Below are 144,179 nucleotides of genomic sequence, written 5' to 3'. Positions count from 1 at the left end.
TGATTTTGCAAAAAAACAACTGATAACAGTAATTTCAGTGTCTGGCTGGCAGTAACTGTATGATATTCAGTGACAGCATTCAGGGGTTTGGCACACACTGATATTGTCATTCAGCCTAAAATAATCTAAGTTTGTAGCAATGTTTGCAATGGCGATAAGTTTGAAGTTCAAACATGGTGACATCAGTGTCACTGCCTTGTCTATGTTTATAAAGATCTACTTCACTTTGTGGAAGATAGACAGTAACACTGCCGTTTCACTTCACATCTCTGTCTGATCTCTCACCTTTTTAATTTCTTTATACTGACAAGAGCAAATCATCGAAAACAATCTCACCCAGCTGGATTGAGCGTCAGTTATCTGCCTCTGTGTTACCACTGAAACAACACAGCGAAAATCTGCAGCCACATGATTTGAACACGTTGACATATTGAGGCTCAGTGTGGGTTTGTGGTGTTAGTAGCATAAATCAGTCCTCTGTGTGACTGCAGACAGTTAGAATGGCCTCAGATGAAACCACCACACAAATATTTCAATGTGTAGACTACTTTCATTTATTTTCTGGTTTGTGTTTGCAACACGCTGCACCTTGTTATTTTTCATTATTGTTGATGTTTTTGTTGATCCAAAACAAGAATAAGAAAAAAGAACCAAGTGTGCATGTGACTGTTTCTTTGTTCTCAGATGCACTCAGAGCTTTATTTATAATACATGAACGTACTAGTATCACATACGGGATTGTTTTGTTTTCATCAGGCTGTACATTCTGCATGCAAACTACAGACTGAGAGCAGAGGAGCCGAGAAAGGCCCAGTTTGAGTCAAGCAGCACTGATCTTAGACATGTGGGGTTGGATTTATTAACACCAGCATTTGCTACTCAGACCCCCCTGACTGTCCTTCTCGCCCATGTAGCACAGTCTAATAACCATTCGGGGTCATTGTTGTACAACGAAGGTGAAGAATTAAAAGGATGTTATCAAGAGACGCTGTGGCACACTGCCGAGAGAGGAGGGAGGGGTGCTGGAGGCAGAGAGGTATAAAACGGACAGAGAAGGAGAGTGTTGAAGCAGAGTGAAGAACAGAGGAGGAGGAGGGAATGTGAGAGAGAAACATAAGGAAAGAATAAAAGAGTAAAGAAGGACATTCCCAGACAAACTCTGAATCCAGGAGCTCAGAACCAGGATAGTGCACTCAGCAAAAAGGTAAGGAAGAAGTAGGTTATTAAATATGCTCATGTGTCCTTATCAATCTGTAGCCATGTACTTTAAACATATTGGCGGAGGAATATGACAAATGAAACTTATTATGGATATTATTAAAAATGTGATGAGGAAAACGTCTTTTGATTTGGTCGTTTGAAATAAGTCACATCAAGTCAAGAGTTCGTTTAAATTTCAGATCATCATGTACATTAGCCTTATCTTCAGATTACTGCTGGTAACTTGCATATCTGCTGATGACTTTTATTGTAATGACTGTACTCTCATCTATTGTATGTAACTCATCCTGCCCCAATCCCAAAGAATGCACTAATTATTTTATTAATGTTCTTTCTGTTTTGTCAACTCAAAAGCAAAAGTGTCAAATTAGTCTGTCATGTACAGTTTTGCCAGTATTTTTTCCCCTTTTTGTTCAACTTAAAGTGTACAAATGCAAACCTTGTGTGTGTGTGTGTGGGTGTTTGGATTGTGTAGCTAGTGTTTCATCAGTGGATGCAGAAATGTTTGAGTGCTCCGCTGACAAATGGTGATGACTAACACAGATGTGTAATCTGAGTGGGGGGCTCTTATCCAGCCATGTTTTTTCACCCTAAAAGACAAAGAGGATGGAATTTATCTTTAAAGAAACATTGTGGCTTTTAGATGTGAACTGTTGTTTTGTCAGTCTTTGTACAGTTCAATACTAAATCTCCATTTAGGCATCTTTTTCAATATGTCTGTCAAAGTGACTCATATCTACAGGTATGTATATTTGTTGTGTACTTAAAGATATTATGCAACATTGAACACTGAGAAACATGGAATTGTTTTTTGTTATGCACTGACTTAATTTTCCTACCAGTGAGGCTCTGCTGCCCGGGCTCTATCTTCACTGGAGTTCCTGGTGTGAAAAACACATCAGAAGAGGTGAAAGTTCAAGGATCAGACGTAGCGGCGGTGTGTCAGAATGTCAGTGTGGCCACCTTTTCTCATCCTGGGAATCACAGCAGCCACTGTTGCAGCACAAGGTGAGTCACTCACAGAGGTAGAGTCCTGTTGGTGTTATCGAAAGCCCCAGCACCCTCCCTGTAAATGTATACAAATTTTAAATAAAAGATGCTCACAAATGTAAATTCAGCAAAAACAAGGACACATAGTGAATAATGAGAGGGGTTGATAAAACAGACAAAGTTACACTCCATGCTGAAATTCCACCATTGCACTATACAGTCAAAGGAAATTTTCATGTAAATGTGTGACTTTCCTACAACACATTGGCCTGCAGCTGGCAGTTTGCTGCTATTTGTGGATTTCTACTCTAACTAAACTCAGCTGCCATTTTCCATGATCATAACTTATGTTTTCTCACTCAGCGTCAACACTGATCAGCCTTTAAGCTCAAAACTGACAGAAAGCCAGTGGCAGACAGCTACAACTGAGTTACAGTTTACAGATTTTAAAGATACAAACAACTGCACGTGTAGTTACATGTCAGTGCAATAAATGATATTTCTACCAAAAACATCTCTCTCGAACCCACTTCACTGCTTTTCACAACCAAAACTCCCAGATACAGAAAGATTACATTCAAGATTAACATTATTTTAGATACAGTTTGGTTTCATTATTGGGTATTAAATATATTGCATAGTGCAAAAATTGTGGGATACAGCCAAGAAATTTGTCACATGTTTGAATTTGTCTCTTTCAGGATCATGGAGGAGAGACAACAAAGAGTCAAGTCCTGCTGTGTACCACTTTGATGGTAATTTTCACACTAAAATTTCAATCAAACAAGGTTATAACTGCATAATAATAATTATTATTATTATAGTTCTAACTTTCTAAACCACTTTAATGGTGGTTTGAGTCACATTCCTAACATGTGATGGATACAGTATTTTAAAAACTCTTTGTTTGGGCTTGTATTGAGGCCATGTTTGATTCTGTACTTTGTGTCTAGACAACTATGAGTGGACGACATGGTTCAATGTTGATCACCCCGGAGGCCTTGGAGACTACGAGCAGCTGGGAGCTATTCGCTTCTACTATCGTGCCCGAGTGTGTGAGACTCCCCGAGCAATTGAAGCCAGAACTACTGAATGGGTCCCAGCCCGTGAAACTGGCGAGAAAGTCCATGCAGACCCCACTGTGGGCTTCTGGTGCCTCAATGATGAGCAGGGTCCTGGTCGCAACTGCTCCAACTATGCAGTCCGCTTCCTCTGTCCCAAAGGTTCAGTCTTGTAATACCTTTCATTCAGTTACCATAAGCCGGTCTCATTATAAAAGCAAAGCCATACACTGAGGCTTGTACCTTTAAAGACTGCCCTCTGGCTTTGCTGATGAAACTCATGCAAATAAAAGTGGAAGTCTTTGATGATTAATCTTTTCAGATTATTAATTGTCACTTGCACTACTTTTCCAACAGATAACAGTGTGAACATTCAGGGTACCTGGGGTCCATGGTCAGACTGGAGCTCATGCCCTGCCCTTTGCGGTCAGGTGGGGGTCCAGTTGCGCTCTAGACGGTGCCAGTCTCACTCAGTGCCTTGCAGTGGACCTAAAGTGGAAGGGAAAGCATGCAATGGACCAGAGTGCCCAAAAATAGGTGAGCATGATTTGGTTTAGTCAGACAGATCGTTCTTCTGCAATTCTCTTAATTCAGTCAGGCCTTAGCTCATCAGGAATGAGGCCCAGTATTCTCAAAATGGCTAACCTCGTTTAATTCTCCTCTTTAGATTGCTCCCTGCAGTGTGTGATGGGGAAGGTGAATGCTGAGTGTGACACATGCATGTGTGAAGAACACATCCTGCTGGGTTCTGTTCGTGGTGCTGGGGGTCTCACTGCTGAAGGGGCTACCATCCTTCGCTCTGGCAAACTCCTGACTCTTACTGACCACAATGGGCATTTCCGCATCCCTGGTATCTGCCCTGATGGCAATGTCACTTTGACGGTCAGCCTGCAGGGTCATGCCACCCTTAGCGTTATTGTGCCTCACAGTACAGAACATATTTCTGTACTCAGTGTCCAGCTGAAAAGGACAGGTACAGTAGATGTCTGTAGATCCACACAAAAAGTATTTGATTGCAGTTTACATTAGCTTTGTAAACAAAAAGTTAGTCACTTCTGAGCTGCATATTACTGACACATTTTAAACAGGTAAGAAGGCTAGTAGGTAATGTGTATTTTATTTCCAATCTTGATATGTCAGAGAAGCTTCATGTGTTGAGCAACCCTGAGAGCAAGGCTAGGAGGGTGGGACAAACTGCTGCCTTCTGCTGCAAAGTGGCAGGAACACCACAACCAGAGAAGTACCAATGGTAGGACATGCAAAAGTGATATTATTGCCCAGAAATGATACTGAGTCACATAGATGCATCTAATGTTTGCAATAATTTTGGTTCTCTTACCTTATGTGTGAACCCACAGGTTTCATAACAACAGCCTCCTGGAGAAGCAGTCCGAGAGCACCTTGGTCCTAAAAGATCTGCGTCCTGAGCAGACTGGGGAGTACCACTGCAGAGCAATTGGTCTGTCTGGGGCTATTAAGACCAAACCAGCTACACTCAAAGTGTTAGGTGTGTTCTCAATAAACTGATAAACACAAATCAAATCGACAGAAATGTGAATAAACAGGCTTTGTGCACCTTAAGTATGGTAACATCATTGATGTACATACTGTATTTTACTTCAGAAATATGTGTATATGTATGATGACACAAAATTAACATTTTGATTTCTACCTTACACAGGTAGAGATGAGCATTCATGTAATCCCAAACCTGAATCCCACCTCATCCGTCTTCCACATGATTGCTACCAAAACAGCACAGACTCCTTCTACTACGATGTGGGAAAGTGCCCAACAAGTACATGTGCTGGACAGTTGGACAATGGCATCAGATGCAAAGACAAAGTGGCTTACTGCTGTGGTGTGCAAAAGATGGAGGAGAGGCAGCTTACATGCCAGGGCTACCAGCTGCCCACCATGGTGGTGACTGAGTGTGGCTGCCAAAAATGTGTGGATACCAAGGCCATTGTGCATGGTAGGGCCATTGCTGCAGACAATGGTGAGCCAATGAGGTTTGGTCATATCTTTATGAATGGAGTCCGAATCAGCCGCACAGGCTACAAAGGTACATTCTCTGTCCAGGTGCCTCCAGACACAGAGAGGTTAGTCTTGACTTTTGTTGACAACATGCAGAAATTCGTCAACACTACAAAGGTGCTACCATTTAACACCAAAGGAGGGTCTGTTTACCATGAGATCAAACTTTTAAGAAAGAAAGCTCCTGTGACCATTAGCTCTGCTGAAATGAACACTCTGGAGCTTGGGGAGGTAGAGGGCCAGGAGTCAATGGTTCAAATCCAGATTCCTCCCAACTCCTTCTATACAGAGAAAGGGGAAGTCTTTATGGGTAATGTAAATGCTAGCGTGACGTTCCTTGACCCCAGAGATGTCTCCACAGCTGCTGCAGCTCAAAGTGATCTCAACTTTGTAGGAGATGAAGGAGATACCCTCCCACTAAGAACCTATGGGATGTTCTCAGTTGACTTTAGGGGAGAGGAAAACAATGAACCCCTAAACGCAGGTGAAGTGAAGGTGTTCCTGGATTCTGCCCAGGTGAAGATGTCTGAGCACCTCAGTACTATGAAGTTGTGGTCACTGAACCCTGAGACTGGTCTGTGGGAAGAAGAAGGAAGTCTGCATGTGGAGAAGAAAAGAAGAGGCAAAAGGGAGGAGAGAACATTTCTGATTGGTAACATGGAGATCAGAGAGAGACGTCTTTTTAACCTGGATGTCCCAGAGAACCGCAGATGTTATGTGAAAGTGAGGGCCTTCCGCAGTGAACGCTTCATGCCCAGTGAGCAGGTGGAGGGAGTTGTTGTGAGCCTTATAAACATGGAGCCCACAGCTGGCTATTCCTCTAACCCACGGGCCTGGGGCCGTTTTGATAGTGTCGTCACTGGCCCCAATGGTGCCTGTCTTCCTGCCTTCTGCGATGAACAAAAAGCTGATGCCTACTCTGCCTATGTCATGGCCAACCTTGGAGGAGAGGAGCTGGAGGCTGTCCAATCCGCTCCAAAACTCAATCCCAATCTCATTGGAGTGCCTCAGCCTTACCTGGGTAAGCTGAACTACAGGCGGTCTGACCACGAGGACCCCAGAATGAAGAAGACTGCATTCAGCATCAATGTGGCAAAACCAAGTGTCAACACAGCTGAGGAAAGCAATGGACCCGTGTACGCATTTGAGAACTTGAAAGAATGTGAGGAGGCCCCATTCAGTGCATCACACTTCCGCTTCTCAAGAGTAGAGGGAGACCGCTATGATTACAATACAGTGCCGTTCAATGAAGATGACCCAATGAGCTGGACAGAGGACTACCTGACCTGGTGGCCCAAGCCCATGGAATACCGGGCCTGCTACATTAAAGTTAAAATTAACAGCCCGCATGAAATCAATGTGCGGTCCCGCAACATGGGTGGCACCCACCCAAAGACTGTAGGTCAGCTGTATGGCCTCCGAGACACTCGCAGCATCCGCGACATGGATCAGGCAACTGTTTCAGCTGTGTGCCTGGAATTCAAGTGCAGCGGGATGCTGTATGATCAGGAACGTGTAGATCGTACCCTGGTGAAAGTGATTCCACAAGGAAGCTGTAAGAGGGATCAAGTCAACACAATGCTTCAGGAGTATCTGGTCAACCATCTGCCCCTAGCCGTCAACAATGACACCAATGAGTTCACCATGCTAGCACCTCTTGACCCTCTGGGCCATAACTACGGAATTTATACGGTGACAGACCAGGATCCCCGCACAGCCAAAGAAATTGCACTTGGACGCTGTTTTGATGGCACTTCTGATGGTACATCTCGTGTCATGAAGAGCAATGAGGGAGTAGCGCTGACCTTCACCTGTGGAGATCGTGAGGTGACACGCCAGAGTGTCTTCCAGGCCCAGCAGAGTGCTCAAGGTCAGATAGTAACTGGCGTGGTGAGAGGTGAAGGCAGACAGAATCGGCGCCGGCAGAGGGCCAATGCACCCCGCAGCAGTCGTAGACGGAGCACCAGAAATCCTACAGGACGACGCACAGAAGCCAGAAGCTAAACACTGAAGGTCACAGCTGTACTTGGAGATCAAATCAACATCTGCAATGGAGACGAGTGAATAGAGTTAACGTTATGTTTTGATACAAACATTTTGTATTGATTATTTTCCCAATATGTAACAAAGTTAGGCCTATTTCTTGCAACTTCTTCCGAAGGAATATTGGCATTGTTTGTCTTCACATTTTAAATTGTACTGTGGTAAATATTTACTTGAAACTGTAAATAGAGTATTTATTACACATGCCTTATAATCAGTGAGCTAGGTGCTGTTTCATTGATGATGTAAACAAGAGCAGAAACACATATTTTTGACCAGTGGTTTATTAAATTAGATGCTTATAAAACACTGCAGATGCTGTATCTTCCACATTGTATGTATCCAATTGTCCATGAAACATTGAAACTGGTCAATTGCTAGAAAAGAAAAGGAGAAATATGCCCCTTTCAACTAACTGTAGCCCATATGAAGACATGGTGGGGTGAAGCCCATAAGCCCCCGCTCCTCATCACACTTGATACAAGCCTGCAGAAGCAATGATTAGGAGACCAGTCAAAGCAAGTTAATCCACTTGCCTTATCCATACTTTTTCTGTATTAGTAGAAATCAAATTAGTAAATTACATGTTTGTCATGCACAAAAAATACCTATAAGCACTCTTTGCTCCATATTTTCAAGGATATTCCAGAGATGTATCAAGAGAATGGCTGTGAGGTTTCAAAGTCACATTTATTTTACTTGTCTATCCCTTTTACCTTACAGTGAATGTCATGTGCTCTCTGTAAAATTACAACTACTACTTACATGTTGCGTCAGTCTCAAATAACCCACAATGCAACTTCTCAAGAGATAAAGATGAATGTACTGAATAATTGTTCTGAATTTGGCAACCAAAGTTATAGATACTATATACTTTCCTGTAAGAGAACCACCCACAGGTAAGAGAGACCTATAATATATACATGACATTCTGGTTAAAGAATTTGCATAGAACCTTGTGTTTCTATGTCACTATAACTGCAATACTGTATCTGCCATTTTGACAGGAGCAACATTTAATAAAAAAATGAGCCCTGCAAAACTCAGACAACAGCAGTTACAATATATTCTCCATTGAAGCTGGGTCACCCAACAGATACTACATGATTATGTGTGAGTCGAGGCTGAATGAGACAGAGAAAAGGCAATTCCATATGTATGAACATAAAGAGTTGGTGAAACTGGATGCTCCCTGGTATAGTCCCTCTGGTCACTGAAGCAAAATGAAGGGGGCAACACATAGTTCAGATTTTCCAGGATGGCACTGGACAGCATGAGAAGGTACAGCTGCATTTCTGAGGGTTGAGAGGAGGAAAGGGCAGTTGTGATGGAGCCAGTGTCACATGAAGTCCTCATAGTCTTGGGCGTAGCCACCATCAAACTGTGCATAGTCAAGGTCATCTCTCAGTTGTGCTTTCAAACCACCTCCAGGTACAACCCCTTTCTTCTTCTTCTTTCCTTTGTTTTGCTGAAAAGGCAAATAAAAGCCAATTTAAATTATTTACATTATATATGAACATACATTTATAGCAATGGGGTTGATTTCTACTAAGAGCACACATGTGGTGTCCGGGCCAGGTAAACAGCACCCCCTTCTGAATACTAACAACAGAATTATTTGAGAAAAAAAATAAGCGTGCAGTTACTCACTTTTTCTTGTTTCTGTTTTTCACTAAGTAAGACTGACAGGGAATTACTGACTTTCTTCAAGTCATCTACTTCCACTGTGAGAGGGAGAAGGGAAATGGTTATTGGTCAAGCCTGCAGTGAAGTGCAAGTTTAAGGTACTGATACAGTGAATGAGTATAATCATCAACCTCAGTAAGAATGATTGTGAAGGATGCTGGGCTTACATGAAATACAGAGCTCCCGAAACAATGAATCCAAGAAACTTGAATAATGCACAGATTTTTCAAACTGGGATATCTTTTCTTTCAGCAATTTTTCAAACTCTGTGAAGTCTTCTTTGGAAGATGGACACATGGCATCAATCCCAGTGACACTGTTTGAAGTGCTGCTGACACCTGAAAAAAATATATAAAAAAAGCAGTTTGATGTCTATTCAAAGAATTTACAGAGTCACAGATGCAAAGCCTTACTTCTGTATTGAACCTCTAGTGTGTTGGTAGTGTTGACATCGACGACGTAACTCAAGGGTGTAGAGCTGGGCTAAGTGTTGAGGGAGCTGAGATGACAGCAGTAACAAGAACTTGCTGTACAGAAATGCCACACTAAGTTTGTTGTAATTTCGAAACAGTGCAACCCTAACGTAGTTAGTCCACCAGAGAGCACTGGCAAGCACTCAGTGTGTGTCTTGGTCACAACTCTCTTTTGCTTTTGGTGACGACCAAAAGTGAAACCACACGTAAGACAAACAGGCTAAGAAAATAGTGATGGAGGTTCAGAAAGGCTTCTACATTAAGATGGTTACAAAGAGGATATTATTGTCTAGTCTACATACATGGCACAGCTAAAAACAAGCATATGAGCCAGTTAAAACCTAAATTAATCACATTTGTTTTTTTTTTTTAATCTGAAAGTGATCATGACTTACCAAAAGCATCTTTTGCTAGCTCCAAGTCTGCATCTTCCTGTAATTTCTTCACTCTTAACTTCTCTGCAAGTTGTTCATCAGGAGTGAGCCCTTCTTGCTGCAATAACAGATGACACAAGGTCCAAATTGAAACATTATTAGGGATGACAGAGAGGACAACAGTTGTATGTATTATATGGAAACTGTTAAAGTCATAAGGGGTTTAAAAAAAAAAAAAACTGACTTCTGCCAACTCTTTCTGCTTCTGCTCCTGTTGTTTTTTCTTTAGCCGGTTTTCTTTCTCTTTGATCTTCTCCATTAACTTTTTCTTATCAGAGACCTTTGTCTCTGAAAATTAAAAGAATGAAAAAATAAAACAAGTGAATTTGCAGAAAAAGCAGAAAACTTAGCCACTGATTAACATACAATGCATTCATATATGTATTGTTACACTAAAACATACCTGTTTTTGTCACCTCTGCTTTTTTCTCCTCCTCTTCATCCTCATCATCCCAGTTGTCCTGTGAACAAAAAAAGATGGGATAGTTGTCATTTGCAAAGTGAAAAAAAAAAAAAACAGCTGAGACAAATGCCAACTAATCGTTACAAAATAAACATACATACACAAACATAACAAACAGCACATAACTTACAAACACTTCAATGCACAGCATAAAAACCATCAACATCCATAATTTTACAAACACATATATAATGTCTCTGCACACACACACAAAAAAAATCACACTGTCCTAATAATTCCAGCGTGTAGCTTATACATCTGTACTGATTTGACTGATGAGGCACTGGGATTGGCTTGTACCCTCAATTAATGCAACTACACAACAGGTACAGTGCATAGCCATACGAAAGCATGCGATACTGGATGAGTCCAAGTCCACTCAGACCAATAAGACCTTGATACCAGGGACAGGCAATAATTCAATATCCTCACTTATCAAATTTCAGTAAAAATATATATACATGATTAACTAAACAGTGTTATTGCTCTAAATCTCTTTTTTGTCAAATGAATTAAATCTGAGCAAATTTTAATTCAATACAAACAAATTAGCTGTTAGAGTTTTTGTTTGACACATTTAAAGAACTTGGTCTCACTTACTACAGGGGATCATGGTTCATAGGTTAGAAAATCAGGTTGATTATTTTATGTGTGATTTTGTGTCCATCTTCCATATTGTGATATATACTATTACTGGAAAATATGAAAGATCATACATGATGATTTCAAGCATACCAGCATGCCCTGATACTGCCTTAAGAAAGCACCGCTACTGCTGGGAAACGATTGAAAAACCAGGTTCAAACATGCAATTCAAGGCGTGCCAAATCATCTGCGGTGTACTCCACTCCAATATTATCCACATTATCATTATAAATCATTTGAATCCTGTCCATCACCTCCTTCAATTAAAGCTCTTTCCCCACACTTATCTGCAAACTTCAAAACAAAACCAGCTCAATGGAAAAACTAACTGAACTTCACAGAGACTCAAACACTACTAAATGAACCTAAAATCCACTTAGAATTACAAACGCATTTATTTTGGGCAGTGATTAATTGTGTTAGGCCCCCACATGCCACAAACATTTTACCCTGCTTGCTGAATAATAATGTCCTACAGAGGACTGTCAGTTTCTTTAGTTCGGGCACCATATGTGACAGAAAACGGAACAATTGAAGAGGCCTCCGCTAGCACTTTCCCTGGGTCAATTATCTGAGGTTTCTGGTCAGCAACCATGTCAACATTCAGTCAATAACCACCTGTATAGCTGTATCAACGGAGCACCGGTTTCCTGCTGCACGCCTGTTGTGAAGTCGGAAAGTTCTAGGCCTAGTTCTTGGCTGAGTTGAGTCATCAGTCCAGAGGATGATTTCATCTGATTGCGGCTAAAGTTGGTTAGCAAGCTAACGCCGCCTCATGTTGAACGTAACCCAAGCTGAGGGAATTCAGGACAGGACTCTCTTGCTAATCTCCTATAATCATGTAATGGAACCAACTTTGGGCGATGATGGGGTAACCGCCTACATTAACCACACATAAGCCAAGTTCTCCAACCTGCTTAAATTAACGGCGCTATCGTTACCTAACGTTTGAGCGCATTGAACAGACGCAACCTGTCTGGGAGCTAGTGAGTTTGCTAGCTAAGTGGCCCGGTTCGAGGTTAGCTTCAAGCTACGTTATCCACGTCTATCCCGGCTATCCGATAATTAACATTAAATCGTTAGCTGATAGCTTCCAAACAAACACACAACATGATCGTCCATAAATTAAGTTTATTCATTGCCGTCTACTGGCACGCTAGCGTCCATTGTGATAACGGTATGTTATGCCAGTTGAAGACCGAATAGCGCTAACAACCTAACGTTAGCTAAGTTGGAGCTCCTACAGGCTGCCTGATGGAGCCACATGAGTTAGCCGCCAGCTAGCACAAAGCTAGCAAAGGCTCGGAGGCTAGGATTGACAGGCTGCCTGAAACCGCATTGAAGCATGGCACCATGGCGGGGGCGACAATGTCTCAACCCAAAGTTAGCTTGACCGGCTAACAGCTGGCTAAACATTGACCTAACAAACGATAGCTAACTGAAATCCCAGATCATACCGAATGAGCGTTTGTCACGTTAATTTACCTTAACATCTTCCTCTTCGTCTTCGCCTTCCCATTTGTCCATCACTGCCGCCTTTGTAATCGGCTCGAAGTTGTCAGCGTCTGTAAAAACGACAACATGAAATACGTTAGTCCAATCCACATCTAACGACAGAGTTTGACAATAACGGAGCGTTAGGCTCGGAAAAACAACGGCTGCGACAAGCAGATAGTGTACAGATAGCTATCCTTCCAACTTAGTTTCTCACCCCAGTCCGCCATGTTGGCTGTGTTGGTTGTGTTTGACAGGCTCGCTGTGAAGTCAGTGCTGCAGCTCGTTGGCCACGTTCAGGAACAGCTCCCACCTTCTGGACGTCACTCCGAGCTGATCTAATGTCAAGGCTTCCCTGGACGACTTCTCATATGGCAACCCGGCTATTTTTATTGAATTAAATAGTAAACATATGGAGGATGATGTGGCGTGTGTTAGCTCATGTGACAATGCACAGGACAGCGTTTGTAGACCCTCAGTCACACAATATATGTATATATATATATATATATATATATATATATATATATATATATATATATATAAACATTTTCAGATTTAAGTCAATATCATTAGATAGTAAATAAAATATGACTTACTTAAAAATTGGACTTAAATCATAACATTTATTTATTATCTCATAATGCGCATTTTAATTCAATGTCCATAATTATATTATCTAACTTACTATCTCATAATATTTATTTAAAAAGTCAAAATAAATATGCATAGTATTTATTGATACGCATCGTTTGTTAATAACTTGGATCAAAGTAGTCCACTATATTTTTCTTTGCTTGTCGAGAGCCATATGCCCACATATGTTACCATATAGAAATTTTATATATAACACACTTTTCGTACAGATGTGAGATATTAATGGGAATTGTGAGTGCAGCATTTGACAGTTGCAAGTAAATATATTCATTTGGATGAAAGTAGTCCACTGTATTTTTCTTTTCTCGTTGGCAGCTGTACTCCCACATAGGTTATCATAAATAAACATTGTGCATTAAACCAACTTTTAGTGTAGATGTGAGATATTAATGAGAACTGTGAGACAATAACTTTGACCAATTCCGCTGTGCAAAAAAAACAAACAATCAGAGTCAATCAGAGAATAATTTAGGACTATATTTATCACACTGGAAAGTGTGCACAACAATACAAAACTCACAGCAAAAACAGGCTGAAGTGGACAATACTAACACAATCAGGTCTTACATGAGCATTAGGTACCTGTTATCTAATCAAGATAACTCACAATAGATATATAAATGTAACAAACATCACCGTCTTACTCAAAAATATTATATCATTTCACAAAAATATATAACTTTGTAGGTTCGCAACATTTTTAATATGCTCATAATAACTGTATAATAATTGTATTTAAAGCTTGTAAGTGTTCGGATTAATTTTCCCTGAGAAAGATACGTCGGGACATTAGTGGTTCATACAGGTTTATCAAAAAATAAACAAGCAAATAAGGCAATGTAATGAAAATAATTCAGAGAGTGTTGCTTCGACTTGTTGAATATATGTTTATACTACAAACATGTATTTTTTTTCTTTTACTGAATTAAACTACTCATTTGGTTCTTCCAGTGCTGAATGTTGATTCGCCAAAGTGATAGTTGCACAAAATAAATTACAATCTCATTAACGACAGTATATAGAAAACCTGAAGTGCTGTTTAAGTCAAAGAGGTGTGATATTTCAGGGATTAATTAGATCATCTTTGTTATGTGGGCGAGGAGGTGTCTCCTGAACCAGCAGGGGTGAGTGGGGTCATGTGCGAGGGCAGTTGAGGGCACGGCAGGACGATCAGCAGCATCAGCAGTCCCAGAATGAGACACAGAGGACTGTGGCTCAGTGCCAGCCCCAGTGACTTTCCTACAGGACCACAGTGACACCAGTTTAAATGTGAAGCCACGAAAATATGATCTCTGTGAGTTATCCATCTTCATGTATCATGACACAAAACATTGTAAGACAAATTTCACAGTATTTCATTCCACATTTGTGGTACATTTCTGATTCAGAGCGAAAAGTAAAATAATACTCATCTCAAATGAACCTGATTCTGTTTCTGTTTATAAGAAACAACATCATCATACATATAAAATGTTCACAATCAATCTCAAGAGAAGAACTGTCCATTAATTAAGGATTGCTGTAAAACAAAGATTCTGCAAATTTAGCCTCTCAAATAGATATATGTAGTGGCCCAAATGTGTCCGACAATGCATCTTAACTCCACACTGCATACGACTCTAACCAGGGGGTGGGAATAAAATGAATTCAACACTTAAAAAATAAAGATGAAAGTCTCTTTGTGTCAGATTTTAATTATATCTGTCTCATGTATTCCAATGGCTGTGTTGATGTTGTTTTTCGTCACAACATCACAAACCTACTTTTTCCACTACTCCATTATTTATGTGTGTGTGTTTGTGGTCGGCATACACCGATGTCCATTACATCTGTGCAACTTTGTCTTGTGCAATATATGTGTATATTTTTACTAAACTGTGACCCAAGGACACTGTATTTTATTGTTCAAATTTGCCTCAAAACCACTGTGAAATTGAGCCATTGTTCTTTTTTCTACCTCTCCTTTTTATTCTATTTATCATTTATCACGTAAGCAAAAACTTATGTTAAAACTCCGCGCAGTTGGGATTTAAGTATGCTGCAAATGCAGGGCATAGAGTGGAGGAGCTACGTACAGCTGGAAAAAATTAAAAGAAATTGCAGATGATGGTGAAACAGCTCCAGGATGATCTCAGACAAAAAAGCAAAACAAAAAAAAAAAACAAAACATAAAGCATTTCATCTTTGAAAAAAAGATTTTGCACATTTTGTTGCTTTCTGTTGTCTGTCGGTACACATCTTTATGCACATATTAAGTTCTCCATTTCTTGAATACTAACTTCTAAAGACACATGTTATGAATATTAGGATATTACATACTGTAGTGTTTAGCATTAGTGTGGAACTGGGACACAGCATCAGTGTGAGTGTTGAGAGAGGTTAGCTCATGTTCACCAGATGAGCTGAATTTTGTGTTCTCACGATGAATTATGTACGCTTCTGAAAATGAGCCTTCTTCACTATTATCAATGGACAACAAGAGTTTCAAAGATTTGAGTGGTTCACCTCTGAAGTCTACATGTCTGTCCTCCCACGGTGTGAGCACCATAGCTAGAGCTGTCTTCTGAACAGGTGACAGGGCAGCGAACTGCTCCTCAGTGACTGCTGCAGCCTGCTCATAGGAGAACATGCGGAGCTGCCTCTGGTCAAACACCACCTAGAGGAAATGACACAGCAGACAACAGAGATGGGCAGATGTGAGACAAGACAAAGAGCTGTCAAGATGAATACACCAATGTGGCTGAAAAATCCACTTGAACCAATGAAAAATGTGATGATGATCCAATGATCCAATTGACTTACCTTAAACTTCTCAGATGGTATCATTGAGATAGCCTCAGGTGTGACTCCTTCAATTTGCTCTTTCACCAAAGCTGACATGGCGATGTCTGGAAGACCAGCTGGAAAAAGTGCAAACTGAGTCAAATACAACAAGATCCAGCAATTACGCAGTGACAGAATGTGTTTAGAGGGTGTCAAGACAACAAAGAATAACAAAAAGATGGCTTTAATTCAAGGTTGTGAGCACACATGGCACTGTTGTGTCAGACAGATATTAAGGCAGATGTCCAACTGACACTACTGAGAACTGACAATTTTTTTTCTTGTAGCATAATTTATTACAGCTGTCTACAGTGCAGTTTGCTCCAAAATGAAAATAACATTTTCACAGTATTAGTGAGCGTAAGTGTGAAAACACTGGAAATTGGTAAGTGAATGCAGAATACCTGCTAGAACTCCGATCTCAATGAAAACATCAGTTCCCCATGAACTTATGGGTCCAAAAGCCAGACTGTGGGTCAGCAGTCCGGCCAGAGCCAGCAGCTGCTCCTCTGAGCAGGACAGCCTAAGCTGACCGAGCCAAAGCACCGCCTTACTGCAGCCACCAGGGTGAGCCACAGCACCAGAAGAGGAGGAGGGGGCAGGAAATTACAACACCATTATTGTCAGCAGCAAAGAAAAAAGGCAACAGTGTCTGTGAAAGTGTTTTTTATTTGCTCACCTGAACTCTACAGCATTGAACAAATTGATCTCTGTGATTTTAGCACCACACACGATGTACCCCATCGCCACCAGTGCGCTGGAGTCCAGCTGGCTCGGACTCTGCTTGGTGGAGTTTAACACGGCATTAAACAGCACAGCCAGCTGGGATGACAACGAGAGTGAAGATCCAGACACACACTCAGTTTATTACAGCAGGTACAACTTGCCAAAAAAAATTCAGTACAACAACCCTGCAAGAAGTTTCACTTTCATAAAGGCTGTGTTGTTTAGTGGCGAACTGATTCGACTTAAATTGTATTGGGTTATACTGAGAGGTGTTTGTCTGAATAGGATGTGGTCCTCTGCCTGTCTTACATGACAATAGTGGTGCATTAGTTGTTTGTTATTATCTCACATATACATTGGTCTTAGCTCACTCAGTTTTGACCAAAAATGTACAGTAGTTGATATTGGCATAGTATGTATGATGTAAAGTCTGTATAGTGAATCTCCTGCTGTGGCCAAAGCAGCTACCTGTCCGTCGCCCCAGACACTGACAGCACCCACAGCAGCAATGCTGCTTCGCTCAGTGAGTCGGAGGCTGCTCAGCTCCTCCAGTGACATCTCTACAGCTATTCCACCCAGCTGAGAGATCACAGACTGGGAGAAGGATGAGACGGGGCCGTATGTCTTCATTCAAATTATTCCAGAGGGACCCAGTAAAGACAGAGCAGAAGCACAGTATTAAGAGCTGGCCTGAGGAGGGGAAATCACGTACAGCCTTGAATTAAACACATTGGAGAGGTTGTTAGATGGACTGAAGTAGACTACAAATGAATCTCACCTGCTTGACTTTCTTGAGCACCTGGCTGCGTTGGTAGGATGCGAGGAAGGGGTCATGACCCATCAGCTCCAGACAGTTGGAGAAGGCTGATGCAGACATGTTTGTCAGACTGTCGGGGGTCCAGGCAGACGGAGCTGTTGTATGCAGAATCTCACAGGTAGGAATCATAGGAGTAGCTGGAAAAGGACACAAATATCTGGTCAGGAGATGCTGTTGACACATAGCATATGACCACAACCATTAACTAACCAATTAAAGAAATAGTTTGACAGTGGACCTGGAGCACCCACTGGTTGCATGGCAGTTAAGACTGCAGGATATAACTGTGCCCAACCAAGAACACAACATGTTGTTTTTACTCTTATAACATGTTCATTTAGTGAGGTTAATACATGCTGTAGGTGGATTTTGTTAGCTTTTGGTCAGAGCCGGGCGAGCTGTTTCCCTCTCTTTCCATTCCTTCTGTGAAGTTAAGCTAACCAGCTGATAGCTGTAGATTGATACTGAATGGACAGGTAGGAGAGTGATCCTGTAACGAAAACAATTTCCCCTGGGGGATCAATAAAGTATTTCTGATTCTGATTCTGATATCAAACTTCAAATTAAACTCTTGAAAAGAAAGTAAACAAGTGTGTTTCTGTAATGACAGTGTTTGGTTTCCTATCACCGCCTTTGCCACGGAAGCTGACATATGGCTTATTTCTCCAAATGTCAAACTATTGCTTTAGGGAGTACCACAGGAGAACCAAAGTGATGCTCACGTGACCCAGGACTTATTTTGAGGAAGCCCAGGAAAAACTGAAGAACAAACTGCTGCTTTTCAAAAAGTCTCCTCCTCTTGTTTGGATCTGAACAGTGGATCCCCACATCCCCACGATCCCACTGCCGCTGGCTCATGAACAGCTTCTCTATGCGCCCCACAGTCATCAGCGCCTGTGGGAACACAAACAGCAACACGCACATGTAGAGACACGAACACACACTGATGGTTTACGGGAAAACAGGAACTTCACCACCTGATCCTGACACCTACTGGACATGTGACACCTGAGGGATTTACTTACAGCCTTTGTTGGCCTAACCTGCCGTGGGATCAAGTGACAATCCCAACACCTCACTATGGATTTAGAATGAATCTGTTACAAAGATGAGTTCTAAATTTAAGGCAATTAAGATATAAGACCAAATAAATCAAAACACAGCAGCAAACTCACCGGGGAAATCTCCTGCAGTGTGTCGACAGGCAGGAAGAGGAGGAACCGGTCCACCTGACTGAGCGTCGTCTGGTTCCAGTACTTGACGAAGCTGTGAGGAAACATAAGCACACTTCATCATCTTTCAGCAGTTCCCTGCTGTGTGAACGTTCATGTTTTCCACCTTGACTGTAAACTTGTATGTCTCACGGTAAAGGTTGAGGAAATCCCACCAACTCCAAAATCATTACAAGATCAATTTCTTAAGGTCATTCGGTTGGATTTTCTCCCAAGAGGAACATGGACAGTTGCTGATTAACTCAAATTTCATACACATAAAGTCAAATTCACCAAACCCCACTCAGTTTTAGCTCGTTTATGAAAAATTCTAGCTCAACTGCAAAGTTAAAAGATGCAACTGAACTGTTGAGATGTGCAAAATTATGTATAATTTATATGGATCCTGACTGGAACCTTCTCCTTCAAATTAAAGATTTGTATGTGTGTGTGTGTGTGTGTGTGTGTGTGTGTGTGTGTGTGTATATATATATATATATATATATATATATATATATATATTTTTTTTTTTTTTTTTTTTTTTTTTTTTTTTATCTTACATCATTATTTTTTATAGTGTTTGATGTTCATGGTTTTCTTTTCATTAATCAGACACATGCCAAGGACTTGTACTGGCATGGTTATACTGGTTCAAACCTTCAGTCTGAGGTGATAACATTACCCGAAGGTTTCTTGCAGGATATGAGCCACAATGTCCATCTTGCTGTTGCTGTAGCAGAGCTCCCGGAGGTAATCCAGATTATCAGTGAAGAAGCTGCGGTCCAGTTGAACGAAAACCTCATCCACCACAAACGGCGCCATGATGCCCAGTGAGCGAAACTCCTCCTCGGTGAACACGCCTGTGTACATGGCCTGCAGAGAAAGAGCCCACAAAACACTGACCGCACAGCAGAACTCCTGCTGATGAAAACCTGTAAATCTTCCTATATTCAAACTCAAAATCTGGCTTTCGTAACGAGATCACAGCAGCAACTGACCATCCTCTGCACCATTTTGTCCACCAGCAGCTCCTGTTTTGTTTGGGACAGCGAAAGAAAATGATGAGGGTCCTGAACGATCATCATCCTCAAAGTGTCCATCATATCTGTGGGAAACTTCTTAATGGTGCTCACCCTGCGTGCAACCAAACAAACAAACACACACACACAAATTACACATAATGTTCTTCCTTGTATATTGAACACATCTTTAATCACTTTAAATGTCTTTTAATCTTCATCTTTCTTCCTGCCAAGAAAGTTCACGAAGAGATTTTTCAGTGGCGGTGTTTGATATATAGTTCTACTCATACTGAGATGATGATTTCCCTGCTAACACATTAACACTTACAGCGTTATTTATGTTTAACATTTGCTAATATCCACTACGTCCATGCAAATATCTTTCCATTGGCAATATTACTTTTATACTCATTTGGTATAAAATGTACATATACTGTATATAGATTTAGGATTTTATTTTCTACTCCTTTTCTTAATTGTCTATTTTGTTCTTTTTTTACATCTCCATTTTATTCTTGCTATTGTTGCTGCCTGTAACATCTTAATTTCCCCGGCATGGGCTCAGTAAAGTTATATATTATCTCTTATCTTAAGAGTGGGGTGATTAATGCCAACGTCTGACTTACGGCATGGACAAGGCAATCTCAGCTCCAAGGTCCTCAAGTAGTTCAGAGAAGAACTCAAACTGATACAGCTCCTCGATCACACACGTTTTCTGCCCAGGAGGACAAAGACGCGTGACAAACACAAATAGATGTAGATTGTATGCATTAGAGACAACAGAATGACATCAATCACACAGGCAAGTTTACCAGTGAGGTGTGAAGAGGCCCAGGCTGCTGTCTGAGGAAGGTCAGGATTTTTCTCACTGCAGAAGGCGACGGATCAGCCTGAAAAAGTTCCTGTAAGACCGTGCAGCTCACACCCTGACCAACAGATCCCAGACTCCTGATTACACAAAGATGTGAGAGTCAGGACATGCACATATTGTAGCTGCTGCATATATTGTAAAGCTGCAGACCACATGGTTGAAAAGAGACTGAGGAAACTATAGCATCTGCTGCCAAAAGCATTCATATATTTTAAATACGGACAAAGAAAGAGCACAGAGGACATTAATACACGTTTATCAGAGAATTGAATACTTACAGAAACTCTGGCTTGGTTAAGTTTGGTTTAGCGTCAAAAACCTCTTTGAAAATTGCTTTAGCCTGCAGACGAAAATGGAAAAGATGTGGTGTTATCCATTCGCTCTAACACGCTGGTTTGTGCAGGCCTCCAGTTTTCACGATCAGAGACGAGGGCAATCTGATATGAAGAGCGTTTTTGCCCATTCACAGTGTCAGCGATGATGACGTCTTTTGCTCTTGCTTCTCCACTTAATAATTTATCAGCTAATCAAGATACTGTCATACAAACCTTCTCATGACAAACAGAGGAAGCATATTTAATTAGAGGAAGCACAAGGAGATCATAATACAACGTAAAAGTCACAGGCTCGGGGTCAGATGCTTTCAAGCAAGTGTCTGTGAACTGACCCGATGGCCTATTCCACCATGGGGCCAAACATTTGTATAATTCCACTTTATTTGTTTGTTGAATATGGCTTTCACTGCCACATGTGAACAAGTAAAGACGTAGTGTTTACCGGCGCTGCCTAAGGTTAAAGGCATGCTACAGAATAGTGTCAATATATATTTCTGCTCTAAATTTATCATCATGTATATTCTTGAGACTTTCTCAAAACATGTATTTTCTTTCTTGTTAAATGCTGTTTAGCTTGTGAGCCTTCTCTGCTGGCCTGGAGGATGAGCTGTGTGATACCTGCTGTGTGTTCCAGGGTTTTGTGGATGCACTGGGGAGGTTATTCACAAGCAGATGAGTCCTGGGCTGGACGCTGAGCAGGGGTGCACAATAGAGCAAAGGCTCCACTTCATCCAACCAACCGACCACCTCTGGGAAGCCCTGGTCCGAAAAAAGGTAGTCTGACTCACAGGAAGTAAGCTGTTGGTACAAACTTACCCAGAACGATGGTTTAAAGGAATGGAAACAAGCCAGAGGTTTTTTTTTTTTTCCCCTATTGCCGATTGATAACGTGTTCAGCCACAGCTTTCTCCACTGTAGTACTAAAACATAGTGTGAAGAGAGGTCTGACTGTGCAGGCCTAGAGAAGAAATATGAAGTCCTCTGCAGATGAAAAAGCTAACATAACTGATCAAACATGAAATCCACCAAGAGAAAGTGAAAACTGAAACCCCCCCCAATGTTAGTGTGTGTGTGCTGTACCCATAGTTTGGTGGAGACAGCATTCGCTTGTGTTGGGCTGAGGCCCGGCGTGTGTCGGGCCATGGCGGGCAGGGATGACAGCAGCCTGTCAGAGGTCAGGTTCAACAAGGTCTCTGTCTTCACTCCCGCAATGAGAGGGCCGAGCTCCTGCAGCTGGCCTCGAGTGGTGAGCTGGGGAGAGGGGAGGAAGGTGTGAGGGTCATGCAGAGAGCATCACTGTGCTAAATTCAAATTGCCAGAAGTTTACAAAATAACTCACAGTGTTACTTGAAGACATCTTGTCTATAATTATGGAAGCCTAAAAAACAGAATGACAGCAAATTAATAAAAAATAAATGACCTTTCAAGTGGCTCCTGGTCATTGACTGGTATGTCATACATCCTGTATCTACTTGCTCCTGCTCTGTATCACATTCACACTGGGTGACAAATTCAAATCCAAGACGCTGTCTCCTCAGTTACTGTTTAGTTGAATATAAAATAAAATTCTGTGGGCTTGATCAACACTTTTCTGCACAACATTTTTGTCATGATGGACCTGCAAAACCATCTGTATGCTTGATGAGTTTGATCTTCTCAAGACTTAATGACATAAAAAAGTAAGACAACAGCTGTGAGGCACCAGTTCAGATGATAGCTAAGGGTATAAGTAACGCTCAGGTCTTTGCCTCGTGAGCCATCTCAGCTCAGGGGTCAGTGCACTGAAGGCTGGCTGCCTGTCAGCTGTTCCTCAGTCCTACAAACCCCACCAGCTGCAAGGAAACCCAACCATGTACAACAAACAGGGGCTTGTGCTTGTGTAACCAACTAAACCCCCACTTATACCTGACATTTATCTTACATGAAAGAACGTGTATGCAAAAAGACAACATAAGCTGAGTTAGAGGTGATGATTGCTGCATCTTCCACTATACACCGTCGGTGGCTGCTCTACCTGTGCAGGGCTGAATGAAACAGAGTTGATGGCAGGGAGGATGGCGAGCAGCTGCGACGATGTGAGACCCTGCAGGAAAGACACACCCAGCAAGGGCAGGAGGTGGGCGAGCTCTGCCAGTCGCTCAGGACTGAGCGAGGAGGGGTCCTTTAATTCTGTGCTGTTCATTAACAAACTGGAAATCTGGACACAAGGTTCAAAATGAGCACAAGGACAGTGTATGTATTATAAATACTCCTTCAAGGCAACTGATAAATGAAAGCACATGTATGAAAGCAAACTTTTCTGTTCATACCAGATGGCTGGGTAGACTGAGTCCCTCACGTGTGCAGTTCATAACGACGTCCTGGATGACACTGAAGACCTCAGTGTTATTGTACACGAGCAGGTCCTCTGGGTCTGCCAGGCATGAGAGGTTACCCAGCCTAAAATTATAAACACTGCTTTAACAACACACAGCAACGCACACCTGGGAGCAGATGAAGAGGTTTCCATCCAAAAAACTTAACATAGATTTTCTAAAATGAATAAATAAACAATATAAAAAGACTCTATGAGGTTTATCATTCAGTCTACTCAGCATTGACAGGGTGAAGTTTTGGAGATGCCTCCGTACAGTCATTCCCAACCTGGTAAAATCGTGAGCTGTCAGGTTTCTGAAGGTGCTGATGACGCTGTGAGCGATGAACTCCTCCTTTAGAGAAGTGAGGGTGTTTCTCTGCAACACGTCCAGCCCGTCCAACAGCTGTGGATAAACACGAAGACAGAAACACAGCAATAAAAGCACTTCTGGATGAATATGTGGTATTAGATACTTTTTCAAAGTGTGTAAGTTTTAAATCAATTAAAAATGACAAGGTCACTGGTGTTCACAAGTGAGCACAAAATATGAGAGAAGAAATAATTCAATTGTCTTCACGCGCTCCAGAATCAGGAACTCATGTAAAGGAATAGCCTGGTTTGATATTTTGAGAAATATTTTTAGTACAACAAGGCAGAGATAAAATCTTCAGAGGAACGTTGAACATATTAGGAATACACTTATTCACTTTATTGTAGAGAACCAAATAAATAAATTGATACCACTCTCGTGTCTGTACGTCAAATTAGTTAGCTTAGCTTAGCGCAAAGACTAGAAACGGGAAACAGCCTGGCTCTGTTCATAGGTAACAAAATCCATCTGTGAGCAACTCTAAAGCTCATAATAAACATATTATATCTTGTTTATCTATTCTGTGCAAAAAACAAACTGTAAAAACAACTCTGTGCAGTTTTTCTCGGGGTTTGCGCTAACATACATGAGCTAACTAGCTGCTGGTTATAGCTTCATAATTACCAGACAAACACAAGCTTGATATAATTCGTCTCATCTAGTTACCTGTGTCTAAATGAGTGTATTTCCCAAAATGTCAAACAATTCCTTTAAAACCTTCTTTTGAAGTAATGGAGGAACCCTGAGTGTCCCCTTTATCTTCAGGTCATTCTTAATTCATGTGTTCCTATCTTTACTTATTGAACGTCAGCTACAAGCATATGACACAGTGGTGGTGACAGAGAAAGAAGAGGCTGTCTGTGCTTTCTTATGACCAGTATTTGTTCTGGTGCTAATCGAACTGACAGAGTCCTGGCTTCTCGGGTTACCCAGCCAGGTGTCAGAGCTCAGAGGGCTGTTACCTGAGCAGGTGAGAAGTGTTGGAAGTTGTGGAAGGGCAGGTAGGCGATCAGGTTTCCAGTGTCCCTAATGAGTGACTCATGACCTCTGGTTATTGAGGAGGGGGTCATAACTTTGCTGTACCACAAGCCAAACGCCTGTCGCTGGTCCAGAGACATGCGCTGCAAGTTTCTGTTAATGGTGTTCCTCCTGGAAAAAAATGAAAAATGAAATATTAAGGTTTTGTTTAAACTTGTGTGATATCCTGGAGCTGTTGTAAGAGTTTCATTGAGTATTTGCCAAACACTGTATGTGGCCTGCTTTTAAAGATTGCATTTAAGCTAATTAATTCTAATGGGACATTGGGGAAAACAAAGCCAGGAACAGAGAATAAAGGAACTATTTGACAGTTTGGGAAATGCACTTATTCACTTTCTTCTGAGGTCTATCTGTCAAGTATGAATCTACAGCCAGGAAGTAGGAAACCTAGTATAAAGACCAGTAACAGGGTTAACAGATTCCTTCTCAAGGCAAAGAAATCTGCCCACCAACACCTCTACAATTCACTTATTAACACATTATATCTCTTTTGTTTAATCTGTGCACAAACCTACTGTACGTGTCATGAATGGTGTTATCTATGGAGATAGCCAGGCTATCTGTTTTCCCTGATTTACAATCTTAATGCTAAGCTAGGCTAATGGCCTGCTAGTCATATGTCATACTGATATGATCTAACAACAGACTCATTTGTTGTTTCTTGAGAGGTGGGGGAGTTCATAGTTTTTTATGTAGTGTTTCAAGAACATTGTTTTGCACTCCTGAGTGATGTTGTAATCTTAGATTTTATTGTACCATCCCTTGCTGGGCATTTTGGCTACAGGTTGCAGGTTGTAGTGATGTTCAGGTGCACACTGTCTGCAGACCAAATCTCCCCTGAGGGACTATTAAATTTGACATGAATTGTACTCTGTCAGCAGATAGCAGAGCGTAAAGCACAGAGTAAAGACCAAAATAGAACAGAGATGAGAGTGTGTCTGCAGTTCTTTAGAGGCAGCTGAAGTCAAGCTGAAATACAGATTTTCTTAGTGTTCTGTTCTACATTTAATGCCTGGTTGAATCAACAGCAAATACCTACACACACATTAAAAGCCCTTTCTAGATTGAAATCTAGTGAGTGACTACTTTCCTTTACTTTGTATTTATAATGCATGCTCCTGGCACTTCAGGGTGCAATGACACATCACATCTTGCAGAAGCCTGACACCAGGGCTGTGTTCAGGTAGAAGCATAGTGTTTGTAGAGAAGTGAGATTGCATGATTGTGCACAGCTGAAAAACTCAGTAACCACTTTGTTTTGCACACATAAATAATACAAAGTTGGATTTCTTTTGCTGCTATGACTATGCTATGCTATGTTTAAACCTTTTACAGGCACCTGTAAGAGCATTCAGAATATGAATATTTCCATTTAGTCTCATCCCGAAGTTGCCTTATTTATAAGATCTTAGCATAAATGAATCTGCTACTATGTCCCTTGTCTGAGCTTGGAAAGGTGCTTGACAGTGTGTATTATTCAAACAACACTGTCCATTTAAAAATGCAGGGACATGTTAGCGTGACTGAACACACCTTGTCAACTAGAAACACTTTTAGCCAGCAGCTTTAAGAACAGGTTCAGTCTGGAGGTGTGCACTCATTACTGCCATGCCTGAGGTGCAACAGCACCTCTAAACGTGCGTTGCAGAGAAACATGTCTATACAATTTCCCACTTGTATTAATAAAGTACTCCATTGAACAATTGGTCCAGTTAGGGGTTCTGGCACAGTTTCTACTGACAAGGTGCAAGGAAGGAAAACTCAGGCAACAGAAAAACAGCATTCATGTTCAATTAAAGAGTGTGACCTTGAAGAAAGCAAAGAAACAGTCCCAGTCATTCAGACACAAGTGCACCAGAGAAATACCTCTGACAGAATAAGTGACACAATAATAATTAATAACTGTGCCTTGTAATGACGAGCATTGGGTTCATTACGAATGAGGATTGCATCAGTAGAAATGACTGGCTGGCACCATCACTTACACATTGATGTTGTTCTGCAGTAAGGGCAAAGCTTGGATGTCAGCAGGGGTGGCTGCAGCCAGCAGGGGAGCCAGCTCAGGGAAGAGAGTACCATCTTTTACCAGGTGGGTCTGGAACAGCACTGACACCATGGTGGACAGGTACTTGTTGGGTAACTGGCAAACAGAAGCAAATACCAGCTCCATGTTAGCAAGGATGCGATATTGTGTAATGTGTTATCGTCTACGACTGAACAGATGCCATAGCAGTGCAACGGAGAACAAATACTTGCAGGAAGGAACAGGAAACTTGCTTCATGTTGTTAGTGTAGGTTTCACATGGATGTGTAATGGTGTGCTCATTAACCTGCAGCGTGTCCTTTTTTCTGCTATAGTACTGAAGGATCAGTCTGACGGTGGTGATGTGGGCTGCACTGAGCATAGACCTCAGGCTGTTCAGCGGTATACGAAAGTACTCCTGGATACATGAACACATAAGGATATGAGTTCAAATAAGCATAAAAAACACAGTTAAAAAGACACACAATGTAAGGCTGCGGCCATGCTAACAGCTGTGCGAGGCTGTAAGTCGGCACAGCTGTGCTTTGAACTCAATGCTAATGTCTGCATGTTAACTTGCTGACAATGACTAACTTGTTGACTAACATTTACTGTGCTTACCATTACCTACCAGGAACAGCCAGAAGATTAGACCAGTCATTTGCATTCATCCTCTGAGGATCATGAATGTTTGTGCAAAATTTCATGGATATCCCTCAAGTTGTTTCTGAGATATTTCTGTCTGGACCAAAGCAGTGAGCTGACCAACAGCCTGGCTTTGCCTAAAAACTGAACATTGAAGCTGTGGTAAAATCACCTTAATGACGAAGAATTCATCACTGGTCACGTCTCTTGGTGTCTGCATCAAGCTGGTTAAGACTCTCTGTGGGGGGGGGGGGGGGGGCATACACATGGTTGAGACACTATGAAGTGAGACATTACTGGTCCCATACAATCTGGAAGTCTGACACACAATTGTAACTGTCAAATCAAGTGCGAGCCAGTGGAGATTACACCCAGAGGAAAACATTCATTATGTTGATATCGATGACAGGAGTGTAACTGTACACCGGCTGTAGGCTGGCTGTACACTGGGGGTCAGCTCCTATACAATGACACTAATGGTAACTGATATGGATGAATAATTACATAAACTGTAAAGTCAATGAGTTGTTCTACCCAGAAAATGATTGAGCCTATATGAATAAAAGATGAGGGAGAATCACACTATGGTCTGATTAGCCTACAGAATACATTTACAAAAACTTACTAAAATATAATTCATTAATTCTCACAGACAAGCAGATTCCTGTTCAGCCTTAAAATTGTCTAAGCACATTTTGCTCATAACGTCATTAAGTGGTATTTTCTATCCCAGACTTTTAATTGCAATAGTTAGATTAAAGTATCCAGAACCTTTTCAAATAACTGCTGAACAATCAGAGTATTTACCCCAAAGCACTGCAGCAAAACCCTTTTTTTGTCGAAGTTGTGTTCCCTCTCAAGATAGCGAACGACAGATGCTAACACATTCAGCCTTATGTTCTCAGTGACATGCAGTGAGGTGTTCTGGACTTCCTCCAGGGCTAACAGGATCACCACAGTGGTGCTGAGTGCCTGCTCCAACACTGAGGCCACAGGTGGAGTCAGCAGATCCTCCACCCTGGAACTCAGACTTTCCACCCAGCAGCGCACCATCGTCTGAAGAGCCATATTCTGACTGGCTCCAGGCTGACAGGCTGGGGTGAGGTCAGCTGTGCAGGTCAAGTTGAACCGCCTCACCAGGCTTCTGGCCAGGCAAAAAGTAGGGTCTGTGGCATTGTTGGTGGTGGTGGTGGTGTTGGTGTAGTTGGTGTAGGTGTTACACATGCTGCCCACCCACATACTGGACGGCTCACGAGACAGCAAAAAGAGAAGACCAGCATTAGGGCAGATAGAGGAGACAAAGCTGGCCTGGTCATGCTCCCAGCAGAGAGTCAGGAGTGCTGCATCTGGAAGAGATACACTCCAGCTGGAGTACTGGCACTGCTCTGCGGGGTCGAATCCAGTCGGGCCCCCTCCTTCTCCCCCATCTCCACCGGGAGATACTCCAGGATTTGAATGGTTGGCACAATGCTGTATTAACCAGGTGTTGTCCTGATTGGCCAGCAGGTTCTGGAGGACAGTATCATTGGCGCAGACTTTGGAGGTGAAGTTAAGTGGGTCCATCTCAGCGCAGAGAGCTAGTTCAGTCGTGTCCACGATGATGGGAAGCGTCCACTCAGAGTACTTGCACACCTAAAGAACAGATTGTGAATACAACATCAGAATACACACATACATACAGTTCATGCATTGTCTATGTAGCCATCTTGGTTTCCTTCTATGTCATGTGACCCAGGTAGCCAATAGTTCATATGAAACACCTTTTTCCTCTCCCTTCTCCTGATTGGTTATTGATAGTCTGACAAATGTCAGACTATCAATATCATACCATGTCATGCAGGTAAAATACTCACCTGTGGTAACACCTCCATTTCCTCTATTTCATCTAGGTCTGCGCAGACTGATGTCAGCCATTTGTTCTGAGGGTCTTGCAACAGCTTTTCAAACACGGACGCTTGGCAGCAAACATTCTTCTGAAAAGCAAGCTGATCGTGCTGCCAGCACAGGCCGACCACCGAATCGTCCACCTCCCGCTCTGCCCACGTGTGATAGTCACACCAGCCTCCGATGTTGAAGGGCTGGGTCGGCTCAGTGGGTGGGAGGCTGAGAGAGGTGTTGCAGTGAATTTCAAGCCAGGCATTGGCCTCGTTACGCAGCAGGCTATTTAGAAAAGTTTTGTTCGAGCAAACCTCTTGGGTAAAGCCGCTGTGATCAAGGCGTATGCACTGTGACAAAACGTCGGTAGTAATCTGCGTCACATCATGCCACTCTGAGTACTGACAGGAATCTAACATTAACGAATTCATGTCAGGAGGAGATGGTGGAAAGGGCAAGTTTGTGCAGTTGGGCATGAAACGCCCGTTTTCAGGATTGGAGAATAAAAACATGAAGAATCCAGTGTGCTCACAGATGAGTTTGGTCAGTCTGGGACCGTCCAGGCTCATGCAGAACTCCAGTAAGGCAGAGTCCACCACGACTGAGGGCTGGTTGAACCACATCTCATAGACGCACAAATGACTCACCATGTACCCAGGGTCTGTGGAGGAGTTGCCACAGTAACCATACAGCCAGTTGTTCATCTGATCTGAGAGCAGCTTCCTCATCAACAAAGCATTGCTACACACCTGCTTCACAAACTCCTCGCGTTCATTATCACTACACAGCGACACAAGGACAGCATCCACCAACTCGTCCTCCAACCAGTTGTTGTAGTTACAGGCGAGCTGTTTGAGGTTGGAGGCTTCTCTGGCTGCTCGGTGAGGTCCAGAACGAGTCTCAGAGGAAGGGGTGATGGCCGGGGAAGGCTGTGTTTGCCCAACACTGCAGTCAGACGACCTGCTGAGGAGTGGAGACACCAGCGCTTGAATAACATAACACGTGTTGCTCCACACCTGCTCTGTTTGGTGAGGGCTGAGGGAGCTCAGCGCCTGGCAAAAGGTGAGCACAGATGTAGAGTTTTCCATTCTTGAACCTGTGAGGATGTCAGCACACAGCGTATCATTGAGACTGGCCAGATTGTGGCGATCACACTTCAACAGGATGTCATGGTTGTTGTCGGTGTCCTCTGAGACGCTTCGTTGGAAGGGGCCGCTGGGAGTATTCTGGCACTCTGTCCCTGGATATGTGCACAGAGACTGATCTGGAGCCAGGAAGATTTCCAGGAGCATGTCAATGATGGATTTACTGAAGGACCAGCTCACATTGTGGTTGATTCCCCTAAAAACAACATTTAATCATTATTAAAATGCATAGAGATTTAGTGAGAGCCTCTCTGGCTTATGTGTGTTTTGCTTCAATGGGACATGGAGGAAGATGCTAATTAAAGGAGCCCTGTGGAGTTTTCATATAATCACACACATGTTTTATTTCATCTTTGTTTATGAGAGATCATGTTCTGTCCATCCAGTGGGCCCAACAGATGGCCCTGAATACTACAACACACATGAGCTTTGTACCTTTGCTAACATGTTTGTCCACTGTTTGCACTGCTGATTCAGTTGGGAGAGGTTTGTGCTGTAGAAGCTGGAGAAAAGCTCAAACTGCGAATCAACATTAACATGTCTGTGGAAAGCAGCAGCAGCAGGAATGTGTAATGCATGATCTATGACCGTGAGTACAGACACAATACAAAGAAGATGGGGACACATCTTAAAAACATTGATCTGTAGCGCCACTAGTGGTCAAAAGCTCTACAGGGCAGCTTTAATATGTAAAAATGGTGAATTTCACTTACCACATAATGAGCTGCTTGAGATCTCCTGCAGAACAAGAGAGGAAAGTTGAGGAAATGGCATGACTCTACTCAGATGTTTATACTGATGAAAAATAATGTTTTACCTTGCTCACAGGTCTCTGTTCCATCCAAAGATGGTATTCGAATTCCAAATTGTAAAGCTATTTTGATATAGTCCATGGGTACTTGGAGTAGCATTGCCATGAACTCTGAGATGTACGTCACAGCTGCATCCACAGCGCCGCTCACAGCGCTCATGAAATTCCCAGAAAGAGGGAGACTTGACATTATGTTTAGAAATGTCTGCTGGAAACCATTTAACGCCGCCGTCGTTGATTCCCCCGCCCTGAGGTAGGTCCTGAGGAAGATGTTTGACCCCTCGTCCTTGTTCAGCGGGGTGCAGGTCTGGGATCTCAGAGATGACACAAACGTCAGCAGCGGCTTTCCTAACTCCACACACATGGTTTTTGTCAGTTCTGCCTCCAGTCCACAGTCCTGTCTGCCAGACAGAATACAAACTACAGTTCTGGGAAGGTCATCAATGAATCTTTCTCTCAGCAGTGGCTGAAAGACGGTGTACAAGTTACTCAGAACACTGTAATATGCGTTGAAGTCAAAGCTCTCCTCTGTGGGTGAGATGCTGAAGCTGCGTGCACTTTCAGTTTCACCGGACAACGAGTGGATTCGGTTAATGACTTCCTGGATTTCCTCCTCTAACTTGGTGGCCTCGTCAGGAGTCTGGTCTGTCTTTCTTTGTATTAACTTGGATTGTGAATACACCTGCTTCACATCAAATGTGATCCCTGTAGACATTAAGGAAACACAAACAGGAAAAATATGAATCACTGTTGGCCCACAGTGTGAGAAAGTTTATCCACAGCTTGCTACTGTGGAAACTGAAAAGTCTCATATACAGCAAATGAAGGATTGTGTGACATTTATTTTTATGTTAACCTTCATTTAAGCAGGAAATTCCCATTGAGGTTTAAAACCTCTTCTGCACATATGACAAAAAAACAAACAAACAAACAACAAACCTTGTTACCTTGGTCAAAAAGTAGCACACTTTAGTGTATTAGAAAATATAATTTATTTGATATTTGTACTTTATCTAATGTGTGTTTGACATAAACTTTTAAAATGAATGCCATTAAATTCTACTTATATGTATTAAAAGTGAATATACTCATTACATCACTAGCTAAAGCAGTATTTCAAAGAACTTATGTAAAGTATACTTATTTTCAAGTACTTTTTAACACATTATTAGCATGCTTAATTAAAGTGTACTTTAATTTCACTTCATTCTAGGTGTATTTCCAACACATTGGTGATAAAATAGAATTGCAGTGAACGTGTTTGAATGCTCATCCATCATGATTTTCACTGTTGTACTTCAGTACACTTCAAGTTTGTAAAGCCTCGTGCCAATTCACCGTTTACACTTCAAGGATACTCAAGTGGTACTCAAAGACTACTTGAATAAACTAAAGCATACTTGAATAGTTGTATACCTGTATTTGAAAAAATAGTACAAAGTGTACTTAGTACATTCTTCAAAAAGTAGAATTTAATACTCTTTCACCTCGGTTATTACTTGCAAGCGTGTACAAGCACGTTTTTCCCTCATGACCAAATTGATCACAACATTGATCACATGATGTTGCACCTCAGTGGAAACACGTTTTTTTGTTTTTTTTTAAATAGTACATACATGCCTGGTGGTTTTTGATTAAAACTCCATTGAAAGCTCCCTTAAATCTTGTTTTGTACTTACCAAACAGGATGCACACTATACAAGCAACTGGCGTCGACCACATTGTAACTGTCCTCAGTCAACGCGAGCAGATCCCAGATGATAATAACGGTAAATAAATCCACGTGGGTTTTATCCTGCTGCTGTGGAGATTTTCAGCTGAGGCAGAAGAACCGGACCGAGGACCGGCTTCATGTTGGATAACTCTACCGAGTCAGTCTCTGCAGAAAACACGTTGTCATCAAGCTGTCGCTCATCCTTCACACTTCATGTTCGCCGCAGGTCGAGGTGATGATCCCTCTTACATGGCGCTCTGCTCGGAGGCTGCAGGCTCCTCACCTCCGTGTCTCCCTGCAACTCTACACCTGATCTGAAAGCAGCGTAATTAAGGACACCAGCAAAGGGGAAAAAGTAGGTGCGAAATGAAGGCTGTGAAACGCAGAAGGGATTTCGGCAACAAGCCCGGCCGTCGCTGCTGAATTATTAACGGAGTGTGTTGATTAACTCCTGCGTCTGAAACCTGAGTCCCGTCAGAGGAGCCAGGAGACACCAGGCTGACTGCTGCAGGTTTGACTTCTGCTGCAAAGACACATCATAGCTGCACACACACCTGATGCTGCGGTCAGCTGCTTCCTTTGGATGGACAAAGAGCAATAACACATTTAAGTAGCTCAAAACACACTGACCCTCGACTGTGGACAGATCAAGTGATTCGTTGTAAGTGCATTTTTTTTTTTTGCCCTCCATATTAAAGCAGTTTAATTGGTTTTCCCTGCATTGCTTAAGGTGTTTAAATGGAGAAAACCCATTTCAGGCTTTAATAAATAACGTTTACACCACAAATTAAAAATGAAGGCTGTTCCGAGTTACAAATTTGGGGTTGGCATTGATGGCAAACCTTAATATTTCTCTTCCTGACAACCCTTTAAACTACAGAGACCCCCATTAAAATACAATCCATTCATTACTCACAGTCTTGATGGAAAAGGTTAACATCGGGCTGCGAGTTTCGCAAGCATCTGGAGGAGAGATGATCGACATGAAAACAGCTACTACACCCACTACTATTACACAAACTAGAAACTGTTGAAAATTACAAATAGCACAGCAATAGCATAGCTGACATTTTACAGGCCAACTGTAAATGCTAAAGCAATCATTAAAATGAATCTTCTACTCAAAGATGGAGGACTGGGTTCAGTGCTACCACCTCTTCACTCGCAAGCATGAATCCAGCTGTAATGTAACTCTGCCATTACTTTATATTATTCCTCTTTTTTCCCATGAACTGTCCCACATCTCCAGAGTCACCTCAGGCACTCGAGAGAAATAAAAACAAAGGGCATGCAAGAGGTTTTTAACTTTAAAACTTTGTTTCAGAAATTCAATGTAACTGTATATACACTTTACAATAGCATGTAGCCTGGTGGCTAACAAAGATGTCTTAAAACATTTTAAATACATCTTCAGCACAAACAGCAATTCTTACAAGTAAAATGGCTTAACGGATATTGCAAAAAAAAAAAAAAAAAATCATTAACACGATTGCTCTTTTCTGCAGAAAAAGTGCCATGATTAAAATTTAATTCAGGACTTTTCCACAAAGCAAGCTGTATTCTCTACATGCTAAGTTTAACAGTTCAGTAACATTGCGCTAAACTAAACATACAGATATTTGTAAGAAAAAAAAAAACACTCCATCTGAAGTAAAGTTAAATCTTCATTAATACATTTAAAAAGTAGATATGACATGCCTTTTGAAATCAAAAATACAAAAGATTTTCCTTACTTTAAGGATTTTTTTAAACATGAAGCTGCATGTATTGTACAACAGTGTACAATAAACTGGTAATGCACATAAAAATGAGCTGGATGAAAAGTATCAAATGCCTCCCACCGATCCTTCAGAAACAAGCCGTGACTGATAATCCTACATAATCACACAGCTCACTGAGGAGAAGAGCACACCTGGGCTACATCACACTCTCAAGGTGAGGCTTGCATACTAGAAGCTGGCAGTCAGGATGGTGAGAGGTCATGGGGGAAGGAGGGGTGGGGAGGGGGCTACCATGGCGGGACCTCAAGACACGTTTCCTCTTCCATGTACATTGTTCTGGCCTGCCTACTTGTGAACGGCAGACGCGAGCCGCCATCCCGCCTCGTCGATTTGTTCGAGTGGACGAGGAGAGAACACAACAAGGAATTTGGAAAGACGCTTAAGACTTCACCCCATGTACAATTTACATTCATAGTCTGGACATGTGCACTCACGTTACGTCTGAGTGAACACTGTTTGTGCCCTGTAACAATTTAACTTGAATACAAACTAATCCTAATTCCTGGAGAGCGCCTAGCTTCTGATGAAAAAAGGCCAAAGACAGACAGGTGCTGGACAGATGGAGACCATCTATGACAAAGCCTGCGTTAGAAGGGCAGGTGGGATTGTTTGGGCAGGGCACAGCAGGATTCACCTGGCAAATTTACTCATGGGAGGGGGTTCAACTCAGTGGAATCACAGTACACAACACCTACGGCACACTGAAAAGAAAAAAACAAAAAAACGGGAGGGGTGGATGTCTCCAGGTTTCAGTATCTGCAGAGCTTTGAGGTCTGATTGTCTCTTTCCATCGAAGCATTTCGAGGGCGAGAGCGCAGGAAATGCCATGGGGGTGGGGGTGGGGGGGCTGGTGAGGAGAGGAACCGTATGGCACTGTACAGGCAACCCAGACAAATCCAAACACTCACACTTGCTTTAACATAAAATGCACTTTGATTTAAAACTGAATAAGAACTATAAGAAGTTCGCCGATGCATGCCAAATTGTAAAGGAGGTTCAAGTTAACTCTTGAGGTTTTGGGCGATGACAGAGGACAGCCTCGCGCTTTGTGTCCCAGGTTCAGGCTGGTAAAGGATGCCAACACAACACCTACATTTCTGCCTGCTGTTTGTCTCACTGTTAATAACTCAAGTCGAAACAACAGAGGAGTAAAACGTCAGTTTGGCTTGAGTGTCGGGCAGATGCACATTCATATAGTTACCATTCTCAAACACAATGCTTTAAACTGCGCTAAACGTAAAAAGAAAACGCTTAAAAGAACAAAGGAAACGCGTGAAACAGACAGAGCAGCAGTCAGTGCATCTGACTGATAAAACAGTATGTTGCTGGTGCCAGATGTGGCTGGTACAGGGTCTGGCCATAGACTTCTACCATAGGTAGACTTCATGACACACTGGCAGAGATGTGCTACATTAGTCACAATGCTACTGATATAGCCATCAACTTACACATTACAACTAAAAGAAACAGAGCTCTGATTTAGCCAGAATACTTGATTAGGAGAAAAAGACAATACTGATTATAGACAAATGACAAATCAAATACTATTATGAAAGAAAGGTCAACGTTGACAAATATCACTTTGAAAATGAATGCCCTCAAACCTTTACAATGAGTCAGATTTACAGGAGATTCTTAATCCTAACGTCTAATTAAGGAGCATTGTTGTGTCCACAGTGAAGCCAACACATTGATTTAAACCTCTATTTGTTAGAACAAGAATAAACTATACTTAAAATCCGGGATTAATTCCATTTCATTTGACTATGCAGTGGACTGTCATCATGAATATGCACCCACGTTCTCCTAACAGGAAAAAGTCTTACGATAAAACTTACTTGACCCCTTTTAAAATATCATATCTTACAAACAGAAGTAAAACATTTTGAAACGCTTTTTTTTTTTTTTCTTTTAAACAATGAAACACCAGTTTGACCAGATAAAAACTGCAACCAACAATAGAAACTTGACTCAGCTACGGAGGAATGCATATGATTTTAAAGGCTACAGATTGTAGGTTTGCCAAACACCAAATCAGTGAGTGTGTGTGTGTGTGTGGCTAGGAGTAAACATACACACATGCACAGATTGATTTACAGGCCAGTCATTCCTGCTGAAAATGATCTGTAGCCACAGAGTGTCGTTATTCGTCAGTGTCAACAGCGTGAGCACCACGGGTGGGTTTGGGTTCAGGGACTCAGTCGGGGTGGAGTTCCTCTTTAGCAGGTGGTCGTTTCATATCCACTAAACCAGCACCAAGACGTCAGAATTTAGAGTGGAGACGATATCCGGCCCCACGGTTGGAGAGTCAGTCAAAAAGTGGAGTTTACCTGGGCTTGTTCATTGTGTGTGTACTTTCATCTATACATTTAGATATTTAGAAAATTTCACCCAGATTTTTAAAAACTTTTTTTCTTTGTTTTTTTTTAAAAAGCAACGGTGGATTTAAAAACAAAAAAATAAACCCAGAAGAAGAAGAAAAAAAAAAGGAAAAAGGCTAAAACTTTAACAGTAATGGCAATGTTGTAGTTTGTAATCCAAAGAAGGGCTTTTTACACGCATGTTGTTTTCAGTCTTTTCATGTTGTCCCGTTCTGAGAGACTGTGGTCCAGTTCAATCAGGAGGCAACAGGTCGTGAAGCCGAAACCTCTCCCGAACGTGAGGCCGCACATCCTCGTTCTGGTGAGTCGCGCAGGCAGAAGAAACCACGACAGGAGGAGATTGAGAGAGCAAATTAGATTCCATTTGCTGAAATGGTGAACAGCTGCTGTAATGGGTCCAACAATACTACTGAAGAACATCTTACCATCTCAACCAACTTCTCCAGGAAGGGCACCAGCTTCAGCAGCTCATTGTCATTCTTGTCCATGAACCAGCTCTCTATGGGAATCCCATTGGACAACTGTGGGGAGCACAAAAACACGTCAGTTATGATCACGTGAGCAATGTCTTTGTATTTATAGCTGGACTCAAATGTGCTTCTCCAATGTAACGAGAAAACTCAAATTAAGAAACCTCAAATTGTAAAAAGATTGACATACCAGGATTTCCTACAGTGTGTAACAGTGAAGTCGTCTGAAATAATAACACCTCTACTAATGTCCTTTTTGAAATCAAGTGTGACCAAAAGTCACTTATCTAATGAGTGAAGTGTTTAGACATCTGGTAAATACACTGATCATAAGATGAGATGTGTCAGTATCTGCCTGACTCATCTCAGCAGGTCACAATGATTAATCAGCCACATCCTACATTTGCCTCTGGGTAATTAATCAGAGCAGCACATGGCAGGTTTGCTCCATTTTTCATTCTCTACACTACGTTTCCTTCGCTCGACTTTTGTGACAGTTACTGACGCTTGTTGATAACCAGGTAAACAAAACACTGGAGGTTTTGCATTAGGTGTTCACCTGATATGCAAAGGCTTGTGGTGAATTGTCGATGATGATGGTCTTTGACAGATCTCTGCCTAAGATGTTGAGGTCCTTGATGTAGTTTCCCTGGACACAGACACAATGTTCACGAAACAACCTGTGTCTACAGTTATAGTAGGGAAAGAAAGGAAAGAGGGGGGGGCAGAGAGAGAGAGAGGGGGAAATCAATCAGTGACAAGGTCAGGGCAATCAATAATTCAAAAAAACCACAACACTGACACCTCTACAGCAGCATATGCCAACAGCAGTGCTCCACTCATCTTTTGAGCTCTGCCTCTTTACATTCAGTCTTGCATCAGCTTTTGAATGTGTTGTGTAATTGTAAAAACATTAAAAAAAAAAAAAAAAAAAAACACACGTACCTGACTAGCTGCTTTTTAGGATCCAAGATGTTCAGCAGTTTGTCTGCATACACCTTTTTAGAGGCTGTAAAAAGGATGATCTACGAAAGGGAGAAAATAAAAAAGGTCAATTTTCAAACCTGACGCAATTGTGATGAATTAACAGTAGACGGGTTATATTTACCTCATAGATTTGAGACATGCGCTCCAGAAACTCTCTAAAAAACGGCCTCAGGCGCACATATACCTGCACATGACAACAGACCACTGTTAAGCAAATATTTTTGGCCATCACAGACAAAGTTTGTTGCAGGTCACTGTCATGAGAGACTAGAAGTAAATCAAGTGCAATAACATATGTCTTATCGATACAGTTCTCGAGCTGTCGGTTGAGTTGGGCAGTTCGCCAACTGTAAGACAAGTTTGTCTATTTTTGCAAGTACGCCTTCCTCAAAGTACGGCTATTCACAAATGGGACTTCATCACCCTCTAGTGGTATCAAACACTGAGAGAAACACACCTGGAGGACAGAACTTACCTGGTAAATGACATCTTGAAAGAGGACAGGGAACGTAAGAGCTGCATCCTCCAGCTCATTTAAACTGCAGTGAACCAACGTTTCATCCTAAGGAACACAACAGAGGACAAACTTAATTTCCTCTCTTATGATATGACTGAAAATTAATTGAAAAACAAACCAACAAATAAATGATTTGGTGTTGTAGACAACCACTGACCAGGTCTAGGACCAGAGAGAATTCAGGCGTGCTGCGCGTCTTCAGTGGCAGGGCTGGCTTACGGGTGAGCTGCTCTTCTGTGAGTGGGGGGACGTGCTTGATGAAGAAATACCTACGAATCAAAACATCACACAAAGACACGTCAAATTAGTCGGTTCTGGGCTTTGTTATACCCAAGGTTTTGTCCCACATGCTGTTCTAAGCTATGACACTGCCCCTTGCTTTCCACATGTTGGCATTCTGTTCAGATGGGTCTGGCTGTAGGACTAAGCATTTTATGACAGCAGTGTTTCACTCACGGGTCAAAGACTTCCCAGTCTTCCTCATAGGATGCCTCTGGTGGTACCGCGGTGGGAGGAGAGTCCACATATGCCATGTCTGGACTGGCGCCAGGAGCTTAGAGCACAATAAGAACAAGATGAGAAACAGGAAGACAAAATAGCAAGATAAGCAGAGCTGGTCACTTCATTATTACCTCACCATTAAAAAAAAAAAACCTTTTTCATGTGTTCTCAGCTGCAGTATCTACCTGTGAGGGGTGGAAGGTCAGAATCAGCAGCCAGCTCTCCCTCCACTGCTGTGGGAGACACCTCTGGGATGTGCGGAGGTCGCAGAGGTGGCAGCTGTGATACACTAGAGTAGAAGTTAGTAGTGGCACACACTTCTGGTGTGGATGTGGCTGTGCTGGTGGGCGTCTCCACAGGCTGCTCCATGTCCAGCTGCTTGACTATCTCCTCAGCCTCCAATGCCTGGTCTGGAGAGTCTGAGCCAGAAGAGGCTGAAGAACAAATACGAAGAAGAGCACAGTGTGTAATAAAGTGGTAGAACTTCAAAATATTAGTGAAAAGGAACCATACTAGCAGTTTTCACTAATACATGTAGTACTGTGACTAGCACAAATTCAGCCTACCATATCTGATCTGAGCACAGACATACTGTAGGTTTGAACATGGTCTCTTTTTACATTGCTAGCCATGAATCAATCAGGCTTCCTCAGGAGCTGCTTACCATTTTTAGCTGGTGAAAAGAAGTTGAAAACGGGCGAGAAGATCGTCCCAAGAAGGGTGGTTCTGGGAGGGCTGGTGGCCACCTCAACAGCGGTCGTCTCCTCCAGGCTGCCATTGGGCTTCTCCTTACTCCTGTCATGATTGGTTGCCTCTGCAGAAGTGGAGTAACAGATTTATGAGAATTAACAGACACATGGAAAATAAAGACTGCTGATTAGTCTTTTTCGCTTCAGTGCCACTCACGTCCATTGAGGGAGCCTCTCCTGCCAACTCTGCTGATAGTCTTGCGGGGGGTGTTGGTGTTTGGGGTGGTGGAGGTGATCAGGTTGTTGTCCACATCACAGTGGAGGCGTGTCTTCTTGGCTGGGCTCTCTTGCTGCACCTTGAAGAGACAAGACATCATGCAGTTGGAATTGAAAAACTGTCAAATAGATTTGATTAAAAAAAGAAAATGCTTAACAGCAGATCAGCTGCCCACAGAGTCACACTTCTTCCTGTGTGACATTCATTTCCCACCTGTACTGCTTTCATTTTTTACACAGTTTTGTTGAAAAATGCTGCTTTCATGGCACAGAACAGATGTATAATCAGTCATTAGAGGCATGTCCCTTTCGGCCTTCTCACTTGCTCACTCTCTAAATTTGAACATTTTGTGTTGCCAAAAAACAAATATCTATGTTGTGCAGCCTACAGATGTCAGTGAGCCAGACTACCTCCAGATGTGGTGAGGCTGATATGATCCCAACGCATACAGTGTCCAGATACAGACTGCATTTTAATACCAGGTGTAAATGAGGTCTTGGGGATTGTTAATGTACCCTGTTTGGCCCACACTCTTATTCTGAAGGTCTCCATCAGACAGCATTACTATGATTATGATGTGTTAATATAGCAGCTAAAACTTAACAATCAATTGCTGGAAGAATGATGTGCAATGTTAAGTTGATAATACAACAAATTACTTGTCATTATAGATTTGTTCAAACTTGGCTTTTGGAATAAGTGACAGCCCTACTGCCTGGTCTGAAGAGCTTCGATTTCCGCTGTGACATTCAGACGGTAGGGTTACAATTTGGTGTAAACAAAATGAAAGCATGGCTCCAGCCTGCCTTGTATTAATGACTCAAGCTACTTTTTTGTGGTGGTGATGTAATGGCGTTGGGGATATTTCCATGACACCTTTACTACCAACTGAGTATCATTTAAACGCTACAGTCTACCTACAGAGTTTTGTTGCTGACCATGTCCGTCCACTCATGACCACAGTGTACCTATCTCCTAATGGCTACTTCCAGCAGGAAAACGTGCTATGCCACAAAGATCAAAACATCTCAAACTGGCTTCTTGAACGTGACAATGAGTTCACTGAACTCAAATGGCCTCCACACTCACCAGATCTCAATCCAGCAGAGCACCTTTGGGATGTGGTGGAACAGGAGATTCAGATCATGGATGTGCAGCCGACAAATCTGCAGTAACTGTATTATGCCATCGTGTCAATATGGACCCATGTCTCTGAGGAATGTTTCCAGCACCTTGTTGAATCTATTGCCATGAAGAATTAAGGCAGGTCCAACCCAGCACTATCAAGGTGTACCTAATAAAATGGCTGGTGAGGGTAGTGTATAGAGGCCATACGATAACAATAATTAATAAGGCAGAAATCTAAGCAAAACATTTTTTTTTTATTTTACCACGGGAAAAAATAAAATGTATGCTGCAAGTCTTGAATTAAGACTCAATGAGGAATTGTAGGGAGCAACGTGAAATAACAACATGTAAAAACATAAAAAGTCCCCATGTATTTCCAGAGGAAACGCTTCTTTTAGCCGAGTTGACTTTTCCACTTGTTACTACCTCCTGTCCCTGCACACCAACTCTGTGAGCCAGAAGCTAAAATTAGAGCCGAGTCCGGGTTCTCAGACAAGCTGCTGCATTCCACCAGACATTTCTTGGGAAACATGACACTCTGCACCAAGAAACACTGCATTTAACTCAGCGACCTGGAGAACGCAGTGCTAAATACAGTTTTAAAACAGAGAAGTGCCAAAACGTTTAGGTGACACTGTTAAATGAGACGTACTGAGAGGAGGAAGACAACGTCAGCTACAATATTTCAGTGCTATGAGAAGGAGCACCACACTCATATTTGCATCAAACTCAATTAAAAAGTCATTTGATGTTATTATAGGATGTAGTTACCTTGACAGCATTTCCTCTGATGAACTTCTTGATGGTTGAGAACAAGCCCCTCCCTCCACTAGTAGGAGTGTCCTCTTCTACTTCTGAATGCCTCCGCTTGGTACGGGATGGACGGCTTGCCAGACTGGGGTTCGGCTGCTGAGACGCCTTACGCATTCTCAGCCTCATCGTTTAAGCAGTCACATGTAAGGCTGTTTTAGAAAAATCAGACATGGGGATAAATGACAGATACATAAAGAGAGAGAGAGAGAGAGAGAGAGAGAGAGAGAGAGAGAGAGAGAGAGAAAGAGAAAATCAATATGACTCTAATTTCAAGGGAAGACATTAAAGCAAATACTCAACTGTTAAGGTGGACAAACAGGTTGTTCCAACAGTTTTAACTTTAAGAATGGATAAGTCTGTGGGGTGAATCTCTGCAGTGGGGTAATACTGGTGCATTTTCTGCCAACATCTGGATGCATTCAAGATCCCATTTCACTTACATCACAGTGGATCACGGCAGCCACAGCTGGCTTTACTTGTAGTCATACAGTAAAGAAAAAAAATTCACATTCACTCAGAAGCACTCCCTATTATTAGCTATGTACATACAAAAGTAATGTTTAAGTCAAGACAACACACTAATTGAAAAAAATGTAGACGTGGACAACGATTTTTAAACGTATCCAGGGGAAATAAACTCTTTATTCTGTAGAGTTGAGGGATTTAATTGGTCAGCATTGTCCTCCGGGGAAAACTTAAAATCTATTCACAGTGAACATGAATTGTCAGTCAAGCATGCCAACCTCTTGCGCTTACGTAACAGCAGCTGGCTGAAAATGTGTCCGGACATATCCACAACCTGTCAGGAGCCCTGAACACAATAGCACCTTCTCAATACATACTGTACATCTCAAATCCTATAAATGCCCTTCGCTACATCTGTTTTACATCTACATAGGGGTGTATACATGAACACACTAGAGGTGTACGCGCTGTTGCTCAGTTGTGTACACGTAAAAACACCAACAGACACTTAAACAGCGTCAGAGTACATGGTAACATTAAAGTATCTGGCAGGGAGGGAAAAAGTGGGACACGTATCAAAGTTGTGACTGCTCAGAGTATCAAATACATTTGCACATCTAGACAGTGAATTCGCATGAATGTCAATGTAGTTGTTTGAGAAGGATACACTCACTGACTTTATTATAGCATCCATCTTGGCACTCAAATCAAAATTGTTTTTCATGTGGGGGTGCCATTGGAAAACATCAGCTACACTCAAACATCTATGAAGAGAGACTTTACAATATACAACTCGAGTAGAAAACTGTAATCCAGTTTGTCAAGATTCAATACTCAAGAATCTCGAGATAATTTTAGAAAATACAGTGCATGCATATTTTTGAGAGTTAAAAAGCTGATTAACCATCATTATCACTGAGCTTTGATCCAACTGAGAACACCTTGTCTTTACAGCTTTTTTTTTCTTTACATAGATATCAGATTGCAAATGCTCATTACATCATGTTAAGCCAGCAAGTAATACGAAACTCCAGTTATTGAGACAGTAAATCAGCTGAAGCGATGGTAATCATTTTAGCTGATTTACACTGTTGATTTATACATCAATGTGCATGCAGAATTTATCTATCCCTTAACACACAGCCAAACAATTTACAATTTGGATGGAGACATCACAGCACTGACACTGGACTTAATAAATTAATTGTATCTGTGCAAAGTTACTCTGGCAAGATCATATTATTTTTGCAGTTCAGTGGTGTATTAACCACTAAATCAGTATAGCTGATGGTCTCCTTGTGACCACTGGTTGTCTTTGCTAATGTAGTATATGTGTATATTTTCCATGTTTAACACTTTTCCTTTTTTTTTTTTTTTTTTTTTGTAACCGATGCACCAACAGTTCACGCTGTTACTATTTGACCTCTTGAGCCAATAAATTTACTTTAACACTTCGAAAGCAAAACTGTCAGATGCTGTATAATGGCATTCTTCCGGGCTCTCCAATGTGTGAGGCTGACCCTGCAAAGCGATTAACTAACGTTTATCATACGTGAAGTACAAAGGATTTTTGTTGCAGGAGATATTGCTACTTTGAGCCAATGATTTGTTCTTGAAGTCAAGTTACTCTTAGTCCTATCTTTTTTCCGTGCCTGCTCTTATGCATGTTAGTATGTATAACACATCGGCGTTTTATTGTTGCTGTTAAATAAACAGCTAAATGAAGCGCCTGCTGTATCAAATATACAATCAAACTTCGCCATGGCTCGCGTGGCAACATCATAGCTGCGAAACATCTACCTTTCTAGGCAATCGCCCACTGACCGAGGATCATGCACATAGCTAGGTACGAGCAAGTGAGCGGGAAATAGGAACATGCATGCCACTGAGACTGTATGAGCGAGCTAGCAAACGCTAGCCATGGAAACACAGTGGAGAAACAAGTGAGGCCCTTCCGACAGCTTGCCCACTCCACAAAATTTACTCCGAGGCTAAGGGTAACGTTAGCTGACTGGTTCAAAAAGTGCCCAAAGCATACATCATAATGAAGAATAAAAAATGATGAAAATTTGAGTATATGAGCCGGCAGGATCATTTGCCTGAATCATGGCCAAATCAGCCTTTGAAAAGTTGCGCTACTTAATCACGACAATCAAGCGTTGATGCTAATCGAGCAACTTACTAGATGCGGCTAACGCTAACAGTTACCTAAATGAACTAGCTACAAGAGGTCGTGTGTTAGGCGTTACTGTACGTTTACTCAAATGTGCAATAAATTATTTTAGCATTGTCAGATTTTACGAGTGGCGCCGACAGGTAACACGTTAACGCCACCAGTTAACACAACCCGGCATTCCGGTTAATTTGCAAACGTTAACGTTAGCATTTCGACACGACAAGCCCAAACTGGCTAACTTACCGTTAGCATGCCAGTGCGGCATCACAAGTTGAGCGAAATGACATTAAAGTGATTAACTAAAGTCAGGAACATTAGTTAGCTAATTGCCGTGAAGTTTGCTGAGTGCTTTGACTCGACCGTCTCCTCGAATACATAGCTAATGTTTGCGTTATTTAACAGTGAAACCAGTCAAACATCGGTAATCACAACACCTAGCTAACATAGTAATGTTATCCAAATGATTTGTTAAGCCAGTCAACGTTATCTAAAACTAACAAATGCGGTTGACGGGATTTCGTTCATCAATTGTCGTACATGAACACGTCTAGCTCAACACATTTTGGAGAGACACTGAAGGGAAAAGACGGTATTGGCTAGTTAATGTAAACCTAGCAAAGTTCTGTTGTGGAATGCCAATTTGGACATTAGCCTCAATGCAAGCTGGAGGACTTCACCTAACGTTACTTTACATTGCTTAGACGTTCATTGTTTTAACACGACGCAAACAATTGGGCTTTGAATGATTAATATTCTAGTGAGTATTTATTGACTAGCTTAGTTACAAACGGCAACGTTAGCGGTAAGCTAAAATTAGCTGAGACGTTGAGTCGACCAGAAATTAGCCATGTCCGCGGTAGGCCGTGTTTTAGCTGCCCATAGCTCTGTCACTTAGCGTAGCACAGCTAGCTTAGCGTTAACCCTACCTAGCCTTCACGAAAAACTGCTGCGGGCTAACAGATGTGCACAAGCAGGGAAGGAAAATATTTATCCTGTCGTTAGCCAACATTACATAAACCGCAAGCCAAATTAGACAAATGCACGTACAAGGTTGGTTAACGTTATCGACTTACTTTACGGTGATCCGCAGTATCTGGAGACAATGACTCAATGCCGATTAACCATCACAACAGAGGCAGTGGTTGTTTTCGTGATCTGATCCGACTTTTTCTGTATACATGTACTCAAGCGCCGTCTCCGAAATGACACATCGCTGTGTTACCAGGCGCCATTTCCCGCCTCTGCTCAGTCTCTCCGAGGCAGATACCCGTATGGGACACAGACACACCCCCTTACCTCTCAAAAACACCAGCCAGAGTCTGCAGCGAAGAACCACCAGCCTCCTTCGACTCACAGCTTTGATAAAGGCTGAAGGCTGCCCGTCTTTGTGGCTCCTCTTTCACAAGCAAGTAGTAAATTACTGAATAATCACAAGGTCAACAATCGAGCGCACATTTCTGATATTCTTTCTGTATATACTCAACAGATGTTGTATCGTTGCTGCAAAGAAAAGCATAAGCTATTCCTCTTATGAACCAGGCGCGAGACATCTATAACTACAAACAGCTGACTAGTCGTACACATTCAAAGGCTTTATCGCCCGAGTAATCCACTCATTGCTGATGACCAACTATCACTTCTACCTCGACTCTAAAGCACTATCACAACTGAGAAATGACATGAAGCATCACCTTTAATAAAATTAAATTACATTCAATGTGCCTTTCCATGAGAAATCAGTTTTCCTGCCCGCAAAAACAGAAGTGATTTCATGGTCACGGATTTCCCTAAAGGTGAGGAATTAGGTGTCCTCGGTACAAATGGTAACAGTTCAACTACATTATGTACAAGAGACCTCATTAATGGAAGCATGTGTACAGTTGGTCAGTTCCATGTGTGCTTGGTTAATCTTTGCACACTGCTGAGGATACTAACATCGCTCTAAGTATTGCTTAAGCATCAGTATTTTGCTCAGTTTGATTATGAATAAAAAGTTCCAAATGCATGCAATGGCATCATTGAAAAAAAACAAAACAGAGTGAGGAGCACGTTCGAGTGTCTGTCACAAAGAAAAGAAATGGATTTAATGGGCCATATAAGTAAAGTCCTTGGCATCTGTAATGCATTCCCACTCCTGTAAATGAAAAAAAGGTGTTCCATGTACAAGTCCCAAAATTGTTAGAAAGGCAGAATGTCGAATTAGTCTCTTTGATAAACATCTCGGGTGAAGAGTTTGTGTCAAGCAACAGCAACCTGTAAAGGAAAGTAGCAAAAACAAAACACACTTCGACCTTGAAGTTCAGGTGTGAGTGAACAGGGCTCTTACAGACCACTGGGTTATGAACTGAGGCAGTTATCAAATAACAAAACCCAACAGTCAGTGTACAGGATATCATCTCTACTGTCATAACTTAGAGCCATTAGCAAATCAACAGCAGCTCAGGACGATGCCATGACTTTTTTTTCTTGGTATTATGTTACGTTATTGAGAATTAATTCATTAGTTGCAATGTTTGTTCTTCAAAAGAGTCCGTGACATTTAGGATGCACCCTATAAATTCTTCAACATATCGATGTTCAAACTATTTTGTCACCAAAGACCTTTGTTTGAGAGGAAGGCCTGAATATTTTAATGAGCTACGGCTGTACGAGTTCCCATTCAAAGAATGTCAATGGCTTGATGTCTTTTCCCATAATCCACAGCGCGGTCTCCCTGCATGTCCCGATCATCATCATCTGGAAAAAAAAAAAAGAAAGCAACACAAACGTAAGAGATTAAGCAATAGATGATACACTCAATGAAGTGCTGTAATCACATATGAGAACAAACTGATTTATCTTAACTATGTCCTCCCTATCAGTCCAATCATAGCCTGATTCCAGTCTGTTACAGTACACATCCATAAAAACAAGTCATATTCAATGCAGTCAGGAAGTATCAGGATTTTTGTTCCTTATGGTTTTAAATATATGTCAGCACACTGGATGTTCAGCTTTAAGGGTGTTTGAAGATCCATCCTGTGTGAACAGTGTAGGACTCACCACCCTTTGGTTCATAATTTCCCTGATTTAGCATCAGTGTGTTAATGTAGAGGAAATGTATTGAGAGGATACGTCTAATTCTGCCAAGAAGTGCTTCTTAGATTTATGGTGGGTCATTATAGTAACAAGGACATCCTAGATTTTTATTGGAATCAGAGACTATACAATCTGAAGAGTTTAACATTGATATAACAGACAAAAAAGACAAACACAGCCGAGTCCTAATCACAGGCTAACATGAGTCAAATTGTCTTTTGATTTTGTTTTTTTTTTTCAGATGGATGAAAACAAAAACAGCATTCTCCAAAATGCAGTATTATTACACTCTCGCCAAATATTAAAATTCTAATCTAATAAGCAACCACAAATTCATAGCAGGACACGACAACAACAAAGGGAAAAAAAAAAAAAAAAAAAACATGGACATGCATTTCAATATATCAAGGAGAACACAGACATGTTCACAAACACAGTGAGCTATATTTATCTACTGGTCTAGATGTGGGTCAGATGTGTGGTGGGCACAGACAGGTGGTATAGCTAAAATGAAGCACAGGCAGGAGAGAAAATACTAAATGGAAACTGATTTACTCTCACAGAACCACAAGTTCGTGGGTCAAGCATTTGCTAAGAACTGTTATTGTGTCAAAACACAGTTCAGTGACTCATCCTGGACTGCATGCAGCACAGTCCTGCTTTGACCCTGAAGGTGTTTTTGACAGAACTCTTAAATATGTGTGGCCTATGGTGGATTCAAGGCCCAAACTCAGGGTACTGTGAGCTACTTTAACTGTCGGGACAAATGCAGGGGGGGCGGCAGCAGGACAGGGGTGGAGGGAGGGAGCAAGGGAGGAATGGTGGATAAACATCTGGACAGGCACTCCAGTCCCCCGACCTGGCTCACCTTGAACGTCTTCCTCCCCACCATCACCATCCTCTTCCTCATTGTAGGCCAGCTCGGCCTGCTTGTCGGCCTCATACTCACCCACGTTCCCATCATCCCCATTGTAGTCCGCTAGCTTAGAGCCGTGTTGCGGATCTACTGGGGACTCGTTCTCATCAAAGAACCGGCCTGCAGGAGGCAGAGAAGGGCCTCATCAGGAAGGGAGGGAAGCGAAGGCAGTTGTAGGGAGACAGGGAGGAATGGGTGAAATACTGCATAATGAATGCATGAAGGAACAAGTGATCGCATGAGGAAGATGACAAAAGATAAGGATGATGAGGTGAACAGACACACGGTCCAGACGCGAATTAGAAGACAAGTGTTTCTGAGGAGTAAAGGAAAGTCAATCATGGACTTGAAAGCAGAGTCGAGTGGAAACAAATGGGGGTCTCTTATAATGAGAGGCTGTTTAATGTCTGGAGAGCACTGAGCGCTAATTGAGTTACGGGTTTAATCAGCTGTACAATCCAATCAATCAAATACAATAGCCCCGCTTTAAATCCCATCTTATGTTTCGTATTGTGGGTATTGTGAGGAGTGTTGATCCAACTCAAGGGTAATTGTGAGGGTCATAGATACAGTAAGTGTGGTGTTTCATTGAACTGCGCTACACACAGAAGTGCTTCTAACATGCTGTCCACTTCCATTATGTGAGGAGAACAGAAAAACACCTCAATTCAACACAGCTTTAAATACAGAAGCCTGTCTGGGTTGGCCATTTAAACTTAAAATGCTGGAAGAGGATACCAGTTGGTCAGTATGCTGCTATAAACCAATATTTGATGCATTAAAATATAGGAAAAGTAAAAATAAAAGCAAGAAATTGAGGTATTTTTACCGGATATTGTGGCTACAATATTTTCCTTATATCTTTAATATTGAACAGGAAGTGGGCATTTTCATTGTTACAGGTGGCCACGTTAAAGATGAGACAAGTACATAAACTGTTTGAACTGAATGAGCACCATTTGGGAAAAAATAAAGATCTCTGATTGATTACAGGTTTCTGAAATTCCCAATCAGAAAAACTGATCATATATTCAGCACAAAGTATAAATAATCGTAGCTCAAATTGCGTTTTTACTCTCTGACTTATAATCCCCGCCCAATCTCGATCACACAAGCATCTGAGGCAGTTTGTGTTCCTCTCTCGCCTCCTACAGATTTGTTGCTCACGACAGGACTGGGTGGGGACTCGAGATGCACTGAGCCAGAAAGTGTCTTTGGGCTGCTCGTGTCTAGTGAGCACCAGACACTGCCAAAAACGAGACATCTGGTGGGTGTCGGGTGTTAATTTGCCATAATAGGATGCAAGTATAAAGAGATCAGAGGCAGAAGATTAGAAGGAAAAACATAATGAAGACGTGAACTGAATACAGCCAGCGTTTTAAGCAGCAGAGCTGCAGAGGGGGAGGTGGATGTTTAAGGTAGATGAAAGAAAAGAACAAATGAAAACAGAGGAGAAGGAGGGAGAAAAGGCAGCAGAGCAGAGCAGAAGCCAGGCAGCAGGAAAGGATCATCTGGGAGCCAGGTGTGTCATTTGTCTCCTCTCCTCTGCAACTGAGCCCTCTCTCTACTCCCTGACAGTGCTCCTACCCATACTCTGAGACGACGTACAAACAGATGAAAGTGTGTTATATAGAAGTAGGGGTGTAACCAGTTAGCGAGAGGCTAAATTCACACCGATGGCATGACAGCAAATTGTATTTTACTCTCTGCGTTGACACACATCAGAGATCTGAGAGGCAGCAGTTAAGCACAAAGGCAGAGCTAACAAGAATAGCCATGATTATACTTATTATTCATGTTACCCCCCCCCCCCCCCCCAAAAAAAAAAAAAAAAAAAAATCAATAACCAATCAACAGGTTAATATAAACCTCCAACCAAAACCTCCCAGTGTGTTGTAGAGGAACTCACTTTGGCGGTGGTGTACTGGCTCTGCTTGAACAAGGTCTTTGGTGCGGTGAGGCTGGATGGGGTTGGGCACCTGGGCTGGGTTGGGGGGCAGAGGAATCCCCTTCAAGTGTTCACTGTCAACCCTGACATTATCAGGAGCTACCAATAAGAAAGAGTTTTCTGTTACAGTATATGTATGTCCAAAATCAAATATCAAAAGGCCAAACATCACCCCTCAAACGCAACAACTAAATCTCCTGAGCTACGTCATGATTACTTCACTATAAAAAAGGGCAAATTAATGTCTTTTTATAACCGCTTACTCATAAACCAACCACATTTGTATTCTTTAATGTAGCATCTAAAGTTTTGAAAGATGTTACACACGACTGGGAAACTCATTAAACATGTAGAAACTGCAAACGAAAGATAACAGTTCTCTGCTCTCGTCTTCAATTAACTTAAGATTCAGTAAAAAAAACACAACTGAAAGCATTAAATCAGTAAAGCTCCATATTAATGAATTATCACATGCCTCAAAAGACATATAATTAATACTAATTACATGGATGTAAACATTCTGTACCTCGGAGTTGTCTTTGTTGTTCTCCCAGCTCGTCTGCCTTGATACCTGCCTTGTTGTCTTCTTCAAACACTACAGTTTTCTCTGCCTGTTTGACGATGGCCGGAGGCGCAACCACTGCTGCTCGGCCCTCCACTCTGTCCTGCTGGAGCCTGGGCTGGTCCAGGGCCAAGCCCTGGACACCAGGGCCGTCAGCTGCCCCGACGCCAGGTCCAGCTCCTGCTCCTACAACCAGATCAGGGGCCTCATCGTGCTTCTGAGTGATGGCTGGTTTCTTCAAGGCTGTAGATAAATGGAGAGGCAAAGTCAGACAACTTATGGCACAGTGCAGTACAAATACAGGAAGTATTTGGACTAAAAATTGCATTGACAGTTCAGGTCCGATGCTTACCAAATTGCACATCATCTATTTTTCCCACCTCGCTGTCTTCAATACCAGGCATGCCGGCATCACTGCCAGGCTTACCCATCTCTTCTGTAACAGAGCAGAAGGAATGTGACACTTACTTAAACAGAAACATGCACAGGAAACAAACAGAGCGCAAATATCAAATATACATTTTTTCTTGACATGTGAAATTGGTGTTTGTGCAATTTCTGACAGCAGTCAAATACTACATTCAGTGCATAAGCAATATAAGGAAAACAAGCTTTTGGTTGACGCTGTCACATCCACTGTACCTTTTAAATCTGGGCTGTCGTGCCGGTGAGTGGCCACTGTATGGCGCTCTCCAACCATCTCCACACCAGGGGCTCCCTGTGCATGTCTACCTGCCACGACACCCTTTTGGCCATCCATGACACTCTGAAGAATTATCAAAGGTGAATCAGAGACAGAAGCACGTGGAAAATGAAGAGAATGAGACACTTTAACAAACAGGGGAGCTTTAACAGGAACAGAGAGGGGAATTAGCCGAGTTTGGACGCGTACTAGTCGTACATCTGCGCTAACAATCTGACAGCAATGAATAGATGCAGCAGTGCGGAATAAATGCAACCTGTACCAGAGGGCACAACCATTCCCCATTTACTAAAGAAAGTTTTCTAACTTGCTTTTAACCACACTAACCTGTCTTAGCTTTGATGCTTCTTCCTCCAGGGTCTTTTTTGTTTCTTCATACTCGTCTTTCAGTTGTGCAATCTGACGTCCACACTGTAAACTAGTTAACACAGATCCCTCTTACATTTCACCAACATAAACTGGGATTCATTTCACCATACCATAAAGAGGATTTGTACAGAGCCCCAGAGTGGCCACAGAGAGAAAAAAAAATACATATGGAAACCATGTTTTACTACATCAAGCACTTGAGATGCTACGCTATATGCACACAAGATACAATCTGTTCTTACCTTTTTAGTTAATTTGTACACACCAAATACGTGCATATACTACATTGGACGCACAGCTAGCATATCAATATGCAACTACAGTCCATCTTAATCCAAGTATACCCACCGCGTGTAAAGACCATAGACAGTGTGGTAAAGACGCACACAACTCTTTCAACAACCCGGATTAATGTGTTCAGGGCAGAAGCTTCATTTTAGTGAAGAATTTGTTTCAGGTTGATTGTATAACAGGCAGACGGCTCTTTTTTTATTTAGGGGACAGCTAACAGTGCTGTTGACTGACTTGTGTGTGCCTTTACACACGGCAGGTGGATTAATTAATTGGATTAAGACGTATGGTAGTTGTGGTTTGATAGCCTAACGATGCGTTCAACATAATGTATATACTTCTCTTTCTCTCTCATCTCTCAACCAAAAGCGTGGGAACAAGTTTTATGTCTTTTTTTTTTAGCATTTCAAGCCTCAATGTAGTAAAAGGTGGCCTCGATATTTATTTTCTTCCTCTCTATGGCTGCTGCAGGGCTCTGTAGATTTGTGCAAACGGGCACAAATTTTTAGAAAACCTGCAAAACTGAGTTTAGGTATAAATCTATTTACAAAACTTTACAACACACAAAGTAAGTGAAACATCACTCAGATTAGATCAACGTTATAATGAAATAGGAAACAGGAAGTTAAGATGACCAATGACACAACAGCACTCCGTTACATTTAATATTCAATTCAGAAGATTTAACATACCTTTCATACTCCAGTTTTCTTTCCAGGGTAGTGCTATTTTTCTTCACTTCTCTTAGCTGCTCTTCCTGCTTCATGATCTCCTGCTTCAGATCCTTTAGCTGCTCTGTTTGCAGCAACACAAACATGCACACGATATCAGTTAAACTAACTAGAATGTTTCTTGAAGAGACTTTCTATCATTTCAAATCCTCTACTGAGAGATTGTTGTGTTTCAGAGTGCCCTCTACTGACCAGACAAGTCCTACCTTTCAGCCTCTGGATTTCTGTCATTTGGGCTGTGACATCACTCTGCAGCTTCATCTGTTCAGAAGGGAGGAAAACCTGTTCAGAGTCTAATCAACTGAGAGAGAGCTACATGCATGTTGACTCTCGTCTACTAAGAGCTGCCCTACCAAGCCACAGAGAGGTAAGTGTGCAACAGATTCTCTAACAGAGTGCGCTACCACTAACACAGGAAGACAAGGAGGAACAGGTATTTCTTGTTTTTCTGTGTAACAAGGCTCCCCAGCACAAACAGCTGTGGTATTTCATTTAATTACTGCTACTGGGCAACAGGTTCCTGCCAATCAAAGTCAGTATGAGGTATTAGATATTAACCCAGTGATTGAAAAATTAGGTATCTCACTCAACTTGATGGACCAGTGTAGAGAATTAAGTGGCATCTAGTGATGAGGTTGCAGAGTGCAACCAACTAAATACCCTCAGCTTCAAAGCATGTAGGAAAAACTATGATGGCCAAGAAAGCTGAGAAAAACGTGGAAGGCGCTCTCTGGAGCCAGTGTTTAATTTGTCTGTTCGGGGCTACTGTAGAAACACAGTGGTGCAACATGGCGAACACCATGGAAGAAGAGCTGATCCCTCTGTAGATATAAAGGGCTCATTCTCAGGTAACATGAAACAGTTCATATTTGAAGGTGATTAAACACCAATGAAAACATACCTGTGATTATTATATTCCATTTCTGCCAACAGATGCTCCTAAATATTACACAATGGTCCTTTAACTGAACAAGTGCCTTTGTAACATGCAGAAGCAGGCTTTTCTTCAGCACTTAACTTACACCGTGTGAGCAGGAAAATGGAAACCAATGTAGACTGTAATGCAATCCAATACAACCACTCTGTAATAACCAGGACAGACGTGAATTCCACCTGCAGCCCACACAGACGCTTTCTATGATATGATTAAATGAAACTGCTGGCTGCTCTCTATTTTGTGTTTTAATAAAACTCTCAGGTGTATGTATACACTCTTGAAGGGAGGTAAGGAGGAAGACAGTTAAGAAGGGAGGTAGAGTGGAGGGAAACTAAGACCTTGGACTTTAAGATGATACCGAAAATCTATCTTTAGATCATCAATATCCGTGCTGGTTTGAAACATGGCTGTTCAAAAGTTGTAGTTTCATCGTTCACAAAATACACAATAGTTTTCAAGCAGACAGAAAGTATCAAAAATTCAAATTACAGATGAGGACAGAATTTCTGGTGGAGCAACAAGAGGGGGAACACCACAGAAAAGAAAGTGCATTTAGCCATATTATGGAAAACTAATGACTGGATGTAACACAATGGACAGTGTTCTGCTGGAGGGGTGTGACAGATTTCTGTGGATATATCTTATTTTTTCCCTTTTCCCTAAAACTTTCACCTTTGGTATCCATTGAGATTGTCTGAGTTCATGAATGAGCTAAAACTGACTGAGGCAAAAGTCAGCAAGGACAGAGTACAGGAAATATAGCATCAGTGTTAACTGTTGCCAAGATGAAAGCTTCATCCTGTCACTCTCTCACTGGTAGTTAACGGCTTCCCCCTGCAGCCTGCTGAAAGAGGCTGCACAGACAACAGCACAACCAGACTGTTTACGGGCTGGATGACGAACTATAAGCTTGCACGATATTGCACCTAAAGATCACAAGACTGTATATACTGTGCTGTATGGAGGCTCGCTAAGACTAAACTGTCAGTATTTTTTCCTCTGCATTGCAGGCCTCTCACTGTATGGAGCAAGCTTTTCTGTTGAAACAGGGTTGGGCTGTTGACAAAAGCAAAGGGGTGGTACAACAGCTATTCAACACCTTCCTTATCTTGATTACAGAAACAGGGAGCCGGATACTGAAGTTACAACCAAGAAACTGGGGAACTTAGACTCCTCTTTATTCCACACTTCACCCTCTATACTCGCCTCAACAACAGGAAAAAAATCCGAGCTCAATTTAGCTGACAGGAGGGGTTTTAGTATGGAATAAAAGCTTACAATGGTCAATAAAATGTGTCTGTTTGTAGAAGATTAAAACGTACCCACAGACCAGGCAACTAAACAGAAGGCAAGTGTTACAGGGCTGCTGGTGTGCTATGATTTGATCTGGCCACAGAATATGGGATTTGGCTCAGAAACACAGTGCCAAGCAGGAGAAACGTCTCAGCATGCAAAATCATTTGAAAAAAAAAAAAAAACAAACTCCTATTCCACTTACAGGTGATTCTTGTTGATTTATGCATCAAAGATTATGTTTATACAACAGAAGACGCAGTAGAATCAGTGTTATCATCCTGATCACTAACTGCATTCAAGAAGCTAAGAGGAAGTTTGATGTGCTGCAGTCAAGGACAGCTTGTCTGCAAATGTTGAGCAAAACAAGAAATTGTTCCCAACCTGATACTCCTGCAGACTACATTGCAAATATACTTAAATATCTGTACAAGCCGTTGATCATGCATTGGTAATGATAACTTTAGAATTTAATGTATTTTCACATTAGAGTTGTCTGTGTTCTTGCAGAAATGCTTAAAGTCACTTTCTGCTTCTCTTGAAAAGAGAACTTGTGTCGAATGTGCCTACTGATTTGAGTGCGACGCCACACCACACAGATGACAGACATAAGCTAAACAAACGTATGGCTGCCCATAAGAAATAAGCATGTCAGACTGGATGCAAATTACAGGAAAACCTCCCTCCCATCTGTTGTCTAAACGTCTCCCAGGGCAGCTGGACACACAACATGGTGAAGTGCTGGCTGGGCCACCGCACAGGACAAAAGGTGGGAACAGCCTCGTGGAGCATACAAACGGGCCACTCACATTGAATATGTAAAGCCCCAAAAATGTGTAAAAATGTGCTGATAAAATGAACAGAAAGTCAACACAGCACAAGGAAGCTGAGTTGAATGTGTTTTTCTTTGTGAACGTGATAGTGTGTTGTTATTTACTCTATGAATAACTGGCAGATAGGTGGGAGTAACGTAGGGACAAGCAATTTTAGACTGACAGACGACCAAAAATCAACACTGTGTGGAATGAACGTGGACTTCCTCATCTCATCTACTAATTTTGATAAGAGGATCAACCAATAGCACACGCAGCTAAAAGTAGATCTGTCGTGTAAATCATGCAACATTCACCAATGCTCATTCCCACTTAAACACATTAGAAGTGGCTTAAAAGCAGAGGCACAGTGAAATGACACCATTACACCACTTTTTCCAAAAATCCAAAGGGATATGAAAGCACTCGTGAGAGCTATGAGATGTGATTTGAACACTATATTGGTGGAGAAGAAGTCAGGAAGGAGTTTCCAATGAAGGATGAGTTGCATGTATTATCTGCCACTTGGTACCAAGACAACACACTGCCCTCCTCTTAAAGGCTCTGCTACCGTTCCTCTTTAAAGTTGATAAAAATGACCTACCAAGTTTTCAAGATAGATGGTGCAGATTAAATAGGAGCGAAATTACAACAAAATGGAGATTTTATGATGAGGCTAGTCATTGTGCAATGTGACTGCAGTTAAGTATTATCTATCTAAAATATTTGCTTTGTCAGAGAACTTGGTGCCCACACTTTTATTATGTATTGTAAAAGATCACTGACAGCCAAACCCAAAGCACAGAAACACACTTCATAGAGGCAGCGAGTCAACGACTACCACCATACCTGTCACCCAGTTCTACCTAACAATGATTTTTTTGGTTTTTTAAAGGTCTTTCTATCCCTGTCTGTAAAAAATTTGGTTATCTGTTTCTGAACATAGTCTATAAAATGTCAAATGTCAAAGAGAGGTGAAAATAAGTGTTTCCCAAACCTCAAGATGACATCCTAAAATGCAATGTTTTGTCTACAACCCAGACATTCAGTTTACTATCACAGAGGAGTAAATGAACCACAAAATATCCATATTTAAGACGCTACAATCATTTTTTTTTTTTTTTTACTAAAGTTGATTATCAAAATAGTTGTTGATTAATTCAACACAGTTGACAACTACTCGATTAATTGTTGCAGCTGTAGATTTCAGTGAATAATGGTGACAGTAAAGTTCACCCCAGCAGACCCCGGCCGTACCTTATCATCAGTGCACTTCTTGATGAGCGCCTCTCGGGCCTGCAGCTTGCCCTCCAGGACGCTGTAGTCTCCATCCTTCTGGTCGATCTGCTTCCTGTGCGTGTCCACCTGCACCATTAGCTCCGAGTTCCGCTTCTCCAGCCGGCTCCGCGCCGCGTCCGTGCGCTTCACCTGCGTCTGCACCTCCGCCAGCTCATCCAGCAAGCGGCCGTGCCTGTTGGACACTGTCCAGTAGTTGAAAGACAGTATGGCGATGATCACCATCAAGAAGATGAGGATGAAGGACGGGAGGCGGCCTCCCCGTCGGTTTGCACCAAACCCGACCATTTCAGAAACAAAGTGTATCTCGACTTCAGGTTGTTACCGCAACCTACTGAGCTCAATGAGAGTATCCTCCCGCTGTAAAACACATCCGTCTACGTGACATGCCGCGGATATGCGGCAACCGCTCGAAAATGCAAACACTACACGGGCAGACAGTCATGAATGTCCAAGACTTTTCACATTTCTGATTGATCTTTACTGCCCTTCCTCCTTCCGCACACTAGGCATCTTCTCTGCAACTCGTCCAATGTCAGTGAAATACGCCCGCAGGGACGTGGCCTAGCTCAGCTGGCAGCGTTAAACACAGCAGACAGACGAGACGTGGACAGCTACACGGCACCGTGGCACCGAGGACAGCGAATACAAACCACAGGGCTAGCTATATGACGTTAGCCTCCAGCCACTTCTGTCTCATGGTTCCCCGGTAAGCCCCGCAGGACTGCAAATACTGACGTCTGGAGCTCCTGTGATCACTGAATTACCGTCAAACAAAACCGCTGATGATTTTCGATCCCGACCTGACGTTAGACGTTAGCTCCCATTAACGTTGACGCTGTCCAGCTAACCACTTCACACTAGCTAGCAACGGTGGATGCGAAAACACAACGAGCTGCTTTCAGACAAAAAAGTGCCGTCTCTTCTCGCGGAGGTCAGATATAATCCTGGTGATATAAATGACCAAACCCACACAAACACTAAGGACACGGTCCTTGTGTCAGACTCCCCAACAGTCGCTGTCTACCAAACATGATTTTTGCGTTGTGTGAAGCTAGCTGTACACAGTCTGCGCGATTTCCGCTCTATGCTACTGAAGCGCAAATATATTTCAAAATAAAAGTCCAAAATGAACGCCGACCAGCATAAGGACAAAGAAAACGAGGCATGTGTGTTTTCATAGCAGCGCTTCTAATTTTGGTTAGCGCCTATGAGCCCGTGTGTAGGCTGTAGGCTGAAGGCCTACGCTTATGTCTGAAATAGTGCACGACAATCATCGACCACACCATAAATACAGTAAATCTGTTTGAAAACATAACGCCTTCGGTTTCGCGAGCAGTGCCCGACCGGAAGCACATGGCGGAGTGGAAGTACACTTTACAGTTATAATGAAATAAGGGACCGGGTTTAATTATTTAGGCTATTCATATTTTTTGATATATAGCAAGAGTTGCGTGTCAGTGTTGTAAACAACAGCTTATATATGCATTCGTCCGACAGCATTTCCTCTAAATATATTCAGTCAGTTAAAACCGGCTACGAATACCTTACTTCTCATTCATACTTTATCAGCAGCAGAAAAAAGCAAGTTTTGGGGATTGTACTCTAATTCGAAAACTAAGTCTGTTTTCATGTAATCTTTTGCCATTTATGTGAGATTATAAGCAGTCTGATTCCTAATTTCTTTTAAGATAATTATGAACATCTCTCTCCATATATCTGTCGGCAGCCGAGCGGCATTCTGTGCATTGACTGACCGGAAAGTCCAGCTGCTGAATACCCATGTAAAAGGCAAAATGCAAACCTTTAACCATGTGCTACTGCTATGTATGCACCAAGTAAATCAGATAAGGAGCACCTGGATTCTTTCCACCCCTATAAATTGTAATCATTTTAAGATAATGCAGATAATATGACTCAATCTGCATGTTTAAAAATTTGGTCTTGTTGCTGAGAGATTACTTGTGTATCAATCACAAGCGTTCCAACTTTAAGTAATTCTGCAAGGGGAAAAGACAGTGCTATTAGACTCTTGACAATGATTATATTTATGACAAAGCTATTGTGCTGTCCAGTGTCTCTATTATTTTGGCCAGCCACGTGACCAGAACTTCAAAACACCTGCAGACTGACACAATCCCGGAACATTAACTGAAATGAGAACACAAACCACAAGATACAAACTCATATTTTATTGTAACACTGATAAGAATTGTAACACAATGAGGTAAGTTAAATAATCCACATCTGTGATGTTCTTGAACCAGCAAAACCCACAAAATATTCACCACCCAATCAATAACAGTTCCACAAGGTCTGCAAACAATGGCTACTAATGCCCAGTCGGTTCAGTTCACAGTTTAATACAAACATGTTTCTTTCTGTTTCTTATGAGGACAAGAGGAATATTGATAACACAATCTCCTTTGTCGTTCAGTCACAGACCCAAATTTACCAGCGGAGTATTTGTTTCTTTTTTAAGAGATGAAACTCAGTAGAAAAGATCCCCTGAGGGAGAAACATTCTTTTGTATTTATGATGAGAAAGAAGCCACTACAGACACTGGCAGGCTCAGTCCGAGTTTGCTACCATTTCTGCTGATGACTTGGCACGGTCTCACAGGGCACTAGGAGATACAGACCATTTCAGTTTGCCTGTGCTGCAGTCACACTGTGAAAATGAATCATCTTTCAATGCTGGAGGAGTTATTAATGACTCTACAGACATCTGCTGCACTGCACTGCACTGCACAGCGTGGCTGCAACCCCAGCAGCCTGAAATGCCCTCAGAGTTCTAATCCAAGTCTTTGTCGGGAGAGTGGTCAGAGAATAGTTTCTTTGCACTCAAGGCTTTGTTCAGAGGAGGGGGAGACCAGTGGGTTGGTGGAGGCGCTGGTTGTTTTTGGGAGGCGTTTTGGACGGCGCATGGAAGGGGACAAACTCAAAGCACCGCAGCTCTGAAGATGAAGATCCTCGTGGCCACGCTTCCTGGGGCTGCCAATGATGCGCTGGGTCATCACCTGTGTAACAAAAAATAGCCAAGAATGAAAGAGAGACCCACATCACAGGTCGTCTGGTTTGTTTTTACATAACAATCATGTGATTCAACGAAGCCGGAACACACTGCTTGAGTCAATACAACTCCCCAACAAAGGTCAGCAACACTTATTTGGAAATGAATTAAGGTGCATTTTACAATGTGAACAGGGCAGGTTTCTTCCTCATGGCAGGGTTAGTGGTTTGATTCCCAACTCCTCCTGTCCATATGTCTTTGTGCAAGATACTGAACTGCAAATTGCCACAGTGTGTGAGTGTGAATAGGAGAGAAATTGTTGCAAAGAGCAGATCTAAAAAATAATGAAATACCATATCAACTTTTTTCCACTGCTACTGTAGTCTTGAGGCTGCCATGCTAACTTTCCATCAATGGAACAGGCTGTAATTTTACACTCACTATCACAAAGAGAAGAAATCTACATCATCCACTTCATTAATACCTGGACCACCTTAATTCACTGAATACTGGAGCCAGTTAACACCAGCAGTATCTAAAAAATTGTGTGACATGCTGTAGGTGTGTTAGCATGCTGCTGCAAACCAGCTGAGCCTGAGTTCAGCTTAGAGACGAATGAAAGTGGAGTCAAGTCTGACAAAGCAGAGATGAGATTGACAACCTGAGTCTGTTCTAAAGCTGCCACTGTTCAGAAGATAAACCTTTTTTATTGATCTAACAAGATGTTTTTTCTTGGATGTCACCCTCACTCTCAGTCTCTTTGGTCCCACTAATGGTAAGGTCTTTAAAATAGGAAAGGTGTCATTCAATTTTCATTCATCTCGCATGTTTGTTTTCTGGTCTGCAATCAACATTACTGCTTCGCAGGGCGACTAGTCTCAGATCTACTTTTAGTCTTATATGTTGATGCTCACCAACAGACTAGAAATAGCGCAAACTACTGGTTTGTATTATCTTATCATATGACATTAGTGTAATTGAGTTACCTGGTCTATGACATTGGCACTAAAAATGGCCTCCTCCATGTGTTTCTCATCTGACTTGATGACACACTTGATGTTGTTGACAACCTGCTGGACTTCAGGAGGTAGACTGCAGCTCGAATGCTCCAGGAACTTGGCCACCAGTATTTTGGTGTCTTTGTACATCTTAAGGTCAGCCAGGGAGTGCGGGCGTTCATGGGAGGAGTGTGTATGTAGGGCTCTGGGTTTAAGGTGGATGTCAACTTTCCTGCTCTCCTTCTGCTGCTTCCTCACAGATACGTGACTTGGTTTAGCTCCAACTATGTCCACTGAAACATCCGTTGGTTCTGCAGAATCGTCAAAACACATTGAATCACATACATGAACACATCCTGAATCAGCTCATTAAAAATGTTAAGATTTTTTTGTTTCTACTTTTGAGACAATGCATTCTTTTAGGTAATCCAATAGGCCCAATGAGAGTTTAAATTGTTTATTTAGCTTATTAAATTTGATAATTTGCTTAAATCATAAAGGAATACTTAATCCTTCAGTTTTCCAAATAATTAAAAATCACCAAATTTGGAGATACTGCAGTGTTTTCACAGGGCAACTGATATCATTTGTTTCAATAGAGTTTGTTAAATTAGCTCCCCATGCTGCCTGATTTACAGTTTGTCCCTCAGGTACAACTGTAAAGCAGCAGATGTGCCACCATTACATGAATTCCGGGTTTCTATGATTGTACCTTGCTCTGGTGATGTATGAGTTGAGTCGTCAGCAGCAGGGTTATTTGCAGAGGCGCAGCTTAAATTTTCTCCTGCAGAGGGAGACAGGAAACAGCATGAACCAACAAAGAAGGCACTAGCTGTTACTGGTTAGTGAGCCACCATTGCTAATTGACATGAAACGCTGTGGGCTGCAACTAATGATTAATTTAATTATCAATGAATCTGCTGATTATTTTCTCATTTGATCTATCATTTGTTTAGTTCTTACAATATCAGAAAATGGTGCAACATTTCCATCACAAGTTCTCAGAATCCAAGGTTATGTCTTCAAAAGTCACTTTATAATTATATAGCACAGAGAAAAACTGCAAATGCTTAAGATGGAGAATCTGGAAGCTTTTTTCTCTTTATTTTCATGACTCAAAAATGATGAATTAGTTGACTAATTGTTTAAGCTCTAAAAGGCTGATCACTCGAGTATTTAAGCTGCAGTATAAGTCTTGCCACACTCACTTCCTGTCGTAGAGGAGCAGGAGATAGGGTCACTGGTGGAACGGACGATGCGTGCCAGTTTGCGGTACCTCCTGGCTGCTCGGAGCCCCCGTGGCCTCTCTGAGGGCGAGTAGCCACTTTGGGCTGAGGTAGAGGTGGGTTGTGATGTGGAGGAGGGTGACCAAACGCTGAAGCACAACCTGGGGCCGCGTGGCCTGCTTGGAGGGGAAGGGGAAGGAGAAGGAGCCAAAGGGCTGATGGCTGAAGTTCCACCAGAGGAGGCCACAGAGGTGGGGGAGCAAGGCTGAGGCGGCGGGGGGAGAGTGACAGGAAGTGTGAGCTTCCGGCTCATCATTCGTGCTTTAATGAGAGAGTGTGTTGACGCTTTAGGGGGCTCCTCTGGTAAATGTTTGGCTGATGCAAGCTCGTCACATATGTGCATGGCAGCCCTGAGTTCCTCACATGGATGTGTGTTTTCCGTGGAATCTTCCTGGTCCAGATTGCTATAGTTTTCTGAGGACCAGTCCGGAGAGCGCTCCAAAGACTCCTGGGTGTGTGAGGACTCACTGTATCCTGTATCACTAGGGCGAGCGTCAGTGTTCGGCAGGCCACGATGGCGTGTACAAAGTTCCAGGCTGGTGCAGCTTCCATCGATGGGGGCAGTGTGGGGGGTGCCATAGGGAGAGGAGTCAGAGCCCTGAACCTCCAAGGAGCACAAGTCCTCTGAGGAGCAAGTCTGGTCCTGATCGGCCACCTCGGAAACCATCAGTGATGCACTGTCCACCGAGGCTGAAAATAGGGAGCAGAGAATCATCAGCATGGCTACCAGCGAAATATGGACAATCCTCTGCAACGTTCACTGCAGTGCTCCAACATCTTTACCCTGAGTGCTGAGTCCTGCAGTGGTGTTTCTCTCACACAGACTGGATTCAGTGGCCTGTTGCTCTATGCTGGTGGTAACCTGGAAAGAGGGAAATATTAGTGGAGGTGGTGAACATGGTTGAATAAGATGAATTGAGCAGATGAAGTATTGCATAAAAGCAGCCGTGTACCACCTAATGTTCTACTCCACAGTTTGGCCTGTAGAGGGCTCTAGAGGACCATAACACACCAACAGAAACGTCTCGGCTGAGATGTATCAGTGGAGCACACTCATGTAGAGTTTAATAAGAAACTTTAATTAGACTTACTAATGTGCTTTTCAAGGCAAGATATATACATTCAAGTCACTTCACATAATGCTGAGTCTTTAGGCTGAAATCATCAGAGTTTCTTCTGCCCTCTGACTGTTCTCTCACACAATCAATTCATCGGTGCCTGCTTCCATCAGTTATTTATGGCTGCTGTTCTATCGGTGAGAAAACCTTGTGCTAATTCTTATTTGAAGGACACTGTTCAAAGTGGATGTGAAGAGGACCATGGATTTAACGTGTATAATGGAAATAATGGATTAAAAGCCTCAGGTGTTAAATGATGCTGAGAATATAATGGAAGATAAAAGGATTTGCTTGCACATTATACAGTTATTTTTAGCTGTGAACAATGAGATGCAGCAAAGCCTCAGCCTGAAAAAAGCTCTGATCAGTTCGACATGACAGTCAAGGGAGAGTGCGTCAGTAAGTCAGATGATGTGTTTAAGTTGGCTGGGATTGTTGCCTTTAACACTTGACAGGCAGCATTTCAAAATACAGACATGAGATGAACACAGAGCAACACCATTTTAACAAAAATGACAAAAACACAAACCATTTATAGAGAGACATCTGACAAATTGGTTGGGTTGGTTAAATAAACTTTTAAACTGCTTGTGATCTCTAACGTCGCATTATTCACATTTAAAACTTTAAAGTTACTTTTAACCTTGGGTTTAACCTTGAAATCCCCTTGTTCTTAAACATATACAATGCAAGATGTATACTCTCACACAAAAGTAATCCCTCTCAATCATCATTTATGACAGCCTAGAAGTGTGTAGCAGTGTATTTATGTGCAGAGACCCTGTCCTTGGCCTATATTTTCTTCTTATTTTGCTGTTTTTGGAATCGGAAAGTTTTTGGGCTGCAACCTTTGGGCAGTGGGTGTGTAGCCCAGAGCTAAAACCAGTGTGCAGCTAAGGTCAGGGCTTTATAAAAACACAATGACCAGACAGTAAGCAGCATGAATCCATATGGAAGCTATGACAACGGCGAAAAACGAGAATGAAATGAGAATAAATAGAGAGAGGATAGGGATGAAGAGCGATGTGGAGTTGATCTGTTTTGTGTTGGACAGGTAAGTGCCAGCGGTTAGCTCACTTAGCTTTAGCTTGTTTAAGTATCTGCTTTTCTATTATGACAAATGTAACCCTCCTAAGCAGCAGTAGCTTGCAGTGTGCTTCTGGTGCCATTGAGGAGGTTTGACTGTACGATTTCTGCATAGCGTTCCTTCAAGGCTATTTCATCAAAAATTCTCCAGTACTCTGAGTTGTGATGAAATACCTGCAAAACTCAGCTGTACATTGTGTTTACTGCTAATGAGCAAATCTTAACATTCGCCGAACAAAGATGGTGATGCATGTTGATGTTTGCATTTAGCTCAAAGCACTGATGTGCCCAAGCACAGTCTCACTGACTGTAGAGTCTTAGTAATGTTACTGCCACTGCACACACATTTAAGGTTAAAGGATTGAGCTTCTCACTTTGGGAACACATAAATGTAATGTCCGAGGCCCAGCTGTGAATACAGCCGAAACAGTTGCTTCCAAGGCAGACCCGGTTGATTCCTCTCACCTGGCTGGCGGGGGTCTGACCCACCACAGACTCATAAGGAGGAGGCAGGTCAGTTGGGTACAGTGTCCCTGGGCTGTTGATGGGCACCCCATAGATGGCACTGAAGGGAGAATGGGGAAAGTCCAGATGCAGGCCTCTGTCAGGGGCATAACAGCAGAGTTTCAACCAAACAATAAACAAACACACAAAACAAAATAAAAATCCAAATCATATCTGAAATAACTGGAATAAAAAGAGTGGAGATCATTGAGCCAGTCACAGTCACTGTCACATTGAGTGCAGAGTGTTAAAGAAATTGGCACAGCAAGAATGACTATCCGTTAGAACTGTCAAAAATACAGTATACTGTCTATTAAAAACATTAAGGAAGGAAAAATGAAAAATATCCTCTTGTCCCAACCCGCCAATCCAGACGATATATGTATGAGCAGTGTATTATTCACCACCACTGTTTCATATGGTGCCAATTAAGAATAAGCAGCCATGCGTGCAGTCATATCTTTTAATTACAACTCCATTCTCCTCTAAAGTGGCGGAGCATGAAATACAACCTGAGAGTTTCCACCAATCATCCGAGGCCTGATGATGTCATGACACATCCCTGGCCCCGGGCAGGGACGCCATAAATGCTTCCTCTGCCTCGTATGTATTTATGGCATAATTGACAAACAGATGTGGCTTCCTGCCAAATGGCTAAATCAGCAGCACTCTCTCTGGCAAGAAAATGGAGGGAATGATGAGGGAGGGGTCAACCGATCCTTCTCAACAGCTGAGAATCACGGCTGTCGCAGCTGCTTAACGAAAGGGAAAAGCTCTGAGCTGACCGTGGGTGATACCGCCACATGTGACGGTCATAGTCAGATAAAGAGACATGACATTGCTGCTTAATATGATGGATGTGGTTTATCTTTGGATGCAAATGTTGCTTTTGGCATCTGTATGGTCACGGATTCTATCATAGTTTCAGCTACAGTAAAAGTCTTGTTTGTTTTCTTTGGTGTGCATCCTCTTGGGGACTTGTGCCTCCAAAAACTTTTCTTCAGATCCTGTTCTATCTGCCCTGTGGTCAATTTTTCTAATTCTAACTCTGCAATCATTGCTGCTCCTTCCACAAATTAATACCAGTTTTATGTCACTTGCAGATCTCCAGTATGGTTCACTGCAGGCGTCTGTGGAGGAGCAGGTGCAGAGTTCAAAGAAACAGTTAAAGTCTCAATATGAAATGTATCTTGAAAAAATATATATGTGCGCTACTGTGTAAAACTGGAAACTTGCACAAATGTTCAAGTCTGACTGTCAGTTCCCACTCATTCCTCTTGCAGATATGAAGGCAGTTCAAGGAGGAGGCACTGAGCCAGGGACAGCATTCTGAACTACAGATCACTTGCAGCAACCAGCAGACTTCTACTTTCAATACATATTACAGAAAACTTTGAGGTGGGCCTCTATAGAAATGCAACATTGGATTTCTGGACTTAAGTTCCCCAAGTGAATTGAATAAAAATAAAATGCCTGAAACAATGCACAATGTATTTTAAGAAGAAAATGCAGTGATTTGGTATACAATTTGAACTGCTTTCCTCTGGGATGTGCTTTATGTTGGAGGAATCCTACTAATTATTAATTAATTAATAGTACCCACACATTTTTTTCCACAGCAATCAGTAATTTAAACTCACTTGACTTCACTTAATATGACAAATATTGTGATTTTGTGGATTGTTCTGCTTGGCTGTGCTTGGATTTGATGTTTCAGATGTTTAATTGGATGCTTTTAATGTGTTTATTTCCACAATGGTGGACAGTAACGATGAATTTTATTGTTTTGTATTGTGCTGTAATAAGCAGCTTCATCCAAAGTTGTGGCTTTTCCACTGAGATGTCATTGAAAGTTTAACAAAGAGGGGATTGCCGAAGTACTCTGGGCTACAAGGCATTTATACATTTTTAAAGGGGGTTCTGATTTACAAGCAGACTATTGTGTATAATGACAATGTCTTGTAATCTTTGGACTATTTGTTACCAAATTAACAAATAGCATTTTGTTATCCCCTGAAAGTATCCACATATCCCACAAGATGCACTGCTTAGATGCTTGCTTTGTGTTAGCACTATGTGATGCTGATGAGCAGTGTTTTGTCTCTCACCTCTGTCCGTCCATTGAGGGGGTGCAGGTGTACTCCGGGGGGTAGTATGGTGGTGGGGGGATGGGAGGAATAAACTCATCAAAGTCCAGTGTTTGGTGGAGAATGGTTCCATGGGGGGTCATACAGTCAGCATTTAGAGCTCGCGCTCTGTGCGGCATAAACTGAAACACAGCATTAAAACACCCGTTATCAGGCCTTTATTACACACGGCACTTAGCTGTTTATTCATTATTTCATACCATAATTTATCTTGAGAGACATGGCTGCGCAAATATGTCTTTTCAGAGCACCTCTCTGCTGTTATTTCAAGCTGTTACACGTATTCACATCAGTGCTGTTGGTCACTGGACAAGATCCACTGCAGTAACTGCAAGTCTAATGCCTTGCTCAGTAGCGCTACAATCAGCAGGTCTGAATGCAGAGCAGCTCGTTTACTTTCCTCACTCAGACTTTCCTAAGTGGGACAACTTTCCAGTCACAGCCAGCCTGCTTTTCTAATCTCAAGGCTGCCACTGCTGCTATTGACTTGGCTAAATTTACTGAGCTAAATAAAAGGTTAACACCTCTTGTGGTAAATGGTAAACGAGGCCACTCTTGGAGACTCTATGAAGCTTTTGTGCTTTTATTTTCTACTGTTTCATTTGTCTTATTCTGTTATAGCTTATCTTTACAGTCTATTTGACCCTTTTTAAAATCATTTTTCATATCTTCTTTTCTATCTTTTTATCTTTTCTTAATGCTTTTATTGAAAGTCCTTTGAAATGACAGGTGCTATACACCTGCCCCCAACTCACTGGTCATCAGAAAGCATTAAAAAATTAATCATTACCATTAATTAATCATTAATTAATTCACATCAGTGACAGCAAGATGGTCTGAGAGTGACGTGTCCACAGCTTTGATAATCTGAAATTGGGCCATCGAGGCAGGGACCACTGTGAATTAAGCCCTTATGTCAACGTGAGAATGATGTTTCAGTCCCATTTTTAATTGCAGTATAATTCAGATGCCTTCGGATGAATTTATTTTTGCCTTCTTCATCATCTTTATGTCCCTTCTTCTGCAACAGTCACTGATAAAGTAATAACATTATTTCTATGGTCCCGTCCCAGGGATCAAAAAGTATTCATCTATACAGTTATTGCTGTTTGCAGTAACCCCGGGGCCATGGTAACAACATGTTAACACCGACATACAATCCCCATGTCCTCCGTCCTCCATCCTCCTGAGGGAAATATCTGACTAAATGCTAGGATAACTTGCTCTTCGCTAACTTTATCTGTCTGCTGTTTGGTGCTGAGCAGGTAGCTGCCTGCTGCATCTGGAGATGATGCTGATGAGAGCTTTGAGAGTGAAACACAACAGCAACGAAAACCAAAACTAGGAGCTGAAAGATGCTAAAAAGCTGCATCCCTTTCACATACGTATAGTCATTTCTTAATATGTCTATAATGATGATTTTGATTTTCAGTTGACTCAAACATTTCATAAAGGTCAAAGCTCATACATCTGCAGCACGTGCGATGGACTGGATGGAGGTGAAATTAATGAATATCTGTCCTTTGTAATCTGAGTTCAGCTTAATTTATTTTACTAGCTGCTATATAATTGTTGATTTCCTGCCACTTCATCCTGTTATCAAACCAAGCAGGGCTTTAATATTCAGACTTGTTTCAGCACAATTTACAACATAGTCCATAAAACGTGTAAAAGGCTTGTGCATCAAGTGTTACTGCAAAGCGATTTCTTATCATGTTGGCGGTGTTGCTCTATACCTCCCCGGTTGTTGATGTGTTCGAAGGCATGAAATAACTATTGTTGGTGTGAAACACAAAGGGAGCTCGGCCATGCTAATTTCCCTCATGACTGAAAGCATTTAGCTGTTGGTAATGGTTTCATTGTTCCACATAAATTGACAAAAGACGGTTATACTGAGGACGGTGTACCTTTGAGGATAAAATCCAGGGAGATGTTAAGCTGTTTTCCTCAAATCAAACATATTTTTGAGAAGGAGGAATCTGGCAATTGACCTTCACTGTGTGTGTTTACATTAATCTATATTTACAGAGCAGGATGATTGCAGCCAAAAACGCCAACATTATTCTCCACTACCTTAAAATGGATAAATGCTGGTACATCATCCTGAGCTGTATGTGTTTATCTAACCTGATGATAGTGTCTAAGAATTTTTTTTTTTTGCAGGGTGGTCACTGAAAAGAAAATAAAGTCAGCTATTGTTGTCGTCTGCTCTTTCATCACACTCACCATCTGCAGCACATCAGTGGAGACCATCTGCATACAGCACATAGCAGTGGCTAGAGCACACACAATGGTGGAGATGACGTTAAGGGCACATACGCTGAACAGCAGCTCCTAAAGGAGAGGGGGGAGACGAGGAGACTGTTAGAGGAACGGGTAACAAAAGAAGGAAGCGGGAGGAGGAGTGTGGAAAAACATGACAAATGAAAAGGGAGTAGGAGAGAAGGTGAGGAAGAGAAGATAGTTAATATCCTGAACATGACAGATGAGTAATATAAGAAGAAAAAGACGTGAATGTGCAACAAGAGGGGGAAACACAGGAAGGAGAGAAGGTGACACAACCGTCGTTGACATCACCAGGAAGGTGACCAAGTTTAGAAAAGCACAGCAGGGTGTTACTGCAGTGAGAGAACACTTCTACAAATATCTGCACCAAGAAGAATCTGCATTGTTAGCACATCTGAATATATTTAAAAAGGTTAAATGCTGATAAAAAGAAATACGATGTATGCAAGCCTAGCAGACAATAATAGAGAAAACAACCTCATAAATATCCAAGGTTAAGCACAAGCATATACACATTTGCAATGCAGTGAACAGCAAGGGGACAAACCAGTATTGAATCTGTCAGCAAAAATAAATGTGCATGCTGATGAAATACTAGCCCAGCGCCCCGGATCAGAGAAAAGACTTATGATCGCTGTTTGCACTAGTCTTCTGTTTGGGGCTCCGTTTTGTCTCTGTGATGAGTTTTATTTGTCCTAACAAATGAACCTATAATAACTGTATTATACTAATTAATTTCCTGAAGAAGAGCGCAGGAACAGTAATAGCACCTGCCTGGAAATTGGCTCTGGAAATAGCAACTGTCTAGCACATGGAGCATGTTGAGAGGAGAAAGGATGATAGCGACTTGCAGTGCTGCTTCAAAATGTGAAAAACTGAATCTCATTTAAAAAGATGCGGAAGCGACTTTGAATTGGGATGTTTCAATTTAAGTATTACATGGAAAAACAACAGGAGGTGAATCCTGTTAGAAATGCTCCATCTACAAGCACAAACTTACTATACATACACACAGGTGCACAAAAGCACAATGATATCTGCATTCACCGTGCTGGCACACAACAGGTACGTTCAACCTGAGGAATATGTTTCCCCAAAATATCCATGAATCACACAAAGAACAGGAAAGACAGGCAGCACTGGAATTAAAACCTCACTACACCTCTTTTTTGTTTTGTGGACACAGGCTCATGAATGAAGCTCCCCAGTTGCCACACAAAGTGTTTTCCAGCCTGTCGCACAGATTATTCACCAGATTCAGGAGGCCTATAATTACCAGTGACATTACAAAACCCCACTTGCATTAGGCTGCTGATAATCTGCAGAAAAGACAGCTGTCTCCCCCTCTAACATCCACCAGGAAGTGGCTGGTTGTCTGACTTTGTGAAGGAGGTTCAGGCTAGGCAGGCGGCGACTTTTTGCCAACCAGATCCTATTATACACACTTCCATTCCTTTTGAAGTTTGTGATGTAAAATGGATCAAGTTGGCATCTGAGACGCTCTGAGTTGCCCGCCCTGCAACTGTTTTTCAAACATGTTTGATGTCCAGTAACTAGCTGCCAAAGATCAAGGCTATGTGAGCTGAAAGTTAAAGAAGAGATGAGTTGAAACCAGTGAAGCTGAAGTTGTGCAGCGCCAATTATAAATACAACTGATACATGTTTGCCTTGGAAGCTAACAGTTTTGGAACATGTTTTGTGGAGGAGGAAAGTCTGGAGGACTTGTGGATGGAGCACAAGTCTGTGTGACATTTTAAACAGAACTGGTGAAAGGAGACTGTAACTGCTTTTAGCTCCGCAAGAATTACAGTAGCTTTGTAAAGATGAGATATCTGGATAAAACAGCTTAAATAAATGAAGGAATAAAACTTTGTATTTAATTTTGATGACCAGGCAGCTATTGAATTTATTTCAGTACAATTTGAAAATGAACTTGTAGAAACTTGAAGCCCGCTTAAGGAAAGTGATCCATCACAGTGAACACTGTGTTGTAACGTAGTGCAGAGGAACCAATCTGCACTCTGTTAGAGTCAAGATGTTCAGTAAAAGAAGTTAGGATTTCCACTGTAATGAATTATCACACCCAACCAAGTCGCAGGCACAAAACCTGCCATCAACTTCACTCTTTTTGGAAAATTATGAATCCCACGCATCTTTAATTTAGGGGTTGGACCTCTAGTAGCAGGTAGCTGACTGGAAATAGCTTTTTTCAGGCTTCTGATTGGCCAATCGCCGCCAGTTGGTTTGGCGTGCTCTTGACAGCACTACAATTATGTTGTTCTGTTTTCACGTGGACAAAGATTTTTTTTTTTTTTGAAAACAGCAATAGTGTGGAGAAAGAAGGAGCAATTTATTGGTTGATCCTCAACTGTCTTGAACAGACACAAACTGCACACATGCTCCGTCTCCTCCTGAAGCAGCAAAGGTCAGCACCCCGCTTTCCTCCAGCCAACATGGACTTTCTGTTGATAGTCTCAGTGCAGGTCACAGTACTCGTCTCCACGCTCTTTAGCATCCCCAAGCAGCTTTTTACAGCATCTGACAGAAAGCCCATCTTTTTCCTCAGGAAGCCTTGCAGCAGTTATGGGGGGCGGGGGGGTCCTTCAGAGATTTTCTAACCCCCAATGACAGAAGCAGCAGATGTTGTAGCTCTGTGATGCCACTTCTCATAAAGCACTAAATACAGATACTCCGTAGTAAAGGAAAAGCATTTCTAATACCTCGAAGAGTCTTGAACCTCCACAGAGAACACTAGTTCATCTCAGACTTACAGAGCTTAAATGGTCCAATCACCAAACATCCAGAAATGATCGTCACAGCCTGGAGCTGGACAGATCCAGGTGGATCACGATCTGTCTGTCCTCCTAGATGAACAACAACTCACTCAGTGACGTCCAAATCAAAATAAATCCAGATGTTTCTTCTGGATTTCTGCCTGAAAGCCAACGGCAGGCCACTACTCAAATCTTGAGACCCAACTCTTTTGACTTGGTACACAGCTTAATGCGTTTTATAAGGCTCCGGCACACTATCAGACCTCACAACTAGTGCCAATAAAGGCAGATTAATGATCCTCACATCACCATTTATCTCATGATAAAAGCTTTGAATACACTGCAAAGACTACAGCTGATCAGCAGCTGGCTGTGTGTTCTGCATATACAAGAAAAGACCGTAAATAAACAACAGAGGAGAACATGAGAACAAAGTCAGTAGTCTGTTTTTGTCCTTAAAAGAACCCTGCAGAGAGACAAACAAAACACACCAGCAAGACATGCTCATGTCTTTCACCGTGACTCTGTCTCCTCATTTGGCCAGTATACAAATTAAGAATATGTCCTTCCTATGCTGTGGATGGATGTTGTCTTACTTGTTGAAAGATAAGTGAAAAGTATTGATACTTAGATACTTTTCAATACAATGTGATACTATCTTAATTATATGTTTGACAGTATTGAAAGCTCTGAAGCTATAGAACTAACTAGAATCTAAAACTAGATCTACTGTCAGATTTTCAACCCAGAGCTGCACAAATGAATCAATGAGAAGAAAATCAGCTGGTCCTCGAACATTTCTATTAACATTATTAGAAATGTGTCACTATGTGTTCAGTGACTTTTTCTGTACCAGCGCTGTGTGCAGGTTGTTGGGAAATAGAGGCTGAATAACCAGTAAGACATTTTTTTTTTTTCCACACCAATTCAACAAAAATCATTTGGCAGAACATTTGCTGATTTGGGACAGCGAGAACAAACGGTGCCAAACACACCACAAAAACCACAGGCGACGGCTGACTAATAGCAAGGCAGTTGGTAGGATGTTTGTCCAGTGTGTATCTCTGCAGGGAGTGACGAGATCGGGGCCCTCAATACGAAACATCAACTCTACACATTCACAGAATAAATACTTTCCTTGTGAGCTGTCTGACTGAAATGTGTTCGCTGCCGATCATTTATCTGTCCTGCTGTGCAGCTTTGACTGCGAGGACTCTTCCCAAGATAAAAGTGAGATTACTGTGCACAGCAGTACGCAGAAACCAACCTGTGTGCAACTCCCTCCTCTTGGAGGTTTACTATATTAAATGCAGTTCCTCTGAACAATTCTTCAACAGCAAAGATGGAGATCATAAAGTTAAAGTGTAAGCATTGAGAAAGACAAGAAGTATTTATGACGGCTTCATCTGAGCTCATTTTTGCTATGGGAATGCATCTGTCGTGCAGATGTGAGACGATGCATTTCCACGATTCCCCTTGAGACAACAATGTACATAATGACATAATAAATCCTACCAGGCAAAGGAATGTGCTAGAAACTGTTTAAGATGCCTGTTCACTAGATATTTAGCCTCTGGATGACACCTTGCCTCAAGCCAATCAGGTTAGTGAGTTACACAGCAAGGTTACACATCCGCCCCCTTACAGGAAATGGCAAATTATCTCAAGACTGCCTCTCACTGATAATTTATGGCCTTAGGCAGCACACAGTGAAATGAAAAGAAAGACGGGATGGAAATTGAAAGTGTCAGAGAAGAGTGAGCGGCACACATCAGCAGCGACATGGATTGTGCTTCCTAGAAACAAAACTTGAAAACACAGAAGAGCTGCTGCTGAGACATGGGGGAATAGGAAACTTAAAATGGTCTAATGCTTAATCTACTTGCTGTAATAAGTCAGTTCTCCCAATACGCTGTGTGTTTTAGTGATGTAGGAACTATAAGGCAGCTGCATCACGAGTTCATCAGGACCAGCGACAGCCTAACAGCCGTCTGAAATGGCCGGGGACTCGAGGGACTCGCTTGACAGCTTCCTCTTAGACATAATTCAACACATCTGACTGCTTTGGCACTTAATAAAGGTTTACAGCACCAATTCCCATATCTCTTTTAATGAGCTATGATCAAAATGACAAATGTGCTTGATCTTTCCTCTTTTCATAAGCATGCTTCATCCCATGAAGTCTTTTATTTGGTTATCAATGTTTTATAATCAATCAGGGACATAAAATGAATGGATATGATTGTCGTTATCCAATAAAGGCACAGTAGCACATACTGTATATCATTCCTGCAGACAGTCTGAGTCGAGATAATCTACCGAGATCATGAACTCGCAAACTACAGCCAGCCCAGGCTAGATACACACTGCATACTAAGAGGTCTGCCTCTTGGGGAAAGACAAATGCTGTTGCCATTCTCCACTTCCTGCCCAATTAATCTGGGACAGAACACTTACTTTTTTTTTTTTTGTATTTTCTTTCTTTCTCACATGGGATATGTTACACAGTGAGAGGAAACCTGGAGACATCAGCTTAGACTTGATGATTTTAGCAATTTAAAGATCATTATTTGCGAACGACTGCTGACTGTTACTCATGTTAATGGCTTCATTCTGATTAGAGAAGTGACGAGCTAGTCTGGTAGAGTCTGCAGCTGTGCTAGCAGCTCTGTGAGGATGTTCGCACATCGGTGCTTTGAGCTAAATGCCACATGTATGATAATGTGCTCACATCGACCATTCTAACACACATTCAGTAGAACGTTGGGCTTGTTAACCATCTGAGTTTAGTTTGTTAGCATGCTAACATTTGCTAATTAGCACTAAAAACAAAGTACAGCTGAGGCTACAGGGAATGTCGTGTTTTGGTCATAAGCAAGACATATTGGACAAATTGGACACAAATGTCTGACAATAAGTGGCAATCCACCCAATCATTTGTCGAGATGGGTCACTAAAACTGAGCTTCATTAGGATTCTGGGACCATGAACGGCAATCCATCCAGTATTTGTGGAAATATATCTGGAGTCTGGAGCCATTCTTTACGGGTGCAACAGTAACTTCTGTGCAGCAATGAAATATTGCTATGAGATCTATCTATCTATCTATCTATCTATCTATCTATCTATCTATCTATCTTTATATATATATATATGTATAGTTGGCTTTGAATCAGTATATATGGTACAATATGTCATTACCATAGCTACCAATACAGCAAATAACAGTATTAAGAGTTCTAAAGAAACAAATTAATCCAATTTACCTGCAGTTTGACAACAGTCCAACTTATAATGAATGCTTTATTAATATATCAAAACATAGCTCTCACCCTCAGCACAATGCAAACACACGCTGGCTCCCACCCACCTTGAGGCGTAGGCGTATGGTATTGCAGTCCCTCAGCGGGTTCAGTTTCAGCGTCTCTCCCAGGTTGTTGCAGCTCGAACTCTGCTGCTGCAGCTCGCAGCACACACACACTCCATCGCTGTCAAACTTGAGCTGGGGGGGAGGAGGGGAGAACACACATCCACACTCATGCATGCACGCCACGTACACAAAAGCACACCCACCCACACAAACGTGCACACACACACACACACACAGACACGCACAGATCAGACCTGAGCTTGGTGTACTGAATTATCGTCCTTAAATATGGTGTTAGGTACATTCACTCCTGACATTAACTATATTTCTAAGAGGTATTGTCAAACAGAGACCAAAGACACGAGATACAGAATATAATTCTATGCTTTGATTGAGAGAGGCAGCTGCACATGGCCAATCAAAAGCGTACAACAAAAGAAGAGGAGAGACTGTGAGATATGTGGCGGTACCAAGGGAGGGATCGAGGTAGAGCACACTGTACCTCTGCTAAGTGTCCCAGATTGAGAGAAAGCAGGACATGAACCCAACAAGTATGGGTTAATTACATTGGGGAGAGGAGAGGAGGAACGCTAACGTTTCTGTCACGACTGGGGGAGGGTCTTTGGGGAGGCACATACAGCAGTGAAGTTGGTCTACTCGGCTGGTCCCACTTGTGTAGGGAGAAAAGCTGCTTCTAATGCAGAAGTGGTCGGGTTAGTGGGTTGGGTGCTGGATGAATCACAAGGGGCTTCTTCAGTCATGAAAAAGATAGGAACCCCTGGCAATTTGGCTTAAAAAATCAGCTTAGCGTCTCATTATGAAAATGTGAAGACCGAGTGTTCTGTGTCCAACTACCTCTGATCACCAGCTGCAAGTAGGAAAAGCTTCATGCATTTATTTTGAAGTGTGCTGGATTCTCAATAATGTTTAAGGGCCCTGTTTTTGAGTGTGGAGAGCATGTGTCTTTCTTTTGGAAACTGCTTGTGAAAAACATCTTTTAAGCTCCAATTAAAAAGGAATTCCACAACGTTGACACATTCACAATCTATTTAGCTTGTAAAACGGTTGTATAATTCCTTTTGTGGCTCTGGAGGAGCTCTATCACATCTAAGAAAACAATCTGTGTCTTCATCAGAAGCTATCTTGACTTTTGGCTTGGAGAAAGTCTGGGTTTCAAATTGGGGTTGTGCAGTTTGACACATAAACAAAAAAGAAGCTTTTGGTTGCATGTTGGGAAATGAAGGATCCAGCGTTATGGGAGAATATGGGAACTAATGTGGTGTTTACTCACGTGGACTCAAACCTAAAAAAAAACATGCCAGCGCCGTCTGCCATTACTCAAACACTCAAAAATTGCCCAGCAGTACAACACGAGGAAGTTGAGAAAGGTTAAACCCTGTGTAAATGTCTCTGACATTCACACTTATTTTTATTGCCTCGTGAAACTGCAGCACATAGCTGTTTTCCACTCAACTCAGCTATATAACAGTACTTTAAAGTGAGGGTCGGCGTCACAGAGAGGGGGGATATCGTTTAAAAATGGGGATGACGGTGTACACTTTCAAGCACTTTCCTCAAAGGCACTCAGAGCGTTTCACTTAGTTGTACACATAAAGTGATGGAGTTGTGTAAAGAAGGACAAAAGAGCTTGATAGAGAGGTTCTGTTAACTTCCTCACCTTGGTAAATCTGGCCAATCACCAGTTGAATTTGCCGTGAATGTCAGATCGACAGCTTTGGAAAGTTAGAGTAATGGCCGAATGCAGCCACCCTGATTCTGACATTGGAAAGGTGTTGGGTGGAGGAGTTTCCAAAGCTGATCACCCACTGAACAATCACTCATGATGAGGTATACTGGCCTCTTTATTGAGCTTGTTGGTGTGAAGGCTACATTAGTTAAAGTCTCTGCTGCTTTGACTTTGACTACTCTTTTTTTGTATTTTTTTACTCTTCTGATCCTCCAAACCTGAGGGACTGGAGCTGGAGTACTCAAAGTTGTTTATCTGTATTTTAGCTATGTTGGATTCTGGCAAAGATGGACGTGATAATCACGAGCCATTAGTCACTAACAGACAAACAGTTCAGTTTACTTTTGATGTTGACTCAGTTCTGCCGCCTGTTCAGAACAGAAGTGCTGCCTGTCAGCCTGCCATGTGCCGACATCCATGAATTTAAATGTTGACTCATATGCAGACAACAATGAGCACATGCTTATTACTCACTGACTTCATCGTTTCCCACTTGATACCAACAGCAACACAATTTAGCAAAAGCCTGCACTTCAACGTGACATTTCACAGCCTTGAAAGGAATCCAACTCATTTCAAACATAAACTCTTTAACCAGTAGTTTTCACCTTTGTTTATAGGCTTATGGTGGAGTCATGGTCCACAGGTTTTCATCAAACAGCAAACACTCATGTTGTACAGCATGTTATATGCATATTATATGCTATATAACGGGTAAATGCAGCGCTCTGAGCCTTAGTGATGTTAAAAAACATTTTGTAAAACATAACTGCATCCGGCCTGAGCCCTTTTGGTTTTTCTTTATTTTTATCAATTACATTTTGGCGAATCTGGACCAAGTCAAGTCTGAGATACTGATAACACTGGAAAGAGTATCATGTCTTCCACTGTCGGAGAGCTATATATAAACCTCCATAAACTGACAGCCGGGTTAAACGACTTCTAAGGATGGACATGTTTTCGAGTGTAAAGCAGGAGAATTGAGGTCCAGTTGGTCTCACCAGTTGGCAGTCTTCCAGAGAGTTGACCAGCTGAGCATTCTGGCAGGAGAGGATGGAGCCCGCCAGGTTGAGCATCACACACACTGCCGACAGCAGCATGAAGAATGTGATCTGTGACGGAGAGGGAGATAAAGGACAGCACAATGTCAAAATGTTGCAGCCTGCTAGCACTGATTTAACTCTTAGGTCTTCCTGATATCTTGTTTGGAAGCAGCCGTAATAGCCACAGCGTACTTCGCTAATGAATCGTCACTCAAATTGATTTCAACAGATCACCGAAGAGGAAATTAGCACTCATGTCAAGAGGAATCAATAATGCGTTTCTCCTCAGACCTTCAGAGACTGAAGGTGACAGAGATCATAATTACAGAAAAGATGTAGGAAACCACCTACTGATGGAGCGAAAGCCTCAACCCCACAGTCAGCTTTCTGTCTTCCTCGACATCTGAACAGCAGCTAATGTCTTTCAGTCAATATAAAACACTACACACACATGCACACACAAACACCAGTTTCCACAGAGCTAATATTTCTCTTTGCTCCAAGCTGATAGAGCTGGCAGTTTAGGTATAATGTACTTTCACTCCAAACATCCCCTTTGCCCCCTTTTACTCCCGGTTTCTTTTTATTTCCTCGCTGACAGCTCTGTGGATTTCAATCCCGTTAGCAGAAATATGGCGACCATTTCTGGTCCTTTAAATTACAGGTCAAGCGTAACAGAAAGAGTTTTAAAAGAATTTAAAACAGACTACCAGCCCTCTCTGTCAAGGAAATCGCAAACCAGGCACCAGTGTTTTCTTAGATTTTGTGGAAACATGATGAGTTTCACAAGCTCATAATTGAACCATCTAATTAAAAACCACAATAATAGCCCATTTTTAAAGCTTGCAATTACAAAGTGTTACAAAAAACCTCAGGGCAGTGTTGGTGGAGGACACAAAGGGCAATAGCAGGAGAGGTTTGACAGATATAAAGGTTGTTGAGAACACACATACACAGATGGAGAGGAGGAGAGAGGGAAAAGGGGGTGGAGAAGGAAGTGGAGGTGGCATGTAATAAACAGATGGAGCGATAACTTTAAGTGCTTTTCACCATGGCAGAAAATTGAAAGATTGAGAGGCTGATGGGTGAGCTTGAGGAGCACCTCTCTGGATGGCAAAGAGGAGAATCAGAGAAAGAGAAAACAATGAAAATGCAGACAGCAAATAAAAGAATTATAAATGAAGGGAACAAGACAGTCAGTAATAGACAGTGACGGGGAAGAAGAGAAGACGGGCAGCGAGACAGACAGAACAAGACTCTGTGGTCCCATGGTGCTTTGGTGGAGAGGATGAGTAGGTCTGATTAATTAGCATTTCATTTGAATGTGATATCAGCTGTCTGGTTCTCTGGATGATCCGCTGCATGAGAATGTAATCAAGCCTCTGGGAAGTGAACTCAGCTGTGCAGTGATTTCCTACAACCCCAATTCCAAAGAAGTTGGGCCGCCGTGTAAAATGTAAAGAAAAACAGAACGTAATCATTTGCAAACAAACCTATTTCGAAAGTGTTCCTGAGCTCATGCAGTGATATCCTTCATGCAGTCATGTGTTCACAAAGTGGTGAACCTCTTTCATCCTGGTTTGTGATGGACTGAGCCTTTCCAGGATGCCCAATCATGATACTCTCACCTGTTACCAATGAACCTGTTTACCTGTGGAATGTTCTAAACAGGTGTTTTTGGAGCATTCTACATCTTTCCCAGTCTTTAGTTGCTCCTGTCCCAACTTGTCTAAAACATGTTGCTGCATCAAGTTCAGAATAAGCAGATATTTACAAAAATCAAATATATTGTCTTTGTACTACGTTTAAATCAGTATATAAAAAAAATGGGACTACAAATTTATTTTCTCTTTTATGATGTTTCTGTTCCATGATGCAGTTTGGTCAGGACAGGTTTCATCTTATTTACAAGACCATAAAATAAACAAATATCCTTAAAACAAGGACTTTTACTCAACATCATAAATATATCTTTGAGCCATCAAAATTTCTACCAACATATTCATTTTGTGCCCTCTGTGTTTCTGGACTGTTGGGCTGCTCAGTTAGAGAAACGCTGATGTATTAAATTATTATGAGGCCAAAACTCTCATGGTGTATGTACCCAGTGACCAATGATGCATGACATGTAGAAACACATTATCCAGAAATAGATTTATCTGGCAAGATTTTACAAACTGAGATTTTCTCAAACTGAATCACAAACTGGGACTGCAACAGAGACTGAAACCATCAACCGAGAAACTGTTGTTTCACCCAATCAAACTTTAAAAATTTAAACAGATCAGCAAGTTCATCCCTCCCAAACTATATTTCCAGCTTTAAAGCTGAAGTCAAGTAATAAAAAAGGGAAATGGGACGCTTCCTTCTTCTTTCTCTTGGAAGATGCTGTTTACAAGAAGGTTGAGTGATGCAAATGGCAAATATTGCCAACATTACTGAATCACTTGTGTCATGTTCTGTCAAGTAAATTCAATCTGCATAAGAAAACGGGATCATAGGGGCTTGTGAGCAATGTGATGAAGCATCACCTTGACAGCAGGTTAATTTAATTTGATGGATTATGATGTTGCTCTAAGTAACAGATATGACTTGACACTGTGATAAACTCTGGCTGAAGTTTCTCACCCAGACTGATGACATCTGCCTCTTACTGTGGAGAGGCGGGCCCATTTTAAATTAATGAGCAGTGTTTGTCTTCATTCACAGTGATGTGTGTTGAGATTTGTGAAAAAGCAGAAGTTATGAAATATCACTAAAGCAAGGATGCCTTTACTCTTTAAAATATTCAGATACGTTTTATGTTGACTTGGATTAATTTCTTTTTATGCAGGATGAAACAAGCAATCTGAGTGCTCTTCAATGTGAAAATGTTTAGTATTGCAGAGGAACGCTGTAACCACTGGTACATCCAGAGAGAGACAGATTTTTGTCATAACATCCAGACTGGCTCATATACTATTGATTACCAGGAGTGACAGTAATAGTTAACATTTTCAGAGTTCTGCTCTGCAGCACTGAACAAGCAAAAAGCATCGTCAATAGTTCACTCGGGAGTGCAGGAGCGTTTAACTCAAATGATGCTGAGACAATAACTATCACAACGAGGATATTGTAATGCACAAACCAATGACAGTAAAAGCTCCTGCGCTGACACACAGGCCATAAGTTAGTATTTTAATGAAACCTCTCTGGGTTTCCAGCTGAGCCAGTCTGACACAATGCTGCATCTCAAACAATAACCAGCTACAATTCCAACTGAGGAGAAAACAATCTCTCTTCATCAAAGCTCCAGTGACTGCTGGAGTACGCTGCCATTATATCATGCCGCTTTAAAGGGATATTCAATTTTTTGTTGTGTGCATTTGCATATCTCTTCTATAAATCTGTGTCAGATCCTCCAGTTACACTTCATTGTAAATTACAGCTACAATAAAAGCTCACAGCCATGAAACAACAAAGATGATGCCACCACTGCCCGGCTGATTCAGAAACTCTACTAAATTGTGTTTTTATAGAACAATGGTGGAAAGGCCCCACAATAAATCCTTTTCATATCCAATCAGTCCTCTCCGGGCCTGCGTGAAGCTGGGTGTCGCCTGTGCGTCCCTCACGCTCTCCCTCTGCTGAGCTGATTGTCACGCCTGGCCCCGCACCGATGCCTTCTCATTACCATGTAGGATCACATAGCACCATTTAGCAGCTAGTCATTAATTACTGCTGCGCTGCCCTCTGCATGTCAAAGAGGAAAACACACACACACAGCTATGCACACGCCACCCTGTCGCCGTAACAGCCGAGGCAGATTTACACTGCATGTCATCATCGCATCGTTTAACGCTCACTGCGGAGGACAATACAATCAACATTCATCTCCATGACACACACTCATGGATTACAATATAAGACTCAAGGTTCAGGTGTATCGCCGTAATTCTCCATAACTGTCACTGAGGTGAAAACCATTTGGCTTTAGCCCATCCTTTATCCAGCTGCAGTACTTTTTCAAACTGCAGAAAAAATAGTTTGGATGCACCATATGTAAAAAAAATCTGGTGAGAGTTTTATTCTTATGCGCATTGGAGAGGTGCAGTGAGGTAGGCTGCATGGACAGGTGTGTAATCTTAAAGGGACCCTGTGGAGGTTTGATCACTAGTAGCGCTATGGGGCAATACTTTTATGAGTGGCTCCACGTTTTGCTTGTTCTCATGCATGAGGACACATATGCATCCACAGAAGCACACGGTTGGTGGCCAATGGTTTCACATCACACAACTGATCTAAAAGAAATGCAGCAATGTGTCAACAAAGGCATGGAAGAAGAAGCCTGCTAGCTATGAAATGTGTATTTAAACAATGCAAGATTAAATAAATAAAATACATTCGTAAGATCTCAAGGGTTCACATGAGCCAACAGCAAATGTTAACTTTAAAAGAAAACTCCATGGGCACATTTAAAGCAAAGGTTCAGCATTTTCAGAAATCTGGTGGAAAGTTAAAGTTGGATGAGAGGACTGATGCCACTGTCGGTTAAGTATAAGGCTACAGCCAGCGGGTGAACTGACAACTTCCCATTAAGGTTTTTGATTAAAGAGACAAGATACAACATTTCAATCAGTGAGCTTTAGAGGTGGATTTTGTACCTTTGGACAGAAACAGGCTAACTCTTAACAGCTGTTCCCAGTCTTTGTGCTTACCAGCTGCGAGCTGTGGCCTTACGTCTAATGCACAGAAGTGAGTGGTATCAGTCCTCTAATGGAAACAACAATCTGTCAAAGATTGTGTGTGTGGAGTTTCAGTGGGTTTGGAAAATTTGTGCAACAAAACAACACCAATTCAACAATTTACACAAACCCTGAACATTAGCATTTACAGCTCGTCTTCAACACATTTGTCTAAACAGACACAAGTCGCAGGAAAAAATGGATGCTCGCATGCCACTAATTCAAACATGTCTCGTCTTTCTGTTCTGCAGCTCTCCCCATCCGTCTGTGTTGCCACCAACAACAACAAAAAAAAACAAGCTCATTCATCACCTCTGTTTATTTGAAGAAGCTCGAGTCAGAGATAAGGATCTCAGAAGGGACACTGGACTGATGCAGCAGCAAACAGTAATGGGCTTTCTTTGTTTCCTTGTAAGTCGACGAATAAGTAATACAAATATATTTAAAAGAATTATGAATGGAGGACAAGGGGGGCTCATGTATCATCAGCTGACAAAGTCTGCTGTGTTTTAAGGAGAAATGGATGAATATTTTATGAGAAGTATACAGCCTGAGGCATGCACATAATCTACCACGTAGTACATTACAACAAGACGTTATACATTATATCTACATAAAGGTGCAGATTAGACAAAATGCATTACACTAATAGCTGCCCAAGTTATTAAACCTTGAAGCTGGAGGCATCATATTTGGTGCAAATCTGACAATGTGCAAAGTGCAATTTTTTCTGCTCGTGTTATTATGGTGATAATACATTTGTGGATAACAAGTTTGTAAAGATACATCCATGCACTCAACTGCAAAAACACAAGCCCAGCGTGACAGAGTCTGCCATTAATTCACTGTTAACAGACATTATATGTTGCTGTGAGCATCACAAACAAACTCAAGCACTCAGTAAAATACAGACGTATAAAAATAACCTTGTGCAAAATAACCTTCACGCATGTATTAGTTCCACAGATTACCTGCTTTTGCTTCATGGAGCATGGCAGATGATGAAATTCCAACGATATAGAAGCTTATCAAAGATGCATCAAAGGTGCAAACCATAGCATGTTATGCACTTCACAGTATGTCCTCCTTAAACCTCACAGCTTCAAGACTGCCTGTAGTCAGTTTTAGCACGTGTGACAACCACAGGAACTCTCTGTTAACGTAATGTTCGTGCCATTATGCTGAATGATGTTCATGGTGTGCAGATCATAAGGATTTTTTTGGACAAACTTGCGATTGGGGGCTCTATTGTTTGTTGATCACTCATATTGTTTCTAATGCTGAGCAGTGAAGCCAATTTTTCATCACATGGACAAAGTTGCTAATCAACTTAATTAAACTTAAAGCAAGTGCTCATGTCTAGAGTGGAACATTTTACATTTATTTAATCAGTAAAAAAGAACTGCCAACAGTTTTCATAATGAATTTATTGTTTAAGCCATTTTTGAAGAAAATCTTGCCAAACAACAAATATTCCCTGGATTGAGAAATTGGACTTGAGGATTTGCTGCTTTTTGCTTTTTGATATCATGCTAAAACACATTTAGGTTTGGGACTGTTGCTCTGTCAAGACGAGGTATTTGAAGACGTCTTGTTGGTTTTTATTTCTCTGGAGTCGTCTGGGTTAGTTTTTGCTGACTTTCTATGCGTTCATTACTTCAGTTTGACAAAGTACAAAGCTGACAGAAAGCCAAAATATAAAAAATAAGAAGGTAAAATGACATAGGTGTCTATACACATTTACAAGTACTTAATGCTAATCCTTCAAAATATTACTATAGAATAGTTCAAGGTAAGAATGTAATAAATAAGACCATATGACCTAATTTAATACCTGATTGAAAGTACATGTATGCCTGTGAATCAGTAAAACATCAACGCTTTCAACTGCTTTTCTCAGCTTGTCTCCACGTGACATATATAAAAAAAGTTATGTTATATATGAAACATGCTCAGTGTATTCACCAATAATTAGACTCCAGAGAACAGAGAAAATCATGTGCAGATTAATCACTAATGAAAATCATTAGTTGTTGCCCCATTTAATTCCACTCCTCCAAAACCAGGGTCAAGCAGCCAAACCTGGTGCGTCAGGCAGGTGCAGGCTGCTGTGGCTGAACGGCTGCCTGGGAGAGGTCCAGGTCCACGGCATTCAATAATGCTAATGTGGTATGACACTGAGATATGGGTTCATACTGAAGAGTTCCCAAACAGTAAAGAGTGACTGCACCGTGTGAAACGACAACAATCAAATAAGCCTTGTTGAGAAGACATCATGACATACAGCCGGGGTTTAATCCTTTGGAGGCGCCTCAGTGTCAAGTAACTAAAGACTGGGAAGTTTTGTTCTGATGGGAATCGTATAAAAGGAAAATTTGAAACACTGCTTGCTTCCTTTGACTGCAGCACAAATTAGTATTTAGTCTGCAGCAGCACTGCGACACAAGGCTGTTTATTTTCAATTATCCCAGAGCCACAAGAGTCGGAAGCAATGTTTTGTTTTTGCTTGTGCTCAGCAGATCACAAACGCTCTGATTCGGTTTCCCTCTGACGCCGTGTATCAATCCTCTGCCTCTACAGAGACACTTTAAGGACAGTAAGAGATCATTACTGAAGATTGATCACAAGGAAACAGTGGCATTAGAACTGATGAAATGCTCTGCTGCTTAACATCATGCAAAAATATGTTAAAATACACAACCTGGGGGTTAAGCCACAATCAATAAAGATAACAGTGGGTTTCTCCTGGTGGCCCTCCTACTGCCTGTATAAACACACAAGAGAAGAAAATCCAGGGCTGCAACAGCTGGTTCTCATTGGTTTCTGCCACCAACTGAGGAAACTTTCTACCTTTCTGCTCCCCCCCTCCCTCCGAGGGTCCTGGTGTATATTTATGCATGCATGTGTGCATATGGGTGTGTGTCTGTGGTCAGACCACATCACCAGGATTAGCTGTGATCGGAGTGGAGTGACCCCGAGTTCAGTGCCGGTCCAAATAAACAATGGAGGTGTTGATACTAACTCTCTGCAGCAGAACCCAGGGGACATCACACTAAACCAGACGTAATGACTTCCACAGAGCCCTAATCCTGCTGGGGAATAGCTTCATCACAGGAGCAGCACATCACCGTCAACCCGCATTCATGTGTTAAGAGATACCTGGATATGCATACATTTGCAGAAACTGTAATTCTACCCCAACAAACACACGGATGAGAATCTGAGGTTTCACTGGTGAGCGCAGCGAGCAGGAAACCCAAATTAACACAAAAAGGAAAAAGCAGTTGAAGACAGCACACAAATTAGCTCATTCTAAGTACTGCAAGGCTGCACAGCGGAAGGATGGCGTGAAGATTAAATTCACAACGAAGTGTCATTTTAAGAGGATCTTGCTTCGGTAGGTTGATGTAGCTCCTGTTAAAAAAGATAATGAAAGTGAGATAGTGAGTCTGTGCACGCTGTCAGCACTAAGAAGTGATGTTTCGACACGGCATTAAAACTAGCTTTGGATTTTCCTGTTGGCTATATGTAATTGTTCTTTGTGGTCAGGAAAGAACACCAGATTTTTTTTTTGTTTGAAGTTGCTGCCTCTTGACTTTGTTGGCTTTGATGAGTAGTTATGTTGACATCATGTCAGGCTGCATCTCCACAGGACATGATGGATTAGTTCCTGTGGTTAAGACATCATGTGGAAGTTACAGTCCAACACTTTTTATTGGCAGATGAGCCGTGAGATCTACATCAAGCGTGCTGAACTAGTTCTTTTTGCTTAACCTTTGGCCTTTTTAGCCCTCTGCCTCCAAACATCCACATGAGGACAGGATAGATAATAGGTAACCAGACAGGCAGTGTGTATACAGGAAGTAGAGGTGCTCTGTATAAGGAGGTAGAGGAGTTCATTGTGGTGCCAGTGCTCACATTTATTGATTAAATAAGACCATGAAAGACAGTATCACCCTGAGGGTCAGTAGCTGATTAACCTCCAGTTCTCAGCATTTTAATCAACCACTGACCTCTAAAGAGCTAAAACAAGGAGGCTCTGCCTTGGTGGTGGTGGGGCTGCTGTAATGAGACAGGCCTATAATGAACTTGGTCCCAGCAGGCTCTCCTACTGCACGTAAGTAAGACAGGAACTTTGTAAAAGACGCTGCTTACTCATGGCGATTCATTCAAATTCAGGATGACGTCTCCATAAGACAGTAATAATGATGTAAAACATATTACACACAAGACAATACAGGCTGTGATATGTATTCTTCTGTGCAGTCTTCTGCGAGGAGACTTATGGCAGTTATGTATGCAAGTCAGTAACAACACACTCTTTCTCTCTTGTTTTTGTAACAGGGCTGTATGGCACTGCTGCTCACTCAGCTGGTCCACCACTTTGGTCCAGACTAAAATATCTCTGTAACTATTGCATTAGATGTCAGGAAATTATACACAGACATTCATGCTCACCTGATGATGAAGTTTACTGACTCTGGTGATCTCCTGACTTTCCTCTAGCGCCACCAGCAGGTTGACTTTGATATTTGCCATAACATCAGGTACAGAGGTTTCTGTCCCCTTTCAGGATGAATTGTGATAACAACTGTGATCCCTCAACTTTTCAACTAGCGCCATCATCAGGTCAAAGTGATGGTCAATACCATATACCATCAGACCTGGTTAACATGTATGACAGCATTGCATTTGCTAGCATGTAGCATGCTGACATTAAGTAGAAAGTACCTCTGTGCCACAGTACAGCTTTACAGAGAGCAGGTAGCGTGACAGTCGTCTTGTTTAGCCACACAGACTTTTAAAGAAAGGTCGTAACCATCTGAGCCATATATCAATAGCAACTCCTGCACTCTGCTCCTTATCTTTCAACATTTCAGTGTGCACATAAACTTTCAGTATTGCTAAACATTAAAGGGTCCTAGACACCCTGAGACATACTCTATTTCACACACTGTTTTGAAAGTTTTCAAATGCAATTCAAATAGCCAATTTTGTAATTTGTTGGCAAACAGCATCACACTGAGATGCATTTACTTCTGCTGAGCGATGTGTTTTTCTGTTGCCTTTCCCTGTAAATATAACAAATCCATATTTATATGTTATAAGAAGAAAATGAACCAATAAACAGAGCCAACAACTCTTTGACTTTGTATTTTAAGCTGTAAATGGTCACAATGACTGAAGGAGAGCAATGTGACCTGAGCTGTGACTGTTTGCCGAAACACCTCTGATGCTGCTGCTGCTGCCTGGATTATGCTGCTCTCGCTCCTATGAGCCATCAGATAAGGGAGTCTATTTAATTCATATTCTAATTAATATGGAGCCACACTTCCTGCTTCTCAGGGCCTTAGGGGAGGACATCATTCATCAGGCATTATCTCGAGTCGAAAGGTTCCTGTTCACCGAGCCAACCGCGCTTTTTCACACTCTGCCCGGCTTTCTCTCACACTCGTCCCTTTGTCCGATCCCTTACCGGTCACTTCCTGTCATTTTACGCATAATAAGAGGGTGTGAAAGATAGAAAATAAAGAATCAAAGATGGACTCAAGAAAAAAAGGAGAATCCAGAAAGCTTCCTAAACTGCCTCAAGGGGGACATCTTACAGTCTATGTGGACAACAGCAGAGCAGATCACCATATTTTTTCAGTGTGGAGCACAGCGCATCTCATATTGTTTCCTTTTCTTCATATTCAATGCGGCTCCTTTAATGTCATTGCATGAGTAGAATGAAATGAATTTCAACAGCCTGACTTTGAAGGACAACGAAATAAAAATCAACAACGATAAAGCGGAAGGAGGACTCTAGATTAAGGAGAGGCGCAAGCAGTGATGAGATAGTTCTTGTTATTACACCCAAAAATAGCTTCTCTGTTGAGAAAGGTGGAAAAACATCCCTATCAAACTAGTCTCTCTCTGTGATTATGTCATAATTAGAATAGTAAATTGGTTAAAACCATTGTGTGTAATTACCCTTCTGTAATTTTGCTATAACCTCAAGAAACAAAGCAAAGTTTCTTTTACCATTTGCAATTATCATTCACACACCTTCACACTCTCACACTATTTAGGGAAGCCAGAAAGAAAGGTGCTCCTTCTCTTCTGTCTCTAGAAAGTTCACAGGGAAGTTAGGAGGGCATCATTATCTGTGCCTTTCAAAATATCATCAGTTAATACTGTGATAACACTATAGTTAGGTGTGCTTAGGTTCAGGCTCAAGACTTGCTGGTATCAACATGCCTCTTGGGTGATCTGATCACAAGTGGACAGCTGTGGAAGTTCCTAAGACACACTGAAGATGCACTGAGATCTGATTGTTCAGACCACATTCGGTCACCAAGAAGAAGCCACAACAACAGGCAAAATGGATTTTCTTGGATGGAGGACACACGAAACACGCAGCCAGATTTCCATTTGGGCTGAAGAATAAATTAAAATTATTTCTTTGCATATAGAGCAGGGATCCCATCACAGGCGGTCACTCGAGATGCTTGTGGCGATATGTTGTAATGCCAGGTGTGAACCGGCGTACTCAGAGCTGCTCACGTGTGATCGCATCACCCAAGACGCATGTGTGAACAGAGTCTCAGCAGCACCTCATTTCCTAAGGACGAGCCACTTATCTGACACAGTTCACACACTGCAGTGAAACTACTGAGGGGTGATGTGAGCGAGCTCCCCTGGGTGGGAATCACTGCTCCAAAGAGGCTTTTTTAATCACCCTCTTCCTTCTCTCAGCTGTTCAGAGTGAAGTTTCTTATTAGAACAAAGATGCTCTGACTCTTTCTGACTCTCATTTGAACGCCTTCTTGGCAGATACACAGCGTGTGAGAAGACAGGAGGTGATCTGAGGAGCAGTGGGAGACGGAGGGTGGCAGCGCTAATGCAAACTGACCAGAGGTGACAGGCAAACTGTGACCGGAGGGGAAAACACTCCTGCAGCACACACACATCCTTGTAGTCGCTCTTTCAGCTTGCCTGGTGTACACAGAAATAACACACACTCTTTATTCAGGCTGGCAGTGAGGTGGCTTTAGAGAGGCCACTCTTCAAAAGGAGCACTCGGGGTGAAGCCTTCGTGTTGGCAGACAGCCACCCTGCTTAAGTGTCCCTGAGCAAGACACTTCAGCTCTGTGCACCAGGTTAACACAGCTCACATTAACAGCTGCCATTTATGGTTAATTATCCAGCATTTGCTGCTGACGCTGCTTTGTGATTGGATGAGAAACATTCCACAAGAGCTTATAATCACAGGATATTTGTACCTGGCCACATGAACAAGGTGTCCTCGCTTTTATTAGACTTAATTAAGCAAATTCACAGCAATGGCACCTGCTAAACTGCTTTCAACGCAACAAAGAAGCACCAACAAGGAGTTCTTTGTCTGAAGACAAGATGAGATTGCATTTGAATTTAGATTTTCTGGTTCTGTTATGAGAACTGACGAACAGATGAGCCTCTTCGAACATTTCTGTCACTAGAAGCGCAGTTGGAGTTAGAAAAACTTGAACACATTTAGATAAACATCCACACTGAGGCAAAATGAATTTTAAGATTTAACAAAGGATGCTGGAAAGATGCAAAAGGATGTTGCTTAGCAACGGGAAAATATTTTTTCTTGGCCGAGGACCAAAGAAAATTTATCAAAACAAACCCAAAGCTTCAGTCTCTGCCTTTGTTCCTTTGCCTACGGCCACATCACAGCAGTGCCACTATCTCATGGAATAAATCTTTTTTTTATATGTTACTCTTTATTTTTCCTCGTCCATTTAAAATGAGACAGGAACAGGGATGAATGGAAATGTCCAATCACACAGTGAACTTGAGTGAAAAAAGGTCCTTTGTGTGGAGGGAGAGTGAGGTCTTCACTACAGGAACTGTTTCCACACCTGATTCAGACATCCGAGTTATAAATCGTGTGGATAAATGCTGAAAATTTCTGTGACTAATATCTGAATAAAAAACATACAGGGTGAAGATCTTCTCTATCTTATATCAAGAATTACGCATCAGTCATTGGGTGCATTTCTTTGTCCCTTATTTACTATTTCTTCACTCTCGATGCACAGCTGTCACTGCCAGTTATAAACCTGTCCAAGCATCTAGCAAACCCAGAAATCTTTACTCAGGTGTTGGTGGAGGCCAAAACAGAGTTTGAATTATTGCACTCACAGTTGACTTAGACTGTGTTTGATTACATGGATGGTCAACTGTTTCAACACACAGTGGGGGCTTAAAAATGTATCAAAAACAGTATTAGTATCCCACCCACCGCGGTCCGTAAGGGCTGAACTGAGGTGAAATCAAGCATTGCTGAAGAGATGAATGAATTTGTGCTATGTTTGGATGGAAGTCTGGTTTGAGAAAGCCCCTCTTCTCACTTTCATGCTTCCATATCAATTCAGTAAAAAGAAGCCAGCTACTATCTAAGGTGTGCTGGGATACCAATGAGTAGTTATTAAACTTGCACTGATTGAGCTTTTCCCGTACAAACGATAAAATCATAATATAGCACATCAGGCTGGCTCTCGTTCCAGGGCTTCTCCTTCTCCGCAGCCAGCTCTGTAAAATACCTCGAAAGAACACAAAAGAATCAGAAAATCCTACAGAGAACATGTGAAGGGGAGTAATTCCATCCCAAAGCTATTTCTGAGTGCCTTTCTGCTGTTCGAAGTACTGCAACACCTCCTGCAGATCTGTCCTTTGTACACTGCCTCTCCACCACAAAACACCACCTTCCACTCAGCTCACGCAGTCGCACACGTATGCACTTTTGTTTTTATCTCTCTCTGTCTGTCTGTGTGATACACACACTTCCTGTCTCTCTGTTTTCCTTTAGCAGCTTCTGACAGGTAGTCCTACGGGGCCCATCTCAGTTGGCAGTAGGCTACATCACCCACAAAAGCCTCTCCATCTGGGTCAAGTCAGAGAATAACAGGCCTCTAAGGAAGAAGGAGACAGAAGATGCACACACACATACACACTCACACATACACACACGTAATGCAAACACAGAGGCCAATCTGAAACTGTGTGTGTCTGCCTGAATTCTTCATGTGTCTGTATATGTGACTTCATATGTGCATCATGACACGTGTCCCTGAGTGCTGGTTTTATGTCTCTGGCTCTACTGTATGTCTGCATGTGTTGTGCATTTGTGGGTCTACATGTGCACTTACAGTTGTAATAAAATCCTAGAGCCTGGAGCAACAACAAAGTCACTTCACAGCTTCCTAATTACAGAATGGCAGGCGGCAGTGGCAGCATTTAGACCACTGGGAAAGCAGAAGAATTCACACATTACACTTCGTAAGATGAGGAAAATGTGTCCTCGCCTGATATGTGAATTGTATGGAATTTTGCTCTTGCTGTTAGCACCCTCAGTGATTTCAAAAGAATAAATATAAAGGAAACGAGCACAGTGCATTCCTCCCTTTGTTCTTCTTCACTAGCTTGGCCATCATAACGCTTCTCACCATTATAACTTTATACTGTTTGATGCTGCAGCTCCCTCCAACACGCAGACCTCCTCCTCATGCGTGGAAGTTTTTGGTACCGTTGATTTTTTTGCTAAGATTTCATGTTTTATGCGTGTGCATTAAGGGGGATTTCAGTAGGAGTCCTCATTGCTGCTCATACTCTCGAAGAGCTCCTTAAAAAGAGAAGTCTTTTCTGCCAAAGCTTACTGTTTATCTATCTGCTATAAATGATGTCTCTGACTGAACTATGCAGAAATGTGTGATACACTCAATACAATATTAAATACACTTAGGGTAAGTTGCATATCTCCTAACTCCTTCTTTGGATAGAACAATTGCAGAGATCACTTTGTATATTGTGGTAATTTTGGCATAAATTGAAGAAACGTTATGCTGGCAAATTCCTACAAAACACAGTTACGGGGGATTCAGTTTTCCTGGGATTGTTGTCTCTTTCAGGTTGAGACGATAAAACAGGAATGTAGCCGCGTTTGCTGTGTTGACTGAAGTGTGTGTAGACATCAGCGCTCATAAATGTGCGCACGTATGGTTCAGGCTGAGATGGCTGAGCCAGTGTTTGACAGCACCAGACTACATTATACTGCCATTCCTGCAGGCCACATATAAAGAAACATACCACACTAACTAGTGCTATGCTGCAAAAGACAGAACACAATGATTAGCAACATCAATTTTTACTGCCTCTTGATCATTGACGAGAGAAAATGAAAGCTGAAAGCCCTGAGTGTGAATAAATATTAGAGCTGAAGTTTGTTTTTATCTGCCAGGAATTGATTATTCATGATGAATAAAGAAGAGCTCCAGTGGGACTGGTAAGATTAAAGTAGTCCAGCAATCCTACAAACAATCCTGAAGCCTCGGATTCCTTTGACAAGTGAAGGTGTACAGCAATATTAGAGCAACTCATACCTCCTGAAGTGGGAGATGGTATGTACATCATTATAATGTAGTTTTTAATTTGTGACCTGTTATGTCAGAATAGACAGCATACCTTGTGTTAAAATCTCCATCTTCATGTAATTCTTCATGTAATGTAGTGCGTGTTGGAAATCCAGGTATCACATTTCATACATGGTTGTCAACTAGAATAGACTAATGGAGTTCTTATTTTCGCTATTATTTGCCCATATGATGACACGACAGCAAGGGGGGTTGCTCATTAAACAGGCAAACTCCATATAAACACCATCTGCCTCTATGTGGAGGTTGTGCTGTGTGGGGAAAAAAACATGAATCTATCATATTTGGCAATTTTTGTTGAGTTTTCAAAACAACTGACACATTAAATGCTCCTCATGGGTTGAGAAACATGGCTTTAATTGGACAGATATGTTATGCTAACTGCATGCTGTCTAGTCTGTGTGGCAACTCAAGAATTCACAATTTTTGCCATATGCCAATGGTTTTAAAGTTGTCTATTAAAGTTGCATTTTCACTTATTCCTTTTGCTGTCACCCCAATGTAATGTAGACTACACAAAATGAAACATGGCAGCCTACATGTCTGGTGTCTATAACAGTGTCCATGTGACTTAAACCATCTGAACTACCACACATAAAAATATGGCTCCACTAGGGTAAAATCAAATCCTCACCCCCAAGAAAACCAAGAAGGAAATGTCAGACTGAGTCATTAAATGGTAAAAAAAAAAAAAAAAAAAAAGGCCATTCTGTCTGAATTAGTCAAAAGTACAAGCAAGCAAGCACTGAACTCATGTTATACATATAATTCAGAAGTAAATTTAAAAAAGTGTCCAAGGCGACAGGTGTTTCTACAGAACCAGCACCATGTCCTTCACAGTCGTAGAAGCAGCAGGCCTAATTTACTTGATGTATATTTTTCTGTTCCATTTCTTATGTCAGCGCTACGCTCATGACCATTGCAGGTTTTTGTGATAAAGATGTTTTTTGTGATAATGCACACAATGGCAATATAACATTAATGTCTTTACAAAGACACACTAATTGTTCACTATACTGCTCCAGCTTTCACCTTATCCATGTGTTTCCTCCTGACATCATAGGTCACAAGTCCCAAAACCAGCCGCCAAGTCCCGGGTGAGCTATAAGCCAAACCTACCTGGGCTGTAAAGTAGTGGCTGCAGTCATGCCGCAGTATCAACTCACTCAGCTGTGAAATATGGCTGACATGATTTTGTGCAAACCACAATTACGTCTTGAGTCCCTGACAAGTGACCACAGAGCACTAGCTGTTCAGTCAACTGTGGAAAATAAACTGGTGGACCCTGCCTCTAATGCCTCTATTTGCCCAAAACACAATCACTGCAATGTCAGACGCAGTTCTGGCTGTTTGCTATAGAAAGAGATTGGCACCACTGTGGCAGGAGGGAAGAGGAGAGTGGAGCCTATTTGTGCCGCTTAACAATAGCTGAAAGAAGAGCCCGAGCATCATTCTGTGTGTGTGCTTCTGGTTTGAATGGCTGCAGTGAGTTTCTCATCAGCTATGATATTATTGTTATTATTACATGCTGTCAATGTGGCATATGAAAATTTAGAAGAGTTATATTTTGGACTTTTCGTTTTCTCAGATATGTGAATTCCTGTATGTGTGTGTATTAAAAACTCGATGTTTTGGGAAGTTACTGACACGTAATGTGTATATATTTACCTTGTGGATAGTTGGAGTTGAATTTCAGGACACAATATTCTGTCATTTTTACCTTTTTAACGGTTGTCTTCACACCCACCTTGTGCAGTGCTACATGTCCTGGCCACTGCATGAAGGCTTTAGATTTAAGCTTCCTCAAAAACACAGCAGCACCATGTTTACCGCTCCACAATGGTTGTGAGGATGTTTTTTAAAACAAGGATTGTATGTAGAAAAAAGCATCTTCTCATTTCTAGCCAGCAGGTTCTGGAAAGGCTGAAGGGATGATAGACTTGCTGTGCTAAGCTAATAAGCTCTCTAGAGCATAGTCTGCACTAATGAAAAGGTTGGAATTGCTTTTTTTTTTTTAATTGTTTGACATCATCTTTTACCATCAAATTGATAAAAGTTTGAGGTAACAGCTGGCACTGAATTTTAGCCTTTTCTTTCATTAAAGACTGCAGGTAAATGAATGAAGTGTGAATGCATGAAACAGAAGAGCCACAATGATGATCATCTTTCCATGATATTTACACTCCTACACATGCAAAAAATAGAAATACAGCTGCAAACTAATTTCTACACGTGCAGAGCCGCGCAGTAACGTCACCACCTACCTCTGCATATGTATTTATAGCATTCTCTGAAAAACACCACTATAAATAATCCACTGTGGGATCATCAAGATAAAAGACAACCAGACCGCTGAAGACTAAAAGCTGCAGTTTCTCATCATTGTGCTTTTGTTTCTCATTAACTATTCATTTAATATTTAATTCAATGCTAGTCTCAGAGGGCATGATAGTGGTGGGCGTATAAAACAGAGAACATCCCCTGTTTATTGTATGTTCACAAACATCCAGGCAACAGAGATTTTTGAAATACTCCCTGACATCATGTACCTTGTGTCTAATTCAACGTCTGTTTACACCAAGCACCATATCCCACAGATGTAGTTTTGTTTCAAGATTTCTAGAAGTCACAAAAGATTAAACTGAGTGTGTGCTTTCATGGAAACCGTCAACAGAAAAGGGACGAGGACATCAAAATGATTTAGGATGAAGGAGGTGTCCAACGTTGTCTGGCTGGGGACGAAAACCAGGGGCCCAAAGTAATAAGTTAGATCACTTAGAGCTTAGGCTCAGAAAAAAAATGCACACACACCAATCCCTGCTGGCCACAGAGGCAGGAAGAGAGGCTGCTAATGGGCTAATTTCACTCCTGCTTAGAGGATTAATTTGTCCATTTAGGTCTGTATGAAAAATGCTCAACTATTGGAGGGCAAAACTGGGTTGGACAGGCCCACTGTCTCCGCCTATGCTGGTCTGATGCACAGCCATTTAATCATTTCATTAATTGAATGATAAAAAATGGCACTCACACACTGTGCCGTTTTGATTTTTTGTTGTTTTGTAATGTCTGACTATAAATCTTTATTCCACCAGCGTAGAGATCGCAACCAGTCAATGTGCCGTCTCTCTCTCTCTCTCTCTCTCTCTCTCTCTCTCTCTCTTTCATCAGCTACAGTAATATTTATGGCCTGTCAGGGTCACAGGCTGTCATAGAGAGCACCTCATAAAACCTTTCACCAATGTCCTGCTGGCCCTACTGCAGTTATGTGATCGTAATGGAAAGTCTACGGTTATGATGTGTATGCGCTGTGATTTGTGTGCATCGTTAGCTAGATATTTGGAGATGTGTGGGGCATGGGTGTGTGTCTATATGTGTGTCTTGATTGTTAAAAAAGAAGGAAGTTGCTGCCCTCTTGACCATGCAGTGGGCATGAGCTCTGTGTGTGTGTGTGTGTGTGTGTGTGTGTGTGTGTGTGTTATAAGAAGGCAGCAGTGTGAGGTGTCCTGGACTCTGATTTATCCCCAGGAAATCTTCATCCATCCGCATGCCACTAAAATGGCGCTGTAAATCACACACAACCTTTCTACAGCTGATCTAAGATAAACATGCACACACACACACACACACACACACACACACACACACATTGACCAGGAGCATCAACACGCCCTGGCACTGCTAACACATGCCCAATATTTCTCCAGAGCCCGTCAGTTATAGAACCACAATCTTCCAGTGTTTATTCCATAAGTAGTTAATAAATAATCCTGTTTTTTTTTTTACGCTTACTCACAAATCTTTCATACAACCTATTTGTTTCTGGTATTTTTCAAGGAAACTCTGAAACCAATCATAACATGCAAATCAAATGACATCCTTTTTATTCTCAGGTTTAATAATTGTTTTTTGACACAATATAATAATAAAAACACCACACAGATGGTTGTGCATATTTTAGCCCTTCAACTACAAATATGTGTATATCTCGATGCATTCGAGGAAGCCGAAGCTGGAGGTGTATTGCATTCACATGCTGTATAATTAGGAAGAAGACTAACAAAAAACAAACTTAAACATGATTCAAAAAATATCACATTGCAGATGAGTTGATAGTAGTACTTAAAGACAGTACTTGAATGATATACTTGGTTAAATTCCACCACTGGTTAACACTCATAAGTAAGCTCATCCTGAAAAAAGCTGATCACTCCATCATCTGTCTCCCCTTGTTTCTTTCATAGACAGTGAGTCCTACTGAAAGATTCAGGCACTATTTTGGGATGCCTCAAAACTGGTAGCCTGCATGCATGAACTCTTTGCCTCAGGGTTGCCTTGGTGACTACGAGCTGCTACCTGTGCCTGCGAGCTGTTACCTGACAAACGCTGCAGTACTGTTAGGGTGGGAACAGACTACCAGGCTGCTCAGTAACCTTGTGTGTGCACATAAGGAAATACTTTCTTAAAAATACTTGATTTCAGCAAACATTTGTAAAACGGTGGATTTATTTTAACACTGATTAATTGTTTATTGAGTATAAGATATACTGAAATCAGCTAATAATGCAAAATATCCACCGACAACCTCCCAAAAAATCTCAGAGGACATGCAGAGGACATGACGTCGGTGGTGCCTGTATGAACAGCATGTGACTGCTTATGCATCCAGTAGGAGCACAGTACAAGACAGCTGCAGAAGGTAAAATGGCGAAAGAAATATAGGGGTGAAAACACATGATGACAGCCTCTTATCTTTACAGATCAAACATGAAGTATTGTTTTTAGCGGTCCGTGCCTGGATGAGCAGGCAGCAGAGGGGTGAGCTTATCTCTCGGATCAGGCCAGAAACCTGCTCCAGGTTCAACCTGTCACTCAAAAGGTTAATGGATGCCTCAGTGCACCACACTGAGGTGACTGTCTTGTGGAGATGAAACATTTGCCCTGTCTGACGATTGGAGGCTTCTGTTTTACTTGACAGTTCTGAGTTCAGGAAGTGCTGGTCAAGGCTATCGTTTGCAATATTCAGAGTATTCTCAAGGAGTCTGCGGTGTTATGAGAGCTGAAAACTTCCTTAAGCTTGAAGTGCTCTTGGGGACGTACAAGAGCGTCTCATTTCTATTGAAAACAATGAGCAAATGAGGCCAGAACTGAAAAGAGATTTTCCCAGCAGAGAAGCAGATTTAATATTCTCGGGGCATTCAGTATAGGTCGAGCACTCGCTGGCGTCAAGATAAACCTTTGCAGCTCCAGTGATTAATGCATTATAGTGGAAGGCAAGAGCAGCCATGAACTTTAATTCATTTTCTGACAGTAATTCAATGTAAAACTAAACAATTCTAATGTAGGTTACAGAGATTATAGTAAAGCAAACATTTCCTCTGCCTGTTACGCAAGCATTTATAGAGTCTGTACAATTCCAAAATGGCCTGATCAAGACAGTACTGTGAACAAATAACGGCATGTAAACAATGATCATTTCAAACAAGGTCAAAGTCAGACTAAGTACAATGAAAGTGAGACTTCGAATACATTAAAGATGTGCATGCATCCGCACTCCCACCATAACACTATTGGATTTATCCCAGCATTTTGCAACACATCCATAGGACACATCCTCTGCCTCCAATGTCAACTTGCTAACATGCTCACAATGACCAGGCACAGAGAAAAAGTCAAGGAAAAATTAAAATCTTCAGCAATTTTATGGCAAACTACCCAATAGCTGCTGAGATACTTCAGTCTGGACCAAAGTGGAGTGACAGCCACGTTGCTAGCCTAGCTAAAACGTGCATCTCAAAACATGTTATTACAAAATTTGCATGAGTAAATCAGAGTAGCAATTTAATGGAAACTGAGGGAACAGTGTGTGCAATCAGTCATAAACAGGAATAAAGTTCTATTAGCCATTGGAATAACTTGATGAAGACCAGTCGCAGTCCATGCAAACACAGTCAGTGGTGCAGGAAAGCACTGTGTGACATTCAGATCGTGGTTCAGCTACGCAGCCCTGCTCCAACCCTGTGCTCAGTCACTAAAGGACAACTTGTACTTCTATCCCTGTGGAAACATGAATGTAAAGTAGCTGCACATGTTAGACCCTTGCTGCCTGACACCTCACAAGTGCAGTGACCGTTTCACCTCAAGACTGCTGTACCTCTCCATTATTTAAATCTCTCCACGCTACACTTCAGTTTGGACAAGTCTCACGTCAGTACAGTGTAAATATCGCTTTCTTTTTATGAATGAAGCAGCCAAACTGATATATGCAGAAAATAAAATCTGACAGGCTAAACTACAACTAGGTCCAAGCTCTTAAAGGAGCTCAACAATTCAGAAAATGCACTTTGTGCTTTGTCGAGAACATCGATAAAGCTCTCAGATTTACTCGCTCTGTAATATACAGTGCACTAAAATTAGAGCTCAGATTAAAATGAAGCAGCTGTACATTAAATAAACAATATACAGAAGAACGCAGAGGCCTGTGTTGTATGTATTTACACTTTAAACTAACTAAGAACAACAAAGCAACAGCAGTTAAGGCTTCGTGAGAAAAACACTCTACACCGCAGACTATCACCAGCTTGTTTCCTGACAGGGCAAACAAGGATTTACTGCCCTCTAATTCGCTCTCAGTCTTTCTGTCTCTCTCTAAACACATAATCCATCACAGTCACAAACAGCGAAAGACTGCAGGTAGTCTTGTCTTTCTCCTACCTCCGAGTGATATGGAGTAAATCTGCCATGGTATTAATGCAACAGACTTGACTGGATAGAAAACTACAGTGTTTATTGGCTATTTCAGATAAGGCAAATGAGGAGGATTTCTCTGAAAACATGGACACAGTGTGTTTTCCCATTCTGCTGAGCACAATATTTAAATATATCTTTGATGTGGTGTTTAAAAGGAAAGTTTGGGGAAGACAGAATTTTATATTCGACACCTGTTCTCTGCCCACAATACTGCACCTGTTTTATCTACTCTGGCATACAAACAACCAGTCTCCAACCATCCAAATATTGCATGAGGTGTCATCCGCTGACTTGACTGCAATGTGTCAGAACCAAAGATGTTTTCTGCCTTCTGCTCTATACCCTGTCGCGCCGATTCTATTTATAACACATATCTGTCTCTCTAATACTTCAGCAAACATACAAATATCGAAGAATGCTCAACAATCTCACTGAGAGGTCATTATAATTGGAAGTGTCATGACTCTGGCACCCCAATATTGTCCCCTTGTGTTCTTCTGTTTCCCTCTCTGGCTGTGTCCCCTGTTGGTCTCTTTGCGTTTGTGGCTGTCGTTCCAGGGCTGCCACTCACTCTCCTGACTCCTGGATGTCTGTTCAACGTGCACACCTGCCTTCAATCAGCTGTCACCTCTCTCAGCCTTCACACCTGCCATCCATCAGCTCATCACCTCTCCTGCATATCAACCCCAACTCTTCTCCCCTTCGTCAGCAGATCATCGTCTCAGTTACAGTGGTATTTACATGCTTCAGGCCCCATGTGCAGAAATCCTCAGAGCTACTCGTTCTGTTCTTTCCAAGTTGTTTACTTACTGTCTTTTCTCCTTGTGCCTCAGGACCCCCTGTTATCTGCCTGCCTGCTATCCCTGCACCTCTCCAGGCAGCCTCTCACACTCTTACACCTCCGTCCCTGCACAGCCACTCTCCACCATCGCCCATCTGTCCTCAGCCCCTGCCAGCCATCATCTCCTCTCCACTTCACCTCCGTTCCCCGGTACCTTACAATAAATCTTGCTCAACTCACCCAAACATACCCCTGTGTGTGTCCTGTGTGTGGCTCCACCGTGCAACAACACCACAACAAGAGGAAATCTATCTTGTTCAAGGGCAGCAAATAACGATTATTTTGTCATTGATTTGTTTTTTGTTTAATTTATTCAACAGTCTAAAAAATAGTATAGTAAAACATGCCCATCGCAATTTTACGACATGGAAAAGAATAGAAATATGTGTGTTTACTCTCTTTCTTGCCGACAGTTGAACAAGAAGACAGATCTCTTACACCTGTCGCTTCAATATGAAGATACAGCCAGCAGCAGATTATCTTATCGTAGCATAAAGACTTACACTTCAGTGTTTTTATGGATTAAACAAATGAGACATAACATATTGATTAATGAGCTTTAGAGGTGCTGGTAGGTAGATTTCCTGCCTTAAGACAGAGCCAGGTTAGCTGTTTTCCCTTGTTTCCAGTCTTTGTGCTAAGCTAAGCTAAGCAGCTGATGGTTCCAGCTATATATTTTACTGACAGATATTCTCTGCAAGACAGCAAAGGAACATTTTTCTAAAAGCGTATAGATATTTCTGTAAGTGATACCTTTAATTTGCTTGTTTTGTTCAACCAGCTGCTCAAAACAAGAAGCCAATTAATTTACAGCACTATAAAATAAAAATGCACCCCATGAACACAATTAAACCAGAAGCATCTGCATTTTCGCTTGATAAATGACTTAATAATTTTTCAGTCATTTCAGATTAATCCTCTGTCAACTGACTAATAGAGAAATCAAATAATTCTTTCAGCACTAAGTTGTTATGCAGAGTGAAATCCTAAACTGCCCAGATCATACAATTAGCCCGTGGAGCTTGTTTTAGAGACCAATTTCAAATAAGCTAGCTGAGGAAAAACAAGTCTTTATCACGTTGCCTTAGACAGTTTGGATAAACTCCAGTTATGACAAATCACGATGGCCTCCCACTGTTGGCAGATGGGTTGGTCTGGCGTTGCCAGACTGAAAGCGTCCAGCCGGTGTATTAGTCACCTGCCGGTCAGCGCTGGGTCAAGGCCAGACATGCAAAAGCTCGACTGTCAGGACTGAACATTACATGCCACAAAAAACACGCCAGATATCAGCTTTTAGAACCCACTAAAGGCAGGAAGCAGTGTCCACACACTGACATCTCTGTATGCTGGCAGGTGCAGACTATTCCAGTAAATTAGTCATGCTTTTTAAGGAAAGAGAGGTAAGAGGATTTAACTCTTTTACAGAGCACAACGTGTGACCAATTTCTACTTACACCTCAATGATGGATTATTTCCTTTGATCCCCAAGAGCTGAAATGATTCAGATCTCTTTCTGTGGCCGAACATTACACGGAGGCAAAGAAAAGAAGGGGGAAGGCGGACTGAAATGTGAAGGGATGCAGCTTTGTGTAGCAGGCAAGCAAGGTGATAAAACTAAAGGGAGCGAGACGAGTGATAAGCAGTGAGAGGGAGGGGGTTTGACATGAGGTGGTAAAGCAGCAGAGATGAGATGACATTATTTATGGCATTAAGAGAGCGTGAAATAGAACTGGTCAGGGGCTTGTTTGTGCTGCAATCCTCTACTTTAAAGGACAGGAAGACTGAAAGATATGTAGACAGAGATCATCAGCTTCAGTCTCATGTGCATCTGTGAGTCTTTTTGTAGTGCAAAGAAGGGAAAACAAATGATTTATATTATGGAACGTATCACACATGCAGCTAAGAGCAGTGTGGGCTACAATATGCACTCTGTGACAGTCAAAGGTTTACGGGCTCTGTTAAGGCAGAAAAACGAGTTCACGGGAAGGAGAGAAACATTTCATCACTCAGATAATAAAGCAACACTGCGAGACCGGGCCCCTATTTATCAAAGAAGTTAACCAGTTATTTATTATTCATCTTTACTCCTATTCACAAAAGTAAGAATAGCAACTACCTCATGCCTTCTGGCCTAAATTGATCTTAAATTTAAAAGAGAGCTGACTGCAGTGAAGATATCAGACACCTTCAGAGAGTGAATGTGAAAAACAAATTGTTGCTCATGATGAATAATACATTATGCATGATTTAGAATAGCTTATTATTTGCAGCATCGCATCAATAAGGTAAAATGTAAGAATGAACAATATGACAGATGTAGAGTAGACTTGCCCCTTGTGGCATATTCTTGCTAAGAGCATGCATGTGAGTGATCATGTGATCACTTAGTGGTCAGTCTTACACTGAAAATAGGAGTGAGGAGCGTCATGAATGGGTCTTATTGCTCACACGTTTTCACTCCGAGGTTGGAGATATGTGGGCCCTGGGTCTGTAGTCATTCAGCTTAAAAGAAGGACACTTAAGAACGGTTATAAAATGAAATTAAAAATAAAGAAACAAAAACCAGAAAGAAACATCAGATAAAGTATAAAATGAGGCAAATTTAGGACCATATTGACAGTTGGTATGGTGCAATTGCAATCAGACCAGTTTTTTCCTATTAGTACCCATAATAAATGCAAAAATATCCAACCAGATGTGAGCTACAGTGAGCTGAAGCTAACTTCTTCTGAATTATGCTGCTTCAGATAATGTTTTAACTTTCACTTTCAAAGATATTTTGTACAATCACTTCAAAACGTGTCAGGTAATGTGCTACACCTTTGTTTCTGTGCTGCAATCATCTAAGATGTACAAAACTTTAGACAAACTTTAGAAACACAGGTTCAAGTCCATCACCCTGTGATCCGAGCACAGGCAGTACTGCATACATGGCCGCACAAAGGTTTCCATCCAGAATGATGCCATGTGTCTTGGAAATGAGTAATACAGTTCAGTGATTATTCATCTGTGCAGAGAGAAGAAAAGTGAAAACTGCTAAGACTTCAAGCTGACTTTGGTCCTGTGGTTTCCAGGTCAGCGGCTGTGAAACCCTACAGCACTGGAGCTGTGATCCAAGGACGTTAACACAACCTGAACATGCCCCAAAGAGGAAACTGTGCTCGCAGACAGTTACACTTTCTACGACTGCAAAACTGCAAGCGTGACAAGCAACAAGGTTTGGAGTTGTCAGTCACATTGTGTTAACAGACTGAGATGACAGCTTGAGGACTGTTTGTATTTGTTTCAGGTAGTCACACACAGAAGTTAATAATGTCTTTGTAGGCTCGTCTACGTGTGGTGTTCCTAACAGGAAAGAAACAAAGCATCTGTTTCAGTATGTAAGTACGCATCTCGTGCGTTGTCACATCTCCATCCATCCCATCATCACAATGAAAGACTCTCTCTGGGGATTTATTGCTTTGTTCAGAGCTGTAAGATTAGCAGCTGAGTGTAGGCGTTCAGGGGACACTCACCACAAGAGAGAGCGGCCTCTTCCACGACACGACTCCGATCAGTCCGGAGAGCAGCACCTGGGAGAGAAAACAGATGCCGTTAGAGCTGAATGATACTGACAGGTATGTAGAAACAAACGTGAATTCAAGAGAAATGTTAGTATCCGCTTATAAATGTGGTAATTTAGTTTTCCTCTAAATAATATTGTAGTCATGGTAATGGCTGGGATCTGGGAAATGAGAGATTGATAATGTAAGAAACATAAGCAGCCAGATGATGACTTTTTGTGATTTTTTTTGTGATAACGAGTAATTTTTCCTTACAATGGATGCCACTTAGCAATGTTGGCCACACCGTACTCGACCTACTGTCTGCAGACACGTGTACACCTATTCTGGGTTGACTACATATGTACTTCCCATATGTTCATTTTTATCCAGGCTCTAGGGACGTTGATGTCGGTCTGTAACTGGATCAGTTCACCACTTTGGTTCAGACTGAAATATCTCAACAACTATTGGCTTGATTACGATGAATCTTTGACATTCATTGTCCCCAGAGGACGAATCCCACTGACTGCCAACCTGAGGCTGACATTTTGGCTTTTACTGAAATATGTGAATAACCAGATGGATTAGCAGATCTCAAGCTGTTACCTTTGGCGAGTACAGTTCAATACCCTTTTAAAAAAAACTATGAAAATAAGACAGAAGTTGTAATAAACCAAAATTGTCCTCTGATACACAAACAGACTGACTTTCAATATGGGATTTTCTTCTTCTTTGGTTTCTCTGGCAAATACACTCTGAAAAGGTCGTCTTCTGTGTGGTGGGTTGAGTAATGCACAGATCAGGTGGGAGCTGTTGCTGGTTTGGTAACTCTGTGCCCATCTGTCATCAGATTTGTCACCGTGTTTCAGAGTGGATGTGGATTTCTTTGTCAGCTTCTCATCGTGATCGCAGGCTCACTCCTCTACACTTTCTCTCCTTTTAACTTGGAACAAGTGAACAACGTGATCTTCTGTTGAACACAGTGGCAGCATTTTTCCACGACTGATTAAGATTTTAAAAGCTATTGTTACGTGTTCCCAGCTTCTTACAAGTGTGATTCACTCCTTACCTAATCCCCCATACAGGAAACTGTGCTCTTCTCATTTCATCTGACTGCTGCCAGTGACTGAAATTAAACACAAAGGCTGCTGAAAGTGTTGACTTCATGGATATTCTATATTTATCTATTTGGTTACTTCTCTAATTACTGACAGATGTTATTTGACTGTGATATACATCACAACTCAGACTACTTGAGACACATTTGTCAGAGGAAGCTCTATTCATTTAGGCAGTCTTACTGAGATCATTTCTTTTAGAAGAGAGACCTGAAAGCAATGCTAAAATGAAGGCACAGGTATGCTGATGCCTTCTGGACGTCAGTGACCACCCTTGAGTTTTCCATGTACCTCACAGCGATGAGTGTGACAGCTGTCTTGAGTAAACTCAGCGGCACTGTGGTAATTGCCATCCAGTGGTTTAAAAGCAGGCACGTGAGAACATGAGACATCTGCATCTAGAGCCTATTCCAGCTCACACTGGGCCAAAAGTATACGATTGAAATACTTAAAATGTAAGAGAATACTATGAGTGATATCATTTTTGTTTGTAGGAAACACAAAAAAGCTAGCGCTGTTCGTCTCATTAAATGCCCACGAATGCCATACATTTGTGTTCAATGACCATACAAACAAGCGCTTATTTAATCCAAACCGTGATTTGTCATTTTTGTGCTTAAAACCAACCAAACCTTGTCCATTGCGTTATCACAACATAAAACAGATTTATTTTTCAACCATGATTTGTAACGTTCTTGGAGGGCACAGAAAAATGGCGTCGCCCTGCTGATCGGCGCCTCAGACGTCTCGTTCTAGAGGACATTCACAGAGAAAGTATTGTGTTGCTTATCTCTGAGGTCTTGTTGGAAATTCAACATCTTGTGTTACTGCTGCGGTGACTTCATCAGTCTGTCTCTCAGGACTTATTGGTCCTCCAGGTTTTTCCATTAGCACTGATTTGCTTTTAGATTTTGTGCTCCATCTACCTGGAACCAGCCACCCTGCAGCTTGAAATGAAACAATTCAGCCTATCTGGACCCATCTTGTTGTGATGTCTGTGGTTCCCTCTCATATCGATCACTCCCATCCAGTTATTGATCCATCTGTTTGATTTAAATCTCTACTCCAAACTGCATGCTTGTGTTTTGTGGGGATGCCGCTCTAAACAGCAGATGTTTTTTTTTTTGTTTTTTTTTAATGAGATGCTTGATGAAATTCAATTTAGATTTGGGGAAAAAAGCACCTATTGATTTTCTGAGCACGCTTCACTCTGAGCGTGGTGTTGCATTTTTACAGTCCCAGCTACTGTAGGTGTGAATCACATATCATCGAAATGTGTGTGAACAAAGGGGATTCATAGCCTCCGGCGCCCTATTCCTCCACGGTCTCTCTCTCTGTCTTTCACCCTTCTTCACCCTCCATTAAACACCAACATGCTCTCCTCATTTCCCCCATCTTACTCTCCTCCTTCTCTTCACTGACTTTCTCGATATCTGCTCTCTTCCAGTTTTGCCATCCTTCCCTTTCCAATTTCTCCCCGTATCACACTCCATCTCTGTATTTCTTGCTCTTGCTCTGCGCCCACACAGTCACAGTATATTTCTGCGCTTACACACTCACTTTCACTCCTCTCTATCCAGCCTTCTCGTTTCTATTTCCCTCTCCATCTTGTTCCACTCAATCTTCCACTTCTTCACTCACCTTGATACACACAGGACCTGACGAATGGGATGTCAATATTTCATTTGAGCACACACGCATGCACGCGCGCACACACACACACACGCGCACACACACACACACACACACACACACACACACACACACACACACACACACACACACACACACACACACACACACACACACACACACACACATACACACACACACACACACACACACACCAGATAAATAGAGACCTGGATTAAAGGATAAGGCTGGTGCTTCTTTTTTTTTTTTAATCTTTTTATAATTAGCAACATCATAAGCCACAATAAATGTATCCAACTAGCAAGAATTGCCTTTGTAGCCTGATTATGTCTCAGTGCTATAGGCTCCATCATCATCAAAAAACTATTAAAAACACATAAAAGGCATAAGTCTCATGTCAATGCAGCAATATCACTTATTTTTAAACAACGCAGTTGCCATGAAAGCATAGGATGGCAGCTGCCTAAGACTTGTGTTGCTGATATGATAAATTCACTGTTTGAGTCCCTTTGATGAGATTTAATGATTGCAAGGAGATAAAATAATGGCAAACTTATCATTGATTTTAGATTAGAGGCTGAGGATTGAACCACATTCTGCTTTCGTGGAACTTTCTTACAACAGCGAACTCTGTCCTGATTGTCATATTTTTACATTATTCCTGTATTTGGTCTTTTGCATGACTGCAGGCAGGAAACGAGGCGAAGTAACAAAGTACGAAGTAACAACCTGCAAATGTGATTTCAGACACACTTCGGTTTACTCACAGTGCATCACAGTGACAGACAGTTCCCTCCATACACAACACTGAGAATTAGATCTGTATGGCATGAGAGTATAAAAACAGTAAGGAATCAAATATCTCAAGCGAAGGTCTGCGTCAAGTTCAAAGTGATCATTTCTCATCCTGCCCTATTTTACCTCACCACATCTCCCTCTTTTATTCATTTTTAGATCATGACTATATGATGACATTGATGTGGAAGCATGGAGCAGGTGATGCGCTTGATCTGGTATTCTTTTGTTCATTCAATATGGGAGTAAAGAAACAGATTTAACAGTCAGGGGTACCTTTCTTACAGCCATACTGTCATATTGTTGTAGATATCAAGGGTGCAATAAAACATACAAAGCACACACACACAGATGGCAGAACGATGACTGCTGCAGCAGAGACTGAATGGAGCTGAAATGTGGGAAAGCCCTTCGTCTCTTGATCTCGTCCTTTTCCTGACACCGTCCTTTCTGCGCATCCCTCCACTGTGCAGTGTCTGTGTGCTCATGTGTTGAAGGACTGTGTGCATACCTGTGTGTCTTTGTGTGTGTCTGTTGGTTTGAGAAATGATGTGAGAGCAGGAACCATGTGATAGCTTTGCTGGTTGTCAGTCACTGGAGGCTTTTCCCCTTGGCTGCTCTCAGAACAGGATTAACATGCAATACTTAGCAGCATTAGTTACTGAAACCTGGGCAGCACACACCCACTAACGTACTGAAAAAATGCTGAAGCATCTTTCAGTGTGTTCACGTATTTCCTGGTATTCTACCAGAGACCAATTAAAAGGCTTGTTGAAAGCTAAGAAAACAACAGAAACAGGTAGCAGGACAACAAGTTATGAGAGGTCTGCACAAACAGAAGGATGCATTGAGCCTTATACTAAAGTACAGAGCCTGGATGTAAAAACAGCTATTATAGCAGTCTACAGTATAACAGCCATCAGTCAGTCACTGTCACACATGGTGTAGTACAGAATATGAGGTGGAATAATGCTGAAAACTATTAATGAAGGACATTTAAGTGAAATCTGTTCAGTGAAAACAAGTCAGAACTGTCATAGCTCTCTACATGGAGAACTAATTGATTTGCTTTCTAGACGAGTTGTAAAGTTGCCAAATAATGAGAAAATTGAAAAATGGAATAGCAATAAACAAATCTGTCTATTTTGAGGTAACCTTGAAACTAACTCTGTAAACATTTCACAGCAGAAGACTCAGAACAGTCAAAGGCTCAAGAGATAACACTGTCAGAAATGTGTCTGGGAACAACAACCGGAGCCTTAATTTTAGTGTTGGATAACATTTAAAGACATCTAATGTTTGATAGCTGTTAGTCAGCAGAGCAGAATGTTCAGATCATTAAGCATGTCATCTAAAGTGACACACAGCTGGTGGGAAACAACTTAAAATGACAGATGGTATGATAAAATGAGCACAAAAACGCTATTAATTTTTTAAAAGGCTATATTTTGAGACTAATGTAAAACTATGAGGTTTTTCTCTGTGCATCACATGCAGATTCACAAGACCACACACACATGCACACACATGCACACGTGCACACACACACACACAGAGTACTGACAAGTGTAAATAGGACGGAGAGATAAAGGCGAAGCTTTGGCTTTTCACAGGACTGGATTAGAGGATCCAGTGTCATCGCCATGAAAGAATGCATTACTCTTATACTCTGACAACTAACACACACACACACACACACACACACACACACACACTTGTACACACGAACCCAGAGGTGACATGTCGTGTGAGGCCCACCACAAGGCAAATATTCAGAAATACAACAACTTTAAAATTCCCTTTTTACAGATCAGCGACTTATTGCAGTCAGTCAGTGTGAAAAGGTTGAAGTCAAACTGCTTTATGACAGAATAACAGCACGTGAGCCCTGCTGGATCCCTGGATGTGAGAAACCCAGCGAGCGATAAGTCTGTGTGGCTGCCGCAGCAAATTCCAGCCGTACACACAACGCAGAGCACATATTCACACGCCAGTTCACAACTTCAGTCCATCAAAACCCGGATTTTACTCTGGAAAACATGGAAAACAGGAGTGTTGTGATATTCAACTAGGACAAAAAAAAAGGCGTATTTAATCAGACAGAACAACACGCTGTGTGGGTGATTGTGTGCTATTGTACTTGTACTTGTCCACATGAAGAAAAAAACCTCTGAACGGAGAAACCTTTTTTTGTCCTCATATTAAATTATTTCTGTCCTTAACTCTGACAAGTTTAGAGGAAGGTGTACGACTAAGATGTGAAAATAGGACTAGGGTTGTTAAACTGACTGAGGGAATGAAACTGTTCACGTCCTCCACTGGAGCCACTTCTCCTTGACTTTCAGAGGAGTCAGGAGTCTCCTTGAATGTGTTGTGGGTGCTGCTGACTGGGAGGAGGCTCCGGGGCAGATCCAGGTCACAGTGGAGGGTTTGCATCTCCCAGCTGGTCTGGGAGCTGTTAGGAAACCCTCCAGGAGGAGCCTCTGGAGGAAAAGACATCTGGGCGCCTCTGCCACTAACCTGATGAACCTCGATGCTGATTCGAGAAAGGATGACAGGTTCATTTGTTGTCTCAAAAACTAATTTGGACTAATTTTAATTGCATTTGGTGATTTGTTTACAATTTGGTTCAGTTTGCTTCCCCTCCTTATGTCCAAACTGCTGACTTGTTTGCCTAAAGCTCATTAAATTAATTCAAACTTGTGTTGTGTTTTCATTATTTTGTCTTAATTTGTCCTGCTGATTTTGCTCACATGTAAACCACAAGCTTGCTTGTTATTCCCTACATGTTGTGTATATATGACACAGCCAGCTGCCTCATTCATTTCTTTACTGTAAGAAGGAGATGAAAACAGTAACTTGACGTGTTTTAATTTCTCACAACTCATCAGCTGCTGGAGGGACACACAAAAGGAAGCTAGTTATTAGCACCCAAGAGTTAATTCCTGTAGTTCTATTTTGGGTAAAGACCACCATGTGCAGGTTGCAGATGAGTATATGTGTTTAGGAACCATTTTGATTGTTGTCTGAGCTTTATAGCAAATGGAGAAGAATATACAGCAAACAACAATAGAACCAAACTGGCTAGGACTGCAAACATGTCCAGCTAAATCAATAGAAGATCACAGAAAACAATGTTAAAAATAACCACCTGTTCATTTCAATGAGGTGTGTCGAAGAGGTTTGACTGCGGGGTCACAGTTTGTGTTGTATTTCTTTCATATTATACTACAAAGTGTTTTCTAATATGTTTATTTCTACATATACTGTATGCATATGACATGGACAAAATATCAGAAACACCTTTGATACAGTGGACTCACATCAAACAGTGGCACCTTAAAACACACAGACAGTAACTTTACTGCAGAGCTGCTGTGTTGTAGATCACATGGAATTACTTCTTATACTGAGACTTAAAGGCCATGTCAAGACTAATTTATTTAGATAGACCAATATTGCAAACTGCAACTTTTTCTCAAAGGGTTTTACAATTATAGCCTACGACTGCCTCCATCCTCAGATCCTCCATTTAGATTAGAACCTCAGCGAGAGCAACGGAGGAGGGATCCCTCTGGAGAGAGAACAGACCAAAATAGCAAATCATAATATGGACAGTTGTGTTTAAAATTCTGTCTTATTTTGCGTTATTTATATTAAAATATCAGCTTCCAAGAGAGAGAATAAAACACCTCTTAATCCAAACATCCACAATGAGGACATCCATAATTAACCAGACGACAGTGGAGGTGTTCATGACTCCATTCTTCTGTTTAGAAAAGAAAGATATGCCAGTATGGATTCCACCTAAATAACAGACTTGACCTTATTCTAATTCATTTATGCATGGCGCCAATCAAAGAAGCCATTACTGAGAGTGAGGGTTTAGAAAGCAGGCCGTTTCTCAAACATCATCATAGCCAAGATGGATGGAGCCTGTGCGGTTGCTGTGGTAACCACGAACTGGCCATTTGCCAGGATCCATAATGATTTCCCATCAGCTGCTGTGCTGAAAGGAGCAGGGACCCTCGCTGGTTCAGACAGAATCCCCCACAACATCATCACACTCACACTTAGTCATATACAGGAGAAACATACATGGTGAAAACAGTGGAGCCAGAAGACACACACACACACACACACACACACACACACACACACACACACACACAATGATTCACACACAAACTGTCTGAATCCCTCTCAGTCAGTTCCTCTCCTGCTGTTCCCTTTCAAGTGAAACAGCCTCTTTTATTTCCTTTCACTCTTGCTTTATGTTGGTCAAGAGAAGAAAGTCTTTCCACAGATTCATCCGTCTCTCTGAGCTCTTCCTGCTCTGCAGCCTCTTAGCACAGGGTAATCTGACATGTGTGAAAGTGTGAGCGTCTTTGTGCGTTTTGTGTTTCTGGCTCTAAGTGCAGGCATGTGTTGCAGAACACGGCTGAGCAGAATATGTCCGGGGACACTCGCCATCCTGGCCTTTAATGAAATGAGGAGCTGCTGATTAAATGGACGTCTATGAGGGAGCCGTCGTCTACATGTCTACATGTCGCCGTCCTGTCAGTCAGCTCAAATTTCTTTCCAAAAATGAAGCATCACACTAACGTTTGCTGAATGCTGTGAGTCAGCATCAACATGGGCTGACTGATAGTCACCTTCAAACGTCAATCACATTCATGAAGCTGACTTTAAGGAGCTCTGCTGGTCCACCACTTTGGTCCAGATTTTCATGTCTCTCACAGGATGAATTGTATTAACTTCGGTGATCCCGTCTCATCAGTCTGTTTAGTCCATTATCGTTCATATCATTATACTTGGTCCATCTCTTGCCTTGTGAAGTTTGTGTATCTCATATCTCTCTGATGGGTCCATTGGGTTCTACTGTTTAAAGCACTTGGGGGATTTATTTATTGCTCTCCCTGCTGAATCCTGCGCTGCAGCTTAGATTCATTAAGATGAGCGCCTAAAAAAGTTATAATTATAAATGCTCCTATATCCTCCTACATGAGCATCTCTCATAGAAACTGAAAAAATAGCAGTTTGTATTTTTAGTATGAACGGTGTGATTAAGAAGGAAAGTTTTGCCTTTGAACAAAAAGTGCTGTTTGGTGTAGCTTCAGACGAGCTCACAGGAGGAAAAAGGAAGAAGCTCTAAATGTGGATAAGACAGAAAAATCACCTTGTGTTTCACCTTGAAGAACATTTATTTCTGTGTGTGCGTGTATGTGTGTGTCCAAATGAAAGACAAATGAAGGTGAGCTGTAGCATCAGGGGAGCTGAATTCCTAATGCTTGTGTGACAATTTCGGCTTTAAACCACCTTCAAGTAACCTTTGCTGGCCATAAAATGAGGGGTACAAGATGTGTGTGCGTCTATCTGCTGTGTGAGGGAGCATGTGGGACCACACTGTAGGGATCGTGAGGTGTTTGATGCCGCTGTGTCTGCGGCTCCACAGAGTGTAACTGAACCTGGTGCTGACAAAGCTAACAGACGTGTGCATTTGGCCTCCTTGTGTTCCCGCTGTTTCACCCACAGCAGCGGTCCTCCTCCAGATCCCCCTTTTCTTCCCTAACATCCGTTTCCTACAGTACTCCCCCTTCTCTCTCCACCCACCACCTGCTCCTCCTTCCTAACCCCTCCCCCATCGCGTGTGTATCATCACTTCGTTTCGAGTGCAGCAGCACCTCGCTGCCGTTGCCATGGAAACAGTGGCACAACAGCAGGTTGGCTGCCGCTGCTGCCTGGGGGCGTGGCATCTCGGGCACCCTTTGCTCCTCTCCTTTCACTCATGGAGGTCTCTAGTACCTCCGCCGAGTCCATGAACCAAGGCATGGACGTCAGCCTGAATGTGAAGCAGACAGTATCCCAACGATTGAAAGCATAAACTCAACAGCATGCATGTCAGCATCAATGTAAAGGGTGAATCAGACCACGTGCACGTGAATCAGACCACGTGCACGGTGCACCCATCCAGCAGGATAAAACCTGAAGAAGGCTCTGAGGAGAGATCCATCAATTTCATCATCAACCACCGCCAATCGGATGAACAGATCCTCTCCTATTTTACTCAATACAGGCTGCGTTATAGATCACCTTTCACTCGCAAGACCAAAAATGTCTTTTTACTCCTTTTTTAATACTAACTGATCACATGTCAGGCCAATAAGCACAGAAGTACTGTGCCTGAACGCATCCTGTGTAGACACTGACAGAGGACTGACGCTGCTGCTGCACTGCCGACATGCTGCTTTGGCTACGTGGCCGGTGTAGACAGGGTGTTAATATAAGGAGGGTAAATCCCCTCACAGTATGGAGCTGACAGGAAATGAGGAGAGAGAAATGTGAAGTGTCTGAAGTTTTTACTCAATTATTGTGTCTCTCTTGTTTGAAGGGGTTTAACAGCTGGTAAATGTGACCTCCACTCGAGTGAACTTCAGCCTTAAACGTATCAGAAGGGATCGTGCGATGTGCATAACAATGGAGGGTCTGTTTCTAATCGGACATCACACGGAATTTGAATAGGTCAGAAATTGAAACACTAGAAACAGCAGTACCCCTGAAAAGACGTCGTTCTTGTGGAGAAAGTTACTAATTTGCTAACGATTCCATCAACTAAATGTCAGGTGTTAATCTCTGAGGGGGACAAAACGTTCTGTGACGCACAAGATGTAGAAATACAGCTGCACAATTCACCACGGTCCTTCTCCCGGCCGACAAGCAAGCGCTTGCAAATGAGTGAATATTGCAAGAAACCTCTGAAACAGCTGCTTTGTTAAAGTCACTTTGTTACACAAATTTCCACATCACAGCCAAACACGAACATGGCCTGATCTGCTCCTCGTGGATATACTTTTTAATCTTCCAGGTACACACAAAGCACGCAGGGCTGCATGTGAACAATGCCACTTGTGTCGCAGCCCCTTGTCTGTGCATATTAAAAGCAAGTAGACCATGAGCCTTAGATGAACATGGCGCCTTGTTTCCTGATGTGAGATTCTTGTGCTTCACTGCGTGGTCAGCCGCAGCGTCCCTCCGGCAAAAAAGTTCAGACAAAGTGGCTGAAGTGAGAAAGGGCCAACCTGCGGGGGTGAAAAACCCTCGACCTGTTTCTGTGCATCAAAAGCGTCGAGAGAACACAGCAGGTCTGACTGGAGGTGAGAGAGCAGAGGGAAAGAAAGAGAGGTAAAAGAGGAGACGCTGCTCGTGGCTCTCTGGCTCCTCTTCCTGATTTAGATCACCATCAGACTCTCTGTATCTCGCACACAGGCCCGTCACACATGCATGAGCACAAACACACACAGTTACACATGGACTGCCACTTCTCATTTCACAAAAGCTTCTTTGATGCTGCAACAAATGAACATGGAGTATGAAAAACAGAAAGAAAACATTAATGCTTCCCTTTCAATTATCCAGATATATTTGCACTGTGAGACCCTCTTGGCTTCGTCACTGCAATGAAATTCAACGCATGACAGAATCTTCATTACTTTCAGTTGTTAAATCCTCGCAGCACAGGAAATCAAATAAAAGACACACAACAAATTTACCCTGAGAGGCTGCAGAGACTTTACGGCACGACTACAAAACCCTTTGAATGACGGACAGATGACAGTATCTCTCCTGATGGCGCGATGCATTGCTCTGCTGCAGAAACAGGCTCTGACTCTCATGTTTCACCAATCTGGCAGCGACTAAAAATATCTCTCAAGAGTCACATAAAACTGTTTGCATGAATATTAGGCTGCTATAATATGCAGGAACTTTGGGGGTCAGAATGGCTGGAACAGCCATCACTCACACACAGTATATGTGTGTGCGTGTGATTGTATGAGTGTAACTGAAAGGCAGGCGGAGGCGCTGATTCACCAGGATGTGACACCTGGTAACCAAACTTCTACCGTAAACTTCTGCTCAAAGTTCTGACGGGCACTTTTGGGCCTCAGCGGTCATAATTCAGGAGTAAAGGCTGCGGCTTTCAGCAGCGTGCAGCGGTGAGCCAGTCATACATCCATCCTGGATACGGCTGCAGTGACGCCAGCAGCTGAATCAGGCTTTCTGTCCTGTGCTGACAGGATAATCTCGCCCTGCAGCCAACTAGATTTGAAAGGGGAAAAGAGAGAGTGTGTGTGTGTGTTTGTGTGTGCTGAGTTGTGCTTTGGTGGGCGTGTAAATTCTATCCTCTCATCTGCATCAGCTTGGCTCAGATTCTGACCAAAACGCACCTCAATCTTTTCCTAAATATTTTCAAACTATTGTTATATATTTATGTTAGTTATGTCCCAGTGTGGCAGCTGCAGCTCTTTGTAAATGCCCAGATCCAGACTGTCAAGAAAAAACTTAATTGTACAGGATGTTTCAAAAACTATGTTCCTCCACTCACTTTGTCAGATCAGGACAAAGAAGAAGGGAAAAAAGAGTAAATTGGAAATGTAAACTGTAAAAGTCATAGTATCCAAACACCCCCCCATAATATAGTATGTTATATCATATATAATACTGTTTTATATGATGGGCTGGATAAATTCATCTATACTCGCCGTCCTCTCGAGTTCAGTCATCAAAATGTTTTACAGGAAGAGAAAAGATGCATTTTGAAACAAACAAACTCAAAATGCATTTTTTTTTACATATAACAAGAGATCACTGAACAATTAACACAGCGAGACAGGATTAGACCTCGGAAAATACGATTTTTTATTTCACTGTCTCTGAGGGATTTAAAAGAGGATTCTGCCTTCAAATCCTCAGGAAGGGACGTGCAGGGAGTTCACGATTTTCACTGAAAACATTTTTAAAAAACAATACATTGGAAACTGAGTTTCATGTTGATTTGATCTCATCCACAAGAGGTTGTGCTTCTGCGGCAGAAAGACACTGTTCACAGCAGTTTACAGTGAGCACAGTTCAGAAAACGCTTACAGCCTTAGAGGGGATTTGGTGCATTATCAGAAGACCCGTTTCTTTCTTCTTCAAAATAAACTTCCCAGATTTTAAAAAAATATACATTAAAAGCTAAAAATCGCTCAGTCCCGACTTTGCTCTATAGGATCTGAAAGAGTTTTCCATCTGCTGCAAATACTTCATCCCCTAATGAGACCATCTCATCAGACACTTAACTTCTCTTGTCTGTGCGGGTGGGAAAGCTCGCCGTCTCGAAAGCCACAAACTCAAGTCATTAGAACAAACTCAGAAAAAAAACACCAAACTGTCATTCACAGGGAGGCGACTGAGCGACACTTTCAAGTCAAGAAGCAATTAACGGCGAGAAAGGCCTCTGCGAATGATTACGGACACGAGCTCCATTCGCTGCCTTCTAATTTCTCAACCAATATGATAGATCTCCCTGAAACACACAGCCGAGTGCTCCGTGACTCGCCTCGAGCTCACTGAACCAGGTTTACTGTCTGATTGTCACCAGTCACGATTTGAAAGAAATTCATTTGGGTGACACTTAAAGGACGGCTGGTGGGTTTCAGAGGTTTCTATTTCTGGGCACAATATTCCCACTACAGAGTAAACACATCTAAATGCCGATGATTGTACTGAACTGAGGCAGCTGGCATCCGCTGGTTTGTACATGATTAAAGCTACAGGCTTCACTGCCACTGTGACTGTGCTTTAATCAGTTAACCAGGCCTTTATGAGCACATGTGTTACATTATAGGAAAATAAACCCCGAGCAAAGTAAGAGTTTAATCTTCACGTGTCACCACCAGCCTCTAACCTCGCGCTTTATATCAGCCTGAGTAATTCTGCTTGTGATATATCTGCTGCCGTCTTCCCTTTTCTTCTTTATAAAACAGTGATTTTATGGCTGTTCACATATTGCCAGTGAAGCCTGGTCTCCCTGCGCAGATCTCATGCAAGCCTGCCACTGGGTAATGTTCTCACTTACACATCAGCCGGGTGCTGTGGCCTGGGGTGAAATCAGTTCATATGATACGACCTTACGCAAGGTTTCAAGAGAGTGGAAGAGACAGCCAGATGCACCCAAAAGGACTTCACTGTCCAACCTCCTCTCCTCTCCTTTCCAGGTATAAGACAAAGAGCAAGTGATGTGAAGATTCAACTGTTCGCTATCAAACATTCAGCCCCTCTAGGCTTGAAAAGTGGATGTAGTTTCCACCTGTATGGACGACAGCAGCTGTGCAGCAGCTTAAATTCAAACAAACTCAAACTAGTCTGCTGTTCATTGGATCATAAATAAAGAGCTGCTACGAGCTTCTATGTCTCGCCGGTGCCGTCTTCAAAGCGCCAAAGCTCTGTCAGCAGCTGTGCATTGAACCATATGTGAGTGCGATAGATGTTGGTTGTTCGTTTTTAAACTTACATTAAAAAAAACCTGAATGGAAACAGCAGAGAGAAAATCTCTGGTTGGTTGTCTGTGATGACAGTCATGTATTATATATGTACTATATATATACAATATTCATGTTAAGGCTCTTTATTGTCAGCGACTAGCACATCATCCTCCACTGTTGGCCATATTTGACTTTGGAGTTAGCTCATTCCGCTAATTAAATGCATTTTTATTGCCTCAAATGTACTGAAAACATCATATTACACTCAAAGGAAAAATACTATCAACCACATCAGTGAGGACGATCTTTTAAAAGGGGTCAAATCCTACAGCATCTTTGAGACGTTCAACAGCATCCATGTTCATTTTCACTTGTACAGCAGGAAACTGAAGAATAATCCCAAGAAGTACAACCACTATCATCCTGTCTATACACAGTACATTATCAGTAGAGCCTTATTTGTCTACGTCAGAGAGAAAAACCCTGAACTCACAACATGATTTGACTCTGTTATTATAAAGTTGTGGAGGATTTGGGAGGATGTTGGCTTTGGCGTCTGGTTTGTCCTCAAGTGGGAAACTCCAAACCATAAATTGTGATGATCTTAAGCCTCCAGATCTTAATGTGGAATTACTGCCATCTAATTGAACCTAATTTAGTTTGCTCATTTCAGAGTACAAAAAAAAACAAAAAAAAACATGCACTGTACAGAGTCGTGGTAGTAATTCTGAGCTAACGCTGCGCACACACGCGCACGCACACACACACACACACACACACACATAAAATCCAACAAAACTCTTTTTTGTAAACAAACAGAGATAAAATAAAAGCTAATCTGAATTTTGCCAGAGTTTGAACAGCCGACTCTGAGGGGGGCTGTGAAACATTTCCCCAGCTCATCACAAGAATAATTGTACCACAACGCCCAAGACAAGCACGCATCACGCTAATGAACACGCTCAGCTCCATGTGACCGCAGTCGTCCACACAGCACATTCATCGTTTCATCAAGGAAAGCATAAACAAAATGAGCAATGCAATGATTACCGGTGAGGCCAGGAGCAATTATCACTCAGGAACTACACTTTATTTGTGATTATGCAGCGGTCCACTAAGACAGAAAGATCAGAAGGAAGACAAAGAGTGCAGCTGAAGCCAGTTAAGCAAATTCACAGCGAAGCCCCAGCACTGCGTCCTGCGACTTCACCTGAGATCGCTGCCTCTTAATTACTCGTACATTTAACCTACTGGGATATGTGGGTGTGAGTTTGTGTTTGAATGCATGTGAGAGAGAGAGAGTGATATGAGCACAAATGTCTTTTGAGAATAACTTGTATTTTATCCTCCTGTGAAAAGTCTCAGTTTTACAAAAAAAAAAATGGATTCCTTCAAAAAAATCTGCTGCATCATATTGCTTTGAGAGCGCTCTGAAGGTATAATCTTTGTCCACGCAACGTGATTTATGGTTTTTTCTCAGGAGCAGTGTCTTTATGGAGTTGTAAGAAATCTCTTACTGTACTGTGGGCTGATCACCTTCAGGTGTTTGACGCTTGAATAAACTACAATTACCGCCTCGTGGTTGTATGCCTTCGTGAAACACGTTGTCTTCACTTAGAGATTATTTTTACAGAGCACAGACAATCACCTGAAGCTCAATATCAGTAAAACCAGTGAGCTTGTGGTGGACTTCAATGCTTCAGAAATGGATGTTGCTGCAAATAAGCTGAAACGTGGACGCTTCATAGAGAGTTTCACGGTGGAAACCCAAGATCAGCATCACCAATTCAGTATCTGACCAAGTGTCAAATATGGTCACAATCTCCTCTTCCGTTCCTGAGTTTAGGTGTTCAATAATGACCAGAAAAGTGCAACATTATGATGTCACAGTGAAGTCATCGCATCATTTTATCCCTTCGTGTGACGTTTCGTGTATGAATCGTCGCGAAACTCCCACGAGGCGTTCCACAGATACTGCGTTAACGAGAATGGGACCGATGGTAAACCAGTCATGGCTATCATCAGTGCAGAGGCATAAAAACATTCATTCAGTGTAATCTTGGTTATTTGGGCTGTTAAATAAAGTGGCCCCATTTTCTCTGCAATTAAAGTGTAGTTATGGAGGATGCAGACTGTAAAATTGTGTTGTTTGTTACTCCCCTTACTCCCTTGTACCTTCTGAATAAATACCCGGTAAGTATTTTATTTGTACCTCATACTGTATGTTTACACTGTAATTTGCAGGCTGCAATCTAATCAGCTCCTCCTGATGAAAAATAATGATTCTGTTTCCTCCATCTCTCTGTCCCACTTAGTTAGTAGGATTAGTTGTTTTCTTTGTTGTTGATGCAATGCGCTGCTCTGTGTGGAGTCAGCATTTCATTCCACTGCTGGCTCCGTGCAGAAGTGTTCGGCCCCTCGTTTTTAATTTCACGGCTGTATGATTAACTTTCAGGGGCATTTCTGCCCCAGTTCATTTCTGTCCCACCACGGTGTTGTCTGCAAAACACCTGTATAAAGCGTTACTGCACTCATGAGGTAAATGTCAGCCGACCTGCACACACACACTCTGCATCCGAGAGCATTTTAATCTCTCTGTTTCTGTTAACACTTTCCTGCTAATGGAAAGGAAAATCAGCTGGTTACAGCAACAAAGATGATAAAATGTATCCCACCTACAGGAGCTCCCACTGAATCACTTCGCAAAAAAAAGTACAAAGACAACATTTTTTTTGTTTTCCTGCTGCTTTGAATTATGAACTGCGTGTTAGTAACTGTCAGTCTCTGTAACGAATGAACGCACAAATGAGCCCCCACGCTTTTATAAATATTAATTGGCGTTTTCACCCACGCACGTATCATTACCATATGAAAATAATTGGTTAAAAGTCAAGTGTGCAATAAGTGAGGATATCGTCTCTTTTTTAGGTGGTCAAAACTTTGCCAACACAAAAACTGGAAAAGGTTAAAGAGTTTTTATGATTTAGGTCCTTTTTCACAGGGTCTTAACTTGGTTCTATAGACTGGTCCATATGCATCAATTCAAAGACCCACTCACAACACAGAGGGAACAGAGCACTGTGCAGCGGACCGACACGAAACCTAAACCCCCCTCAATTTATCAAAGTGGCCCCACAAATCAATGTGGATTACTTTGGGAGAAAGCATTGCTCATGTGGCAGTGCATTTCCATTACCACACAACAATATTGGCCTTTTGGGAGGCTGCGGTAATTTTGTCTATTGATGAAATCACAGGCAAAGATCAGATAACCGTGCCTTAGATTAGGCAATAACTCAAATACGGAGAAAAGGCAGGGCCATCATCTCTGTGTGGATAATAACACAAACACACACACACGCACACACAGCACTGCCCAAACAGACCCTGATCACACAGTCACGTCATCTGTAGAGGTCAGACCAGACTCAGGTAACATACTGTCAAACAATAAAGGGATTATCCCTGTAATCCAAATGGTGAACATCTTCACCACAGCAGTGGGTGTGACCTTGTCTGATGTGAGTGCAGACAGCACAGCTCTGCAGCTTCAGACCGTCTGCGAAATTCAGATAAGCTGACCAATCAAATATGTGCAGTTTAAGCCTTCAAGGAATGGTTTGACATTTTGAGGAATATGCTTATTCACTTCCTGGCAGAGCGTTAGATCGGAAGATTGATGCCACTCTCATATTTCTTCTGTTTAATATAAAGCTACATTCAGCAGCAGGTTATCTTGGTTCAGGCCCGGCGTTTCTCGCTCACCCAGCAGTCAATCTCTCACTCTCTCTCATCAACTTAAACAAATACGACTCCAGCCAGATCATCCAGACAAGACGGTATTTCCTTAAGAAGAATTGTCACTGTTACAAACGAAAGGATGTATCGGTCGACACAATCCACGGCAAAAACTAAACATGATAGACGGGATGCTATGTTTCATTTTCACACAATTTGAGCAAAGCGTGACGCTTGTAATATATACAAACGGACTCTTTTGAAAAAGATTTCGAGTGCCACAATCAACCAGCCTCGTTAGTGGCCTTGCACAGCACAGTATCAGTCATTTCTGTTTTAGCTGTTTCTGCCAGTTGGAAACCAGCAAAGGAAGGCAAACAGTATTAACTTCTGTAATTAAAAGGTCCAGAAAAAATTACACTGGCCCATCCAAAATTGAAATCCTGGCGCCGCGCCTGGTTTAGCTTAGCTCAAAGACTGGAAAACAGGGACAAACAGCTAGTCTGGCTCTGTTGGAAAGTGACCAAATCCACCTACAAGCACCACTAAAGCTCACTAATGAACACACTGTAGAGTATTTATTTAATAGCTACAAAAACGGCAGTGTAAAACGGAGCCAGGCTAGCTGTTTCCTCCTATTTTCAGTCTTTGTGCTAGGCTAAGCTAAGCTAAGATAAGATAAGCGTTGGCTGGCTGCAGCTTCATATTGAATGGTCAGATATGAGAGCGGCATCCATCTTCTTATCTAACTAAGAAAAGAAATACAAATGACATTTTTTAACCAAAAACTACAAAGTTTGCAGTTTATAGGTTTTAAAGTCCAGGCGGGGATGTTTCTTTTTTTCCTCACAGTTTCTTTCTTTGTCCAAACAGAAAAAAATATTCCTCAAAATATTAAAATTGATCTCCTCTTTCCTTTGTTCCTTACGAAGCCTGATTATCTCACCTCCCCTGGCTGGTGAAGCCAGTGTTGATCACATTAAACCCCTTGGTCATATTGAGTATGCACTGCTCAAATATTCTTTACCTTGATATTTCATTCCCTAACACAAACAACACAGGCTTAAATCATGTGGGAGTACCTCCTCAGCACTAAACCCGATTAAAACCGAGGAGGGGCAGCTCTTCTCAAACCCCGGCGCAGCCTTGGATGAAACACAAGTCGATGCCACATGAAGAGAATCAATGCATTGAGCAGTTGTGTTTGAAACCTGCTGCTCTCCATTTACACTCCTCAGACTGAGGCTGAGGAGAAAGAAAAGGTTGCCCTGTTGCTCGCTGGAGAGCAAATATCAAATGTTGCTGCTGAAGAGAAACAGACAGCAACTGGGAATTTAAAATGTGGAATCGAGCATCAGCTGACCTTGAGTGTGAGAGTAAGACACACACTGTGAGGGGAGGATGCTAATAATGGGGGTCCTTTCAACTCTTTTCACACTCCTGTTATTCATCTCACACATTAGCACACATTTGCTCCTTTCTACTTAAGAATCAGTTCCAGATTGAATGTGGGATATTTACAATGCCATGACGTGTAAAAAAACGGGATGATTTCATCTTCGCTTCCTTGTTTCTTCTGCAAATTTAAGAACAAAGACATGTTTATTGAGAGGTGAGATCTGTCTCCTCTGACTGAGCACTGACATAGTTTGGACTAAGAGTAAACCGTGTGTGACGCCCCTCATTGGTTTGTAGACTACAGTTTGAAAGCCTCGAGTTTACGATCATCGCATCTTGTTTTTTTTTTGGAGCCTGAAATTCCCATATTTGGACAAATGGGTGGAGCTGGGGAGGACACGCATTGCTACGCCTCTATCCTGATTGAATGTGACTGAGAATCTGAGGACACGCTGTTGGAGCAACTTGTCAATCACAAGGTGGCCACGCCCTAAAGCATACCCTGCTTTATTGTGTATTTTACTCTAAATGGCACCTTCACTGACAAACTGAACATCATGCTGTATTGAAGAAGACTTGAAACTAGTGATTGTGACCATAAACTCACTAGGAAACTGTCAATAAATCGAGTGAGAAGTTGGCTCATTTTCTCATAAACTTACACACAATGTCTTTTTTGCAGCCGGTGGAGTCACCCCCTGCTGGACACGAGAAAGAACGCAGGTTTAAGGGACTTCAGATTTGGAAGCGCCATCTACTCAATATACAGTCTATGGTTTGGACAGAGACTGAAGGAGAGCTGTCATGTCTCAGGGGTAAACCCAACCTGTCCATCAGTGCCACTTTTCTTTTACCTCCTCTCTTGCTAAAGCACGCTGTATAATGTTTATATTGCTAGAAAGATGGTAAGTGTGAAAAGGATCAGCACCAAACCGCCAACACAAAAACCTGTGAGACACATATAATATGTAGAAACACACAATGCAGCGACAACAGGCTAAGATCTACAGAGTGTTATTTATCTGCTGAACAGAGCTCTGGGTGTTGCTACGGACCACAGGCACAAAATTGCTCCTGCCACGGATTTTGTTGTCTAATTTGTCCTGTTGAAGGACGCGGGAAGACTGCAGGGCTGCAGACAGGACCTAATAAAACATGCCTCAGCTCGTCCTCGCCACGTCCTGCAACAAAAGTAACATGTGCAACTTTTTATTCTCCCATTTATGAACGAGCAGCAATCATGTGAGGGAAGGTGAGATGCACAAACCGTAAACTCCTGACACATTCATCTCCAGACTGTGATGACAAGCAACCATGTTGGAAGTATCAGTCACACCATGTGCCAACAAACCATTAGCAAAATGGCTTCTAAGCGACCATCACTGGCAGCTACATCCAAATAAAATCCAATATTAACACTAATACAATCAATTTATCTGCTTTCAAAGGAACTGTGCAGTTTGCATCTATTGCTTCTCTTGTTAATAAACTTCTACTACACACATAACACAGCAAAGGCAATTAATTATGGCTATCTAAATGTTGTGACTTCAAGGCGAGCAGTGGGGGCATTAATCACGGAATAATGGGAATAAATGGATGTTCCCATCCTGCAGATACTGCCCGCATGCAGCAGTGTTCTATTAAGTACTGAATGTGGGATATTTGGATGAAAACTGTGAATTTTGTACTGGAAAGTACATTTTAAAGTACGATACTGAAATCAGCTGACTGCAAAAGTGCAGAGAGCAGGATTCAGTCCCCAGCAGCGGCGCCTCCAGCCTCATCAAACACAATTATTCTTGTTCACTGCTGAAGGATCGAGTCCTTGTTGCAGCACTAGTGACTGGTTCTGGTTGGTCTGTCCACGCTGTCTGCTTCTGTCTGGGAGTTCACAGCAACGTGCACTGCAGTGCAGACACAAGAGCTCACTTCAAACTGGGAAACCAGCAGGACACCACTGCAACATGCTAATTTCTGACTGGTGCCTTTTATGCTATGACTTTTTATAGGTTTCTTCTGCAGGACTGTACTGCTCATGTATAGACGGCCGCACCAGCAACAAGCTTTTCCACTCAAAGGTTCAACTCTGCTCTGCCTTTTTCTGACACTGTGACATTTTGATCAGATCCTCACTTGTCATGTTTCAAAGGACGGCAGCCCTTCTGCGTTTGAAGTCCACAGGTTCTCTGTTGTTTCATAACTCCAGCTGTTCAAAGACATCGGCTGCGTCATGCCCACATATGCAGACTCATCAAACACGCTGAGGTCTCCTTTCATGTGTTCTGATCAGCCCACTCCCTCAGCAGAAAGCTGATGGTGGCCGACTGTAAAACACCAGATGGGCTTCGGTGACGTTTGTGACATAATGTTTTTATCTAATTATTTCTATACCATCTGCTAATGACAACTTCAGAACAGATAAGACCGTCAGTCTATCATGCTCCACTTTGGAAGTTTAACACTATTCATTCTTCTCATGTAAACTGATCTAATCCTTATCAACCGAGACCAACTCAAGACCGCAGCATCACATGCTACGCTTCTGTCAGTTTGATTGACAGTCGCTTCACCCGCCTACCCGATGACGTCTAAACTCGTGCGTGATCGTGAAATAAGATGTGATTTGTCGGGGTCGTACAATTACAATTAGTCATTTGGCAGACGTTTTTACCCAAAGCGACGTACATATGAATTCACACACCGATGGTGCAGCATTGGGGGCAGTTTTGGGGTTCAGTATCTTGCCCAAGGATACTTCAGCATGTGGACTGCCGAGGTCAGGGATCGAACCACCGACCTCCTGATCGGTGGACGACCACTCTTCCTCCTAACATGTAGTCTTGCCAGTCACCCGACCAAGACGCTGTGATGGTTGGCTCTGACACAGTGGCCGTCGTTAAAGACGAAAACATTGTGCAGTCTGATCCCGGCTTTATAGAAGTTCCATGATATGAAACCTTCCCTTGATGAGGACATGGTGTCATCTCTTAGCAGTCTACTCTTTAAAGTGATTTTCCTGCTGGTTATTCTGGGGTACTGCAGTCACATGTGTCCAAGCCGGTGGTGAACTTTGCATGAGCTTTAGGAACAAACTGACACGAGTTATCAATAACTCCTACAGCCTGCCATGTTTTGGGGCTTTAGTTTTGTTGTTTCCTGGTTTGTGTTGAAAATTTTCCTCTGGTGTAATCTTTTGCTTTGCTTCCTGTGTTTTCTGTCTTTGTAATTGTTGGTTTGTGTCACCTGTCCCTCATGAGGCTGCCCTCCACAGTGTCTTTTCCTTCAGTTCATCTTGTACCGTGTGTGTCAGGCCGTCCAGCCCTGTCCAGTGTTTCCAGACTATCGCTTTGTTCTTCCTTGGACCTCGCTTGTTTTTGAACTTTTGGATTCTGCTCTTTTTGGATTCGTTTGCCTGTTTGAACTAATTTCGTTGGATCTGACCTTTGCCTGCCTAAACTTCCTGTAAGCCTTTTGTTCGACCACTTACTTCCTTGTGTCCCCCGTGTGAGACGTTCATTATTTTTGGACACGCCGAATCAATAATCTTTTCATGCTGAATTCTTCAGCACTTCTTAACCCCCTTTGTTTTGGGTGTGTGTGTGTCATTATTTATTTTTAATCCTCTGTCATTGTTATTAATTCATGTTTTGTCCTTTCAGCTCTTTTGTTTTTCCCTTGTAGTTTAAGGTCAGATCATTTCTTTTTAATATCAGCCACATTTCTGTCCTCCTGCCTCACCTCGTTCACTGCAGTGGACACACTGCATGTTTAGCTTTGCTTGTTAACCCTCTGACTGCCTGGCTTCAGTCTACCATTGCTGTGATCTCACTTCCTAAAAAGTTTGCTCTTCGTTTGCGGTCTATGGTTATTCCTGACTAAACCCTGCACTGCAGAATCATCCAATGTGAACAGAAATCCTGTCTCAGATCACAATGCTGGGGGCTACCAACAAGACCCTCACCATCAGTGGTGAATAAGCTGTATTGGATGGGCATGAGCAGAAAAAAATCAGACATAAGACTGGGAACCGAAAAAAGCAGCAGCTGCAGAGATGGCACAGAAAGCAGGCACGGCCTCACACTTCTCCGACCGGTCTAACGGCTGTCCAGGATCTGTAGGACGTACAGGAGCGCCATGCACACATTCACTTGTACAAACTAGAGTTGTCAAAACACTGTTTTTGTCCTCCGCTGCCAGCTAATGAGAGGGATGCAGGCATGAGCCACAGCCAGGCTCATTACTCCACAGAGCCACAGCTGTAATTGACTTCGACCAAAACATTCACTCCCCCCCCCAACCCCCACCCCCCCACCCCAAACAACAGAGAAGTCACTCTCCTCTGTTGTTGTTCCTTCGCTTTCATATTGCTTGTCAAGCCCCTCGACGCTCTGATCTTCATGTGCTACAAGCTCTCTCCTACACTTGGATGTTCCCCTTAAAGCTCATTTCAGCAGACAACAGAGAGAGAGAGAGAGACACTCGCCGCCATCCCCCGATCGCTAACCTCTCTCAAACGATGTACCTATCTCCGGTTGCCATAGTAACCAACCTTGACATGGCCCTAATCAAAGTCGACACTGAATAACAATAGTGCTGCTTTTCTCACAGTAATGGGTCGCTTGTCATCGTTTCAAGATGCTTCATTTCCACCCTGGAACAAAAGGTTGGTTTGTGTGTGGTGGTTTCCTGTGGCTGTGTGTGCCGAGCAATCGTGGCAGGATTTACAACCCCGATCCCAGAAAAGTTGGGATGCTGTGTTAAATATGAGTAAAAACAATGCAATCATTGACAGTGTTTATGAAGTGTTTCTGACGGCAGCTGGCTTGACTTGGCTTAGCTCTGGTAGCTGACATTAGCTAAAGTTAGTGCTTGTTTCAGCAGACCACTACCAGACCAGTATAACATCAATTAAAAGTTAATGTTAACCCAGTCTGGTTCTATGTGGAAAAACAATGGCAGATTGAAACATAACGTACTCAGGTGAACTCATGGAAGCCAATACTGCATGCAAGGTGGGTGGTCATGTCAGGGGCTTCAGCGGGGGCCTCGGGTCCAGAGGAGAGCCGCTTTCTCATTCATATGCAGATAATGTAAATCACACTCTCTGTCCCTCCCCCCTCGACCCCCTCCTCTCCACGCCAAAACCAAACTGAAAATAAATAAAATAACCTGACAGACATGACAAAAAAAATCTGAAGATTGTCATTGAAAATCATCAAAAATATCAACATTAAATGAAATCATTTTTAAAGTCTGTCAATACTTGTTTCAATGCCAATGAAACTTTTCCAGTACAAGTGGTTCGATGACAAAGTTTCCTTTTTCCGTGCCAAAATGTAAAGTCACTGCTCTATCCTCATAGAAATGACAGATACGATTAATCAATTATATAATCGTCGCTGATGAATTCTTCTGTCGATCGGCTTATCTTTTCAGCAAAAACACACACAGTTTTCATGCAGAGGGCTCCTTGGCTTTGGTCCTCCCTTACTAAGCACATTTGGGGGATATTGATCTGTGCAAAAAAAATAAATAAATAAATAAAAAAAAAGCTCTTATACAGCATATTTTTAGGACTTGCACTGTAGTGCTGTGGCAGTGATGGAGACCTGTGCTGAATAAGTAGTTAATCCAGGAGAAATGGTTTGCTGAGGTGGCTTTAAAAAGATGTTCAATAAAATAAAACACAAATACAAAGATGAAAACAGACAGAAAGAAATAACACACACACACACACACACACACACACACACATACAGTATATATAATGTTTTGGGTTATAGCAGATCCTTCACTTTCCTAATACAAACCAGAAAAAAAAGACATTTCATGTTTCTATGACAGACACACATGCTCCTGAAATCTAAAACTGAAATCCCAGAGGCGCTCACACTCCTGGAGCCACAGCTGAAACACGGCTCGTACAGAGATGTATCCTCCAGGGACAGAAACAGGCAGCGAGTCGGATCAAAAAGAGTGTCGATTATGAGAGGGTGGGTGGGGGATGAGGCAGGCTAACCAAGCTGAAGCGATGCCAAAAGAAACACTCTTGAGCTGCAGAGGAAGAGGAGTGAGCTGAAATATCAACCTGAGCGAGGAGCCGATGGCCCGGGGGGGTGGCGGGCCTCCTTCGTGCCTGAGCAAACACCCACAGATTCCCCGTCATCCCCTGCAGCTCCTGACTGAAATCAGCAGCAGTGTCCCTCTTACTCTCCTCTCCTTTCAGGTTTGCATGAATGCTTCCTCCTTTTCTTTTAAAGCAGATTTAAAAGCCCAAACAGCCAAAAAAAAAAAAAAAAAAAGGAAAGAAAGAAAAATCAACTTGTGAATTGAGAGAGAAAAAACAGCAACTCCCACAATCCATTCCAGCCCCAGGACAGTTTGAGATAAATGAGCGTTTAGTACTGTTCCCTTCAGCGAGACACAGCGAGGAAAAAACACACTGTTCTCTCCCCTAAAATCTGCAGTGTCATTCCAGTGCACCACAGCAAAGACAACAGGCAGGAAAAGGTGCGAAATGTGGCGAGGGCAGCCTCTATGGTACATTTTCTCAATCTGATAACACAGTAATGCAAACACTGTTAATTATGTAGTGATTCTAAAGAAAAACTACAACAGTGCCAACAGAGAGACTCAGTCCGAGTGAAGGTGAGGTTGAGACGCAGGACGATGTTTCCACAGATGACCCTCAGCGGTGGAGGGAGAGTAAGATCCCATCCTGTCTTTTCTGGAGGGTTCTGCCCTTAATAAACTCCCACTGAGGCTCCTCTAAAAGGCAGATGTGTTAGCCTGTCAGATCAATCAGTCCAGCACTTTGGTCTCCACTTCTCTGGCGCTCATATGCACACATGCAGGGACATGCATATACACACAAAGTCCTTGGAAAACGTCCAGGGATGAACGCTTTGGCTCGTCTCCCTCTGGCCAGTCCCATCTGTATTGATGAGGCAACGGGAGCAGCAGGACACCAGCACGAAATGCATCATGTGGGCGATTATCAATGAAAAATGACTTTAAGATTATGCTGCTGGACTCCAGGAGACAATGGCGACTACATTACAGGTGACAAATCCGATCACTGCTACACGCTGAGTGATTGTGTGTGTGTTTTCTAGCAGACAGCCAGTGACCTTTTGTACACTATTAACTGCTGTTAAAGACTTGACCCCCGACCTGGAGAGTGGCTCTTTCCACCAAATAGACAGATTTCATTGTTTTCCACTTCCTCCAGGAAACTAATGTATTTTTCGCTGTGGTTCAGACGACATAGAGAGCCGGAGTCTCGACATAGCCTGGAGGAAAGTGGCTTGTCCAACTTCCAGAAAAAGTGACCTCCTGGTGTGTACGGCCTCAGAGCGCCTTCTTTCTCCCGTATCGTTAATATCCACCAATGTCCCCTTTTCAATCTCTGCCCTCTGAAACTGCCTCTCCAACTTTTAGACGATTAACATTCACACAGCTGCTCAAAGTCTGTTTGAATTTTGGCGTTTAACCTGCGACGGTCTTGAGCTTGGTGAAAATTCGCCTTTGGTAAAAGCCTTAAAGACAGAACTTTGAAAGAAATGACAACATTACATCCTGTTTGAAAAGATTCCCCATCCCTGTCTAGACAGCGACACACTGTTGAGCCCGTTAGTGTTTGTGGCTGGATTTGTTTGTCAGTGTGATTTTTGAATGAGGTTTTCTTCCTTTTGGAACAAAACCCAGAACTTTTAAGTTCAGCTCTCAATTTTGGATTTTGTGCATGTGTGTGTGGTTGTGTGTGTGTGTGTGTGTGTGTGTGTGTGTGTGTGTGTGTGTGTGTGTGTGTGTGTGTGTCTTCAGACTAAAAGTTCCTGTCATGCTGAAAAGGCAAGCAGTGTTTATGATGGAGCTAAAACGCCTCTCAGATTTGTCCTCAGGCTCTTGATTTATCTTTCTTACTGTCTGATTAACCTCTGCTTTCAGCACAGTGTTGGGCTACTTCTGAGGGAGTGGGGGAGGAAGATAAAAGCAAAAAAATATGAAAGAAATGTTGTTACACGCTCTCTCTCCTTCCCCTGCTTCCTCTCACAGAGGTGTATCTGCAGCCTGTAGCCCCAGTCTTGATAAACACAAATAACCACCTTGTTGCTCGACTGTTTGTACGTCTCTGTGGTCTGCATTCAAACAGATAAAGAGGGACCAGGTATACGACCAATCTTTATGTCTACTCTGGCTCCATATAGACGAATAAATACGCGCAAGCACACATTTGCATTCTCCTGACATGCCCTCCCACATGTGTGCACACATAAAAGCACCATCCAACACAACAGAGTCGCTAATCATAGAACAAAGGGAGGCTCCAGTCAGCAGGCTTTCCCACTGATCAGCTATAGAAGGCAGCAGGGAGGGACGACAGTCAGCTTTGTTAAACCAGGAAGAAGTTACAGCTCAGTAGCAGGTAGAGGATAGAAGTCAAACACATCAACAAAGCTCCAGCCGTCTGTCTGATATCAGACCTACACAGTGACGACGGCCTGTTGCAGCACGCCACTGAAAAGCTCTTTATTTGTTTTTTAAAAAAGCACCTTCGCTCAGGTCAAAGCCAGGAGGAGGAAGCGGATATCTGTCCCTGGAAGCCAAAACTCTCCATTCAGTCCAAATAAAAGATGAATCTGCTTCATAAAGCTTCTCTTTCCTGTCGGATTTGACAAGAACACAATAGCAGAACGAATGATAACGCAGGTGTTGTACAGTAGCAGCACCTGTGACACCGTCATCGTGACAGAATAACTGAATCTGATGACAGACATTTGCCTCTGGTCATCTTCTGTCTCGCTGTTTCTCTCTCTCTGCTCTGGTTTCCCCTCCCTGCCTGCCAGCTCAGGTCAACCCTGTTGGCCTTTTCTATTCAACAGTCTGCAGGCAGACCTCCTGGCGGCCAGGTCGAGGCTGTTTGTAAAGAAGTGCAGCATCAAGCATTCTGTCAGACACGTCCCGAGCTACGGGTCAGGCCAGCACACAGGCGCACTACAAACAACGGCAGCCTGAGGACAGAAACGGTGGATTTATGAGAGAGATCTGTGATGTATGCACATGCAAACATGTTGCGAATTCAAAACGTTAAACAAAATTCCCCAAACACACGACCCCGTCTCTCTGTTTATCCTCCTCTGTCTCCCAAATGTATTTGCAGTGCTGAAAACGTCCGGAAAAACATACATACATCAAGCGCCTTCACTCTTCAAACATCAAAATGATGCATAATGGAGGCTGTTTGTGTTTGATGTATGTGCATCTGGGTGTGTCTGTATTCAAAGGCGTAATGTGCGTGCACACGTGTGTTTGGCCATTTTAAAGATCTCCTCCCGGCATGTTTTAAAATTCTTCTTCACCTGGCACTGATTAAACCCCTAATGAATCCTCCTGTTCATCAAAATTAAATATTTAGGTATTTTTTTCCATGAATAATTTCGTTCATGCCTTGAATTGACTTGGATGTAACTCTACACCTTTGCCTTCATTTAATATGTGCAGATCTAAGTGCACCTTCTCACCTTCGACTCTGCTCATCAAACACACAAACGGCGCTTTCTGCAGAAAGCCCTGAAGGAAAACCTCTACTTGAACTATTTTACTAACGTTCTCCTCACAGCTTACTGGGACGACCCTCATCACGACATGCTTTCTTCGCGAACAACCCCGAAGTCATGTAATATTTTCTGTGAAAATTATGAATATAGCCATCACCTAACTCGACAGCTCACTGAGTAACGTTTGCTCTAACTTTCTTCGTCAGCACCCCCGAGCCATATAAACAGTCCTGTAGGCATTTGACATGAAGCATCATGTAACTTGGCTGGCTGACTTTGGATGTGGTTGGTTGCAGATTTGTACAGTCAACAGATGAAACAGATGAAGGCTCACCTTTCTCCTTCTGTAATTTTTCAACTGAAAACGGTCTCTGCCATCAGCCTGAAAACAGTGAAACTTAGCCCGCAAAATACTGATGCACCTGGCTTCTCCTCTGACACGCCTCACTTCACCGATCTGAAAGTCCATTCTCATTGTATTTGCTCTCGAGGTTTTACGTTATCAAACCACGATTGGCTTCTATACTTGTCCTGATCTCACGAAACCCTGCTCGAACGTACACGTCGTCTCAGATTTAAGGTGAACTTCTCTCTTTCCTCCATCAGCAGATTAATGTGAAAACAGTCTTCTGGTGTCAAACTCAAACACAAACATCATTCTGCACAGTGAAGGTCAAACATCCACAAGTGGAGTAACCACAAGCAAAAGCAATAAGCGAGACACATTTTGGAGTGAAGGGTGACTTTAAGGTTACTTTTCAAAAGGTCACAAGTGAAATTTTCTTGATTTTTCGTGCTCAGACTGTAACTGTTGGGAGAATATAATGAACAACTGGCAGCCTGCGCCACGCGTTCAGTGAGACAAGAACAAACAACCCTGACCACCTCACTGTTGATCAGTCCTATGCTTCTGTAACATGTTGATGTCGACATGTAACACTTGCATCATCAGCTGATTCAACACATTTGCAAAGTGTGATGTTAGCAGGTGTTCAAACCAGGAATAGTGTTGAACGAAGCGCTGTTCGACGTGGTGTGAATGTGTTGCTTCGGGTACTGCTGAGAAGATGAGACACGATTCTTTTTAGGCTTATTAGACGGCACAATAGTACGCAGTATGAGAAGAAAGTCATCATGGCAATAACAGTTTGAGCTGAGCTGCAGTGACGACAATGCAAAAGTTGCTGCAGTTTCAGCCTGAGTGAAGCGCTAATTCTGCAAAGAATGCGTTACTTTTTTGTTTGTTTGTCTGACTTGAAGGAAAATTGTCTTCAGAGAACACAACATGAGACAGTGATGGGCACATCGTCGGAAATACATTTTTTTCTTTTGGATTTCACCATTGGCTGCTTTGTCCACCAGGCGCAGCACAATGACAGTTTTTCACCGAGGTTGCATCTTTGCTTCATTAGATAATATGTAGCAGAGAGCGGGGACAAAGAAGAAGGGGACGGTATGTAACAAAGGGACTTCTTAATCTTTTAAGACAGCGCACACCCGAGAAGCTCAGATCATCCTGTTACCAGCGTTGAACACGGATCACGAAACACCCCAAAATACCAAAAGTAGAAGTGCAGGAAAAAGATGAAGCAGAAAGTCTGGATGTGTCTCCAGCGTCTAACAGCAAAGCACGCTGAGACAGGGAATTAAGTGAAGTTGACAACTTGAAATATTAGAGCCTGTCTCGAAACACTCTGTACTGTATGTGTGTGTGTGTGTGTGTGTGTGTGTGTGTGAATTTAAATCATTACATTTTAGGGTGAAGACTGAGGATAGGGTTACAGGTAAGGTAAGGGTAGGGTAGGTATAGGGTTAGGAATAGGCACATAGTGGTTAGGGTTAGGGTTAGGTTAAGTCTCCAAGAAATGAATGTAAGTCTATGTAATGTCCCCACAAGTGATGAAAACCTCACCTGTGTGTGTGAGATGAAGTGGTAGCAAGGACAAACTGTTCTCTCCACCATTATGGTGCTCACTGGGAGCACTGGAGTGGGGGCAGGACGCACTGGAGGGTCCTCAGAGTAATGAGCAGCAGAAGGCTGAGTGCCTACTTACTTATTATGGAAAGGTGTGGCAGGAAAGTGAATTACAGCTGGTTTAGCGACACCTCGGGACAGACTGAGCGCTAAAACATCATGACATCATCGCACCATGTGACTCGCCTCAAACACAGTGAGTGGGGTCACTGGAGAGATGGTAGAAAACCACCAACAGGGCAAGTAAAAATGAAGGGAAACACCAGTCTGATGATTGACGGAGTCCATAATTAGTTAATCAATATGAGATTTAAGAGCAGCCATGAGTCCAGCTGGCAGTGGTCTGGTCTGAGAGCTGACCACACTCTCCATTTAATCTTAACTGACAAGATGAGTGAAGCGGCTGAGGAGCCACATCCTCTATTGACGGTGGGGAAGAAATGGCTGCATCAAAACAACAAGCTGCCCAGTGGAGAGTTATGAGTCAAGCTGCAGAATAATGCTTTTTGTCACACTGTTGCACTGGATGGTCTTCAAATCATAAGATGTGACGGCAGCTGCATCAAGTTTGTGATGCTGTTACGTAATGTACAGTTGTGACTTAAATATAACACCACAAAGACAAGCTACCTTCTTCAGTGGGTGGGATGTAAGAGGAGGATTTCCTCTGAGCTGCTTCTTCTACAACATTCATCTCTCCTGGTGTCCAGCCATGCAGGCAGTTTGGATTTTAAATTTGTACAGGTTTTACAATATCTAACTTTATACTGATGAAATAGTAATAATATGAAAACAGCTGAAAAGAGTCCTTAATAAACAGGACATTGTTACTGGAAAATAGCACTGAAAAGCGTCAATGCAACAATTCAGTGCTGCGAGTGCCACAAACAAATTTCCATTCACTTCTAATGAATGTGATGGTTTTGGGTGAATTAATTGTTAAATGATTCCCTCCATCCGAATGAATATCTCACACTGGTCTGAATTTGACCCCATCAGGGATTTTGATACAAAGACGTGCTGCATTATGAATGTCGGCAGCTTTTTACACACCTGCTGCACAATAACTTTTTTAATTGCAGCAGCATCTATTTTGCTAAAAAGCTGCAGCACCGGTAACTCACTGATTCTTCTCATTTGCATTACAAAATGTTTTCGTCACTGAGCATCAAAACCCGCTCACTCAATGTGTTTTACAAGCAGACAGTAAAACTTTGCCAATCACTGAGGAGGAATCAACTGGAAAGAAATGACTTCATTTAGAAAATCCTTGTGTTTCTAAACTCAATAACACACAACTGTTGGTTATTCGCGCACTTCATGACATGATTAGGACTTTGACTGGACCTGAAACTGTGACTCAGATAGATCATTATGTCAAATCATACAAACAAAAGCCGTATACAAAGCTTCACTCGCTTGACACTGTGGTGGAGGTATTGATCTGCACTGTGAAGGCAGAGAAAGGCTGCTGATTGGATCCAACTTCTCTTCTCCATTCACTTTGATGTAATGAGTCATGACTGACAGGAGCAAAAACCTTTTGTATGAACAGTGCGTCGGTATTCCTGACAACCACCAGATCCGTATTTACTTCATTCATATTCAGCACATGAAGCCTGTTCATCAAAACGAGGACGGTGTTCAACCAGACTGCACTTTGAAGTCTACCTGTACACGTGAGTGTCTGTGCGTGCTTGTGTCTTAAGACCTGGTGCCAGGATACTTCCTAAGCCTAATAAACCAGTTAATTAATGATGATGCACAGTCCCTTGCTGCAGAAGAGCAGAGACAGCAGAACAGAGCAACTGAGCAATTAGATCAAACATTTTCACCTCTTCCTCTTCATCTTCTAACAGAGCTGCTGCTCCCTATTCTTCACCAAGACCACTCAAGAAAGAACACAAGGCTCTCCTGCAACAACCAGATTAGACATGCCCAGAGTTTCCACTCTCCACTAAAATAAGTTCCTGTAAGAGCTTTAGCAGCACGTTGCTTTACAGAGGCAAACTGTTGATCTGCGTTTGCATCATCTTTTCTATTTTCCTGGCTTTACAGTCTCAAAGGAGCACAAAACACACAGGGAGACAAGCTTCAAGACAGAAATGTAAAAAAAAAAAAAAAAAAGAAAGAAAAGAAAAAGCTCTGGGAGGCTAAATGCTAATGCCAGCATGCTAACTGGCTGATGTTTAGCTGGTGCTTGCTGTAACATGTTCATGCTACAATTAGCCAATTTGCACTAAATGCACTGAGGCTGCTGGTAATGTCATTACTTTTGCAGGTATTTTGTCATAAACCAAAACTAAACCCAGTTTAGGAACAAAAAAAACAGACAAAACTTCGACCTGCTGGTGGCGCTAAACAAAATGTTGGAGGAACACTACAGTCTGTAGGATTCATCCTCTAGCAAACATGATTTTTAAAGAAAATGTCATGGTAATTCACAGGACCAGCTGACAGACCGACACCCCCAGAGGAGCTAGCATAGTTAAAACTCACAACAACCCCCCTACAAAACACCTTGGAGCCCTCTGTTCAAACACACACACACACAAACACACACCCGGGCAGATTAGTGCAGAATTTGCTGACGGCTGGTGCTGGAAATGCCGCCTCCAAACAAACACCAAGAATACCGTCTTAAGCCGTTTTTGTTATGGCACAGTCTGTAGATTTGGGATGTTGGGAGTGTTACTTTTAGAGAGGCTGTACACAAAATCCACATTCATCTTCTAACATACAACCAGGAGAGCGGGGGAGGAAAGCGCCTCCGCCAGCCAGGCGAGTTGCAGTTTACATCCATGTCTGTCCAGACTCGCATGTAGTGAAGGCTTTGATTAAAAGGTATTAACATGTATGATTCCAGTGAATAGTTTCCACTTAGGGACTGCTTTAACAGAGCACAGAGGACTGATGAGAGCTTCATCACATGGTGCACTACAATCATCTGAAGCTCAATATCAGCAGAACCAATGAGCTTGTGGTGGACTACAATACTTCTACTGTTTTCACACATACATCTTCAACCCAGCAGCAAAGAACTAAATACAATCAGCACACACCCAAGATCAGTGTCGCCAATTCAGTATCTGACCAAATGTGAAATACGGTCACAGTGGTCACAATCTCACCTTCTGTTCCTGAGTTAAGGTGTTGAATAATGGCCAGAAAACAAACATCATGATGTCACAGTGAAGTTGACCTTTGACCCTTTGGATAGAAACTGTAATCACTCCCTTATTTTATCCGATCAGACATTTGAGTGAAATTTTGTTGGCCAAAAATGTGTTTAGCGAGCTCTCAGTGACCTTTGACCACCAAATTCTAAACAGTTCATCCTTGAGTCTGAGTGGACGTTTGTGCCGGACAGGTGTTCGTGAGATATCGCGTTCAAAAGAATGACGTGTATGGACAGGCGGACAACCCAACAATAACGTCTCTGACCAGGGCTGCAGCCAGTGTGGAGAGATAAAAAAAGACAAGTAAATCCTTGTCTGGAGCACCGGTGAGGAGAGGAGAGGAAATGTCAGAGTCATACGGAGAAAAAGACACAAGCATCAAAATCTAATCTGAATTTTGATGTCTGCAATAACTCCTCCTGAGGGATTTACATATTCACATATTTTGTCTACAGTGTCTTTTTTCTGCCTGACAGGAAAAGAGACGGAAAAAAGAGACACGGTGTACGTGTGTTTGGACACTTGGATCAGTTCAGAGTTTAATTCGTGGAGATGCGAGGTGAACCGTAATTTGTTCTGCATGTCAGCTGCTGACAGCTGCAGCGGCCCTTCCACTCACTCAGCCATGTCGCCTCAGTTATTGGCCAAAAAGCCGGCAGGGTGACGTGATTCACCGCCATCAGGTAGCCCTGCTGGTAATCTGGCCTGAACGGAGCAGAGTGGAGGCCGCTGCATGCCTGTAGGCCTCGTGCAGTCTGCAGTTATGGCTCTGCGTCAGCTTTTGTCACCAAAATCACATCTCAGGAAGTGACTGCGGCTGGCTGCCTCTCCGCTCAGCTACAGAGCTACAGCAGGGGTGTGGGATGATTACAAGCCGTGGGTTAGGCGCGAGAAAGAGCGAGATATTTGTGGGATTAATCTCCGCTGGCCCACACACGATTTAGGATAACACAAAACGGGGAGACAGATCCATATGCACAGCACTGAGGTGGGATATATTTGGTGCTTCAGAGCATTTGTGTGTGCATGTGTGCAGGAGGAAGAGGAGGGACAGCCAGGCTGGGTTCATCAGTGATTGCTCTGTGTAGGAAATAGAGATTACGCCTTCTCTCGCTGTGACCGTGATGAAATCCCACAATACCAGTCATCACACAGAGATCCTTAATGACGTCCCACAGTGGCCACACACGCAGACACCTCCAGAGCACATACACATATATAACCATACACACACACACACACACACACACACAAGTGCAGACAGGTTGAGGATTTGTTGTGAGTCTCCTCATTAGCTGGGGTTCACAAACATGGCAGGAAGCTCAATATCAAGGCTTCAGGGTTCAGTTTAAACTACATTTACATGCAGGAAGAATCACGATGTGGAGAAGCTGAGAGTCATCAGCTGTCTGCAGGATATCAAAGGGTCATATGAACAATTTAACCCGAAAAAGATCGCAGCCTGAATGTGGATACGCTGCACCAAAGCATTTCTAGATATTCAGGATAATGGCCTCCTTTCACCACCATGAGGACTGTTAAGCGCTTGCACACTCACATATTGAGCCAGAGACAAACAACACTTCTCTAAAATTAGGAATAGATTAGCTCTACAGAGTCTGAAAGCTATACAAGGCAAGCTTTTGTGTGCAAATACACATCTTATTAGACTAAATCACAGCGCAGAAAAGCATCCTATTCCACCTAATTGAGTCGCTTTTGATTCGTCTTATTTACACAAAGCCAAGCAGCTCCTAAACACTTTCCCGTGAAAACAGATGCTGCACTTTCTGCTATTATTATGAGCTGACATTCAAGGCCGCATGTAAAACCTGAGTCAAGGTGTCGGAGCGCTGGAAAATATATTTTTCATGCCAGTAGTTTTAAATAAAAGCCCTAAAGGCTAATTCTGTGATCATTTTAAATGTGTCTAACAGTGTTTTCTGCACTTCAGAGCTCTCAGCTTTACAAAAAGTGACATCCACTGACTGATTGCTTGTCTCAACCGCATTACCTGGGTTTTGGCCCCACTGTGGCTTTCAGGACTTATTTCCCCTGAACCCTTACCTGCTCTTGCCTTACTTTATATAGACAGGGTCGATATCACCAACATGAGATATTCTGTGTGGAGGTTGAAGGTGAAGCCATATTGTCTCATGAGAAACAGCTTAGAGTCTCACATGAAGCAGAATTGAACCCCGAGCCAAAGATCTGTGTTCACAGTTACTTTCAGGTACGTTATCTTTAGCTATAGAATCAGGCTGGATCATGGTCCACCTGAAGAAAAAGGTGTTGATCTCATCTAACAAATATTTCTCACCTCCAGCTGTGTGCTCTGAACTTGTTTGAGAATAACACAATAAATGAAAAAAACTAACAAAACGTGCACAGTTGGTGCTTCCCTGAGTCTGAGTGTCACTGGGTTTTGGTGCACAAAGATAACAGAAGGTAAGATGCAGTTCAACAACAGGCTGACAGGCCTGAGTTTGTCAAATCAGCTCGAGGCACCGATCAAGAATGTGCATTGACCTTTGCTCTCTGACCCCTGTGGTGACTTACTGTTCCCCTGTAACTACACACTCCCCCCCCCCCCCCCCCCCACACACACACACAGGCCCTTACACATGTCCTCTCTCTCGCCCCTCGTTTTCTCTCTCTCTCCCTCTCACTCACACACACACACACACGCACACACACACACAGATGGCCCCTGTGCCACAGACCTCCCCTCACCCCTGCACTCTGCCACACCGCCTCTATAATTAATGGACTCGGGGTCTCTGGCAGGAAATCGGGGAAGTGTGCGTTCATAAATATTTACACAAACCACCATGAAAATTTCACATGAAAAACAACGTCTTTACAACGATTCTCCCAAACACATCCCACTCTGCACAGAGGGAAGAGCACCGCACAGTATCTTCCTAAATGTGTGTGTGTGTGTGTGTGTGTGTGTGTGTGTGTGTGTGTGTGTGTGTGTGTGTGTGACTGTGCATGTGTGTGTGGCATCACTGATTACCACAGAGGCTTTACATCCTGACAACTAATTGCCTAAGACTGGCTCTGTCCTCCAAAAGACAAAAAAAAGAGAAAAAGAAAAAGGAAAAAAAAAGCTGAATTTATTTCTGTCATGGCAGCAGCACACCAATTAGTTTAGCTCTCAACCTGTGACTAAAACTGGACATCTTAGAAATCCAAAAATCACTGAAATAAGTTGGAATATTCCTTCAGTACAGAGTCTACAGTCACCTATCCGCATTTGCGCATTTGTATAACATTTGGTGACAAATATTCTTGTTTTCTAGATGCCAAATAAAGCAACAATAAATAATATTCCCATCTTTTCACTGTTTTCAGGCTTCTGCATCATCTTTCTTTTTCTTTAGGAGCTGGAAACTTGCATCCCTGATTCATGCCAGCAGACACGGCACAAGCAGCGTTGTGTAAGTGTTGTACTCACAGAGAAACCTGCCCAGAAGGGACAAGAGTGCCGGACTCTGGGTGATGTGGTGAGAGCCAGAGCCGCGAAGCTGACGGCCAGTATGAGACTCCCCAGGACCATCTGAGAGACTCCCAGAGCCAGCATGATCCTCGTCCGGGTGCGATACTCCCTTAGTCGGGACAGGCTGCGGGACAGCGAGGCCGGGCTCAGGGACCCCGGGCCGCCGATGCCGCTGCCGCCGCCGCCGCGGGGCAGCGCGTTCACCGGCATTGTCACTGAAGGGTAGGACGAATACAGCAGTACCAATAAAGCACAAGAACATCCACGAACAGCAGAGTTGCTGTGTTTCAGCCGGTGGTGCGAAGGTAAACGGTGCGAGTCGAGCTCAGTGTCCGCTGTGGACGATTTCCATCAATTAAGACGCTTCGGAGTCGCTCCAATTAGAGCTGCGCTGCGGCGGATGGGAGGAGAAAGGTGAGAAAAGAGCGGACTGGACGAGGCACCAGATGCTTACCATAACACACAGAAAGTGGGAATATGTTCAAGTCGAAATATACCGCTGGAGTTCTGTGCGACCGTTCCGGCAAAGAGCCCATTCCTCAAGTCCAAACGCACAGAAAGGCGAAAAGAAAAAAAAAAAACGCATCATCCTGCTGTCAGCCAGCTTTGCACCATTGTCATGCTGTCATGCTCGCCCCTGCAGGCTCTCAAACAACTCAAAAGCGAGACCCGGGATAAGATGCGTGTTTAAAAAAAAAAAAAGAAAAAAAAATCCTGCACTCCGCGAAGATTAAACGTGCACAGTTTATTCACACTGATTTTTAGGTTTTTTTTCTGCGTCTGAACGAGCAGCCTTTCCTCCGTGCGAGGCACCAGCCGTGGTTTTCACACACGACAGCAAATCTAACAGCCAGGACAGGAGATGCACACTGCGTATTGGAGATGTGCCACCGTGCGCGTCTACATGGCGGCGAGCTGCGCGGACTCCTTTTTACTACGGTGGTGAAGGAGGGGAGGTGGGATCTTTACTATCAGGCAACATCCAAGAAACCTGCGCGGGATTTGTTGCCGCCGCAGCTGATGTAGCAGCTCACTGCTGGATGAAAACGTGGCACCATCAGAAACATGTTAGGGAAGAAGATGCGAGGTTTGATTTTCGAGGAAAGAGCGCACGTTTTGTGATTGTGTTGCATGAAGTGGCTGCAGTCTTCTTATGTTTTCA

General features: G+C 42.3%; 5 protein-coding genes across 7 annotated transcripts; 1 reads left to right on the top strand and 4 right to left on the bottom strand.

Moving 5' to 3' along the window:
- Nucleotides 1-1,132: 1,132 nt before the first annotated feature.
- cilp (cartilage intermediate layer protein, nucleotide pyrophosphohydrolase) lies at nt 1,133-7,573 on the top strand. The gene is made up of 9 exons (XM_076729457.1): nt 1,133-1,204; nt 2,064-2,229; nt 2,913-2,966; nt 3,165-3,434; nt 3,630-3,809; nt 3,940-4,245; nt 4,413-4,521; nt 4,631-4,779; nt 4,954-7,573. The coding sequence occupies exons 2-9, from the start codon at nt 2,169-2,171 to the stop codon at nt 7,311-7,313; spliced, it is 3,489 nt and encodes a 1,162-aa protein (XP_076585572.1). The 5' UTR covers nt 1,133-1,204; nt 2,064-2,168; the 3' UTR covers nt 7,314-7,573.
- Nucleotides 7,574-8,023: 450 nt separating this feature from the next.
- eif3jb (eukaryotic translation initiation factor 3, subunit Jb) lies at nt 8,024-12,914 on the bottom strand. The gene is made up of 8 exons (XM_076729472.1): nt 12,765-12,914; nt 12,539-12,618; nt 10,349-10,406; nt 10,130-10,233; nt 9,907-10,003; nt 9,206-9,376; nt 9,003-9,076; nt 8,024-8,820 (listed from the first exon to the last, which is right to left on the bottom strand). The coding sequence occupies exons 1-8, from the start codon at nt 12,775-12,777 to the stop codon at nt 8,692-8,694; spliced, it is 726 nt and encodes a 241-aa protein (XP_076585587.1). The 5' UTR covers nt 12,778-12,914; the 3' UTR covers nt 8,024-8,691.
- Nucleotides 12,915-35,445: 22,531 nt separating this feature from the next.
- On the bottom strand, nt 35,446-46,436 carry ctdspl2b (CTD (carboxy-terminal domain, RNA polymerase II, polypeptide A) small phosphatase like 2b). The gene is made up of 13 exons (XM_076729444.1): nt 46,245-46,436; nt 42,489-42,679; nt 40,530-40,668; nt 40,288-40,437; nt 39,809-40,057; nt 39,579-39,675; nt 39,280-39,391; nt 39,081-39,167; nt 38,727-38,789; nt 38,564-38,643; nt 38,178-38,304; nt 37,574-37,669; nt 35,446-37,446 (listed from the first exon to the last, which is right to left on the bottom strand). The coding sequence occupies exons 2-13, from the start codon at nt 42,654-42,656 to the stop codon at nt 37,381-37,383; spliced, it is 1,434 nt and encodes a 477-aa protein (XP_076585559.1). The 5' UTR covers nt 42,657-42,679; nt 46,245-46,436; the 3' UTR covers nt 35,446-37,380.
- Nucleotides 46,437-46,844: 408 nt separating this feature from the next.
- On the bottom strand, nt 46,845-59,194 carry golm2 (golgi membrane protein 2). Of its 2 annotated transcripts, XM_076729424.1 has the most exons (10): nt 58,069-59,194; nt 53,976-54,030; nt 53,731-53,833; nt 52,706-52,796; nt 52,318-52,441; nt 52,028-52,111; nt 51,640-51,918; nt 51,075-51,212; nt 49,118-49,285; nt 46,845-47,907 (listed from the first exon to the last, which is right to left on the bottom strand). In XM_076729424.1, exons 1-10 carry the CDS (start codon nt 58,393-58,395, stop codon nt 47,831-47,833), a joined length of 1,446 nt encoding a protein of 481 aa, XP_076585539.1. In that variant the 5' UTR covers nt 58,396-59,194; the 3' UTR covers nt 46,845-47,830. The 2 variants fall into 2 exon arrangements, with proteins under 2 accessions (XP_076585539.1, XP_076585547.1); XM_076729432.1 differs by lacking the exon at nt 49,118-49,285 and having other exon boundaries at nt 58,069-59,178.
- Nucleotides 59,195-60,284: 1,090 nt separating this feature from the next.
- Nucleotides 60,285-143,358, bottom strand: fam189a1 (family with sequence similarity 189 member A1). Of its 2 annotated transcripts, none has more exons than XM_076729412.1 (12): nt 142,976-143,358; nt 105,766-105,822; nt 79,437-79,547; nt 76,689-76,853; nt 70,485-70,592; nt 68,220-68,380; nt 66,073-66,208; nt 64,187-64,265; nt 63,326-64,093; nt 62,830-62,901; nt 62,106-62,428; nt 60,285-61,126 (listed from the first exon to the last, which is right to left on the bottom strand). In XM_076729412.1, the coding sequence occupies exons 1-12, from the start codon at nt 143,225-143,227 to the stop codon at nt 60,929-60,931; spliced, it is 2,430 nt and encodes an 809-aa protein (XP_076585527.1). In that variant the 5' UTR covers nt 143,228-143,358; the 3' UTR covers nt 60,285-60,928. The 2 variants fall into 2 exon arrangements, with proteins under 2 accessions (XP_076585527.1, XP_076585519.1); XM_076729404.1 differs by having other exon boundaries at nt 76,689-76,820; nt 142,976-143,342.
- Between the last annotated feature and the right edge of the window lie 821 nt (nt 143,359-144,179).

This window comes from Chaetodon auriga, chromosome 1 (assembly GCF_051107435.1).
Source record: "Chaetodon auriga isolate fChaAug3 chromosome 1, fChaAug3.hap1, whole genome shotgun sequence".
Taxonomy (NCBI): domain Eukaryota; kingdom Metazoa; phylum Chordata; class Actinopteri; order Chaetodontiformes; family Chaetodontidae; genus Chaetodon; species Chaetodon auriga.
This window is presented reverse-complemented; position numbering and strand designations above follow the sequence as displayed.

Coding starts and splice junctions, on each gene's coding strand:
- cilp (XM_076729457.1), top strand. CDS start 2,169: ATGTCAGTGTGGCCACCTTTTCTCATCCTGGGAATCACAGCAGCCACT. Junction 2,230..2,912: donor AGCCACTGTTGCAGCACAAG/GTGAGTCACTCA, acceptor TGTCTCTTTCAG/GATCATGGAGGAGAGACAAC. Junction 4,522..4,630: donor CAACCAGAGAAGTACCAATG/GTAGGACATGCA, acceptor GTGAACCCACAG/GTTTCATAACAACAGCCTCC.
- eif3jb (XM_076729472.1), bottom strand. Junction 10,407..12,538: donor ACGAAGAGGAAGATGTTAAG/GTAAATTAACGT, acceptor TTTTGTTCACAG/GACAACTGGGATGATGAGGA. Junction 10,234..10,348: donor AGCAGAGGTGACAAAAACAG/GTATGTTTTAGT, acceptor TTTAATTTTCAG/AGACAAAGGTCTCTGATAAG.
- ctdspl2b (XM_076729444.1), bottom strand. CDS start 42,656: ATGAGGCTGAGAATGCGTAAGGCGTCTCAGCAGCCGAACCCCAGTCTG. Junction 40,058..40,287: donor CTTTTCACCAGCTAAAAATG/GTAAGCAGCTCC, acceptor TTTGTTCTTCAG/CCTCTTCTGGCTCAGACTCT. Junction 37,670..38,177: donor CACAAGCCTTTGCATATCAG/GTGAACACCTAA, acceptor TGCTCCCCACAG/TTGTCCAATGGGATTCCCAT.
- golm2 (XM_076729424.1), bottom strand. CDS start 58,395: ATGGTCGGGTTTGGTGCAAACCGACGGGGAGGCCGCCTCCCGTCCTTC. Junction 51,919..52,027: donor AATAGATGATGTGCAATTTG/GTAAGCATCGGA, acceptor ATTTATCTACAG/CCTTGAAGAAACCAGCCATC. Junction 51,213..51,639: donor ACAACAAAGACAACTCCGAG/GTACAGAATGTT, acceptor TCTTATTGGTAG/CTCCTGATAATGTCAGGGTT.
- fam189a1 (XM_076729412.1), bottom strand. CDS start 143,227: ATGCCGGTGAACGCGCTGCCCCGCGGCGGCGGCGGCAGCGGCATCGGC. Junction 70,593..76,688: donor CCATACGCCTACGCCTCAAG/GTGGGTGGGAGC, acceptor CCTCTCCTTTAG/GAGCTGCTGTTCAGCGTATG. Junction 64,094..64,186: donor TGCAGGACTCAGCACTCAGG/GTAAAGATGTTG, acceptor CCCTATTTTCAG/CCTCGGTGGACAGTGCATCA.